Raw genomic sequence first — 144,179 nt, 5'->3', positions numbered from 1 at the left:
TATTAGTTAAATGACATTTTTACCTTGTAGCTAACAATAAGTTCTAAAAGAAGTTGGATGACTAGTAGGTATTTAGGTTTTCGAAATTTAAAAGAGTGAGAGTTTAGGAATAAACCAAACCTTGGGTGGAAATAAGTCTTTTGGCCTATTAAATAAATTTTGTTTTATTTTTTATAAGACAATTTGAATATTTAAGTTTTACCATTCAAACTTTCAAAACTCCATTAAAAATATTAAACTTTTATTAGTTTTTATAAAAATATCAAATTAATAATATTTCTTTTCAAATAAAATGAAATAAATAATCTTAATTGTGTTTGTTCGATATTTTCAATTGAAAAATTTCTAAAAATTTGATCTCTTTTATGAAAGATTTTGAAAGTTCAAATTCTTTAATTAGAAAATCTCAAATTTCTGTTTAAGTTTTTCAAGTTTTCAAATAGTGTTAGCCTCGTAGGCTCTCACGAGGTAAGGAGCAAAAATCAGTTTTGAAACTTGTTGGACTCATGGGATCACGAGTAGGGGGCAAAAAGCCACTTTTTAGAACTTGAGAGGATTGTGGGAGCATGGAGAAGGGGGAAATGTGGGTTTTGAAATAGTTCCCACCTCTTGAAATTACGAGTTTAGGGTTAGTAGTTAGTTGATGATTTTCATAAGGGGCCTTTCTACTATTTGCCATTAAAGGGTTTTGTTTGATATTTTTCACATAGGGGTTTTATGATATTTACCATTTAAGGGGGCAAATTGAATTTTTTCTATTATAAGGTTTTTCAACGTATAGTTTTTGAATTTGTGGTTTCTTTTTCCAAATTAAGTAGTTATTGTGAAAATTGATATATATATATATATATATATATATATATATATATATATATATATATATATATATTTATTTATTTATTTATTTATTTATTTATTATTTTGGATAGTTTCAATTTAGGGATTTTGGACATGTTGATTTTAAAAAAAAAAATTTATCATTACAATTGAAATCTTTTTAATAATGCAGTGCTATTCTCATGACTTTGATAAGGATCTTGCGTATCATTGATGAAGTTGTGATAAGAATGAATATATACCTATGTTGGAGAGGAGTGGCATGTTGTTTGATAAATTAGCTATGAATGCGATATTGAGTAACACGAGTAAGGGTATGATTTGCAATTACTCATGAATGTATAAGTTGTATGGTTGATTTGTAAGCTATAATTCTTGTCCTTAATTCATTGTATAGTATGGAATTATCTGTAGGGTGCATGAAAACATATAAGGATCATATAGATTGTGAAATTTAAGGTTCCTCAGTTTACTTTCTGGGTTGGACACAAGATTGTATGGTATGGAACACATACCCGTATGCATGAATTCTAGATATCAGATTGAGTTTTCCAATGATCTGACAACTATTGGACACCATTGATCATTGAGCAGTCAACCTGAGCATTAGGTTCACTTGTGTATGACTTTTTCAAGACCATGTGTGTGGTGAAATAACTAAAATACCTTTGAGAAGTAAAGTGATCAAAATGAGTTATGTTTAAAAATTATGCTAATTATAGAAAAAAAAATACATGCTCATGTCAGGAGACATACACCCCCTTGTGTATAAGTGATTTGGTTTACACGAGGAAATGTTATAAGCAAAAAAAGGTCGTGTATAATTTACTAGGTTAACATGCCCGTGTTTAAGAAGCAACATGCCCATGTCTAATGTACATGGAAGATACATGCCTATGTATCTTAGATGACACGTTCGTGTATAAAGGGCATAATAAAGAAAGATAAAAGGAAACTAGGCTAAAGGTTTATGGGTTGTTCTAAGAGGCAGTATAGAAATCCTGAGTATATAGTAGTACCCAATGTGCCGAAGAGATAAGACTTTAGAGGGGCGTGAGATATGGTTAAGGTGAAAGCTAAGTTAAGCTAGAGATGACATGAGGCTTGAGATACATGCATGTTAGATGTGTTAAGATCATTACAAAAGGGCACTATGTATACATTTTTCCTACACCGCCTATAGTAAAACATTATACCCGTGGTAAGATACTTGTTTGTAGTAGAGCCCAGATGAGATATGTTCAAGTGTAATGGATTAACGAGTGTTCACATGGCCGATGTGTCAAATCCATGTATTCAATCTAATTCAATCAACCCAGTATACAATTATGAGACATAGCTTCCAAATGACGATGCATTTACTAATAGATAATATGTCACATAAGATAGAAGTCTAAGGGAGTGGTTTCTTTGTGAATGAGTGAGACAAAGTTGACCCTAGAGATGATATGACACACTAGTTAAGAATTCGGGGAGTGGTTGTTTAGTGTCCAAGAAGGTCTTAATTTAATTTGAGACTTATGATGCATAGCCTAAAGGTTCTTGAGAGTAGTATGAGTATTGTTGTAAGATGTAAGACCCAATATCATCCTAATGAGAGTATAGAGATAAACTCTAGATGACAAAGTTAGTATGGGTCGAGGCAAGGGTAATTTAGGAAACAAGTAAAAGTTTGTAATAGAGTCTGTAACTTACTGAGTGTTATCACTCACTCTCCTACTTTCATGTGTGTAGGTATAAGTGATTGTGATGGTTATGGGTAAATAGTGGTCAACTGACATAGAGCAATTGAGGGCATTTTTGTCTTTTCAAGATTTTTATCAATTTATGTATTTTAGTTATCTTTATGCTTTGGCTACACACGCCATGTTGATGTTGTTAATGTTTTTGTGTTGCGAACATCTTTTGTACACTTCTAACTATTACGTTTTCATAAGGATGTTTTTGTAATTTTTACTTGATTTATGATTAATGTTTTATTCAAAGTTCTATATCATTTATTTATGTTTTAAAAATTTATGCATACTAAAATAGCTTATTTAGTGACATCTTCCTCTAGAGGACTATACATATGAATGATGTGTTACAATATTACACTTTTAATTCTAAACATATAATAAATTAATAAAATTATATGTACTAATAATAATAATAATAATAACAACTATTTTATATAGTGATATAACATTTTTTAATACATAAATTAGTGCTTATTATTAATACAAATATCAATAATAAAGACTAATGTTCTATCTCTAAAGATTAACTTAATTTTCTTGTTAGTTACCAAACTCAAAATATCAGATTCAGCAAATGGGTTAGTGCGAAGCCTGCCATCAAATGCCCAATGGATTAGTTGGGCTTCTTAATGTGGCCTTTTTAACCAATTTCCCTTCCCAGTTACAAGGTTGTTCCCTCTTACAAATAACAGCCTATAAAATTATGCCAAATTAGAAATTTCCTGTAACACCTTATTTAAGAAGCATACCCCCAGTGATAATTATCTTGATGTGACATGTTACTTGTGCATATATACAAAAAAAAAAAATTAAAGCAACAATTTAATAAAAAATAAACGTTATACCTTTATTGAAAATTAATATGTGTGCCCAGAAAATGTTCTGAAATTAAATTCAATACTTACAATAACAATATTAATCCATTATGTATTAACCCTATAAAAACATTGATTGCAACCATAAATTTATAAAAGAAAATAATGATAACCGAATACAGAACTTAGTGCGCTAATCCAACTGCCTTCCTGTCTGCCTCACTATTAAAACCAAATATAGACATTTATAGTAAATGTGATTTTCCTCACGAATATTCTTGACAGAGTCTTACTGCCCCCACTCGTCCCTAACGCACTTGGTCGGATACCCAACTTAGGTGTCTTCTATGCCTTCGTATTAGATGAGGCATCTATCTTAGATACCTCTTACATCTATATATATCAAATTTAAACATTTGTCTCAGGTGTCACTTACATCATCATCACGTATTAAATTAATTCTTATGTCCTTTTATTTGAAATAAAGACATCTCATCAATCGACTCACACATTCTCAAGATCAGAATATCTCATCAACTAGCTCCCAATGTGACTTATAATTACTTATGCTTATAATTAAGACTACCTTTTTTAGCTTGGTCGTTTACGAACTCTTATGGGCACTAAATCTATCCCCACATTTATGAATAGTGCTAACATTACCTTTCTAAGATCCAACTCGAATGTGAAAAGGTTGGCATGGATGCATTATTTTAATAGCTCCAAGTGCACCATAGCATGTGGGGTGCGCACATAGCACACTAGCCCAAAGCATGCATGGCTACCATGCTACAGTACCTAATATAAATTTTTTCGCGTGAATTTCATCTCTTGCAAGTGCACAACAACACATCGGCTTTGAGATTTCACACATTCGACGTTCATGGAGCATGTCCGGCTTGGGTGATACACGTCTGGTATGCGTACTATGTGGCTACCATGTGAGCTGCTCATCGATGATACTTCTACAGGTGCACGTCCAACACCTCGATGAACCCCAATCGTGCTTAGGCTACTAGCCTAGCTCTTGGCTATGATGAGTGGTAACCCAACCATGGCATAACTATGCAATTCTCATATGTAGGTTTGCCTGCCATCAACCACCCCATTCTACTGTCGACTTTTGGTGATCAAAGAAACTCAAGGGTCATAACATCTCTAACCATCCATTACAAATCCTTATCTTACATATTTCCCTGTTCACACACCTTATTTATACATATATATATATAATTGGATAGGCATACACAATCTCTGAATACGGGCACGTGAACACAATTTAAAAGCAAAATTTGAGGAATAAAATGTAGTATCAAATAATAGAGAAATGACCAAATTGCCTTCTACAATTAGCCAGGGTATTACACCTCCACGTGTTCATTCATCATTGACAGCCTTCGATCATAAGCTTCTCACCAAGTAAATCTTGACAACATTTCTCGTTATTTCCCAGCATCCTAAAGAAACAATATGTGAAAAAATAATAGAGAATTTTTTATAGTTTATCAGAGAAAGTACTGTTGTTGACTGTCCACACCTTTTCTTTTGACACAACATGTATGACATGACTTGCAAAATTGTAAGTTGTACCAAGAGCTTTGGGATAAAACCTATAAATCAATCCGTTAAAAATAATAAAAAATTATAAATAATGAAAAATAAAAAAAAAATTGGCCTATCAACTTGTTAAGGGTTCATGAAGACATGGACCGAGACTTTGGATCGTGTCATGAGCCTAGCCATGCTTATTATTATGTTTAAGTGATTAATAAAAATAAGCATAATAAACTTACATTATGATATGGGTTGACAAATTTGTGTGAGACTTAAAGGTTATTGGACTTTTGGCTAGGTACCTTCTCTGAAACCCATTTAGTATAGTTTCGACAGTGGTAGACTAACCACTTCGATGCAGATAATCTCAACAATGTGACAAATTCAAAATTTCAAATTGTATGACATTTTATAATTCTAAAGTTTTCAATTTAATGTTTTATAATCTATGTCTATATCTTGTGGAATTAGGATTGAATGATTGATTATGCGAATAAAATCTTACATTTAAAAGATAGAAATAGAACGGTAATGAATTGGGTGTATAGGCTTTCTAAGAAATAGTTGCAACCTCATCATTCTTTTAAACTACCTTTTATCGATAATTCTTGTGCTCTTTAACAAACTCTTGGCCTTAAAGATAACTGTCACCACTATATAAGACCAGCCCCCCATAACAACAGACTCTCTTACATAAATCTAAAGCCTCTCCGGCTTTTCAAGAAGCTAGTGCAATTGTTGCATAGAGTTTTTTTACTGTAGAGATGACGCCAGAACTATTGCTCATAGTAGGAGGGGTTACTGTGTCTTTATCAATCAACCAGGAGGAGTAACTTGATAACTTCTTTACCAATCTTGACATTGCTACTGCATATCTTATTTTCATATATTGCTTTGCCCAATACACCCAAGTAAATTCTTTTATGTGTACTTTACATTCTTGTGTCAGGCTTAAGTTTTTATTTTCTATTCTTGGTTCTTCGATTGGTATCTTTGGTTGCTAAGAAAACTATAGGGAAAAGAAAATAAGCTCAAAAGGTTTATTAGTTTCTTTATCCTTGGATTTAGAAGAATTGACGTTTCCTTATTTCCCTCTACATTTTTAGGCTTCTCTTCTGAAATTTTTGGTTTAGTTTTGATTTTTCCCTTTTTCTTGAAGAATTCACAAGAATGAAAATTATGGGGTTTCAAGATATTTTAAAGGTTTTCAATTTTTTCCTTTAACAAATAATCTTGCTTGGCATTTTATTTGAATTTCTTGAAACACTATGGTAGTAGTGATTTTCTTGGAGACTTAATGTAATTAATGTGGTTTACTATGATAGTCCAATACCCTAGTAAAATTTTACATCGGTAAAATACAGTAAAGATGTTGGGTTTAGATGTGCATCTCACATTACTAAGATTGTTGTGAATTCCTTGAGCTATCAAGACACCTTTTGAGTTGTAAAACTCAGAAGCCATGATAAACTTTGTTTAATCTATACAATAAACGTTGAGTCCCATAGCAACATGTCTTGAAATTGAACTATACCATTTAACCATAGATGTTATAAATAGTTCTTTGAAATGAAAAACCATTCTAAAATTTTCATACCGAGTGGTACGTGCTGTCGTTGACACCCAAATTAAATCCTAAATTCCTGTAACAAAAATGTAGTAAAGGAAAGTAGGGATCGTTCCCTCGAAGAGCTTTGATTAGTATGTCGTTACAAATAATCGAAACAAAGAAATAAAAAGGGGGGTTTTGAACTGAATGCAAATTATAATGGAAAACAATAAATAAAAATTCAGAAAAATAATCTAAAAGGAATAAATCGATTTAACAAACCTTGGTCTTCGGTCACATCCACCAATGGAACTACGATTGATCATCGAAACCAAAAATATCAAATTAATTAATTGAATATTCGTTGTGGTATTGAATTAACCTGTCATTCCTTACGATTAGTTAACCAAAAACATGTATTCCAATTAACCCTTATTGATTAATAATTCGGATACGATCTCGAATTTAATTAAACAATAGCATTACGAATTAGAAAGACCAACGAAGCAAGACAACACAAGCGTACGACGTTGCATTTAATCCAGTTGATTATTTTCCTAGGATTTAAAGTTTCTGACGCAGCAAACGATAAACCTAGTTGCCACTTCGATTAGGTGGATTGAACAATTACGGATTCAGCACCTAAACTAGCAATAGATTATATTAATTGATAAACTAATTGCGCACCTTAGAAATCAACCAACACAATCATGAAAAATAATTCAGAAAGATAACCAATACTCAAATAATTAAAAGATGCATTAAAGAACAAAAATAAATCTCACAATCATTGTAGTTCCATGGTTTCAGATCCCTTTAACCAAGATAAATTATTCAGCCACTGTAGACCATGTTTTTCTCTCTAATTCTCTAATTACAATGGTTGATAATTCTCAAATAAAAATAAGAGTATATATATTATCTTCCTACTAAAAATCTGGAAATTGAAAGTGAATCCTAATCTCCTAATCCAATCAAGCAAAGTGATCCATATCTTCCCAAAAAGAAAGGAAAAGATATGTATTTTTAATATAAATCCTTCTTCCAAAAATATCATTCCTTATTTAGCTCAATTAATCATCTTTTCCAGCTGGTGATTATCCTTTTCCTGGGAAGTAAATCTTAATATTTTCTGGACTCTTGCAGTTGATCTGGGCGTTCAGATCTGTTTTTCGGATTCTGCTCTCATCTTTCACGTGCCCACGCCTAGTCTGCATTACGAAATTTCCAGTTTAATATATTTGCTCCAGTTTTTTCCTCTTTTTGGCCTTATTTATTCCAAAATTGCTCAAAGCTTCCTAAAAGTAAAAAGAAAAGTAATTCTATTAGATTGCATCAAATTTCCACACAACACAAGGGAATTATAAATCAAAATAGTAACAATTGTTTATTAGATTGTATTCCAGATAAACATGCAGTGGCACAAGGATGATGCCTTTCTGAGAGGAGACAACGGAGGAGGTAAGAGGCTAGGCCACACCCTTTTCTTGTTAAACAAATTTCCTCTCATTTTTAAACAATTAGATGCATGTTTGTGGTAAATGCAATAGTGATAAAGAAGGTATGTTTGCTAGTCACCAAGGTTGAAGACAATCAAGGACAATATGTATACCTAAGGTTCAATTGCTTTCAATAGTCAAATTTACTTGTCACAAAATCTAGTTACTCATTTCCCACAAATGGGTTCATTTCTTTCACTGTCTCCTGGATTGAAAAGCCTATTTTTGAGATATCCAACAGGATCATTGCTCAACCTTACAGCCTACAACCGTACCAACAAAGACTTGGTGATACAAATATTCACTATAGAGAATATCTTTTTGGACTCAGTCATGGCAATTGGCTTAGCATAGTTTGGTTTAAATTTGTTTAGTTTGATTTTGGATTGAATTCGAGCTAGATGAATTGGATCAACTTTTAATTCAAATCGAACGTAAGTCATAGAATGCTCGGATTGAGTTTGACTTGAATTCATCGTTAGAATTCATAGCTCTAGTTTGACTTAAATTTATAGTTTGTATTTGTGATTCAAATTTGTAACTTAGATTCATGTTTCAAAGTTTACGAGTCATTTACAAAATGACATCATTTTACCTATTACGAGATAAAGCGATGTTGTTTTGTAGGGAGGAGAGACAAAGAGACCATTAGTTTTGTTTTCCAATCCTAATACTTATTGTAAAATAAAGCAACATTGAATATTCCCAACAAAAATAATAGCACTATAATCTTTAATCAAAAACATTTCCTACAAATAAAAAGATAACAAAGGAAAAATGTGTAATATCCTTGGTCTAACAACCCAATCCACTGTCAAGATATCGTCCACTTAGTCTATCATGACTTTGCTTCTAAGTTTTACAAGCCATAACATATCTTGAAGGTTTAAGAAGTTCACAGATCATTTAACCAGTAAATTTTCTCATTCCCAAATAATGTGGGATAGACAAATAGATCAACACCTCTGTCATGTTTTGCTGATTTGAGATTTGCCTAAGGGTATCACATACACCCTCCTTATGGGACTCAACATCTTAGTTGAGATTTGCCCTGCCATTGCTCAAGAAGACATATAGAGCCACTTTGATACCATTGTAACATCTTTGGTCCAATAGCCTTGCCACTATCAAGATATTGTTAAGTTTGGACACATAGTCTACTATGGTTTTGCAATCCAAAATGTGTTTTGACAGTTTAGAAAGCTCACAAGGTATTAACTAGTTAAATCTTCTCATCCTCAAGCAATGTGGGATGCATAGATAGACATAACATCTCTCCCGTGCTTTATCGCTGTGGAATTTGCCTAGAGGTATCACAAAATGAGTGACAAACTATATCTTCACTCTATTCCTATGACATCTTGGTGACATTATGAGTAACATTAGGTAAAAATGGCATAATATGATTATATCTTAGCTCAAAACTTAAAGGAATTATAGACCTGACAATTCGTGTCATCAGATCATGTTCGTATTGTACCAATTTGGGTTTTTTGTTAAAGACCTTCAATTCTAGCCCGATTTGAATTAGAATCATGTCAAAATTTTTTAACCTTAACCCAACCCTTAAATATTTAAGTTGATCTAACTCGATCCAAATTGACATGAAATTATCTATTATTTTCACTTTTCAAGGTGTTTTTACTATTTTAATTTCTTCATCGAATTACCTCAATCTACTATTAATAAAACATAAAATATAACATTTTATTTTGTTTACAAATGGTCTAAAAATTACATACTAGGACTTTTAAAACATATTAACAATCTAACCATATCACATTTTGACTACTTAATAATAAATAAAATATTTAAATAAAAAAATAATATGAGTAATTACAACTATATGCAATCTGCAAAGATTTCAATTGTTTTTGATATTGTCTTTCAACATTTTTATAGTTTTTCCTTAACAAATTCTATTAAAGTAACATTTCTTTAAAATATTCGAATTGATTTAGGTTGTATCAGGTTACTTTCTTGTGGACCCTAACGCTATCCAATTTAATTTCTGAGTTGTATTGGGTTGACCTAAAATAAATTTTGTGTCAAAAAATTTTAATCCTAATCCAATTTTTTTCATATCATGTTATGTCGGGTTAGCAGGTCTTATTGAAAATTGTCAGCTCTAAGGAATTCTAGAATGATAATCTCCATGATGAAGATAACAAAATAAGCCCTTCATTTTCTACCACAATCTTGCCAAGGTATCAACTTTTGTTCCTGTTTTCTTTATTAGCTATATATTTCGTCACAATTCCTCTAAAAGATTTCATAAAATGTAGGATTAAAAGTAGGGTTGGATTTGAGCCGAGCCAAGCTTGAGCTCGGCTTGATTTGCATGGAACTAAGCTCGAACTCGAGCTCAGGTTGTTTAAAAAGAGCCAAGCTTAAGCATTTAACTAGTTTGTTATTAAAATGATGTCGTTTTAATATATATTGGTCAAAATAACATTATTTTGTATCAAAATTTTTAAGTTCACAAGCTTAATGAGTTGAACACCCCAAAACCCAAGCTCAAGTTTGTTTGAGTTGAGCTTGTTTCCAACTTGTTTGAGCCAAGCTCGAGTCGAGATCCAACAAACTTGGTTTGAATTAAACTCTAATTAAAAGCTTAATTTTGATTTTATATATAATATAAATATTATTTTTGATCTGTATAGGCTCTTAGATGGATGGTTTTAATTCATTTTTCTCTCTTCATTTTACTAAAATGAAAAATTAATGGCATGGAAATCTGCATATTTTCTAAATGGGGTTTTGTTTAATCTTATTAATATGTACTTGTTGCAGTGTTACATAGAGCAGTACAATAATTGTTATAATCTAAGCCGTGGACATGGTACATACTGTTCCTTCATCCTTTCCCTTTTATATTATTGTTATAATCCAAGTCTAACAGATAACTCGCAAAATTGCAGAGATTTTTTAATTACTACTAAAGCTCAGCCTTAATTGAATTAATTAAGATAAATATTTCATGATGGTCGTTCAACTGGCACTACTAGCAGTTACAACTTGTTACCGGTAAGGCTGTTCCCGCTTGAAATAACGGCCTACAAATAGAGTGGTAATGAATTGGGTGCATAGGCTGCTTAGGAAACAAATGCAATCTCATGAGTCTTTAAAACTACCTTTAACCGAATGCTCTTAAAAAACATTACCTCTACATAAGACCAGCCCCCCATCACAACAGACTCCCTCACAAAAGTCTCAAGCCTCTCCAACATTCGAAGAAGCGCCATTGTTGCATGGAGTTTTTTACTTGAGAGATGGCACCAGAACTATTGCTCGTAGTGGAAGCGTTGCTTTGTCTTCATCAATTTACAAGAAGGGGTAACTTGATAATCTTGACACTGCTACTGCATGTCTTTATCTGCACATACTCCTTCGCCCAACGTACCCAAGTAAATATCACTTTCTTGGATCAATTATGGTTGCTTAGATGAGAAATTTTGTGAAAGAAAATAACCACAAAAGTTTATTGATTCACATGTTCATTTCTTGTGGTATAGTTGGAATTGCATTTATGTGTATTGGTTTCTTTACAATCTTGTGTAATAGGCTTAAGTTTTTATTTTTTGTTCTTGGCTTGGTATGTTTGGTTGCAGAGAAAACTATAGGGGAATTGAAGCTTTCTTATCTCCCTCTACATTTTCAGGCTTCCCTTCTGAAATTCTTTGTTCGGTTGTGATTTTTTCCCTTTTTCTTAAAGAATTCACATGAATGAAAATGATGGGGTTTCAAGACATTTTTAAGTTTTCAGATTTCTTTATTTACAAATAATCTTGCTTGGTGTTTTATTGGAATTTCTTGAAACGTTGTATGGTAGGTAGCAGGGATTTTCCTGGAGACTTAATGTAAGTCATGTGCTTTACCAATCTTGACACTGCTACTTCATATCTATATCTGCATTTACTGCTTTTTCCCAACATCCCCCTGTAAATAAACTTTCTTGAACCAATTATGATCGCTTAGATGAGAGAAATTTTGTAAAAGAATTGCTCATTTCTTGTGAAATGGTTGGGAATTATGCTTTTGTGTGTATTGATTTCTTTACAATCTTTTGTAATAGGCTTAAGTTTTTATCTTTTGTTCTTGGCTTGGTATGTTTTGTTGCCAAGAAAACTATAGGGTTACAGTCTATATCCTTGGATTCTGAAGAATTGAACTTTTCTTATCTCCCTCAACATTTTCAGGCTTCTATTCTCCTTTCCTTATAGAATTCACAGGAATGAAAATTATATGGTTTCAAGACATTTTAAAGGTTTTCAGTTTTTTTTTTGAACAAATAATCTTGTTTGGCGTTTTATTGGAATTTCTTGAAACATTGTGTGGCAGTAGGAATTTCTTGGAGACTTAATGCAATTCATGTGTTTTACTACGATACTCCAATACCCTAGACAAATCCTACATCAATAAAACATAGTAAAGATATTGGGTTTAGATGTGCATCCCACATCGCTAAGATTGTTGTGAGTTCCACTAAATATCAAGATGTCTTTTGGGTTGTAAAACCCAAAAGCCATGATAAATTATTCTAGTATTTATAATAAACATTGAGTCCCATACCAACATATCTTGATATTGGATCAGACTATTAGACCGTGGGTGCTAAAAATAGTTCTCCGAAATGAAAAAAGCACTCTGAAATTTTCCTAACCAGGTTTCTCTGATCTTATGTTGTACTGCAGATGAACATACAATGGCACAAGGATGACGCCGTTCTGAAAAGATACAATGGAGGTAAGAGGCCAGACCACACCCTTTTCCTGTTAAACAAATTCCTCCCATTTTTGAACAATCACATACATGCTTTTGGTGAATGCAACACAGACAAAGAAGATATGTCTAATAGCCTCCAAGCTTGAGGACAATCAAGGCCAATTCATTCAGTGGCTTAAGGTTCAATTGCTTTCATAAGGCAAATTTACTTGTCATAAATTTCAGTTACTCATTTCCTACCAATAGCATCATCTCTTTCACTGTCTCTTAGATTGAAAAGCCTGTCTTTGAGAAATCCAACTGGATCACTGCTCCAGCTTACAGCATGCAACTGCACCAACAAAGGACTGGTGATACTAACATTCAATGTAGAGATCATTTTTCTGGATTTTCTCTAAGTTTTGGGCTTAGACATAATTATATTATGCCCTTTCTGCTTAGCATTCCTCCTAATATCACCAAGATGTCATAGAAATGGAGTGAAGATATTGTTGGCCACTCATTTTTCCATTGTTATCCTTTTATTTTAAGGAATTTTGTTTAGTTGAAAATTCTGGTGTTGTTGTTCATGTAGGGCATATACAATATTGCTTCATTTTACGGTTAGTATTAGGAATATAAAACAAAACTTTTTAGTCTCTTTATCTCCACTCCTTGCCAAATGAAAAAAAAAAAAGCATGCATACACATAAACTTGCAAATCAACTGCACCCTCAAGATCAGTTGCTTTCGCTAATTTTGATGAGGACTTTTAATTGAGCATTGTGAGACAAAAGACAGGCAGATTTGTTAGTATGATAACCAATTATATTGTAACATGTTCCTTTTGTTCGATTAAATAAGCATTTTTCTAAAGTGGATGAAGAGATTCTTATAGAAATTCAACTATTTTTTTTGGAACCCTTATCCGAAATCATGACATTCTACTACTCCCACTTTGCCTGAGCTACCTCATAAAGTCACTAATCACATAACTATAGATGAAAGTATCCAAAAAGTGGGTTAAAAAACCTAGCTATTTGTCCGATCCTCACTTCATTTAATTCATCTATCACCATATAAGATAATAAGATTGATTAACTGATGCTTATCATTGGGTTGGATTTAAATTGAGTTGACTCGATCATAAAAGTCAGTTGAGCGTAGCTTGTTTTAAATTTGTTTAGTTTAAATTTGAATCAAGTTCAAGTGAGATGAGTTAGATTGTCTTTTAAACTGAACCAAACTTGAGTCATGGGGTATTTGGATCTAGTTTGACATAAATTCATAGTTCGAATTTATAGTTCTAGTTCAACTTGAATTTATGGCTCGGATGTATAGTTCAAATTTGTGATTTAGATTTGTGGTTTAAAGTTTGCAACTCATTTATAAAATGACGTTGTTTGGCAGAAAAGAGAGGTAGAGAGACTAAGAAATTTTTCTATTCTTAATACTTGTTGTAAAATGAAACAATATTGTATATGCCTAATATGAACAACAACAACACTAATTTTTAAAACACACTTCTTAAAAATAAAAAGATAACAAGGGAAAAATAAGCGACAAATTATATCGTCACTCCATTCCTATGACATCTTGGTGACATTATGAGCAATGTTAAGCGGTGTAAGATATTTATAGTTTTGCTCAAAACTTGAAGGAATTTCAGAAAGATAATCTCTACGGTGAATATCTATATCACCAGACCTTTGTTGGTACTGTTGCAGGCTGTAAGCTGGAGCCGTGATCCTGTTGGGTTTCTCAAACACAGGCTTTTCAATCTGGGAGACAATGAACGAGATGAAGCTATTAGTAGGAAATGAGAAGCTGGAATTTGTGACAAGTAAATTTAACTGATGAAAGCAGTTGAACCTTAGGCTACTGAATGAATTATGTCTTAGCTCGAAACTTAAGCAGCAGCGACAAACTATATTTTTTTCTTGATTTTTGATCTGCACCGGCTCTTAGATGGATGGTTCATGGAGGTTCTTTCATTCAGAAACCTAAGGTTGTACTGCTAACTTAGCTTCCTTCTTTTTCACCCGTTACAAGTTCTCATTCTTCATCCATTTTTCTGGCTTGTCAGATCCAAATTATTTGAGGAAGGCTCAGAGTCTGGACAAGACCACAACTGCTGCTGATGGTGCCACAGCACCTAATGTGGAATCCGATAGGCATGCCTGACCCAGCACTTGCTTAAGAATTCCCTCTCCGCAGCCTTCCGCATAACTGTTCTTCTTCAGTTTATATGAGTTTTTAAAAGAGATGTATATATACCCATTAGTGTTTGGAGTTGCTTTTAGATAATCTGCTAACATGATGATTTGATTGAGATGGAGACATTTTATTGGAGCAGATCTTATGAAGCATAGCATCTCCATTTTTTTCCACTGTAGTGTTGCCAGTTTTACCTGCAAGTTGAGATATAATATACAGAGTTTTTTTGTTCAGGTTAGACTTGTTAGTTGCATTTTACCGCAAAAAAACACAAATTCTTGTTTATAGTTTTTATTTTCTCTCCTTTCCAAATATCACTAATTAAAGTGTCACTGCATGTCTTTATCTGCACTTACTGCTTTGCCCAATATACCCAAGTAAATAGGCACTAATTAAACTTTCTCGGATCAATTATGATTCCTTAGATGAGAAAAATTCTGCAAAAGAAAATAAGCACAAAAGTTTATTGATTCACTTGTCCATTTCTTGTGGAATTTTTGGGATTGCTTTTATGTGTATTGATTTCTTTACAATCTTGTGTAATGGGCTTAAGGTTTTTTTTTTTTTTTTTGGTTCTAGGCTTGGTATGTTTGACTGACGAGAAAACTGTAGGGAAAAGAAAATAAGCTCTAAAGGCTTATTAGAATCTTTATCCTTGGATTTAGAAGAAATGAAGTTTTCTTATCTGCCTCTACACTTTCAGGCTTGTATTCTGAAATTCTTGGTGTGATTTTTCCCGTTTTCTTAAAGAATTCATAGGAATGAAAATGATGGGGTTTCAAGAAATTTTTAAGGTTTTAAGGTTTTTTTTTTAATCAAATAATCTTGCTTGGCGTATTGTTTGAATTTCTTGAAACATTGAATGGTATTAGTAATTTTCCTAGAGACTTACTGCAATTCATGTGCTTTACTCTGACAGTGTGACACTCTCCTAGGCAAAGCACAGCAGATGTTGGATTTAGATGTATATCCCATATCCCTTAGAATGTTAAAATATGATTGCTTAAATAGAGTATGAGCTCATTAAATTATTAAAATACATTTTGACGACATATTTTGATAATAGGCTAAACCACTCTGAATTTTTCTTAACAGGTTTCTTTGATCTTATATTGTATTGCAGTGATACAATGATGATGACCTTCTTAAAGGAGATAATGGAGGAGGTAATAGGCCAGGCCACACCCTTTTCCTGTAAACAAATTTCCTCTCATTTTAAACAATCATATACATGTTTTGGGTAAATGCAACAGGGATAAAGAAGATATATCTGATACTCTCCAAGCTATAGAGGACAATCAAAGCCAATTCATTCAGAAACCAAAGGTTCAACTGCTTTCATTAGTTAGATTTACTTGTCACCAATTCTAGTTACTCATTTCCTACCAATCGTCCTTTCTTTCACTGTCTCCGAGATTGGAAAGCCAATGTTTGAGAAAGCCAACAGGATCATTGCTCCAACTTATAGCCTGTCGCACTAACAAAGGCCTGGTTATATGGCATTCACTGTGGAGATTATTTTTCCAGAATTCGCTTTGAGCTAGGAAACAATCATAGTATGCCATTTCTACTTAGCGTTGCTCCTAATCTCCCCAAGATGTCATAGAAATGGAGTGCACATGCAGTTTGCGGGAGATACATACTGGTGTTTGCGCATCTCTGTCATTCATTTTTCCTTTATTATCTTTTTAATTTTAGGAAATGTGTTTGGTTAAAAATTGCAGTGATATTGCACATGCTGGGCATATACAATATTGCTTCATTTTACGAGTAATATGAATAGAAAAACATGACTTTTTGCATACATATAAGAATGTTGGGAGAACTATGCTCGGCCCACCCAAGCTTACTGTGCCCTAGCTTGGTGCTAGAGCTAGCCTTGGTCGAATATTACAGTGCTGATGTTACCATTTTAACTGGAAGACGTGATCATAGTTCTAATACTAAATGATTTGCATCTGAGGAAAGCTCACAAAAACCTCATGCTCATCTACAAGAGAACCCAAACAGCCTTTAATGAAAACGGAAAAAAGTTGTGTTTTGTCACATACTCTTCAATCATTGTTCTAAAGCATGTGGGAAAAACAATATTTCAGTAACAATGAACTATTACAAGAGTATATGTTAGATAATTAGACATGTCAAAGCAATTAGGCGGTCTGTAACATGACCCATTGGGGGATGCATCAAATTCAACTTGTTACGACCACTGATCTGTTTATGTAGATTTCTTGTTAAAAAGTAAATTTTATCTGTTCATAAACAATAATAGCTAAAATGGAACAAACTCAGCCATAATTAAATTAATTAAGATAACTATTTCATGATGATCGTTCCACTGGCACTACTTGCAATTACAACTTGTTACTGGCATGGCTGTTCCCGCTTAAAATAACGGCCTACAAAGTTAATCCAATGGGAACCTCCATGTGTTCGTTCAGTATTGGCCCAATCACCACTATATAAAGGCGCCTCCAACCAGAAGCTGCTCATCAAGAAAGAAAGAAGCAGAGGAAAAGAAGAGATTTCTTAACAAAGGAGGCAAGCACCAAGGTTGTTTTAGAGAACGTTGAGCTCTTGAAAGAGGAAGTCAAGAATAAGAACAACGACATTAAGAAGAAAGAAGCAGCTCCTGTGGCTATTGTTAAGATATTGTTCACTCTAGATATATAATCTATCATGGTTTAACATCTTTGGTTTAATAGTCGACCCACTGTCAAGATATTGCCCATCATGGTATTGTCTACTCTGTAGACAGAGTCCATCATGGTTTAACATCCCTAGTTCAATAGTCCGATCCACAGTCAAAATATTATCTACTCTAGACACACAGTCCATCATGATTTTGCTTCTAAGCTTTACAAGTCAAAACACATATTGACAATTTAAGGAAATTATAGGCTATTTAAGTAGTCAAATTCTCTCATCTCTAACTGATGTGGAATGCATAGACATAGTACTTCTCTCCTATGCTTTGCCGATGTGGGATTTGCTTAAGGGTACTATATACACCCCCTTACGAGACTCAACATCTACATTGAAGTTTGGCCTACCATCGTTCAAGAAGACATGCAGAGCCGCTCTGATACCATTTTTAACATTTCTGATTCAATAACTCAACCCACTATCAAGATATTGTCTACTCTGGACACACAGTCCATCATAGTTTTGCTTCTAAGCTTTGCAATTAAAAATACGTTTTGACAGTTTAAAGAGCTCACAGACTATTTAACCGATCAAATTCTCCTATCCCTAACCAATGTGGGATACACAAACAAAGTACAGACAAACCCAACATTTCTCTCTTGCTTTGCCGTTGTGGGATTTGCCTAAAGATATTACATAACAAAATAAACTATTCATATAGCTCACAAAAATGTTTATATATACACAAAATAAAATATTTATATAATTTATGAAAACATTTATATATAAACAAAATGGAATATTTATATAAGTTACAAAAATACTTGTATAAATATTTTATAACTTATAGAAACCAAATTTTTCATATTTGACTGTCGTGTCCAAACATGTAGGGTCAAAAATCAAACATGTATGCAAATAGAAAATAAATAATTTCTACTTATCTCAAATAAGAGCAAAGATCAACACAAACTCTTATACGTTTCAAACAACCACGCAAAATTTTCTTGGATTCCTAGCCACAATCAATGAATTCAATTGAATCAACAAAATCTTACAATTCTTCTTAGATTCCATTGAAGACCTTAATTTAAAACTAATTTCACAAATTCTAAAAGTATCCAAACGAACAACTTTATACCAAACTAACACATGCCTACACTGTACAACCGTTGTTCCATGAATTTTATAAGTTTTTATACAAATATAAATATTAAAAAACTTTGTAAGGATAAAGAAGACACATAGATAGTTTACTAAAAAAATATTCAGCTTAAAAAAAAATATAAAAACTTCACAAAGATTAACTCTTTCCACAGCTCATGAAGATTGTCAACAGTTTTCAGGTTTGATAGCTCTAGCTTATATTAATTTTATAAAATTCAATATAACTCAAACATTTACGAAATTTTGTAGAATTAAACCTAAAATATTGATGGTTTAAATAAAAAAATCAACCTGAAAATAAATTAAAAAGCCATGTAAATCACTGGGCACTAGTTGAAGCAATAACTATGTATTCAACTTTTGTTATAGATTGAGCATCAATGCTTTGCTTCTTAGAATTCTAATATATCATACCTAATCTAAGAGAAAATATGTAACCATAAATCACTAGGCACTAGTTTGGCATTTAGTATGGCTTATCATGAATAGATTAATGGTCAGATTTAGAGAACTAATTGGGTGTTAAAGGATATGTCAAGAACTTATTGCTTGGAAAATAAGGTGAGTTAGGTTGAGATGTTCCCTTTAGTAGAGTTTGCCTATAATAATAGTTATTAAGCGATGATGCAGGTAACGCCCTATAAAGTATTTTATGATAGGAGGTGTTATTTTACTTTACACTGGCATGAGTTAGGTGAGAAAAATATCTTTGTTCAGTCTCTTGGACCAGAATTGACTCAAAAAATGATTGAAGATGTTTAGCTAATTAGACAGAGAATAAAACAGACCCAGGATCAACAAAAAGTTATACCGATTAGAGATATTGAGACCTAGAGTTCAATGTAGTTGATAGAGTTTTCATCAAAGTAACCCTATTTAAACATATGATAAGGTTCGAGAGAAAGGGTAAGTTAGCTTCTAGGTATAACTTATAGGCTTGCATTATTGAAAGCATGAACTGTATTCGTGACGTGTTTCATGTCTCATCATTACACAAATATATTAGGGATCCTTCCAATGTGTTAAAGACCAAAAAGATTCGATTATTAGAGTACTTAAGTTATGATGAGAGATTGATTTAAATCCTAGATAAAAGGACCAAATAGTTAAGAAACTAGTAGATTCCCTTGGTTAAGGTACTTTGAAGGAATTATAAGATTGAAAATTCCAATAAGAGGGATAAATTGTAACACTCGCAAGTACACTTGAGGGTAAAATAGTTTTTATTTATGAGTTTATATAATTTATGCATGAGTTAGTGTGATTTGAAAGTCAATGTGTGAGTTTTCAATGACACACAATCATGTATGGAGAGTTCATGCTTGTGTGTCATGCCACATCAACTAGATAAGATATATTCTATGTGAAATTCAAATTTAATGACACATGACTGTGTATGGGTGGTACATGCTTCTGTATGTATTTGCGCGTTTAAGTTTTTATAAAAGACTTGTTGTTGCATTTTAGGGATTATTATTCTAATCCTTAAGTGCATGAAGCTTTTCAGAAAAAAGAGAGAGGACAAGAGTTTGATCATCTGGTGTTTGTGTAATAGCCTCAATGATTGAATTCTAGCAACATGGAGAAGAGGAAAGTAGAGAGAAGATAGCCTACCGATGTGCTTGACTTTCTATAGATAATAGGTAAGTAAGGTTTATTGTCCTATGCTTATTGATTGAGATATTACCGCTATTTGTGAGTTTATGGATGATGATTTCTGCCATTAATTTAATTAAGCTAAATCTATGTATGTTAATCAATATTTTGTGTGTGGATCTACTGTGAACATAGAAACATGATAATGATAATAGTTCTTTAGTTAGTTTCGGTTTATGTTTAATGAAATTGAAGGGAGATCAAGAGACATATTCGTGTGTATGTGTGTACATATACACACACACAAACATATAGGTGTGCACGCAATTTTGCTTTAGTGAATGATTGATGGCACAGTGACTCTTGTGCTTTAGAATAATATGGAAAAGTAAGATGGACAAACCCTAACTATGCTTTTGTCCATAAGTTTATAAATGGGATTAGATGAGATTGCGTTTTATTGATTATTGAGGCATGGAATTGATACTTGTTATTAAGGGATGGTATTGGTATAAGTTTAGTTTTATGTTATATCCATAAGGGCATAGGTAAGATGCGCAAGAAGAAGATCAGGGAGCTAGCAAAGTCAGATTCCTAGGTTCATCACATAAGCATGTGGTATGGGACACATGCTCGTGTGTGTAATAACCATAATTTAGGCTAAACTTTCTTAGCTCTCTAATGAGCATTGGGTGTTATTAACCAGTTAGTGGTCAACTAGGACACGTAAACTTCCTATGTGTAGTTTTAGCACGATTCTGTGTGTGATGAAATGACTTGAATACCCTTAAGAAGTGGAGTAGTTAAGAAGAAAATAAATAAGGAAAGGAAATAATTATCAAAAGAGCTATACCTTTGTGTTAGATAATAACACATGCTTATGTGTTTAGAAGATTAACACATAGGGAAAGGCCATGATAAGGAATGGTTGTGTGTGAGAGTAAAAGAGGACATACCCCTATGTGTCCATAGATACACACTCGTATGTGTAGAGTAGATTAAAGAAAAAGAGAAAGAGAATTAGGCTAAGGATTTATGGGTCATCTTAAGCAATAATGCAAAGAGTACGAATACGTAGTAATACTCTGATATAGGACAAACACTAATGGAGTTGTGATATTGTTCATAATGATGCTTAGGGTTGATATCGTTTAATAGATGCAAAAGGATACTAAAAATTTTTGCAAGCTTTGCAAAGGAATTTTTAGGAAAACTCAAATAAGAAGTTTTGTTAATAACTTAAACTAAATGCTTTGAATAACAAAACTCATATCTTTATATACGCTTATTTCTCCTGACTAGACTAGAAAAATATAAAACATAAGGAATGTTATTTTAATTAAACTTTCTTAAATAATAACTTCCAAAAACTTATTATTTCCTAAATCAAAATAAGACACTCACCAAAAATAAAATAGGTTTTCTTAACTTATTTAGGAAAACTAATATTAATAAAACTTGATTAATTAAATAAGACTTAGGATTTTTTATTTCACATGCTTAACGCTTCCTTCATGGCTTCATGTCATCTTGCACAACCATGTTATCATGCCATATCTCTAAATAAGAAGCCACATCTTATGCCACTTCATCTTTTGGGTGCCATATCATCAATCTTCCTTTGGATAATTTCTTTTGTATTTTGAATGTTTTCCACCCTACTACCTTTTTTCCTTGGTCCTTCATTATTCTTCCCCACTAGAAAAGAACTTGACAATGAGTTATCATTGTATAAGTCAACTTTATGGTAGAATTTTGTCAAATCAAGCACATAAAAGGTGTTAGAAATCCTTATGTTGTCAAGTAAGTCCACCACATAAGCATTATCATTAATCTTCTTCAAAATGTTGTATGGCCCATACCTTTTTTGGTTTGATTTACCATGCATGCTAGTTAAAAGTTTTTTCTTTTTAAAAAACACCAAAACTTCCTCTCCTATATCAAACACTTGTCTCCTTCTATGTTTATCAATGATGATTTTATAAGTCAAATTACTTTCCTTTAAAACTTGTTTTAGCACCTTAAACATGGATACATAATTGTCAACCAATGTAAAAGCTTATTGACTAGCTCCCTTACCCATAGGCAATGATTTTATTGTTGTAAGCAAATTTCGCTTATGTTAAGGCAAAGTTCCATTGGCTTTTCTTCACACTACAAATGCATCAAATTAAATTTCCTAAGGAATGGTTAACCATCTTTATTTGTTCATCTGTTTATGGATGTGCGATACAATTAAATTTCAATCTAGTCCCAAATGTGTTCCATAAAATAAGCCAAAATGCTGCCTAAAACATATTATCTCTATCCAAAACAATTGATAATGGAACCTTATGTAAATGAATAACCTTTTTGAAAAATAACTTGGCCACATGATGAACATTAGTTGTTTTCCTACAATAAATAAAGAAGGACATCTTAGAGAATCTATCCACCATAATAAACATTGAGTCATATCCTCTTTGAGCTTTTAGCAACCCCAACACAAAATCCATGGAAATATCATCCCAAGGTGCATTAGGGATGGTTAAGGGCATGTATAATACTATGTTTTATTGTTGTCTCGTACTAATTTGTCAAATAAGACACCTTTGGACAAACTTCCTTAAATCTCGCTTTAATTGAGGTCAATAATACCTCTCTTCCAATCCAACTATAGTTTTATCTCTATCCACATATCCACTTGAGTCACTTAAGTGCAACTCTTTAATTAGCTTATCTCTTAATAAGCTCTTTGGAATACATAATTGACTTCCTTTAGACAAATACCTATCTTGAATAAGGAAATCCTCCATGGGAAGATTATGTAAATAATTATTCCATACCTGATCAAAATCTTCATCTTTCTCATATAGCTTTTTGAGTTGCTCAAATTCAGTAATTTCAAGGGTAATTGTAACTAACAATGCTACTCTTCTACTCAATGCATTTACCACTCTATTAGTTACAACAGATTTATGAATAATCATATAATTAAATCTCTCAAGGTACGAACCCCATTATACTAACATTTGGTCTATATTCTTTTAGGCCTTAAAGTGTTGAAGGGCTTGGTGATCTAAATAGATGATAAACTCTCTTGGTAACAAATAAGACTCTTATGTCTTCAAACATCTAAATAATGCATATAATTTTTGTTGGTAAGTAGACCACTTTTGTCTAGCTTCACTTAACGTCTAACTAAAGAAAGCAATTGGTCTCCTCTCTTGTGAAAGTACTCCATTAATCCCAATTCCACTAGCATCACACTTTAGCTCAAATACTTTATTAAAATTGGGCAACGATAAAACAAGAGTTGTTATTAACTTTTTCATAATCAATTCAAAGCTTCGATCTATATCTTCTTCCCATTGAAATTTTCCTTTCTTCAAACAATGTAGTTAACCTATGAAAGCTGTTCACTTCACTTATGGTTTTTGGTCTTTCATTCTCTAATTGTTTTAAACTTGTCCTTATCCACATGTATTACCTCAACACTAATTATAAAGCCTAAGAACAATAACTTTCTTGTTAAAAACACACACTTCTTTAGATTCACATATAATTTATTTTCCTTCAAAACCAAGAACACTTGTTTGAGGTGATTTAGGTGTTGTTCATCAGTCTTACTATAAATTAAAATATCATCAAAGTAAACCACAACAAAGCTAGATAGGAATGGTTTTAATACCTGATTCATCAACCTTATAAATGTACTTAGTGCATTTGAGAGTCGAAATGGCATGACTAATTATTCATACAAACCGTCATTTGTTTTGAATGCAGTTTTACATTCATCTCCTAGTCGAACTCTAATTTGATCATACCCACTCTTCAAGTCTACCTTTAAAAATACCTTGGCACCATGTATTTGATCCAACAAGTCATCAAGTCTAGGAATAAGAAATCCATACCTTATAGTTATTTTGTTGATGATATGACTATGCACACACATTCTGTAACTTCCATCCTTCTTTGGGGTCAATAAGGTGGGTATAATGCATAGACTAATGTTTTCTTGAATGTATCCCTTCCTTAGTAATTCCTTCACTTGTTCTTTTAATATCTCATCTTCCTTAGGACTTATATGATAATATGGCAAATTTGGTAAACTAGCACTAGGAATGAGGTCGGTTTGATATTGAATATCTTACAATGGCAGTAGCCCAATAGGTTCAACTTTTATATCTTCAAACTCATCAAGTAACCCTTGCCCTTCCTTAGGGATTGGTTTCTCCTCCTCTTATTCTCTTTTAACTACAATGGCTATTAGAGTCTTTGCCTCTTTTATGGTGTTGAGGAATTCCTCCTTCTCTAAATATATTAATAGTAAGGTTTTCTCATCTTTCTTTGGACTACCTACATCTCTTTTTTTAGGAAACACAATAATCCTCTTTTGTTTCCACTTAAAAACGTACGTATTGTCATGACCCCTATAAGTTACATCTACATCATATTGACATTGTCCCTCTAGAAGCACATGACAAGTATCCAACTCTATAACATCACACAAGATCTCAGCTTTATAAGTTTTCCCAAGGATAAAGGTAGTCTACATTGTTCTACTACTCTCACATTAGGTCCTTTTTTAATCTAACCAACATTATAAGGGTGAAGGTGTGGCTAAGTTTTTAATTTTAAGTGGTTTTGCAACTAGGTTCTTACTACTACACGCATCAATCACTAGTTTGCATATCTTTGAAATAACAGAGCACTGTCCGTCAAATATTTTTTTCTATTATGAATCATCAGTTTCAGTAAGGGAGTATAAGATTTGTCTTACCATGTATACCAAGTGTTCACCTTCCTTTTCTATCACTTCTTTTATTTCTTCTTCCTCTTCAATGTTGTCTTCTTCAAATTCTTTTCCATCATCTTCTTGTCATGACATGTTAACGAGTTTTCTCCGAGGGTAATCACTTGATTTGTGCCCAATTTCATTACACTTGAAACACTTCAAACTCTTGCTTGGCTCAGCCTTCTCTTTTCCCTTCAATTTTGTTAGTTTAGGCTTGGTTTCTTATGTTTTCATATTACTTGGAATTATATGGTTCTTTACTTCAATCGCTTGTCACCTATTTATGTTACCCTGTGGTAATCTTCTATTCTTCAAAATTTCTTTTAGCCGGTAAAGCTAAATTTTAAGCTTGATCTATAGAAAATATGTTTTGTATTGCCAAATGATCTTGAATAGAATAGTTTAAGCCATTCATATACCTCACAACGTGTTAGTCTTTGGTCTCACTCAAGTTACATCGAGATTGTAGTCATAAAAACTCTTTCATATAGGTAGTCATAGTTTTGGTTCCTTGATAAAAAATTTGAAGTTACTGGAACAATGTTTGCTCATAATCGAATGGTAGAAAATAAGACTTTTACAAAGCTTTTATCAGCTCCCAATCTCTCACAATTAGTTATCCCTTCATCTTTAATTGTTTTTGATGCCTTTGCCACCATGCATCAACTCCTCCCTTTAATTTATAAGCTACTAAACTTACTTTTTGACCTGCTTGATCTACATAATATCAAAAAACTGCTCCACTTCATACAACCAATCAAGAAATTGCTCAATATCCATTACACCATTAAACTATGAAGATTACCCTTGAGTTTGTAAGGTTCACAGTTTTGATAAGCTCTCCTCCCTTCTTAATTATGGCTCTGAGGTACAATCACGTTCTGATTCTTCATCAACTCTTTGCTCGAGTTGTGTAGAAACTTCTTCTCTTCTTGATCGCATTCACCTAGAAAGAATTGAAATTGTCCTTTGTAGATTAAAAGCAGTTTGTGTAGGTTGTGATACAGGTAGGTTGGCTTCTATCTTATTGACTTGTGTAGTTAGTCCCTTTACAATTCTAACTAATGTTGTAATTTGTTGCCCTAAACTAGCATGCCAATATGAATTTTCCTCATACCTAGCCATCTTAAAACAAGGGTATGATACCACGTGATGCAGGATAAGCACTAATAAAGTTGTGATATCATTCATAAAGATGCTTAGGGTTGATATTATTGAACAAGCATATAGGAATACCAAGAATTCTTGTAAGCTTTGTAAAGGAATTCTTAAGAAAGCTCAAATAAGAAGTTTTACTAATAACTTGAATTGAATGCTTTGAATTACAAAACTTATGTCTTTATGTAGACTTATTTCTCCTAACTAGACTAGAAAAATATAAAACATAAGGAAAGCTATTTTAATTCAACTTTCCTAAATAATAACTTCTTAAAACTTATTATTTCCTAAATCAAAATAGGATACTCACCAATAATAAAATAGAACTATTAACTTATTTAGGAAAACTAATATTAATAAAATTTTTTAATTAAATAAGACTTAAGATTCTTTATTTCACATGGATAAGGCTTCTTTCATGGCTTCATGTCATTACACAGGCCTATGTCATCATTCCATATCTTTAAATAAGCTACCACATCATGTGCCATGTCATCCTTTGGGCGCCATATAGCCAACCTTGCTTTGCATAATTTCTTTTGCGTTTTGAATGTTTTCCACCCTACCACCCTCTTTCCTTGGTCCTCTATTATACCCTATGTGCCTAAGAATTAAGCTATAGAATGACAAGAGATACATTTTAAGTGGAAGCAAGAACGAGCCAAGTTAAGCTAAGACTCAAGATGTATGCATGTTAGGCATAATAAGATCATTCCAATGGGGCATTGTGAATGCATATTCCTTACACTATTTGTAGTAGGGGATATCTATAGTAAGACACAAGACTCGTAGTAGGGTCTTTGCTCACAGTAGAGTTTAGTTGAGATGCAATTTAGTGTAGTAGAATAGAAAGATAGCTCACATAGCCAAGATGCCAAATTCTTGTATTTGACCCTAGCTGATCGACCTAGTATATAGTTTCAGTTATAGTTTCTAGATTCAAATACTTCCACTGAGTTCAGTATGGTCATGCCAAATCGGAATCTAGGGAGTGGCTCCTTAATGACTAAACATGACATAGTTTGATTCGAGAGTTGACATATAGCTTAGATATTCCTTAGCATACAGTATGAGCACATAAATGTTATATATGACCTATTATCATCCATAAATGAGTTTAATGCTAACTCTGGATGACAAATATAGTATGGGTTGAGACTAAAGGCATTTTAGAGATTTAAATATTAAGTAACAAATAAGTCTCATACTTATGTTTTATCACTCATCCCTTTTCTTTTATGCATACAGGTACAAACGACCATGATGGCTACAAGACCAGTAGTGGTCAGAGGGTGTAGAGCAATGAGGACATCTCTGTCATCATAGTTTTACCAACTTTATTCTTTAATGATTTTGTGTTATTCAGTTTATATTTACGTATTTGACTGTACCATTCCATTTCTTAGTAAATTTTGAATTATGACATTTTTTTTTCTCTTTCGATTTTAATCTTAACAAGGGTATTTTTGTAAACTTGCAAAGTTGAATAAATGAAGTTTGTTTCAATAAATACTGAGTTTTATGATATGTTTTGAGTTAAATGCATACTTGAAATAGTCAATTTGATGACATTTTCCTTTAGAAGGTAGTACTTTTGGAGAAGAGTGTTACAGTTTGGCTTGAATAAAAAATAGCTTAGCTCAGTTAGACTTGAGTTAGTCAAGCCAACATTAAGAGTGATTCGAGTTTAGTTCGAATGATAATGATTTGGCTCAAATTTGGTTTGAGTTTGCTCAGTTTGTAGTTTAAATCTCTTACTCGAATCTGTGGCTCAGATTCATGCTTTGAATTCAGATTCATTAATAAAGCGACATTGTTTAATAATTACTTAACATACTTCGAATCAAATCATGAGCCAAGTTCAAATCGAATCAAGCCATTTATCTAACTTGTGAGCCAAACTGAGTTGAACTCTCTGTAGCTCAAATTTGGCTTAGTTTCAAAATAAGTTGAACCATTTATTATGAACTCAGTTCAAATTTGAATTAAATGGGTTCGAACTGAGTTGAATCAAGTTGAGCGAGCTCGATTCGGGTCCAATGTTGCTTGAGTTGGACTAATTTCTTTTTGAGTTGAACTCAAGTTAGGGGTGTTCGAGCTCAACTTGATTTGTATCTACTCTTAGTTACATGCCGAATTTAGTTCAAAAAAATATATTAATCCATATTGTTAATTTTACTTATTTAGACTGATACGTATCATATTGTACGATACGCAAATTATATATTTTATCAATTTTCAATACACCTGAAAATACATATTATTTTTTATCTGTATTGTAGTATATTGTATGATACGTATCGTATATTTGTATGATACTAATAACCATAATACCACAATACCTAATATGGAATCAAGCCAAGCAACTGCATAAGAATTCCTTTGTCATGGTTCTTCGTAGACATGTAAGGGGGTTGGCCAACCCGCATCATGCCCAAGTCCCCTTGTTTTTACACAGCTCAGGCGTCATGGGTCTGTTCATGCTTATAGGTCGGCTTGGCCCGTAAGACTTGCCAATCGGTAGGTCTTAGTATGGCATGACCCGTGGGTATGATGGAACACACCAGATTCGACCTGACATGACTCACTATGGTTGTAGTCTTCCACATAAATGTCCTTTTCCAATTTATATAAGTTTCTAATGGAGATGTATATATGCCCGTTAGTGTTAGGAGTAGCTATAGAAGATCGGCTAAGATGATTTTATTGAGATGGAGACATTTTAATGTAGCAGATGTTTTGTAGCACAAAATCTCTTTATGTTTTCTATTGTAGTGTTGCCAGTTTTACGTGCAAGTGTTGTTGAGATATAATGTACAATCAGTACGGAGCCTAAGGGTTAGCGAGTCCAAGTATCCTGTAAAATTTTTAGGAATCGGAACCAATCAGTTCCTACAAATAGAATTCCGAACCTAGAACCAACATATATATATATATATATATATATTGGGAGCATAGGCTGCTTAAGAAACGGCTGCAACGTCATCATTCTTTCAAACTACATTTTACGGAGAACCCTTAACAAACTCTTGGCGCCAAAGATAACAATCACCTCTATATAAGACCAGCCCCCCATCACAACAGACTCCCTCACACAAATCTCAAGCCTCTCAGAATTTCGAGGAAGTTAGTGCCGCCGTTGTAGAGATGGCACCAGAGAGGAGGCGTAACTTGATAACTTCTTCACCAATCCTGACACTGCTCTTTATCTGCACATACTGCTTCGCCCAACATACCCAAGTAAATGTCACTTTCTTGGATCAATTATGGTTGCTTAGATGAGAAATTTTATGAAAGAAAATAACTACAAAAGTTTATTGATTCACATGCTCATTTCTTGTGGAATAGTTGGGATTGCTGTTATGTGTATTGGTTTCTTTACATTCTTCTGCAATGGGCTTAAGTTTTTATTTTTTGTTCTTAGCTTGGTATGTTTGGTTGCCGAGAAAACTATAGGGGAAATATAATTTGTCCTTGGATTTAGAAGAATTGAAGCTTTCTTATCTCCCTCTACATTTTCAGGCTTCCCTTCTGAAAATCTTTGTTCAGTTGTTATTTTTTCCCTTTTTCTTAAAGAATTCACATGAATGAAAATGATGGGGTTTCAAGACATTTTTGAGGTTTTCAGATTTCTTTATTTACAAATAATCTTGCTTGACGTTTTATTTGAATTTCTTGAAACATTGTACGGTAGTAGGGATTTTCTTGGAGACTTAATGTAATTCATGTGTTTTACTATGATAGTTCAATCCCCTAAGCAAATCCTACACTGACAAAACATAGTACAAATATTGGGTTTAGTTATGTATCTCACATCGTTAAGATTATTTTGAGTTTTTAAAACTAATAAGATGTCCTTTGGGTTGTAAAACCCAAAAGCTATGCTAAATTGTCTACTCTGTATAGTAAACATTGGGTCTCATGACAACATATTTTGACATTGATCTAGACTATTAGACTATTAGACTATGGACGAAAAGCCACTCTGAAATTTTCCTAACCAGGTTTCTCCGATCTTATGTTGTTTTGTGGATGAACATGCAGTGGCATAAGGATGATGCACTTCTGAAAGGAGACAGTGGAGGTAAGAGGCCAGGCCACACCCTTTTCTTGTTAAACAAAATTCGAAATTCCTCCCATTTTTTGAACAATCAGATACACGCTTTTGATAGGGAGAATGAAGATATGTCTGATAGCCTCCAAGCTTGAGGACAAGCAAAGCCAATTCTTTCAGTGGCCTCAGGTTCAACTACTTTCATCAGTTAATTTTACTTTGTCACAAATTCCAGTTACTTATTTCCTACTAATAGCTTCATCTCTTTTATTGTCTCCCAGATTGAAAAGCCTGTGTTTGAGAAACCCAACAGGATCACGGCTCCAGCTTACACCCTGCAGCCGCTCAAACAAAGGCCTGGTAGTACCAAAGATCCTTTCGTATTGAAACTAATTAGATTTACATATTGTGATGCCACAGAGGTGAATATATCTACAGTGAACTCCATGCCGGATCATATAGATTCTTTCATTCAGAAACCTAAGATTGTACTGATTAATTAGCTTCCGTCTTCCTTCTTCTATTTCATTAGTTAAAAGTTCGTATTCTTCATCCATCTTACTGGATTTTCAGATCCAAATTATTCTGGGGAAGTTCAGAATCTGGACAAGACCACAACTGCCGCTGATGGTGCCACAGCACATTACGTGGAATCTGATAGGCGGGCCTGACCCAGCAGTTGCTTAAGAATTTCCTTTCCTTCTTTTCCAGTTTATATAACAGTTTAATAGAGACGTATAATGATTTGATTGAGATAAAAACATTTTAGTGTAGCGGATCTTGTGAAGTGTAGCATCTTTATTTGATTTCTGTTGTTGTGTTGCCATTTTTATTTGCAAGTGTAGTTGAGAAATGATATACAGAGCTGCGTCGTTCATTAAATAATAAAAAGCGAGTGTTCGGTTCTAAAAAAATTTTTAAAAAAAATCAATGGAAACAATAAAAAATGTGATGATATTTACCAAATTGTTATCTCATATTTGAAAATTAAATTTCAGGTAATTAAATTAAATACCCAAATTTACTAGGCCAAAAACAAAATTACCCAACTCTGTTAATACAACAAATATACCCAAATATTGTGAATTGACAAAAACATCCCCATATATAAACAAACCTTAACAATTTCAGCAAAATCATTTCTTCCGTGAATTTATTGTTCCAATTAACGAATACGTGAGGCAAAACGTCACGCCTAGCTCTTTTCTCTGACGATTTTTTGAGTCTTTTGACAACAAAAATGGCAAAAGAGATGAGTCCATCGTTTCCTGTTATGTATTATTCATTTTGGTGTTGAGATTTAAGCAATTGAGTGAACATTTTGAGCCCTTTTAAAGTTAGGCTTTTTGGTTTTGAACAACTGATTACATAGGTGAAATCTTTCATATGTCAGATGAATTTTGTAAGAGGTTTTTTGTTAGAATAGATGTAGATTTTATTGTTGTTGAAATGGGAGTCAAAAAAGGATTTTGGGTTCGAAAATCCGACATTGTCAGCTGAAATAGCAAGGTAAAATAAGCTAGGGACGGGGAGGTTTTTACAAATTTTCAAACAGTGACAACCTTGTGGGCTTATGAGGTGGGGGGCAAAGAGTCAGTTTTGAAATTTGTTAGACTCTTGGGATCATGAATAGGGGGCAAAGAGTCACTTTTTAGAACTTGAGAGGCTTGCAGGATCGTGAGGAGGGGGGAAATGTGAGTTTTGAAACAATTCCCACCTCTTAAAATTGTGAGTTTAGGGGGGTTGGGGGTAGTTGCAATTTTCATGTTGGGTCTTGCTGATATTTGCCATTAAAGGTTTTTGTTGGATATTTTTCACTTGGGGGTGTTATGATATTTACCATTTAAAGGGAAAAATTGATATTTCTTTCTAGTATAGGGTTTTTTCTTTTCGAATTTGAGATTCATTTTTTAGAATTAAGTAGTTATTGCAAAATTTGATATATTTTTTATTATTTTGGATAGTTTCAATTTAGAGTTTTTTGGACATGTAGACTTAGAAAAAGAATTTATCATTACAATTGAAATTTTTTAAATAATGTAATAATTCTTGGATGTGTACAATTCAACTCTTAAGCTTGTTTTCCCGAATTAAGCATTCAATCTACTTGTTTTATGTATTTTCCATTTACGAGGAAGAAATAGAAAAAAAAACTTGTATCAAGGTTTTTTAACATGTAAAATTTAAATTTTGTATCTATATATCTGAATAAAGCATTAAAGCTTTTTGTTTGATTTTTTTCACTTGGGGGTTTTATGATAGTTACCATTTAAGGGGGAAAACTGATATTTCTTTCCAATATAGGGTTTTTCGACATGTAATTTTTGAATTTGAGGTTCATTTTTCCAAATTAAGTAGTTATTGCGAAATTTGATATATATTTTTATTATTTTGGATAATTTCAATTTAGAGTTTTTTGGACATATAGATTTAAAAAATATATATATCATTACAATTGAAATCTTTTTAATAATGCAATGGTTCTTAGATGTGTACATTTCAACTCTTCTGAATAAAGGATTCAATCTACTCGTTTTATGATATTTTGCATTTACAAGGGAGAAATAGAAAAAATCCGATATCAAGGATTCTTGACGTGCAAATTTCACCTAGAAGCATTTATGATGAATATTTTCTTGATTACAATTTCTTTTATATTACATAGAAGATTACAAAAGAGAAAACATGTGGAGCCAAAGGCAAAATTAAGATACGTTATGGTTAAGCGACATTGTAGGGTTCAAGTAAGCTCATGTAGGAATCGAGATGGGATGTCCACTATAAAAAATGCATTAACGAAGAAGCAACTAAAAATCTTTCAAACAATGTATTTTGATCAATTTTTACATGTCCACAACATTAGACTTTGATCAACCTATTTGAGTTCACGTTTATTACACGCCTTCACTTCAATCGGTTGACAAACATTAGCCTTTATCTTCCTTGAGATGTCAAATATTGAATTCAGGATGCCTATTTCTATAGTGCACAATTGATCACATACAATAATCTAGAATATATATTCAAGGTGAAGGCATAAAGGGGATGATGATGGCAATGTAGTTAAGTTGGCCCTACTTTATTGTCTTTATCTGGGGTTACTAAGGAACGACACTTGAAAATTGATATCCCAAAAGGTTCTCCAATTGGTTTATCATATGGATGGATTCAATGCATATCCGTAGGGAGAGTGACTACGACAAATGACATACTGATCCATATCCTATTGTATTAAGAGGTTATGTGCAGACCTCAATCCTAGTGAAAAAAAGAAGGTTTATCTCGTTAAACAATATGGTTTCATAGGGTGCTTGTTTGCTTTCCAAATCCTTTGATTAACTATTTACTATTAACCTTATTATCATAGTTAACACAAGTGAAGATGAACTATTTATTTTTAATCTTCGTATAGGGTAATGGACATAAGGGATTATTGAAAAAAGGATCCCCACATACACTATCCCTGATAATAGAGATAGGTACAATATTGTTCATAAGAATGTGGAATACAATTGAATCTAATTAGGTGATTGATTTTTTTTATATGTCATGTTTATAGGATGTATGATTGTTCTTCATAGTAGACATCCCACTAATTCCTAGTAAAATAGTGAAAAACATTGCCTTCTAAAGGGACGAGGTGGTTGATGTCTGTCACGGGGAAAGTTTGACAAAGTACATACATAAACGTCCATAATGATTTTCATTTGGCAAATGAAAACGTTGAAAGATGATTTATTGTTTATATGTCCCTTCCTTAACCGACCACGCAATTAGATGTGGTAACCTGACATCACTTGAGGATTCCCTGACCAAACCTTTTTTCCATACAAAAGGTATCATTATCTATTTTACCAATAAATTTGAAATTAATTTTTTATTATTATTGTCATTGTTGCTAGAATTTTCTGTCACATCACATCACATGGGCATTGAATAATAAAGTTGTTTTTATTACATCATCTTTTTACATACATTATAATTATGATCATGCATTAAAGTTTTCAAATAGTTTAATTGTGCACACCTTTTTGGTATATTCCCATCAGGGGAGAAGGGTGTTACATTTATGGTATTTGAGCATGATCTTGGTACCCTAAAACGTGAAAAGTTTATGTGTTTGAAAAATGCATATAAAGTTAAGTAAGAAAGTAGCCCCTCGTACAATATTGACCACTCTTGCATGCTTACTGTTGTAAGTATAATATACTTGCTTCCAGATTAAAATAATATATGCCTAAAGGTTGTTATGATTTCAAGATAAGAAGATCAAAAAGGTTAATCAGATATGTCGCAAAGGCTCCTCGTCAAGAAATAAGCCAAACAGAGGCTTAAGGATAAACATTCAACATCCTAGTTATGCCCTATATTAATAGTATTGCATTCTCTAGATTGTGGAAGAGGTTCTAAGACAAAACAAAGAGGTGTCAACTAATGTGGGGTATCTAGCTCAGACCCCACTGGTGCCAAAGTAGTATTCAGATATGGAGGCACTCTCCTAGTAAAATAAGAGGAGTGCAAGAGCACATCCAGTAAAGATTGGAGGTAGCAGTAGAGGATAAGCGTATCCTATTTATAGCCTATCTAGTCATCATATGCCCCTAGATTTTAGAGGCAATACAGTGTCAGAGGGATTACCAATTGAATAATGCTAGAGTAGTAGAGGATGTCATAAGGATCTACTCAATAATAAACGTTATTAAGATACAGTGTGCTAGTCTCCTACTGAAAGATAATATTAAGGTCTAGTGACAAACGTTGTGTGAGACTCATCAAGTTTTAGAGATATCATAGGTAAGCTTCAGATAAGCTTTTGAGTCAAAATAAATTTCAATTGAAGTCATATATGTGAAGGAGTAAAAGTTTCTCTAACGGAGGCAGAGGAACATATCGATCAAAGAGTTCTTAACTAAACTAAACTTATTGGCCAAATATACTCCTAGCATGACTAATTCAGAGATAGGAAAACTAGATGTGTTTATAAGAGGGCTTAGGCCAAACATAGCCAAAGATGTGATAATTGGAGATAATTCTTCCAAGAATTTTCCAGATGCCCTCAGTTAAACAATGCATGACCAGAGACAAAGAGTTGTAAGAGAAACCTATACCACCAGCCTCGATGTCAAGACAGAGTCAGCTGACTATTAGTGGCAACTAAAAAGGAGGCAACAAAGATAGTCCTAGTAGAGACAACAAAGGTAAGATAGTCTTCCAACCTAAGAATAAGAATAACTAGAGGGTTAAGAGACAGAGAAAAGAGGAGCAACCTAGACACTATAATTCCCCTATATGTTATAGATATGATGAGAGGTGTACCAATAAGTGTTCAACCATACAGAAGGTGTGTTACATATGTAAGTAGCCAAAACATTCTACTAGGTAGTGTACAACCCTAACAATGATACCAGCTCATGAAAAGTAAATAGTTAGGGGAGAATAGACCCAAGTATTCATAACTACTCAAGTCTAGGTGGATGCTAGCCCAATAGTTATAATGGGTTAGTTATTGTTTTATACTTGTATTTTATAAGCTTTAATTGACTTCGGTATCACACATTGTTTATTGCTAGAGGCATAAATGAGAAACTACAAAAAGAATCAAGAAGAAGAAACAAACTATAAGAAGAAGAAGGCTAGATTCAGTTTGGATGATGGTGAGTAGTTTACATTTGAAAATGATCGAATCTTTAGCATAATGATTAGTAGTATCAAGGCTAAGAAAATGTTAAGTAAGGGATGTATGGCGTATTTGATGCACCTGGTTCAAAAATCAATAAAGCTAGTTTTAGGCATAAAAAATATATAGTATTAACTTGGCTCCAAGAACAATACCAATTTCCAAAGCCTGCTATAGAATAGCCCCAACTAAATTGTAGGAACTAAAGAAACAATTACAAGAACTATTGGATAGTGGATTCATCAAATAGAGCCACTTACCATAGGGTGCATCAATCCTCTTTGTAAAAAAGAAAGATGGATCAATAAAGGTGTACATTGACTATAAGAGGTCGAATAAGGTGACGGTGAAGAATAAATACTTGCTCCTGAGGATTAATATTTTATTTGACTAACTCAAAAGTGCCTTAGTGTTCTTTAAGACAGATTTGAGGTTACGATATTACAAAGTTAAAGTAACAGAACAAGATATACCCAAGACTGCCTTTAAAACGAGATATGAGCATTATGAGTTTGTGGTCATGCTTTTCAAATTAACCAATGTCCTGACAGTATTTATGGACCTCATGACCATACTGTTCTAGGATTGTCTAGATAAGTTCGTAGTGGTATTCATTGATGATATCTTGGTTAACTCTAGAACTTAAGAAGAACATGAGCAACAATTGAGATTTATGTTCTAAAGGCTAAGAGAGAGATAATTGTTTACAAAGTTCTCTAAATATAAGTTATAGCTAGATAGAGTGGTATTTTTGGATCATGTGGTTTCAGCAGATGGCATATTAGGAGACCCTTATAATATTAAAGTGGTACTACAATGGCATAGGTTTAAGACTACTAAAAAGGTCAAAAGTTTTTTGAGATTGGCAAGTTATTACAAACGTTTTATTGAGAGATTCGTCAAGTTAGCTTGACCTTTCCTACAGTTAACATGCATAGAGATTCCTTTGAGATAGTTAGAGGCCTACAAACAAAGTTTTCAAGAATTAAAAAGAAGATTGACCTTAGCTCCTATCTTTGCCTTGCTAGAGAAGGGCGAGAGTACAAATGGCTCATATCAAGGTTTGGGAGAAGTACTAATACAGAAAGGGAAAGTTATAGTTTATGTTTCCCATCAGTTAAAGGAGTATGAGGCCATATACCTTACTCATGATCTTGAGTTGGCAACTATGATGTTTGCACTTAAGATATGATGGCATTACCTGTATAGGGTAAAAAGTAACATATACACGAATCACAAGAGTCTTAGGTAAAGCAAATGTACTTATAGATGCCTTAAGATAGAAAAACATTCCTATCACAGATTATTGTTTACTGTAAGTTATAGCAGGAGTTAGTAGAGAGCATATTGAGGTCATCACAAGGTAGTTAGTAGGTCTCTACATTCAATTAACCCTTCTAGATAAGATTTATATAACACAGACTTCAAATAAAATAGGTCTACAAATTAGACAAAAGACAATTGAGAATATTGAGAATGAGTTCAATATGGTTGAAGGCATCTTAATGTTCCAATGGAGGATATGTATTTCCCAAAAAGATAAGACCCTAGTAGAAGTGTACAATTCCCTTTACACGACCCATCTTGGGAATATAAAGATATATCAAACTTTGAGAAAGATGTTCTGGTGGCTAAGAATAAAAAAAGACATTTCATTCTTTGTGACTAAGTGCCTTATATATCAGCAAGTTAAGGCTAAACATCAGAGGCCATTGGACTTTTATAGCCTTTTAGCATTCTTAAGTCGAAATGGGAACACATATTGATAGATTTTGTGATTGGATTTTTTAGGGTCAAAAATGGCTATAATGCATTATAGGTTATAGTGGATTAATTAACTAAGTTGGCACATTTCATAATAGTTAGAGACACCATGACTATTGATCACTTGGGTCAGATCCATGTGAAAAAAATTATCAAACTTTATAGAATACCTATAATGATAGTATCAGATCGAGACATTAAATTTGTCTTAGCATTTTGATAAAGTATAAAAAACTTCTTGGGTACGAGATTGGTATTCAACACAACATATCATTCTTAGACCAATAGACAAACTAAGAAAGTCAATAAGGTGATTAAGGATATGTTGAAGGCTTATTGCCTAAATAAAGGAATGAGTTGGATGGATGTGTTGTCATTAATGAAGTTTACTTATAATAATAGTTATCAAGCAACCATCAAGATGGCTCCTTATAAGGCTTTGTATGGCAAGAGATGTAAATCACCATTACACTTGGATGAGATAGGAGTGAGAGATACCTTACCTTAGTCATTAGGACTCGAGCTGACCTAGAAGATGATTGAGGATGTGAGGATGATCAGAGAGAGGATAAAGCAAGTCCAAGACTATGAGATGAGTTATACAAATCAGAGGAGATGTGATCTTTAGTTTCAGGTGGGTGATAAGGTATTCATCAAAGTAACCCCTTATAGACATGTTATAAGATTTGATAGGAAAGGCATGTTAGTGCTGAAATTTGTCAGACCATTTAAGGTATTAAAGCATATAGGTAAGGTTGCCTACGAGCTTATGATACCAGTAAGCATAGATTACATTTGTGATACCAGTGTTAGGGATGTTAAGCTAGAAAGTAATTTGGTCTATGAGGAACATCCAATTTAGAATTAGACTGGTAAGTTAAGGAACTTAGATATAAGTAGATTCCTCTAGTAAAGGTTCTTTGGAGAAATCACTAAATTGAGGAAGCCACATAAGAGGTTAAATAGGATATGCAATAGAGGTTCCTACACTTGTTTGAGTGAACTTTGAAGGATGGGAGGATTGTAACACCCACAAGTAAGCCTAAAGGCATTTTAGTCTTTTTTTTCTAGTTTTTAAATTGGGTGATTAATGATTTTCAAGCGTACATACCTCTGTATGATCAATCAAAAGTCAATTAATGGATCAGATTATGATCGTGACAAAACAGAAAGTTGCCTTAGTTCTACAACTAAACATAAAGCCATGTATGACTTATACACGCATATGTATCATGTCTTAAAATTAAAATAAAAACACAATCAACCTTCATTCTCTCATATTATTTTGTTTCCCAGTCGCTTAAAAGTGAGAAAAGAGTTTATAGTTTCCTGATAAGTCATCACTAATCATCAAAGTCACCAGGTTTGAAGAGAATGCATCGACAAGCATAAGAAGACAAGTAAGTGGTGCTTCTAGCTTGGCTTCAGTTTATTAAGCATGATTCATTGTTGGAGGAATTTTTAGAAGGATTTCTTGTATGATTCATTACCTAAATATGTTGTTTTATAATTTGTATTGCTAGAATACTTGATAATAAGCTATTAGAGGACAAGAAATTCATGAAAGACATAAATGAGGTACCCGATTGTGTGGATGACAACACAAACTCAAATCAAGTCAAAATTGAGTCAAAAGTCGACAATCTTAAAGCTAGTGTCACACAGCTAGGAATTTGCCAATTATGTGCATAAGTGACGATAATTATGAAAGCAATAGTGTTGGATACCCATGAAATACATTATACATTCAGTGCTGAGGTATATAGCCACTTAGTTCAGTTCAAGTGTATATGGTAAGAATTTGGCTTTAGATATTCATCACATGATCAGCGAGATCCATCACATATGTACCTAAGCTAGGGGTTATCTCCGAATGATTAGTTAGTAGTTCCAATTAGCTTATGTGGTAAGAAAAAGTATTGCTATCAGAGATTTCTCATATGGTCAAGTTGCCCCAGTTAGATAACCCAATAGGTCATTTGGCATGTATGCAAGGCATAATAGTAGTTTTCACCAGGGCATTAAATATGTAAATTTCAGCTTGGGTCTTCATGACTTCCAAGGTGTCATAGTGTGATCACATTTAGCTTACAAATAAAACTCATGTTTTATAATCAATTATTTATAATAGTTTTAGGTATCGAAAGATCACCACTTACTGAGTTTTATTCATGCATTTCCTTTTGTATGTTTGCAAGTAAAGGTGAGTAACGAGGTTAACGGGGGATCCAATAGTCTAATTAGTAGCTACACAAGCAGAAGGGTCTTTTGTTATTCAGTTTTTATCAAACATATAGTTTATTATTATTATGTATGTTTATTATTATCATTGTTGCTAGAATTTTTAGACATATATTATCACATAGGCATTGATTAATAAAGTTGTTTTTATTACATCACCTTTTTGCATGCTTTATAATTATGATCATGCATTAACGCTTTCAAATAGCTCAATTATGCATGCCTCTTTTGGTATATTCCCATCAAGGGTATGCATTTGGATAAGGGTCTTATAGCGGGACTATTTAAGGTGTTAGAGTGTGTAGGGTTGTCTACTGGCTTGTGTTGCGAGCGAGCATAGATCGCATTCATAACATGTTTCATGTATTGTTGTTATGCAAGTATATCAATGACTTGTTTCATGTGCTCAAAGTTGAGGATATCAAACTTAAGGATAGTTTGATGTTTAAAGAGTGCTCAATTTAGATCCTTGATCGATGAATCAAAGAGCTCCGATATAGGTAGATCCTCTTAGTTAAAGTTCTTTGGAGGAATCACTGAGTTGAAGAAGCACATAGGAAGTCAAATAGGACATAAGGCAATAGTTCCTATACTTTTTAAGTGAATTTCAAGGACAAATTTCATATGAGGGGTGAGGACTATAATACCCACAAGTAAGCCCAAAGGCATTATAGTCTTTTTCCTTGTTTGAATTAAGTTAATAAATGTATTCCAGAGGGATGCACACCTATTTGAATTTTGAAATTTGTGATCGTGTATACCCCAATAGAATTTCCATATTTGGGTGACATGACAAACACTCGTGTCCAGGAGGAAAAATAAAAAGATGCATTAACCTAATTTTTTACTTTATTTTTTATTCATCTATTCATTTATCAGAGGCAAAGAGAAAGAAGAAGTTCTTGGTTATCAGAGGAAGTTGTCAATCTCCAGAATTTATTGTAGCTATGTGAAAAACTCCTTGTATGCCGAAAGACAACTTGTAACTCGATTTTCTTTGAAAAAGATGTTATGACATGATTAGTTCAGTTCACTAAATATATTGATTATTATTGATGATTGAAAGCATGTTCTTACTAGACTATTCAAGTCATAAGATTAATAATCACGATAGTAACTATGTTAAAAAGAATGAGGCCATGATTGATTAGTGTGCTGATTTTAATTTTTAATGTTATAAATGTTTACATGTTTATAATGATGATAGACTACTTTAGGCAATTTAGAAACTTGTTTGAGACCTATATATGTGTTGGTATTAACCCATAATGGGTGGAGGGCATAAAATGTCGTAGGTTTGCAACTCCTAAATCGCGATGCACGTTTATGTATCTTTATACAAATAGGAAAACTTTGTAAGTAACGCTTCATCTTGAGAAGAAGCATACATAATTTTATGGTATGAGAAACACGCCCATGTATGTTTCCTTTGATAGTAGATGTCATGTTAGAATTTAAACACACCTATTTAGATAGTTAAATGACTATTTTACCCTTGACTAAACATAAGGAATGGAAAGAAGAAGGAAAGAAAGAAAATGAGATCTTAGCAAGAAAGGCAAAGAAGTTAGTAATAAAAGAGGTGTCTGACTATGTGGAAAATGACATAGACCCTAATCGAGTCAAATCTAGGTCAAAAATTAAAAAAGTTAAGAAAAATGATGCATATCCAAATAGTTACCAACTGTGTGCATAAGTGGCAATGTACGTGACAACAATAGGGCTAAATACCTATGAGATGTATCATGCACTCGATGCCAAGGCACATTACCCACTTAGCTCAACTTAGTTTAGGTTAGTTTAGTTCAGGTGTGCATAGTAAAGGATTATAACATTTTAGATATTCCTCATGTGGTCAATAGGATACATAACATACATACTTGTGGTAGGGGTAATCCTAGGATGGTTTTAGATAACAGTTTTGTAGTTAGCGTATGTGGTAAGGGAAAGATTGTGGCCAGATTTCCCTATGTGACTAAGGTATCTTAGTTAGCTAGCCCATTAGATCGCATGGCATGTGCCTAAGGCACGACAATTGTAGACACATAAGGTGTCATATGTTTTCACTAAGGCATTAGATATGCCAATTTCAGGGCATGAGGGTGTCGAGTTGTGACCATATCCAAAATCACAAGTGGAACACCCAGTGTAGTAGTATGCATTATTCAAGGTGTCGAGAGGTCACTGACTTACTATGTGTTTTCATTCATGCATTCTTTTTATGTTGTTTCACAAGTAGAGGTGAGTAGTAAGGCATGCGAAAGAGTCAACGATCTAGCAAACAAGCTGCATGAGGTGAGGGGCAAAACTGTCATTTTGAATTTTTTTTGTATTTGTGTTTTTGATTATGCATATTAATAGTCTTTAGTTATTTTTCATATGCATCATTTGTAATAATGTCAGAAGTTATTTCATACATTTAAAATATTTATCCAGATTTCACCTTTTCGCACACGTTAGTAATTATTATCATCCATTTATTCTTCTCTATTTTAACTAAGAAAGCAGGTTATGCATGTTTTAGGTCATATTCTATGTTGGAGTATGTATTTAGAAAGGGTGTTACATGATTAAACATCACCATTACCATTAGAGTCATCTTTATCATCATCTACATATATCTTTTAATACTAACATACCTCAATAGAAATACAGCCACCAAATTAATTATAATAATAAGTGTGATTATTGTAGTTAATGGAAACAATATGTTTGGTATCGAAAGTAGCAACCTAACACGTGTAGAGGAATATTTCTATCTCTCGTGCCAATCATTATTGAAATGTATACAAATATATTAGCAATAAAACTATGTACATAAACAAATACAAATAATATGTACAACTTTATGTATAAACAATATTATATCACCATATAGTTTGGTATTATTTTATCTCTAATTTAAAATTGGTCAAAAGACTATTTCCCACCTAAGTTTCAATGCAAAGACAAATACACAGCCGCGGGGTTTCAAAAACCCACCCATGGACCAATTATTGTTAAAATTTTATGTTGGAGCTAAAGGTAAAATTGTAACTTTTTCACCATAAATCCTTAAGGTTTTTCTCCCTTCTCTGGCAATAGTGGTAGCCATCGTTGTCATAGCTGGAGAGGGAGAAAACCTTAGGGATTTTATGGGGTGGGGTGGTGGGGCGGGGAGGGGGCAAGGGTTGAAATGTGAGTTTTCAAAACTCAAAAGGAAAAATGAGACAAAATTATATATTTCCCCCAAATCTCTATGGTTTTCTCTCTTCTCCGGCAATGGTAGTAATCACTGTCGCCATAGTTGGAGAAAGAGAAAACCCTAGGGATTTTTTTTTTGGGGTCGAAATTATTTTTCAAAGTTGTGGCTAGGGTTGAAATGCGAGTTTTCAATACCGAAAGAAAAAAATGAGATAAAACTATGCATTTTAATGTTATTGATAAAATGATGATTTTACCCTTGTCTCTAATATGCAATTTTTAACAACAGTTGATCTATGAATAGGTATTTAATTTTTGAAACCTTGCAAGTGTGTATTTGTCTTTATATTAAAACTTGGGTGGGAAATAGTCCTTTGACCTTTAAAACTATTTACTTATATAGTAACATGCTATTATTTATGCATAAAATTAAGTACACTATTTATACACATAACACTACTCATATATTAATGTATGAAACAAGGTGATTGGTGTATTGTCTTAATTAACCATTAAATAATGCCCATGATACGTTGGGTGGGAAGACAGGTAACTTGCCCTAACCCAACTTCAATTATACTAGGGATAATGTTAACATTTTTTTTGTTATCTTTTATGTTTTTCTTTATCTGAAATATATACAAAAATATAAAAATAGATAAATAAATAATTGTCTATCTCAAACTTTGGTTTAGTCGAATTCCAATTTGGATTAAGAAATAATTCTACTAAGTAGTGTAATTGAGTTGAACCATATTTATATTTCATAATAATACCGAAAAAAAAATTTGGGTCTAGGTTTTTCGTTTATTTTTGAAATTATGATGTGACTTCATAAAAAAATTTATGATAATCTTTAAAAAAGTATTTCAACTAAGTTTAAACCTAACTATCCAAACCAAGTTCGAATAAGATTCAATTTAAAATCAATTTGATGTTTGAATTGAGTTTAAAAATAATTTAACTTTAGATTTAACTCTAAGTCAATTCAAACTCGATTATGTGAATTAGTTTGAATTCGATCTATTTATAAAAACAATAACAATTCAAATTTGGTTTATTTGATCTTAACTCGAATTAAATTGTGCCCTAAACCTAAGATATAAACTAACTCAATATGTGTTAAAAAGTGTCTAGACAATGCACAAAAGATAAAACAAACCCATGTTATAGTTATAATTTTAATTCAATACAGGTAATAAATGATTAAAATTATTTACACTAATAACAAATATCATTTTGTGTGTGAACGGATTTTTATTTATTTCTAACTCTAAATCATTCAATTATATAATGATACAATTTACCCAAAAAAATCATATAATAATACATTATTATTATTACATAAATTAATATTGGGAGATAATACGGATATTGATAATATTTACTAATATTCTATCTCTAAAGCTTAACCTAAAATGCATTTTAGTTTTTTTTTTTTTTTTGGTAATGTTTAATATCCTTGTTAGTTACCAAACCCTAAAATATTAGTTTTAGAAAACAATAAAATTACATGCTAAAACAATGAAAATAAATTTGTGCACAAATAATAATATATCACTATGTAATTGAATGATTTTGAATTAAAAATATAATAATATTCAATTACATTAGAATATGTCAATATTTATACCTTTTTGCATGTTTGAGTTTGCATGATCATGTATTAAATGATAAGATTTTAAATTTAGCAGTTCGGTCATAGGTCATACATGTCTCTTTAGGTTATATTTCAGGTAAGGATATATATCTGGAGAGAGATGTTACATAGAGTTTGCGTACAATAATAGTTATCAAGCAACCATCAAGATGGCTCCATATGAGGCTTTATATGGCAAAAAATATAAATCACCATTACATTGGGATGATATAGGAGAGAGAGATGTCTCGACTTAGTCATTAGAACTAGAGATGATTCAAAGGATGATAGAGCACGTAAGATTGATAAGAGAAAGGATGAGGCTTGCTCAAGACCGTCAAAAACGTTATTCAAACCTATAAGCATGTGATATTAAGTATGAGGTAGGTGATAAAGTATTTGTTAAAGTAGCCCCTTACAAGCATGTTATGAGATTCGATAAGAAAGTCAAGTTAACACCAAGGTTTGTAAGACAATTCGAGGTGTTGGAGCGTGTAAGGTTGTCTACTGGCTTGCGTTGTCAATGAGCATGGATCCCATTGATGACATGTTTCATGTATTGTTGTTATACAAATATATCAATGATCTGACCTATGTACTCAGAGTTGAGGATATCAAGTTCAAGGATAATTTGGCGTATGAGGACTGCTTAGCTCAAATTCTTGACCAGTGAGTCAAGGAGCTCAGATGTAGGTAGATCCCCTTAATTAAAGTTATTTGTAGGAATCACTGAATTAAAGAGGCCATATGGCAGGCTGAGCAAGACATGTGGCAACAGTTCTCATAACTTTTTGAGTGAATTTTAGAGACAAAATTCATATAAAAGGAGGAGGACTGTAACATCCATAAGTAAGCTTAAAGGCATTCTAGTCTTTTTCTTGTTTGAATTGAGTTAATAAATGTTTTCCAGATAAAGACATAATTGTGTGTAGGGGCACACATAGTCATACATCATTGGTAGAATTTGAATTTTGAGATAAGATCTAAATCAGGATAAAATCGGATGATTTGTATAGTTCAGCGGCATGACACGTGCCTATGTGTACATAAATTAATACTTAGAGATAATACAGGTATTGATAATATTTACTAATATTCTATCTCTAAAGATTAATGAAAAATCATTGTTTTTTTTTTTTTTTTGAGGTTTAATATCCTTGTTAGTTACCAAACTCTAAAGTATCAATTTTAGCTAATAATAAAATTATATGCTCAAACAATGAAAACAAATTTATGCACAAACAGTAATATATTACTATGTGATTGAGTGATTTTGAATTAAAAATAACATAATACTTAATTATGTAATAATATGTCCATATTTATATACAAATTTATATTTATTATTTATGTAAATAATACTGTTATTTAAGGAATGGATTGGTGCCCCTTAATATAGGCCTTCTTTTTAAATTCCCGTTAATTACTTATCCATTGACACCAACTTGCAAGGCTGTTGCCGCTTAAAAATAATGGCCTACAAAATTATCCCATATTAGAAACCTCCAAGTATTCGTTCATCGTTGGCAGTGTCGCCTCTATCTAAAAGCGACTTGGATCATTACCTTCTCACCAAGTAAATCTCAACAATATTTCAATCAAATCTCTTTTAAACTGTTAAGAACTCTATTATTTTTTCTTTGACTGTTTCTCTTTGTAGAATTTGGCCGGACACAATCCACCACGGTGTCTAGTCTTCCGCATAAATTTCTTTTTCTAGGTTATACAAGTTGTAATAGAGATGCATATATAACCATTAGTGTTTATGTTGCTATTACAGAATCTGCTAACATGATGATTTGATTGAACATTTTAGTGTAGCAGTTCTTGTGAAGCGTAGCTTCTCTATTTGTTTTCTATTGTAGTGTTGCCACTTTTATTTGCAAGGGTACTCGTGGTAGATTTGTAATTTTCGTTCACTGCAAAGAGATATGAATTCTTGCTTCTAGTTTCCATTCTCTCTCTCCTCTGCAAATATCACTGATTAAATTGCCTCTTAATATGCAAGTTCTGAAGCTAAACCCATATGTGTTTCTTCTTAATGTTAAAAAGAAGACGAATGTGGTGATTGTTGTGATCTTCAGTCATCTATTAATGACAAGAGAAAAGAACTTTACCCTCACACAAAGTTAAGGGTCTTAGTGTGCTTCTCTTCATAGATGGCCAATAAGATTCTTCATTAAAATGATGAACGGAAAATTTCCTAGGTAGACAAACATTAATTATAGTTTTAATTTAATAAAATCAAATAATTAAATACTTTAATGATAGTTTACAGATAGATTTTAGTAACTAATAAAGACAAGTTTAGTATACTTATGTCATTATTAGTGTGGGATTTAAGGATTTAAGTAATTAATAAAAATAAGTTGACAATATTAGTGTAGGATTTAAGGATTTTGATCCCTTTGATTAAATCTATTAACTTATTATATATAAATTAGATACTCTTACTTAAACCCATACAGTATAACTTTACTAATTGAAAGTTATCTTTCAGAGAGATTTCAGGAGCAAAAGATTAGTCATACCAATGCAAGTAATCTCAACGACGTCACAAATTCAAATTTTCAGATTGTATGATCTTTCAAGTAGTATTTTTATAATCGTAAAGTTTTTAATTCAATGTTGTATAGTCTACGTATATATCCAGTGGAATTAGAATTGAATGATTTAATGTTTGCTTATGTAAATAAGATCTTACATTTAAAATATTCAAATAGAGTGGTAATGAATTGGGTGCCTAGGCTGCTTAGGAAACAGACGCAATCTCATGATTCTTTAAAACTACCTTTAACCGAATGCTCTTAACAAACTCTAGGCCCTAAAGATAACTATCACCTCTATATAAGACCGGCCACCCATCACAACAGACTCCCTCACAAAAATCTCAAGCCTCTTCAACATTCCAAGAAGCGTCATTGTTGCATAGAGTTTTTCACTTGAGAGATGGCACCAGAACTATTGCTCATAGTAGAAGCGTTACTGTGTCTTCATCAATTTACAAGGAGGGGTAACTTGATAATCTTAACAAGGCTACCGCATGTCTTTATCTGCACATACCGCTTCGGCCAACATACCCAAGTAAATATCACTTTCTTGGATCAATTATGGTTACTTAGATGAGAAATTTTGTGAAAGAAAATAACCACAGAAGTTTATTGATTCACATGTTCATTTCTTGTGGAATAGTTGGAATTGCCTTTTTGTGTATTGGTTTCGTTACAATCTTGTGTAATAGGCTTAAGTTTTTATTTTTTGTTCTTGGCTCGGTATGTTCGGTTGCCAAGAAAACTAGAGGGGAAATATAATAAGAATCCTTGTATTTAGAAGAATTGAAGCTTTCTTATCTCCCTCTACATTTTCAGCCTTCCCTTCTGAAATTCTTTGTTCGGTTGTGATTTTTTCCCTTTTTCTTAAAGAATTCACATGAATGAAAATGATGGAGCTTCAAGGCATTTTTTAGTTTTCAGATTTCTTTATTTACAAACAATCTTGCTAGGTGTTTTATTTGAATTTCTTGAAACACTGTATGGTAGTAGGGACTTCTTGGAGACTTATTGTAATTCATGTGCTTTACTATGATGTTTCAATATACTAGATAAATCTCATATCGATAAAATATAATAAAAATGTTGAGTTTAGAGGTGCATCTGACATTACTGAAATTGTTATGAGTTCTTTAAGATATCAAATCGTCTTTTGGGTTGTCCAAAATGAAAAACCACTCTGAAATTTTCCTAACCAAGTTTCTCTGACCTTATGTTGTATTGCAGATGAAAATGCAGTGGCACAACGATGATGCCCTTCTAAAAGGCAACAATGGAGGAGGTAAGAGGCCAGGCCACAGCCTTTTCCTGTAAAACAAATTTCCTACCATTTTTAAACAACCAGATACATATGTTTGGTGAATGCAACAGGGACAAAGAAAATATATTTGATAGCCTCCAAGCTTGAGGACAATCAAGGCCAATTCATCCAGTGGCCTAAGGTTCAACTGCTTTCATCGGTTAAATTTACTTGTCACAAATTCCAGTTACACATTTCCTACTAATATTTTCATCTTCACTGTCTCCTAGGTTCAAAAGCCTATTTTTGAAAAACCCAACAGGGTAACAGCTCCAGTTTACTGCCTACAGCTGCACCAACAAAGGCCTAGGTATACAAATATTCACTGTAGTGATTCTCTTTCTGGATTTTCTTCAAGTTTTGGGCTAAGATATAATCATGTCACACCTTTTTCACTTAGCATTCCTCTTAATATCACCAAAATGTCATAGAAATGCAGCGAGGATACAATTGGTCACTTATTTTTCCTTTATTATCTTTTTATTTTTAGGAAGTTTGTTTAGTTAAAAATTACGGTGTTGTTCATGTTGGACATATACAATATCGCTTCATTTTACAACTGGTACCAGGAATAGAAAAACAAAACTTCTTAATCTCTTTATCTCTACTCCCTGCCAAATGAGGGGGGGAAAAAAAACATGCATACACATATACCTGCAAATCAATTTCACCCTTAGGATCAACTGCTTTTGCTAATTTTGATGAGGACTTTAAGTTGAGAATTGTGAGGCAAAAGCCAAACAGATTTGTTTTTATGATAACTAGTTATGTTGTAACATGATCCCTTCATTTAATTAAATAAGCATTTTTCTAAAATAGACGAAGAGGTTATCATAGAAATTCAACCACTCTTTTTCAAACCCCTATCCAAAATCAAGACATTCTACTACTCACACTTTACTTGAGCTATCTCAAAAAGTTACTAATCACATAACTGTAGAAGTAAGTTTCAAAAAAATAGGTCGAAACTTGGCATTGGGTTCCCCATAAAAGATAAACTCTTTCTGAATGGCTTGACCGCCACCTCTATCTCTTCCTTCAAATATTAAGATCTGGAAGAAGGTCAAAGTAACAAGATGGGTCAGAATCATCCAACTCAAAAAGGCCAACATAACTGAAAGTGGGAATACAAAGTAAAGAATTGCATGATAATTAATTTCCACTAAAAATCATTAGAAAGAGAGATTTCTAACCATCCCAATTTGCATGAGAGCCATACCTGGGTCCTTGCTTCACTCTGGCTTTTCTCAGCTTCCATTGCTTTATGTTTCTCCTCTAATCTTGAATAAAACTAAAAAAAATGCAACATAATAGATACATTATATATGAAAAATCAAACTACAAGATTCATGTTGAATATATATATATATAAAGGCAGTACCTCCTTCTGTTTCTCTGCATATTCTGTACATCTAAATGGAGGAGCTGCCGAAACAGTCATCCTGGACTTAATAGTCCTTGAAGATGCTGCAGTTCTATGCATAGTGAAAAGATAACATGAATTTTGAAAAGAAAGAGAGTGCTGAGGCGACAGAAAGAACAAGAAGGTATAGAAGAATAAGATATCAAACAATGATTCCTGAGGGTCAAAGGATATGAGTAAGCTACAGAACAAGAATCTTCCTCATCAGGGTGCTTCTCGTTCTGGGGTTGCAATGGCATCCTCAGCACCATAGGTGGCTGGACCCAAAACAATGAAGCTAATAGGTCAGCTATAAACAATTACATCATCCTGAATTTGTCAACTCTATGATTTTCAAATAAAACTTTGTAAAACTTTTAACCAAATGAAAAATTTACAATTAGACAGCAAATGCAAGTTGCTCATGGCCTGCCATGAGATTTTTTTTGATATGTTAGTAAGGTTTTAATATTACCAGCAGTCACAAATGATCTCTGCACTAAATTTATGGTAATCATCTCTTAAATTAATGTCACATTAGATGGTCCAATATCATGTTGACACAATAAAACCTCAATTTTCAAGGCAATGAGGAAAAAGAATACCTAAGCATACTCATATAAGAAGTAATCATAATGTCACTAGTCCTTAAGCTCAATAGTGTTTGACACAATCCTTCTATATTCACTATGTTATATATTTTAGGTTATCTACTGTCAAAACAAAAACCAAAAAGAGAAAAAAAACAATAACAATATATAGAAGCCACTTTATAGTTTACAAGGACAATCAATAGAGACACAAAGTGCAACTAGGGTGATAAAACAAAAGGGAAACAAACAATTTAGTTGATGCAAGACTAGAGAAAGCCTTCATGACAAAGTCTATTATCTTACAGGTTTAACCGAGCCGTTCCATACATAGGCCTTGAAACTTTAGCTAGAGCAGCACCATACTTTAGTTGAACAAGAATGAGGAATTCACAACATTGATTTTAGAACCACCACTACACATGCACATTAAGTATGGATGTTGTTGGACGTAAAATGCTTAAGGTTAAGATGTTATTATTCATTAATTCTGATATTGACCTTATAAACCATGGGAGAACAATAAATTTCCTTGAATAATATTGTGGAGAGAACATGTTTCCAAAGTGAAAGACTTAAGCCTTTGGGGTGCTCAAGGAATTGGTTTTAATGATAAGGTAGAAAATATGACAGAAACATTTGGAAATTGACTTCTAATTCAAAATAAGAGTAATCAAAATTATCATATTTAATCAGGCAAAAAGAATTATTTTTGGTATCTGTTGTCAATCCCTAATAGCAAATAAATTTCCAGTTTGCAAAAATTCATTTCATCCTGGCCCTTTGCAGCTATCTACCAAATGGTCTCATTTCCAGAAGAACACTTCATTAAAAATACAAAGGTAATCACTGAATAAAACTCATTTTAGTGGCAACTAAAAATATATAATGATTTTACTTAAGGTAAAAGTAGATTACCTGCAGTAATAAAAGATATTCAAGCTTGACCAAGCAAAAAGACAATGTGAAAAAGGAAAAATATTAAGAAAAAATGAACAACAAAGTCTTTGACAAGCTCAAAATACAGTTGATTGATCCTACAAGAAAAAAACAGTGACAAACAGAATCATTTTCCTTCGTAAAACTGGATGGTCAAGACAAATAAAAGAAGAATAATTAGATAAATGAGTCTGCTCAAACTAATAATCATGAAAAAATTCCTACCAACAACCAGATTATACTCTAAAAAGCAATTAATTAACTGTGTAGGGACCTAGTCAAACAAGAAGAAATGAGTTTACTTTCAATAAAAAAAAAAAAAGAGAGAAAAGAAAGGCACAACCAAAATTGAGAAATGTTACCAAAATTGAAAGAAAACATTCCAGAGTATATATTTGAAAATAAAGAGACATCATCAACTACAGAATTGATTCAAAATTCAAGCCACCCAATCTTTAGTTGGTCACATTTAATAATAAAATTTGCACAATAAGGAATCGAACTCATAAACAAACGTGTACCATGTTAAAAGCTCAGTCATTTATCTGTGGACACACAAAATACAGATGAATTATCCAACTTTAAAAAAGCATTAAATCTATGACCCAAACTGAATCCCATTCTGACCCAGAATATATTTACTCACAATACTGCAGAAAACAATTTAAAAACATGAAATTTCTGCCCACTACGAGTATGATATCAATCTTGAAACTTGAACTCAACAAAGCTAAAAAATATCAAATTTTAAAATTTTTTCCCATGAAGAAAAAATGCTTGCGGTGATAAGACACACCAAAAAAACAAATCCCAGAAGCAAACAGACAACATTAACAGATCGGTTGGCAACGGAATGAAGGAATCATTGAAGCTACATTGCATGCATGGTGATGATAAACAGATAAAGAATTAGAAAAGAGAGATAAAGAATTTCAAACAAGGTAAATCACTCACGTTCTTGATCAGATCTGTAAAGAGAGCAGAAGTGGAATATGGAAAACGGAAAATGGAGCTGTGTGAGTCGGTTGTCTCTCTTACAAACCGTAGTTCCTTTTATACAAGGCCAAAAGACTTAGTCCCACCCATGGTTTGGTGCTAATCCAAACTTATACATAGTAACTTTTGAAAATTCAAATATCTACTGTTTATTAATTTTGATTGTTATTATCAGGCGTAAAATTGTTATTTAGTTTTTTATTCAAGAAATAAAAAAATAATCTTATTTTTCTTACCTTAGTTTTGAAACCTAATAATTCTCCCCCTATTTTTTTCAAGTTTAAAAACTAACCTCCTTCTTCCCCAAGTCTAGGTTTTATTTAGACTCTCATATTTTTTCTATATAGAGCCATCCCTAGCCTTTTCAAAAATTTCAATTTCACCCCCTCTTTAACTTCGACATCCAAATCACCAGCAATGTCTTTCTCCCTCTGTCTCTAGAAACTAAGACCGAGTAAATGTGACTTCCCCTTCAACTTCTTCCCATTTATATCTTGCTTGACACAAAATTTTGGTAAAAATTAAGTGAGAAATCTTACTCGATTTCGGCCACAAAAGCTTTGATTCGGCTTCATCATTAACCATCGACACTTTATCTCCCTTCAATTTCGACAAATCAAAGGAAGGAGATGTTGTGTTGTCGTCAACCACCGAAGGAGAGGTCAATGATGATACGAATTTGCCGACAAAGTTGAAACCCTAAGCTTATTTCACATCGATTCAGTCAACTTCGGCTTTGTATTCGGCCTTCGCTATATGTCCATTAAATCGAGAGTTTAAGGTGCACCAACAGAATGAACAACGATGCCAGAAAGTGAGGGGCAACCAGAAAAGAGAAGGGAAAGTGAAAGTTTCAAAGAATGGGGTGGCGGTGTAAGAGTAAAAAATATGGGGGGTAAGTGAAGGTTTCAAAATTATAAATATGTAACCTTAAAAATGGGGGGGGGGGGGGGGGAGGCAAAAATAATTTTGTAAACTAAATTAATACTAAATTAGAATTGTTAGTTTTCAAAACTAAGGGAGAAAAGGAGATAATTTTAATATTTTCTAGATAAATTCTATAAATAACAATTTCATCCTTGACAATAATGACCAAAATTAACAAACGAGTGAGTATTAGAATTTCGATGGTTAGTAGGTGAAAAGTTAGGTTTGCATCAAACCTTGGGTGGGAAATAGTCATTTGGCCTTCATAAAATTGTTCTATCCTTGTTTCTCGTTGGTGTTAACTATGTTAAGTCGTAGATAGATTTGGTAGATGAAGGGATGATTTTTAGGATTATTGCTTTTTTTTTTTTTAAAAGGCCAAAAAGACTTATTCCCACTCAAGTTTTGGTCTATTCTCAACCTCTTATCCATTAAATTTTAAAAACTCAAATACTCACTCGTCATTAAACAAATATATTTAAAAAACTAAAATTTTATCTCATCCCCCCCCCCCCACCCCTTTCTATTTGAAAAACAAACAATTTCCCCCACCCAAAGTTTGAAAAGTTACATTTTTCCCTTATGGTATTTTTCTCTTTCTTCGACCATCTTCTTTGTTCCAATCGACAACCAACCCTTCCCACCCATCTTCTTCTCTCACTCAAGAGAGTCTGTCAGTAGTTGAAGACAAATCATCTTCATTTGATGAAGAGACAAAGATGATTTGTCTTCGTCTCTTTAGGTGGTCGAAGACAATTCATCTTCGTTTGCTTCTTTAGGCGACGGGGAGATGTTTTGGATGAAGCATGACGGATCTTTGGCGAAGCCACTTTGATTCATCACGATCATGGTTGCTTTGCAGTTGTGTCTTCATTCAAGAGGTGAGAGGGAGCATCAACAAATGAGAGGTCGGCTAGAGAATGGTCGTTAGAGAAGGAAGGGAAAAAATGAAACACTAGGGGCCGAAGATAACTTTTCAAACTTTTGGGTAGAAGAAATTGTTAGATTTTCAAATTAACAGGAGAAAATGAGATAAAATTTTAATTTTTTAATATTATTAGTTAAATGACATTTTTACCTTGTAGCTAACAATAAGTTCTAAAAGAAGTTGATGACTAGTAGGTCTTTAGGTTTTCGAAATTTAAAAGAGTGAGAGTTTAGGAATAAACTAAACTAAACCTTGGGTGGAAATAAGTCTTTTGGCCTATTAAATAAATTCTGTTTAATTTTTTTATAAGACAATTTGAATATTTAAGTTTTACCGTTCAAACTTTCAAAACTCCGTTAAAAATATTAAACTTTTATTGGTTTTTATAAAAAGTATCAAATTAATAATATTTCTTTTCAAATAAAATGAAATAAATACTCTTAATTGTGTTTGTTCGATATTTTCAATTGAAAAATTCTTGAAAATTTGATCTCTTTTAAGATTTTGAAAGTTCAAATTCTTTAATTAGAAAATCTCAAATTTTGGTTTAAGTTTTGCAAGTTTTCAAATAGTGTTAGCCTAGTAGGCTCTCACGAGGTAAGGAGCAAAGAGTCAATTTTGAAACTTGTTGGACTCATGGGATCACGAGTAGGGGGCAAAACGCCACTTTTTAGAACTTGAGAGGATTGTGGGATCATGGAGAAGGGGGAAATGTGGGTTTTGAAATAGTTCCTACCTCTTTGAAATTGCGAGTTTAGGGTTAGCAGTTAGTTGATGATTTTCATAAGGGGCCTTTCCACTATTTGCCATTAAAGGGTTTTGTTTGATATTTTTCACTTAGGTGTTTTATGATATTTACCATTTAAGGGAACAAATAGATATTTTTTCCATTATAAGGATATATATATATGTATATTTATTATTGGATAGTTTCAATTTAGGGTTTTTGGACATGTTGATTTTAAAAAAAAGAAATTTATCATTACAATTGAAATCTTTTTAATAATGCAGTGCTATTCTCATGACTTTGATAAGGATCTTGCGTATCATTGATGAACTTGTGATGAGAATGAATATATACATATGTTGGAGAGGAGTGGCATGTTGTTTGATCAATTAGCTATGGATGCGATATTGAGTAACACGAGTAAGGGAATGATTTGCGATTGCTCATGAATGTATAAGTTGTATGGTTGATTTGTAAGCTATAATTCTTGTCCTTAATTCATCGTATAGTATGGAATTATCTATGTAGTGCATGAAAACATATAAGGATCATATAGATTGTGAAATTTAAGGTTCCTCAGTTTACTTTCTGGGTTGGACACAAGATTGTGTGATATGGGACACATGCCCGTGTGCATGAATTCTAGATATCAGATTGAGTTTTCCAATGATCCGACAACTATTGGACACCATTGATAATTGAGCAGTTAACCCGGACACTAGGTTCACTTGTGTATGACTTTTTCAAGACCATGTATGGAGTGAAATAACTAAAATACCCTTGAGAAGTAAAGCGATCAAAATGAGTTATGTTTGAAAATTATGCTAATTATAGAAAAAAGAATACATGCTCATGTCAGAAGACATACACCCCCTTGTGTATAAGTGATTTGGTTTACACAAGGAAAGGTTATGAGGAAAAAAGGTCATGTAAAATTTACTAGGTTAACATGCCCGTGTTTAAGAAGCAACATGCCCATGTATATGGCACAATAAAGCAACATGCCTGTGTCTAATGTACAAGGAAGATACATGCCTATGTATCTTAGATAACACGTCCGTGTATAAAGGGCATAATAAAGAAAGATAATGGAAACTAGGCTAAAGGTTTATGGGTTGTTCTAAGAGGCAGTATAGAAATCTTGAGTATATAGTAGTACCCAATGTGCCAAAGAGATAAGACTTTGGAAGGGCGTGAGATATGGTTAAGGTGAAAGCTAAGTTGAGCTAGAGATGACATGAGGCTTGAGATACATACATGTTAGATGTGTTAAGATCATTACAAAAGGGCACTATGTGTACATTTTTCCTACACCGCCTATAGTAAAACATTGTACTCGTAGTAAGATACTTGTTTTTAGTAGAACCCAAATGAGATGTGTTCAGGTGTAGTGGATTAACGAGTGTTCACATGGCCAATGTGTCAAATCCATGTATTCAATCTAGTTCAATCGACCTAGTATACAATTATGAGACATAGCTTCCAGATGACGATGCTTTTACTAATAAATAATATGTCACATCAGATAGAAGTCTAGGGGAATGGTTTCTTTGTGAACGAGTGAAACAAAGTTGACCCTAGAGATGATATGGCACACTAGTTAAGAATTCAAGAAGTGGTTCTTTAGTGGCCGAGAAGGTCTTAGTTTAATCTAAGAATTATGATGCATAGCCTAAAAGTTCTTGAGAGTAGTATGAGTATAGTTGTAAGATGTAAGACCCAATATCATCCTAATGAGAGTATAGAGATAAACTTTAGATGACAAAGTTAATATAGGTCAAGACAAGGGCAATTTAGGAAACAAGTAAAAGTTTGTAATAGAGTCTTTAACTTACTGAGTGTCATCACTCACTCTCTTACTTTCATGTGTGTAGATATAAGTGGTTGTGATGGTTATGGGTAAATAGTGATCAACCGACATAGAGCAATTGAGGGCATTTTTGTCTTTTCAAGATTTTATCAATTTATGTATTTTAGTTATCTTTATGCTTTGGCTACACACACCATGTTGATGTTGTTAATGTTTTTGTGTTGTAAACATCTTTTGTACACTTCTAACTATTACGTTTTCAGAAGGATATTTTTGTAATTTTTACTTGATTTATGATTAATGTTTTATTCAAAGTTCTATATCATTTATTTATGTTTTAAAAATTTATGCATACTAAAATAGTCTATTTAGTGACATCTTCCTTTACAGGAATGTACATATGAATGATGTGTTACAATATTACACTTTTAACTCTAAACATATAATAAATTAATAAATTTATGTGTACTAATAATAATAATAATAATAACAACTATTTTATATAGTGATATAACATTTTTTAATACATAAATTAATGCTTATTATTAATATAAATATCAATAATAAAGACTAATATTCTATCTCTAAAGATTAACTTAATTTTCTTGTTAGTTACCAAACTCAAAATATCAGATCCAGCGAATGGGTTAGTTGGGCTTCTTAATATGGCCTTTTTAACAATTTGCCTTCCAAGTTACAAGGTTGTTCCCTCTTACAAATAATGGCCTCTAAAATTTTGCCAAATTAGAAATTTCCTGTAACACCTTATTTAAGAAGCATACCCCTAGTGATAATTATCTTGATGTGATGCATATATACAAAAATAAATAAAATTAAAGCAACAATTTAATGAAAAATAAACCTTTATTGAAAATTAATATGTGTGCCCAGAAAATGTTTTGAAATTAAATTCAATACTTACAATAATAATATTAATCCATTATGTATTAACCCTATAAAACATTGATTGCAACCATAAATTTATAAAAGAAAATAATGATAACCGAATACAGAACTTAGTGCGTTAATCCAACCGTCTTCCTGTCTGCCTCACTGTTTTCCCTACCTGCAAAACCCAAAAATAAACATGTGATTTGTAATATTTAGTAGACATTTGTAGTAAATGTGATTTTCCTCACAAATATTCTTGACAGAGTCTTACTGCCCCCACTCATCCCTAAAGCACTTGGTTGGATACCGAACTTAGGTGCCTTCTTTGCCTTCGTATTGGATGGGGCATCTATATCAGATACCTCTAACATCTATATATATCAAATTTAAACATTTGTCTCAGGTGTCGCTTACATCATCATCACATATTAGATTAATTCCCATGTCCTTTTATTCGAAATCGAGACATCTCATCAATCGGCTCACATATTCTTAAGATCAGAATGTCTCATCAACTAGCTCTTAATGTGACTCATAATTAAGACTACATTTTTTAGCTTGGTCGTTTACAAACTCTTATGGGCACTAAATTTGTCCCCACATTTATGAATAGTGCTAACATTACCTTCCTAAGATTCAACTTGAATGTAAAAAGCTTGGCATGGATGCATTATGGTCTATTAAAGCGTATTTTAATAGCTCCAAGTGCACCATAACATGTGGGGGTACGCACATAGCACACTAGCCCAAAGCATGCATGGCTAACATGCTACAGTACCTAATATAAATTTTTCACATGAATTTCATCTCTCGTAAGTGCACAACGACACATCGGCTTTGAGCTTTCACACATTCGACATTCATGGAGCATGTCTGGCTTATGCGATACATGTCTAGTGTGCACATTACATGGCTGCCATGTGAGCTATTCATCGACGATACTTCTACAGGTGCATGTCCAACACCTCGATAAACCCCAAGCGTGCTTAGGCTACCAGCCTAGCTCTTGGCTATGACGAGTGGTAACTTAACCATGGCATAGCCGTGCAATTCTCATATGTAGGTTCGCCTGCCATCAACCACCCCATTCTGCTGTCGACTTTTGGTGATCAAAGAAACTCAAGGGTCCTAATATCTCTAACCATCCATCACAAGTCCTTATCTTACACATTTCCTTGTTCACACACCTTATATATACATATATATAAAAAATTGGATAGGCATACACAATCTCTGAATACGGGCACATGAACAATTTAAAAGCAAAATTTGAGTAATAAAATGTAGTATCAAATAATAGAGAAATGACCAAATTACCTTTTACATTTAGCCAGGGTATTACACCTCCACATGTTCATTCATTATTGACAGCCTCCGATCATAAGCTTCTCACCAAGTAAATCTTGACAACATTTCTCGTTATTTCCCAGCATCCTAAAGAAACAATCTGAGAAAAAATAATAGAGAATTTTTTATAGTTTATCAGAGAAAATACTATTGTTGACTGTCTACACCCTTTCTTTTAACACAATATGTATGACATGACTTGCAAAATTGTAAGTTGTACCAAGAGCTTTGGAATAAAACCTATAAATCAATTCATTAAAAATAATAAAAAATTATAAATAATAAAAAATTAAAAAAAAATTGGCCTATCAACTTGTTAAGGGTTCATGAAGACATGGACTGAGACTTTGGATTGTGCCATGAGCCTAGCCATGCTTATTACCATGTTTAAGTGATTAATAAAAATAAGCATAATAAACTTATGTTATGATATGGGTTGACAAATTAGTGTGAGACTTGAAGGTTATTGGACTTTTGGCTAGGTACCCTCTCTAAAACCCATTTAGTATAGTTTCGAAAGTAGTAGACTAAGCACTTTGATGCAGGTAATCTCAACAACGTGACAAATTCAAAATTTCAAATTGTATGACATTTTATAATTCTGAAGTTTTCAATTTAATGTTTTATAGCCTATGTCTATATCTTGTGGAATTAGGATTGAATGATTGATTATGTGAATAAAATCTTACATTTAAAAGATAGAAACAGAACGGTAATGAATTAGGTGCATAGGCTTTCTAAGAAACAACTGCAACCTTATCATTCTTTTAAACTGCCTTCTATCGATAGCTTTTGCGCTCTTTAACAAACTCTTGGCCCTAAAGATAACTGTCACCACTATATAAGACCAGCCTCCTATCACAACACTCTCTTACATAAATCTAAAGCCTCTCCGGCTTTTTAAGAAACTAATGCCATTGTTGCATAGAGTTTTTTTACTGTAGAGATGGTGCCAAAACTATTGCTCATAGTAGGAAGGGTTATAGTGTCTTTATCAGTCAACCACGAGGAGTAACTTGATAACTTCTTTACCAATCTTGACACTGCTACTACATATCTTATTTTCATATACTGCTTTGCCCAATACACCCAAGTAAATTCTTTTGTGTACTTTACATTCTCATGTCAGGCTTAAGTTTTTATTTTCTGTTCTTGGTTCTTTGATTAGTATCTTTGGTTGCTGAGAAAACTATAGGGAAAAGAAAATAAGCTTGAAAGGTTTATTAGTTTCTTTATCCTTGGATTTAGAAGAATTGATGTTTCTTTATCTCCCTCTACATTTTTAGGCTTCTCTTCTGAAATTTTTGGTTTAGTTTTGAATTTTCCCTTTTTCTTGAAGAATTCACAAGAATGAAAATTATAGGGTTTCAAGATATTTTAAAGGTTTTCAATTTTTTCCTTTAACAAATAATCTTGCTTGTCATTTTATTTGAATTTCTTGAAACACTATATGGTAGTAGTGATTCTCTTGGAGACTTAACGTAATTAATGTGGTTTACTATGATAGTCCAATACCTTAGTGAAATTTCACATCAGTAAAACATAATAAAAATGTTGGGTTTAGATGTGCATCTCACGTTACTAAGATTGTTGTTGTGAATTCCTTGAGCTATCAAGACATCTTTTGAGTTGTAAAACTCAAAAGCCATGATAAACTTTGTTTAATCTATACAATAAACATTGAGTCCCATAACAACATATCTTGAAATTGAACTAGACCACTTAACCATAGATGTTATAAATAGTTATCTGAAATGAAAAACCACTCTAAAATTTTCTTACCAAGTTTCTCTGATCTTATATTGTATTCCAGATGAACATGCAGTGGCACAAGGATGATGCATTTTTGAAAGGAGACAATGGAGGAGGTAAGAGGCTAGGTCACACCCTTTTCTTGTTAAACAAATTTCCTCTCATTTTTAAACAATTAGATGTATGCTTGTGGTAAATGCAATAGTGATAAAGAAGGTATGTCTGCTAGTCACTAGGGTTGAAGACAATCAAGGACAATATGTATACCTAAGGTTCAACTACTTTCAATGGTCAAATTTACTGGTCACAAAATCTAGTTACTCATTTCCCACAAATGGGTTCATTTCTTTCACTGTCTCATGGATTGAAAAGCCTATTTTTGAGATATCCAACAAGATCATTGCTCTACCTTACAACCTACAACCACACCAACAAAGACCAAGTGATACAAATATTCACTATAAAAATTATCTTTTTGGACTTGGTCATGGCAATTGGCTCAACACAGTTTGGTTTAAATTTGTTTAGTTTGATTTTGGATTGAATTCGAGCTAGATGAATTGGATCAACTTTTAATTCAAACTGAACTCAAGTCATAGAATGTTCAGATTGAGTTTGACTTGAATTCATTATTAGAACTCATAGCTCTAATGCGACTTAAATTTATAGTTTGCATATGTGATTCAAATTTGTAACTTAGATTCATGTTTCAAAGTTTGCGAGTCATTTACAAAATGACATCATTTTACCTATTACGAGATAAAACGATGTTGTTTGGTAGGGAGGAGAGACAAAGAGACTATTAGTTTTGTTTTCCATTCCTAATACTTATGGTAAAATAAAGCAACATTGAATATTCCCAACAAAAATAATAACACTATAATCTTTAACCAAAAACACTTCCTATAAATAAAAAGATAACAAAGGAAAAATGTGTAATATCCTTGGTCTAATAGCCGACCACTGTCAAGATATCGTCCACTTAGTCTATCATGGCTTTCCTTCTAAGTTTTACAAGCCAAAACATATCTTGAAGGCTTAAGAAGTTCACAGATCATTTAACCGGTCAAATTTTCTCATTCCTAAATAATGTGGGATGGAATAGATCAACATCTCTATCATGTTTTGCTGATTTGAGATTTTCCTAAGGGTATCACATACACCCTCCTTACGGGACTCAACATCTTAGCTAAGATTTGCCCTACCATTGCTGAAGAAGACACATAGAGCCACTCTGATACCATTGTAACATCTTTGGTCCAATAGCCTTGCCACTATCAAGATATTGTTAAGTTTGGACACATAGTCTACTATGGTTTTGCTTCTAGGTTTTGCAATCCAAAATATGTCTTGACAGTTTAGAAAGCTCACAAGGTATTAACTAGTTAAATCTTCTCATCCTCAAGCAATGTGGGATGCATAGATAGGCATAATATCTCTCTCATGCTTTGTCGTTGTGGAATTTGCCTAGAGGTATCATAAAATGAGTGACAAACTATATCTTCACTCCATTCCTTTGACATCTTGGTGGCATTATGAGTAACATTAGGTAAAAATAGCATAATATGATTATATCTTAGCTCAAAACTTAAAGGAATTATAGAACTGATAGTTCATGTCATCGGATCGTGTTCATATTGTACCAATTCGGGTTTCTTGTTAAAGACCTTCAATTTTAGCCCTATCTGAATTAGAATCATGTCAAAATTTTTTAATCCTAACCCAACTCTTAAATATTTGAGTTGATCCAATTCGATCCAAATTGACCTAAAATTATCTACTATTTTCACTTTCTAAGGTGTTTTTACTATTTTAATTTCTTCATTGAATTACCCTAACCTATTATTAATAAAACGTACAATATAACATTTTATCTTGTTTACAAATGGTCTAAAAATTACATACTAAGACTTTTAAAACATATTAACAATCTAACTAACCATATCACATTTTGACTACTTAATAATAAATAAAATATTTAAATAAAAATAAAAAAATAATATGAGTAATTACAACTATATGCAATCTGTAAAGATTTCAATTGTTGTTGATATTGTCTTTCAACATTTTTATAGTTTATCCTTAACAAATTCTATTAAAGTAACATTTCTCTAAAATATTTGAATCGATTTGGGTTGTATCGGGTTACTTTTGTTGAGGACCCTAATGCTATTCGATTTAATTTCTGAGTTGTGTTAGGTTGACTTGAAATAAATTTTGTGTCAAAAAATTTTAATCCTAATCCAATTTTTTTCATATCATGTTATGTCGGGTTAATAGGTTTTATTGAAAATTGTCAGCTCTAAGGAATTCTAGAATGATAATCTCCATGATGAAGATAACAAAATAAGCCCTTCGCTTTCTACCACAATCTTGCCAAGGTATCAACTTTTTTTCCTATTTTCTTTATTAGCTATATATTTCATCACAATTCCTCTAAAAGGTTTCATAAAATGTAGGATTGAAAGTAGGGTTGGATTTGAGCCAAGCCAAGCTCGAGCTCGGCTCGATTTGCATGGAACTAAACTCGAACCCGAGTTCAGCTTGTTTAAAAAGAGCCAAACTCAAACATTTATCTAGTTTGTTATTAAAATGACGTCGTTTTAATATATATTTATCAAAATGACGTCGTTTTGTATTAAAATTTTTAAATTCACAAGCTTAATGAGTTGAACACCCCAAAACCCAAGCTCAAGTTTGTTTGAGTTGAGCTTGCTTCAGACTTGTTTGAGCCGAGCTCAAGTCAAGATCTAACAAACTCGGTTTGAATTCAACTCTAATTAAAAGCTTAATTTTGATTTTATATATAATATATATATTATTTTTGATCTGTATAGGCTCTTAGATGGATGGTTTTAATTCATTTTTCTCTCTTCATTTTACTAAAATGAAAAATTAATGGCATCGAAATCTGCATATTTTCTAAATGGGGTTTTGTTTAATCTGATTAATATGTACTTGTTGCAGTGTTGCATAGAGCAGTACAATAATTGTTATAATCTAAGCCATGGACATGGTTCATACTGTTCCTTCGTCCTTTTCCTTTTATATTATTGTTATAATCTAAGTCTAACAGATAACTCGCAAAATTGCAGAGATTTTTTAATTACTGCTAAAGCTCAGCCTTAATTGAATTAATTAAGATAAATATTTGATGATGGTCGTTCAACTGGCACTACTAGCAGTTACAACTTGTTACTGGTAAGGCTGTTCCCGCTTGAAATAACGGCCTACAAATAGAGTGGTAATGAATTGGGTGCATAGGCTGCTTAGGAAACAAATGCAATCTCATGAGTCTTTAAAACTACCTTTAACCGAATGCTCTTAACAAACACTATGCCCCAAAGATAACTATTACCTCTACATAAGACCAGCCCCCCATCCCGACAGACTCCCTCACAAAAGTCTCAAGCCTCTCCAACATTCCAAGAAGCGCCATTGTTGCATGGAGTTTTTTACTTGAGAGATGGCACCAGAACTATTGCTCGTAGTGGAAGCGTTACTTTGTCTTCATCAATTTACAAGAAGGGGTAACTTGATAATCTTGACACTGCTACTGCATGTCTTTATCTGCACATACTCCTTCGCCCAACGTACCCAAGTAAATATCACTTTCTTGGATCAATTATGGTTGCTTAGATGAGAAATTTTGTGAAAGAAAATAACCACAAAAGTTTATTGATTCACATGTTCATTTCTTGTGGTATAGTTGGAATTGCATTTATGTTTATTGGTTTCTTTACAATCTTGTGTAATAGGCTTAAGTTTTTATTTTTTGTTCTTGGCTTGGTATGTTTGGTTGCCGAGAAAACTATAGGGGAATTGAAGCTTTCTTATCTCCCTCTAATTTTTAGGCTTCCCTTCCGAAATTCTTTGTTCGGTTGTGATTTTTTCCCTTTTTCTTAAAGAATTCACATGAATGAAAATGATGGGGTTTCAAGACATTTTTAAGTTTTCAGATTTCTTTATTTACAAATAACCTTGCTTGGCGTTTTATTGGAATTTCTTGAAACGTTGTATGGTAGGTAGCAGGGATTTTCCTGGAGACTTAATGTAAGTCATGTGCTTTACCAATCTTGACACTGCTACTGCATATCTATATCTGCATTTACTGCTTTTTCCCAACATCCCCCTGTAAATAAACTTTCTTGAACCAATTATGATCGCTTAGATGAGAGAAATTTTGTAAAAGAATTGCTCATTTGTTGTGAAATGGTTGGGAATTATGCTTTTGTGTGTATTGATTTCTTTACAATCTTGGTGTAATGGGCTTAAGTTTTTATCTTTTGTTCTTGGCTTGGTATGTTTTGTTGCCAAGAAAACTATAGAGTTACATTCTATATCCTTGGATTTTGAAGAATTGAACTTTTCTTATCTCCCTCAACATTTTCAGGCTTCTATTCTCCTTTCCTTATAGAATTCACAGGAATGAAAATTATATGGTTTCAAGACATTTTAAAGGTTTTAAGGTTTTTTTTTTGAACAAATAATCTTGTTTGGCGTTTTATTGGAATTTCTTGGAACATTGTATGGCAGTAGGGATTTCTTGGAGACTTAATGTAATTCATGTGTTTTACTATGATACTCCAATAAAACATAGTAAAGATGTGCATCCCACATTGCTAAGATTGTTGTGTGTTCCACTAGAAATCAAGATGTCTTTTGGGTTGTAAAACCCAAAAGCCATGATAAATTATTCTAGTATTTATAATAAACATTGAGTCTCATACTAACATATCTTGATATTGGATCAGACTATTAGACCGTGGATGGTAAAAATAGTTCTCTGAAATTTTCCTAATCAGGTTTCTCTGATCTTATGTTGTATTGCAGATGAACATACAGTGGCACAAGGATGACGCCGTTCTGAAAAGATACAATGGAGGTAAGAGGCCAGACCACACCCTTTTCCTGTTAAACAAATTCCTCCCATTTTTGAACAATCAGATACATGCTTTTGGTGAATGCAACGCAGACAAAGAAGATATGTCTAATAGCCTCCAAGCTTGAGGACAATCAAGGCCAATTCGTTCAGTGGCCTAAGGTTCAATTGCTTTCATAAGTCAAATTTACTTGTCATAAATTTCAGTTACTCATTTCCTACCAATAGCATCATCTCTTTCACTGTCTCTTAGATTGAAAAGCCTGTCTTTGAGAAATCCAACTGGATCACTGCTCCAGCTTACAGCATGCAGCTGCACCAACAAAGGACTGGTGATACTAACATTCAATGTAGAGATTATCTTTCTGGATTTTCTCTAAGTTTTGGGCTTAGACATAATTATATTATGCCTTTTCTGTTTAGCATTCCTCCTAATATCACCAAGATGTCATAGAAATGGAGTTAAGATATTGTTGGCCACTCATTTCTCCATTGTTATCTTTTTATTTTAAAGAATTTTGTTTAGTTGAAAATTCTGGTGTTGTTGTTCATGTAGGGCATATAAAATATTGCTTCATTTTACGGTTAGTATTAGGAATATAAAACAAAACTTCTTAGTCTCTTTATCTCTACTCCTTGCCAAATGAAAAAAAAAAAAAAGCATGCATGCACATAAACTTGCAAATCAACTGCACCCTCAAGATCAGTCGCTTTTGCTAATTTTGATGAGGACTTTTAATTGAGAATTGTGAGACAAAAGACAGGCAGATTTGTTAGTATGATAACCAATTATATTGTAACATGTTCCTTTTGTTCGATTAAATAAGCATTTTTCTAAAGTGGATGAAGAGATTCTTATAGAAATTCAACTACTCTTTTTGGAACCCTTATCCAAAATCATGGCATTCTACTACTCCCACTTTGCCTGAGCTACCTCATAAAGTCACTAATCACATAACTATAGATGTAAGTATCCAAAATGTGGGTTCAAAAACCTATCTATTTGTCTTATCCTCAGTTCATTTAATTCATCTATCATCATACAAGATAATAAGATTGATTAACCAATGCTTATCATTGGGTTGGATTTAAATTGAGTTGACTCGATCATAAAAGTCAGTTGAGCTCAACTTGTTTTAAATTTGTTTAGTTTAAATTTGAATCAAGTTCAAGCTAGATGAGTTAGAGTGTCTTTTAAACCAAACCAAACTTGAGTCATGGGGTGTTTGGATCTAGTTTGACATAAATTCATAGTTCGCATTTATAGTTCTAGTTCAATTTGAATTTATGGCTTGGATCCATAGTTCGAATTTGTGATTTAGATTTGTGGTTTAAAGTTTACGACTCATTTATAAAACGATGTTGTTAGGCAGAAAAGAGAGGTAGAGAGACTAAGAAGTTTTTCTATTCTTAATACTTGTTGTAAAATGAAACAATATTGTATATACCTAATATGAACAACAACAACACTGTAATTTTTAAAACACACTTCTTAAAAATAAAAAGATAACAAGGGAAAAATAAGCGACAAATTATATCGTCACTCCATTCCTATGACATCTTGGTGACATTATGAGCAATGTTAAGCGGTGTAAGATATTTATAGTTTTGCTCAAAACTTGAAGGAATTTCAGAAAGATAATCTCTACGGTGAGTATCTATATCACCAGACCTTTGTTGGTACTGTTGCAGGCTGTAAGCTGGAGCCGTGATCCTGTTGGGTTTCTCAAACACAGGCTTTTCAATCTGGGAGACAATGAACGAGATGAAGCTATTAGTAGGAAATGAGAAGCTGGAATTTGTGACAAGTAAATTTAACTGATGAAAGCAGTTGAACCTTAGGCTACTGAATGAATTATGTCTTAGCTCGAAACTTAAGCAGCAGCGACAAACTATATTTTTTCTTGATTTTTGATCTGCACCGGCTCTTAGATGGATGGTTCATGGAGGTTCTTTCATTCAGAAACCTAAGGTTGTACTGCTAACTTAGCTTCCTTCTTTTTCACCCGTTACAAGTTCTTATTCTTCATCCATTTTCTGGCTTGTCAGATCCACATTATTCTGAGGAAGGCTCAGAGTCTGGACAAGACCACAACTGCTGCTGATGGTGCCACAGCACCTAATGTGGAATCCGATAGGCATGCCTGACCCAGCAGTTGCTTAAGAATTCCCTCTCTGCGGTCTTCCGCATAACTGTTCTTCTTCAGTTTATATGAGTTTTTAAAAGAGATGTATATATACCCATTAGTGTTTGGAGTTGCTTTTGGATAATCTGCTAACATGATGATTTGATTGAGATGGAGACATTTTATTGGAGCAGATCTTGTGAAGCATAGCATCTCCATTTTTTTCCACTGTAGAGTTGCCAGTTTTACCTGCAAGTGTAGTTGAGATATAATATACACAGCCTTTTTGTTCAGGTTAGACTTGTAAGTTGCATTTTACCGCTATTTTCTCTCCTTTCCAAATATCACTAATTAAAGTGTCACCGCATGTCTTTATCTGCACTTACTGCTTTGCCCAACATACCCAAGTAAATAAGCACTAATTAAACTTTCTCGGATCAATTATGATTGCTTAGATGAGAAAAATTCTGTAAAAGAAAATAAGCACAAAAGTTTATTGATTCACTTGTCCATTTCTTGTGGAATTTTTGGGATTGCTTTTATGTGTATTGATTTCTTTACAATCTTGTGTAATGGGCTTAAGGTTTTTTCTTTTTTTTTTGGTTCTTGGCTTGGTATGTTTGGCTGACGAGAAAACTGTAGGGAAAAGAAAATAAGCTCTAAAGGCTTATTAGAATCTTTATCCTTGGATTTAGAAGAAATGGAGTTTTCTTATCTGCCTCTACATTTTCAAGCTTGTATTCTGAAATTCTTGGTTTAGTTGTGATTTTTCCCGTTTTCTTAAAGAATTCACAGGAATGAAAATGATGGGGTTTCACGAAATTTTTAAGGTTTTCAGTTTTTTTTTTTAATCAAATAATCTTGCTTGGCGTATTGTTTGAATTTCTTGAAACATTGAATGGCAGTAGTGATTTTCCTAGAGACTTACTGCAATCATGTGCTTTACTCTGACAATGTGACACTCTCTTAGGCAAAGCACAACAGATGTTGAATTTAGATGTATGAGCTCATTAAATTATGATTGCTTAGAATGTTAAAATATGATTGCTTAAATAGAGTATGAGCTCATTAAATTATTAAGATACATTTTGACAACAACATATTTTGATAATAGGCTAAACCACTCTGAAATTTTCTTAACAGGTTTCTTTGATCTTATATAGTATTGCAGTGGTACAGTGATGATGACATTCTTAAAGGAGATAATGGAGGAGGTAACAGGCCAGGCCACACCCTTTTCCTGCAAACAAATTTCCTCTCATTTTAAACAATCATATACATGTTTTGGGTAAATGCAACAGGGATAAAGAAGATATGTCTGATACTCTCCAAGCTAGAGGACAATCAAAGCCAATTCATTCAGAAACCTAAGGTTCAACTGCTTTCATTAGTTAGATTTACTTGTCACCAATTCTAGTTACTCATTTCCTACCAATGGTCCTTTCTTTCACTGTCTCCCAGATTGGAAAGCCAATGTTTGAGAAAGCCAACAGGATCATTGCTCCAACTTACAGCCTGTCGCACTAACAAAGGCCTGGTTATATGGCATTCACTGTAGAGATTATTTTTCCAGAATTCGCTTTGAGCTAGGAAACAATCATAGTATGCCATTTCTACTTAGCGTTGCTCCTAATCTCCCCAAGATGTCATAGAAATGGAGTGCACATGCAGTTTGTGGGAGATACATACTGGTGTTTGCGCATCTCTGTCATTCATTTTTCCTTTATTATCTTTTTAATTTTAGGAAATGTGTTTGGTTAAAAATTGCAGTGATATTGCACATGCTGGGCATATACAATATTGCTTCATTTTACGAGTAATATGAATAGAAAAACATGACTTTTTACATACATATAAGAATGTTTGGAGAACTATGCTCGGCCCACCCAAGCTTATTGTGCCCTAGCTCGGTGCTAGAGCTAGCCTTCGTCGAATATTACAGTGCTAATGTTACCATTTTAACTAGAAGACGTGATCGTAGTTCTAATACTAAATGATTTGCATCTGAGGAAAGCTCACAAAAACCTCATGCTCATCTATAAGAGAACCCAAACAGCCTTTAATGAAAACGGAAAAAAGTTGTGTTTTGTTAACTTCCATACTCTTTAATCATTGATCTAAAGCATGTGGGAAAAACAATATTTCAGTAACAATGAACTATTACAAGAGTATATGTTAGATAATTAAATGTTGCAAACTGAATGAAATGAGTCAAAAGCGCAGAAGCAGCAGGGTGTTTAGAAGGAATGCTGTGTACAGAAGTCGTTGAATGAAGTGTGGGTGCAAGAATTAGTGGGATTCCAATATGACGTCATTCCATTCTAATTCAATTGTAATAAGCATTAGTGTTACGTTGTCGTTTTAATTGGATTGGGAATAAGCTGTCATTCAATTCCATTTTATATACACTATTATTGCACTGTAGAACTATCTGGAAAATAATAGAAATAATATTGGCAAGAGAACCCTTGCAATGTTCTTGAATCTTTCTTCTCAAATTCTCTGTAATTCTTGTTCTTGATTCAAACTCTCTACAATTCTCGTTCTTGTTCTTGAGTTTTATTGGCGGCACGCATCATTAAACATGTCAAGGCAGTTAGGTGGTCTGCAACATGACCCATTGGGGGATGCGTCAAATTCAACTTGTTATGACCACTGATCTGTTTATGTAGATTTCTTATTAAAAAGTAGATTTTATCTATTCATAAACAATAATAGCTAAAACGGAACAAACTCAGCCCTAATTAAATTAATTAAGATAACTATTTCATGATGATCGTTCCACTGGCACTACTTGCAATTACAACTTGTTACTGGCATGGCTGTTCCCGCTTAAAATAAAGGCCTATAAAGTTAATCCAATGGGAACCTCCATGGGTTTGTTCAGTATTGGCCCAATCACCACTATATAAGGACGCCTCCAACCAGAAGCTGCTCATCAAGAAAGAAAGAAGCATGGAAAAGAAAGATTTCTTAACAAAGGAGGCAAGCACCAAGGTTGTTTCAGAGAACGTTGAACCCTTGAAAGAGGATGTCAAGAATAAGAACAACTACATTAAGAAGAAAGAAGCAGCTCCTGTGCCCATTGTTAAGATATTGTCCACTCTAGAAATATAATCTATCATGGTTTAACATCTTTGGTTTAATAGCCGACCCACTATCAAGATATTATCCATCATGGTAATTGTCTACTTTGTAGATAGAGTCTATCATGGTTTAACATCTCTAGTTCAATAGTCCAACTCACAGTCAAAATATTATCTACTTTAAACACACAATCCATAATGATTTTGCTTCTAGGCTTTGCAAGCGAAAACACATATTGACAATTTAAGGAACTCATAGCTATTTAAGCAGTCAAATTCTCTCATCTCTAACCGATATAGAATGCATAGACATAGTACTTCTCTCTTATGCTTTGCAGATGTGGGATTTGCTTAAGGGTACTATATACACCCCTTTACGAGACTCAACATCCACATTGAAGTTTGGCCCACCATCATTCAAGAAGACATGCAAAGTCACTCTGATACCATTTTTAACATTTTTGATTCAATAACTCAACCCACTATTAAGATATTGTCCAGTCTGGACATACAGTCCATCATAGTTTTGCATCTGAGCTTTACAATCCAAAACACGTCTTGATAGTTTAAAGAGCTTACAGACTATTTATCCGATCAAATTCTCCTATCCTTAACCAATATGGGATACACAAACAAAGTACAGACAAACCCAACATTTTTCTCTTGCTTTGCCGTTGTGGGATTTGCCTAAGGGTATTACATAACAAAACAAACTATTCATATAGCTCACAAAAATGTTTATATATACACAAAACAAAATATTTATATAATTTATGAAAACATTTATATATAAACAAAATGAAATATTTATATAAGTTACAAAAATACTTGTATAAATGTTTCGATTTAATAGAAAACCTGCATGAAAATATTTTATAACTTATAGAAACCAAAATTTTCATATTTGACTATCATGTCCAAACATGTAGGGTCAAAAATCAAACATGTATGTAAATAGAAAATAAATAATTTTTACTTATCTCAAATAAGAGCAAAGATCAACATAAACTCTTATACGTTTCAAACAACCACGCAAAATTTTCTTGGATTCCTAGCCACAATCAATGAATTCAGTTGAATCAACAAAATCTTACAATTCTTCTTAGATTCCATTGAAGAACCTTAATTCAAAATTAATTTCACAAATTCTAAAAGTATCCAAACGAACAACTTTATACCAAACTCACACATGCCTACACTGTACAACCTTTGTTCCATGAATTTTATAAATTTTTATACAAATTTAAATATTAAAAAACTTTGCAAGAACAAAGAAGACACGTAGATAGTTTACTAAAAAAATATATAAAAACTTCACAAAAATTAACTCTTTCCACAACTCATGAAGATTGTCAACAGTTTTCAAGTTTGATAGCTCTAGCTTCCAATAATTTTATGAAATTCAGTATAACTCAAACATTTACAAAATTTTGTAGAATTAAAATTAACATATTAATGGTTTAAATAAAAAAATCAACCTGAAAATAAATTAAAAAGCCATGTAAAATGAATTTTTTTCACAAATCACTAAGATTGCCATCTTCCAGATTGGACACACAATATTGTAACAATTTTAATAAATAGCATATAATGTATAAAATTGTGAAAATTTCCAAGATTAAACTAGACATGCTAATTTATTTATAAAAAAAAATAATTCAAAAATATTTCAGAAAGCTTTAAAAGCTAAATTTCTCTATCGGTCCCAAACTTTGCCAAATAAATTTTGAGTTTAATACTCAATCCTATAACAATTTTAATAAATTATATTGAATAGGTAAACTCACAAAAATTTCTAGAATAGAACTAGACATATTAATTTGTATATATATAAAATATTTAAATTCAAAACGATTAAAAAAACTATAAAATACAGTGTGCTCAACACTTTATTTGGTTAATTCTAAATTTTATTGTACGTTTTTATTAGTTTTGGGGTGTTATATGTTGTCACTACTATTGTTACTATTAACAACTCTTCAGCTTAGATGATGAAGAAGCACAACAAGAAGAAGGAGATCAACACTTGCATTCAAGTCTCCAACACAAAGAAACCCTTCATTTTCTGCCTAATTCTTGCCAAGGTATCCACATATTTTCTTGTTTTATTTTTTCCTTAAGTCAAGAATTTTTAGTTTCCTCATGTTTCCTTATTAGCTTATTGACATGAAAATTTGAAGATTTTATGATTTTCTTGATGGGGTTTTGTTTGATGTTATCAATCTATCTTATAGAGTCATATAAAGCAGTACAATAATGTTGAACTCTCGACCTTAGGCAAGGGTAAATGGTTGATTTTTAATGGGGATTTGTATACAAAGAAAGTGCGAAAAAAATACAAAAACATAGGAGTGAAATCGGAGAACTGGAATGGAAGATTTTTGTTGTTGTAAAATAGTTAACATTTTCTATTCTTTTCCATACATTTATATTTACATTAGTTTCACTAAATCCATATACAATAATAGCTTAAATTAAGCTTACCCATACCATTTCTAACAAGCTAACCAAACCTTAATTATCAAACTACAACAAACACAACTACTACTATTTGGTTTGGTTGCAGTCTAACCAAAATCATTACAAGATGGTTAAATAAGTTTTCATCATTTTAAGGTTGAAAAAATATTCCACATCAACTTTAAGTTTCTGCATTAGAACCATCTTCAAAAATTCAAAATTTTTTAGTAGCCAACTTCACTACTTTATAGCTTCATCACTCCTCCTTGACCAACTTATTTACCATTCCTAACTTATTTCTCATCTAAACAAACCTTTTGGTGTTTACTGCCTTAGTCAAAATGTCAGCTAATTACTCATTTAAGCTATAATGGATTAACCTTTTTTGTTATGGCTACTGCAGTTTTGTTATCATAATAAATAGGTGTAGCTTCTACTTGTTTCTCATGCAAATCATCTAAAAGTTTTCTTCACCAAATGGTTTGATTTATAGTTGAAGCAACAACTATGTATTTAGCTTGTGTTATAAATTGAGCATCAATGATTTGTTTCTTAGAATTCCAACATATCATACCTAATCTGAGAGAGAATATGTAACCATAAATCACTGGGCACTAGTTTGGCATTTAGTATAGCTTATCACGAATAGATTAATGGTCAGATTGAGAGAACTAACTGGGTGTTAAAGGATATGTTAAGAACTTGTTGCTTGGAGAATAAAATGAGTTAGGTTGAGATGTTCCCTTTAGTAGAGTTTGCCTATAATAATAGTTATTAAGTGATGATACAGATAATGCCCTATAAAGTATTTTATGATAGGAGGTGTCATTCTACTTTACACTGGGATAAGTTAGGTGAGAAAAATGTCTTTGTTCAGTCTCTTGGACCAAAATTGACTCAAAAAATGATTGAAGATGTTCAGCTAATTAGACAGAGAATGAAACAGACCTAGGATCAACAAAAAGTTATACCGATTAGAGATGTTGAGATCTAGAGTTCAATGTAGTTGATAGATTTTTCATCAAAGTAACCCTATTTAAACATATGATAAGGTTCGAAAAAAAAGGTAAGTTAGCTTCTAGGTATAACTTATAGGCTTGCATTATCGAAGAGCATGAACTATATTCATGACGTGTTCCATGTCTCATCATTACATAAATATATTAGGGATCCTTCCAATGTGTTAAAGACCAAAGAGATTCAATTATTAAAAGACTTAAGTTATGATGAGAGATTGATTCAAATCCTAGATAAAAGGACCAGATAGTTAAGAAACTAGTAGATTCCCTTGGTCAAGGTACTTTGAAGGAATTATAAGATTGAAAAGGCTATTTGGGAGATAGAACAACATCCTGAGCTATTTTTAGTGAATTCAAAGGTCAAAATTCCAATAAGAGGGATAAATTGTAACACCCACAAGTACACTTGAGGGTAAAATAGTTTTTATTTTTGAGTTTATATAATGTATGCATGAGTTAGTGTGATTTGAAAGTCAGTGTGTGAGTTTTCAATGACATAATCATGTATGGAGAGTTCATGCTTGTATGTTATGCCACGTCAACCAGATAAGATATATTCCATGTGAAATTCAAATTTCATGACACATGACTATGTATGGGTGGTACATGCCTCTGTGTGTGTTTGCACATTTAAGTTTCTATAAAAGGCTTGTTGTTGCATTTTAGGGATTATTATTCTAATCCTTAAGTGCATGAAGCTTTTCAGAAAAAAGAGAGAGGACAAGAATTTGATCATCCGGTGTTTGTGTAATAGCCTCGGTGATTGAATTCTAGCAACATGGAGAAGAGGAAACTAGAGAGAAGATAGCCTACCTATGTGCTTGACTTTCTATAGATAATAGGTAAGTAAGGCTTATTGTCCTATGCTTATTGATTGAGATATTACCACCATTTGTGAGTTTATGGATGATGATTTTTGCCATTAATTTAATCAAGATGAATCTACGTATGTTAATCAATATTTTGGGTGTGGATCTATTGTGAACATAGAAACATGATTATGATAGTAGTTCTTTAATTAGTTTCAATTTTTGTTTAATGAAATTGAAGGGAGATCAAGAGACATATTTTTTTTTTATGTGTGTGTATATATACACACACACAAACATATAGGTGCACACGCGATTTTGCTTTAGTGAATGATTGATGTCACAATGACTCTTGTGCTTTAGAATAATATGGAAAAGTAAGATGGACAAACCCTAACTATGCTTTTGTTCATGAGTTTATGAATGAGATTAGATGAGATTGTGTTTTATTGATTATTTAGGCATGGAATTGATACTTGTTATTAAGGCATGGTATTGGTATAAGTTTAGTTTTATGTTATATCTATAAGGGCATAGGTAAGATGCGCAAGAAGAAGATCAGAGAGTTAGCAAAGTTAGATTCCTAGGTTCATCACATAACTGTGTGGAATGGGACACATGCTTGTGTGTGCAATAACTATAATTTAGGCTAAACTTTCTTGTCTCTCTAATGAGCAATGGGTGTTATTAACTAGTTAGCGGTCAACTAGGACACATAAACTTCCTGTGTGTAGTTTTAGCACGATTCTGTATGCGATGAAATGACTTGAATATCCTTAAAAAATGGTTGACAAGAAAATAAATAAGGAAAGGAAATAATTATCAAAAGAGTTATACCTTTGTGTTAGATAATAACACATGCTTGTGTGTTTAGAAGATTAACACATAGGGAGAGGCCATAATAAGGAATGGTTAAGTGTGAGAGTAAAAAAGGACATACCCCTATGTGTCCATAGATACACACCCATATGTGTAAAGTAGATTAAAGAAAAAGAGAAAGAGAATTAGGCTAAGGATTTATGGGTCATCTCGAGCAATAATGCAAAGAGTACGAATACGTAGTAATACTCTGATATAGGACAAGCATTAATAGAGTTGTGATATTGTTCACAATGATGCTTAGCGTTGATATCATTTAATAGACGCAAAAGGACACTAAGAATTTTTGCAAGCTTTGCAAAAGAACTTTTAGGAAAACTAAAATAAGAAGTTTTGTTAATAACTTGAACTAAATGCTTTGAATGACAAAACTCATATCTTTATATAGGCTTATTTCTCCTTACTAGACTAGAAAAATATAAAACATAAGGAATGTTATTTTAATTAAACTTTCTTAAATAATAACTTCCAAAAACTTATTATTTCCTAAATCAAAATAAGACACTCACCAAAAATAAAATAGGTTTTCTTAACTTATTTAAGAAAACTTTATTAATTAAATAAGACTTAGGATTTTTTATTTCACATGCTTAAGGCTTCCTTCATGGCTTCATGTCATCATGCACAACCATGTTATCACGCCATATCTCTAAATAAGATGCCACATCTTATGCCACTTCATCTTTTGGGTGCCACATCATCAATCTTCCTTTGGATAATTTCTTTTGTATTTTGAATGTTTTCCACCCTACTACCCTTTTTCCTTGGTCCGTTATTATTCTTCCCCACTAGAAAAGAACTTGACAACAAGTTATCATTGTATAAGTCAACTTTATGGTAGAATTTTATCAAATCAAGCACATTAAAGGTGTTAGAAATCCTCATGTTGTCAAGTAAGTCCACCACATAAGCATTATCATTAATCTTCTTCAAAATTTTGTAGGGCCCATACCTTTTTTGGTTTGATTTACCATGCATGCTAGTTAAAAGTCTTTTTTTTTTTAAAACACCATAACTTCCTCTCCTACATTAAACACTTATCTCCTTCTATGTTTATTAATGGTGATTTTATAAGTAAAATTACTTTCCTTTAAAACTTGTTTCACCACCTTAAACATGGATACATAATTGTCAGCCAATGTAAAAGCTCATTGACTAGCTCTTCTACACATAGGCAATGATTTTATTATTGTAAGAGAATTTAGCTTGTGTTAAGGCAAAGTCCCATTAGCTTTTCTTCACACTACAAATGCATCAAATTAAAGTTCCCAAGGAATGGTTAACCATCTTTGTTTGTCCATCAGTTTGTGGATGTGCGGTACTACTAAATTTTAATCTAGTCCCAAATGTGTTCCATAAAATAAGCCAAAATACTGCCTAAAACATATTATCTCTATCCAAAACAATTGATAATGGAACCTTATGTAAACGAACAACCTCTTTGAAAAATAACTTGGCCACATGATGAGCATCAGTTATTTTCCTACAATAAATAAAGAAGGACATCTTGGAAAATCTATCCACCACAATAAACACTGAGTTATATCCTCTTTGAGTTCTTAGCAACCCCAACACAAAATCCATAGAAATATCATCCCAAGGTGCATTAGGGATGATTAAGGGCATGTATAATCTCATGTTTTACTGTTGTCCCTTACTAATTTGGCAAATAAGACACCTTTGGACAAACTTCCTTAAATCTCGCATTAATTGTGGTCAATAATAACTCTCTTCCAATCCAACTATAGTTTTATCTCTATCCACATATCTACTTGAGTCACTTGAGTGCAACTCTCTAATTAGCTTATCTCTTACTAAGCTCTTTGGAATACATAATTGACTTCCTTTAGACAAATACCTATCTTCAATAAGGAAACCCTCCATGGGAAGATTATGTAAATAATTATTCCATACCGGATTAAAATCTTCATCTTTCTCATATAGTTCTTTGAGTTGCTCAAATTCAATAATTTCAAGGGTAATTGTAACTAACAACGCTGATCTTCTACTCAATGAATTTGCCACTCTATTAGTTACAACAGATTTATGAATAATCATATAATAAAATCTCTCAAGGTATGAACCCTATTGTACTAACATTTGGTCTATATTCATTTAGGCCTTAAAGTGTTGAAGGGTTTGGTGATCTAAATAGATAATAAACTCTCTTAGTAACAAATAAGACTCTCATGTCTTTAAACATCTAAATAATACATATAATTCTTATTGGTAAGTGGAACACTTCTATCTAGCTTCACTTAACGTCTAACTAAAGAAAGCAATTGGTCTCCTTTCTTGTGAAAGTACTCCACTAATCCCAATTCCACTAGTATTACATTCTAGCTCAAACACTTGATTAAAATTGGGTAACGATAAAACAAAAGTTGTTATTAACTTTTCCATAATCAATTCAAAGTTTCAATCTATATCTTCTTCCCATTGAAATTTTCCTTTCTTCAAACAATGTAGCTAACCTATGAAAGTTGCTCACTTCACTTATGGTTTTTGGTCTTTCATTCTCTAATTGTTTTAAACTTGTCCTTATCCACATGTATTCCCTCAACACTAATTATGAAGCCTAAGAACAATAACTTTCTTGTTAAAAACACACACTTCTTTAGATTCACAGATAATTTATTTTCCTTCAAAACCAAGAACACTTGTTTGAGGTGTTTTAGGTGTTGTTCATCATTCTTACTATAAATTAAAATGTCATCAAAGTAAACCACAACAAAGCTAGATAGGAATGGTTTTAATACCTAATTCATCAATCTTATAAATGTACTTAATACATTTGAGAGTCGAAATGGCATGACTAACTATTCATACAAACCATCATTTGTTTTGAATGCAATTTTCCATTCATCTCTTGGTCGAACTCTAATTTGATGATACCCACTCTTCAAATCTACCTTTAAAAATACCTTGGCACCGTGCATTTGATCCAGCAAGACATCAAGTATAGGAATAAGAAATCCATACCTTGCAGTTATTTTGTTGATGATATGACTATCCATACATATTCTCTAACTTTCATCCTTCTTTGGGGTCAATAAGGGTGGTATAATGCATAGACTAATGCTTTCTTGAATGTATCCCTTCCTTAGTAATTCCTTCACTTGTTCTTTTAATATCTTATTCTCCTTAGGACTTATATGATAATGTGGCAAATTTGGTAAACTAGCACTAGGAATGATGTCAATCTGATATTGAATATCTTACAATGGTGGTAGCCCAATAGGTTCAACTTTTATATCTTCAAACTCATCAAGTAACCCTTGCCCTTCCTTAGGGATTGGTTTCTTCTCCTCTTCTTCTCCTTTAACCACGATGGCTATTAGAGTTTTTGCCTCTTTTATATTGTTGAGGAATTCCTCCTTCTCTAAATATATTAATAGTAAGGTCTTCTCATCTTTCTTTGGATCACCCACATCTCTTTTTGTAGGAAACATAATAATCCTCTTTTGTTTCCACTTAAAAAAGTATGTATTGTTATGACCCCTATAAGTTGCATCTATATCATATTGCCATGGTCCCTCTAGAAGCACATGAAAAGTATCTAACTCTACAACATCACACAAGATCTCAGCTTTATAAGTTTTCCTAAGGATAAAGGTAGTCTACATTGTTCCACTACTCTTACACTAGGTCCTTTTTTAATCCAACCAATATTATAAGGGTGAAGGTATGGCTAAGTTTTTAATTTTAAGTGGTTTTGCAACCAGGTTCTTACTATTACACGCATCAATCACTAGTTTGCATATCTTTGAATTAACAGAGCACTATCCGTCAAATATTTTTTTCTATTATGAATCATCAGTTTCAGTAAGGGAGTATAAGATTCGTCTTACCATGTATACCAAGTATTTACCTTCTTTTTCTATCACTTCTTCTATTTCTTCTTCCCCTTCAATGTTGTCTTCTTCAAATTCTTTTCCATCCTCTTCTTGTCATGACATGTTAACGAGTTTTCTCCAAAGGCAATCACTTGATTTGTGCCCAATTTTATTACACTTGAAACACTTCAAGCCCTTGCTTGGCTTAACCTTTTCTTTTCCCTTAAATTTTGTTGGTTTAGGCTTGGTTTCTTATCTTTTCATATTACTTGGAATTATATGGTTCTTTACTTCAATCGCTTGTCGCCTATTTATGTTACCCCGCGGTAATCTTCTATTCTTCAAAATTTCTTTTAGCTCGTAAAACCAAATTTTAAGCTTGATTTATAGACCATATGCTTTGTATTGCCAAATGATCTTGAATAGAATAGTTTAGGCCATTCATATACCTCACAACTTGTTAGTCTTTGGTCTCACTCAAGTTACATCGAGATTGTAGTCATAGAAACTCTTCCGTATAGGTAGCCATAGATTTGGTTCCTTGGTAACAATTTTGAAGTTATTGGAACAATGTTTACTCATAATCGAATGGTAGAGAACAAGACTTTGACAAAGCTTTTATCGGCTCCTAATCTCTCATAATTAGTTAACCCTTCATCTTTAATTGTTCTTGATGCCTTTGCCACTATGCATCGACTCCTCCCTTTAATTTATAAGCTACTAAACTTACTTTTTGCACTGGCTTGATCTACATAATATCAAAAAATTGCTCCACTTCATACAACCAATCAAGAAATTGCTCAATATTCATTACACCATTAAACTATGAAGATTACCCTTGAGTTTGTAAGGTTCATGGTTTTGATAAGCTCTCCTCCCTTCTTAATTATGGCTTTGAGGTATAATCACATTCTGATTCTTCATCGACTCCTTGCTCGAGTTGTGTAGAAACTTCTTCTCTTCTTGATTGCATTCGCCTAGGAAGAATTGAAATTGTCCTTTGTAGATTAAAAATAGTTTGTTTACATTGTGATACAAGTAGGTTGGCTTCTATCTTATTGACTTGTGTAGTTAGTCCCTTTATAGATCTAATTAATGTTGCGATTTGTTGCTCTAAACTAGCATGCCAATCTGAATTTCCCTCTTGCCTAGTCATCTCAAAACAAGGCTATGATACCACGTGATGTAGGATAAGCGCTAATAAAGTTGTGATATCATTCATAAAGATGCTTAGGGTTGATATTATTGAACAGGCACACAAGAATACCAAGAATTATTGTAAGCTTTGCAAAGGAAGTCTTAAGAAAGCTCAAATAAGAAGTTTTATTAATAACTTGAATTGAATGCTTTGAATTACGAAACTTATGTGTTTATATAGACTTATTTCTCCTAACTAGACTAGAAAAATATAAAACATAAGGAAAGCTATTTTAATTAAACTTTCCTAAATAATAACTTCCTAAAACTTATTATTTCCTAAATCAAACTAGGATACTCACCAATAATAAAATAGGACTATTAACTTATTTAGGAAAACTAATATTAATAAAATTTTTTAATTAAATAAGACTTAAGATTCTTTATTTCATATGCATAAGGCTTCTTTCATGGCTTCATGTCATTACACATGCCTATGTCATCATTCCACATCTTTAAATAAACTACCACATCATGTGCCATGTCATCCTTTGGGTGCCACATAGCCAACCTTCCTTTGCACAATTTCTTTTACGTTTTGAATGTTTTCCACCCTACCACCCTCTTTCCTTGGTCCTTTATTATACCTTATGTGCCTAAGAATTAAGTTATAGAATGACAAGAGATATATTTTAAGTGGAAGCAGGAACGAGCCAAGTTAAGTTAAGACTCAAGATGCATGCATGTTAGGCATAATAAGATCGTTCCAATGGGGCATTGTGAATGCATATTCCTTACACTATTTGTATTAGGGGATGTCTACAGTAACACACAAGACTCGTAGTAGGGTTTTTGCTCACAATAGAGTTTAGTTGAGATACAATTTAGTATAGTGGAATAGAGAGGTAGCTCACATAGCCAAGGTGCCAAATTCTTGTATTTGATCCTAGCTGATCGACCTAGTATATAGTTTCAATTATAGTTTCTAGATTCAGATACTTCCACTGAGTTCAGTATGGTCATGCCAAATAGGAATCTAAGGAGTGGCTCCTTAATGACTAAGCATGACATAGTTTGATTTGAGAGTTATGACATATAGCTTAGATATTCCTTAGCATGCAGTATGAGCACATAAATGTTATATAAGACCTATTATCATCCATAAATGAGTTTAATACTAACTCTGGATGACAAATATAGTATGGGTCGAGACTAAAGGCATTTTAGAGATTTAAATATTAAGTAACAAATAAGTCTCATACTTACTCATGTTTCATCTCTCATCTTTCTTCTTTTATGCATGCAGGTATAGACGATGGTGATGGCTATAAGACAAGCAGTGGTCAAAGGGTGTAGAGCAATGAGGACATCTCTGTCATCATAGTTTTATCAACTTTATTCTTCAATGATTTTGTGTTATTCAGTTTATACTTATGTATTTGGCTGTACCATTCCATTTTTCAGTAAATTTTGAATTATGACATCTTTTTTTCTCTTTCAATTTCAGTCTTAATAAGGGTATTTTTGTAAACTTGTGAAGATGAATAAATGAAGTTTGTTTTCAATAAATACTGAGTTTTATGATATGTTTTGAGTTAAATGCATACTCGAAATAGTCAATTTGATGACATTTTCCTTTAGAGGGTAGTACTTTTAGAGAAGAGTGTTACAATTTGGTTTGAATAAAAAATAGCTCAGCTTAGTTATACTTGAGTCTGTCAAGCCAACATTAAGATTGATCTGAGTTTAGTTCGAATGATAATGATTTGGCTCAAATTTGGTTTGAGTTTGCTCAGTTTGTAGTTTAAATCTCTTACTCGAATCTGTGGCTTAGATTCATGCTTTGAATTCATGATTCATTAACAAAGCGTCGTTGTTTAATAATTACTTAACATACTTTGAATCAAATCATGAGCCAAGTTCAAATCGAATCAAGCCATTTGTCTAACTTGTAAGCCAAACTGAGTTGAACTCTTTCTAGCTCAAATTTGGCTTAGTTTCAAAATAAGTTGAACCTTTTATCATGAACTCGGCTCAAATTTGAATTAAATGGATTCAAACCGAGTTGAATCAAGTTGAGCGAGCCCAATTCGGGTCCAATTTTTCTTGAGTTGGACTAATTTCTTTTCGGCTTAAGTTAGACCAATTTCTTTTCAAGTTGAACTCGAGTTGGTGGTATTTGAGCTCAACTTGATTTGTATCTACTCTTAGTTACATGCCCAATTTAGTTCAAAAAAATATATTAATCCATATTGTTAATTTTACTTATTTAGACCGATACGTATCATATTGTACGATACGCAAATTATATATTTTATCATTTTTCAATACACCTTAAAATACATATTATTTTTTATCTGTATTGTATCATATTGTATGATATGTATCGTATATTTGTATGATACTAATAACCATAATACCACAATACCTAATATGGAATCAAACCAAGCAACTGCATAAGAATTCCTTTGTCATGGTTCTTTGTAGACATGTAAGGGGGTTGGCCAACCCACGTCAAGCCCAAGTCCCCTTGTTTTTACACAGCTCAGGCGTCACGGGTCTGTTCATGCTTATAGGTCGGCTTGGCCCATAAGACTCGCCAATCGGTATGTGTTAGTATGGCATGACCCGTGGATATGATGGAACACACCAGATTCGGCCTGACATGACTCACTATGGTTGTAGTCTTCCACATAAATGTCCTTTTCCAATTTATATAAGTTTCTAATGGAGATGTATATATGCCTGTTAGTGTTAGGAGTAGCTATAGAAGATCGGCTAACAAGATGATTTTATTAAGATGGAGACATTTTAATGTAGCAGATGTTTTGTAGCATAGAAACTCTTTATGTTTTCTATTGTAGTGTTGCCAGTTTTGCTTTCAAGTGTTGTTGAGATATAATGTACGGAGTTGTGTCGTTCATGTTAGATTTGTAATTTTCATTTTACTGCAAACATAAGTTCTTGTTAGGATGCATGGTTAGGTTTGGTATTGACAGCTTTTTTAAACCAAATTGAAAAAAAATAGTTTGAAATTTTTTTAAACTAAACTAAATTAAAAAAATACGGTTTGATCTGATTTGATTATGGTTTAAACCTATTAAAATTATTCATTTCTAAATATATATTACTTAATAAAATTAATTTAATTATAGTTTTATAAAATAAACATGTAAAATAACTATAAAATATATATATGTAAAAAAATGACAAAATAAATTTTTAAAAAAAGTTGCACACCTAATTGCTTATTGAAAAATTTTATAAAGTATAGTCTCATATATGTATTTTAAAAATTACATATCTTTTACTCACATATGAGGGAAGGTTCAAACCAAATACTTTGACATAGAAATCTCATACAACAAAATATTTCATACTGACAAATGTGTTATGTGACTTTACGAGTCACCTGTATTTGGGAGCTTATTATTATACTCTTGTTAGAAATAACATAGTCGCTTTAACTTGAAAACAAACAATATCATTAGTCTCACTATATCTTAGACTTATTTGATCACATCAGTCTCTCTAATCCCTCCAAAAAAAAAATATAGTGTTATAAAACACAATCCGTGCCTAAGGGTTAGCGAGTCTGAGTATCCTGTAAAATTTTTAGGAATCGGAACCAATCAGTTCCTAGAAATAGAAATCCGAACCTAGAACCAACATATATATATATATTGGGAGCATAGGCTGCTTAAGAAACGGCTGCAACGTCATCATTCTTTCAAACTACATTTTACGGAGAACCTTTAACAAACTCTTGGCGCCAAAGATAACTATCACCTCTATATAAGACCGGCCCCCCATCACAACAGACTCCCTCACACAAATCTCAAGCCTCTCAGAATTTCGAGGAAGTTAGTGCCGCCGTTGCATAGAGATGGCACCAGAGAGGAGTAACTTGATAACTTCTTCACCAATCCTGACACTGCTCTTTATCTGCACATACTGCTTCGCCCAACATACCCAAGTAAATGTCACTTTCTTGGATCAATTATGGTTGCTTAGATGAGAAATTTTATGAAAGAAAATAACTACAAAAGTTTATTGATTTGCATGCTCATTTCTTGTGGAATAGTTGGGATTGCTTTTATGTGTATTGGTTTCTTTACATTCTTGTGCAATGGGCTTAAGTTTTTATTTTTTGTTCTTAGCTTGGTATGTTTGGTTGCCGAGAAAACTATAGGGAAAATATAATTTGTCCTTGAATTTAGAAGAATTGAAGCTTTCTTATCTCCCTCTACATTTTCAGGCTTCCCTTGTGAAAATCTTTGTTCAGTTGTTATTTTTTCCCTTTTTCTTAAAGAATTCACATGAATGAAAATGATGGGGTTTCAAGACATTTTTAAGGTTTTCAGATTTCTTTATTTACAAATAATCTTGCTTGACGTTTTATTTGGATTTCTTGAAACATTGTACGGTAGAAGGGATTTCTTGGAGACTTAATGTAATTCATGTGCTTTACTATGATAGTTCAATACCCTAAGCAAATCCTACACTGACAAAACATAGTACAAATATTGGGTTTAGATATGTATCTCACATTGCTAAGATTATTTTGAGTTTTTTTAGCTAGTAAGATGTCTTTTGGGTTGTAAAACCCAAAAGCTATGATAAATTGTGTCTACTCTGTATAGTAAACATTGAGTCTCATGACAACATATTTTGACATTGATCTAGACGACGAAAAGCCACTGAAATTTTCCTAACCAGGTTTCTCTGATCTTATGTTATGTTGCAGATGAACATGCAGTGGCATAAGAATGATGCACTTCTGAAAGGAGACAATGGAGGTAAGAGGCCAGGCCACACCCTTTTCTTGTTAAACAAAATTCGAAATTCCTCCCATTTTTTGAACAATCAGATACATGCTTTTGGTAGGGCGAATGAAGATATGTCTGATAGCCTCCAAGCTTGAGGACAATCAAGGCCAATTCATCCAGTGGCCTAAGGTTCAACTGCTTTCATCGGTTAAATTTACTTGTCACAAATTCCAGTTACACATTTCCTACTAATATTTTCATCTTCACTGTCTCCTAGGTTCAAAAGCCTATTTTTGAAAAACCCAACAGGGTAACAGCTCCAGTTTACTGCCTACAGCTGCACCAACAAAGGCCTAGGGATACAAATATTCACTGTAGTGATTCTCTTTCTGGATTTTCTTCAAGTTTTGGGCTAAGATATAATCATATCACACCTTTTTCACTTAGCATTCCTCTTAATATCACCAAAATATCGTAGAAATGCAGCGAGGATACAATTGGTCACTTGTTTTTCCTTCATTATCTTTTTATTTTTAGGAAGTTTGTTTAGTTAAAAATTACGGTGTTGTTCATGTTGGACATATACAATATCGCTTCATTTTACAACTAGTACCAGGAATAGAAAAACAAAAGTTCTTAATCTCTTTATCTCTACTCCCTGCCAAATGAGGGGAAAAAAAAAGCATGCATACACATATACCTGCAAATCAATTGCACCTTTAGGATCAACTGCTTTTGCTAATTTTGATGAGGACTTTAAGTTGAGAATTGTGAGGCAAAAGCCAAACAGATTTGTTTTTATGATAACTAGTTATGTTGTGACATGATCCATTCATTTAATTAAATAAGCATTTTCTAAAATAGACGAAGAGGTTATCATAGAAATTCAACCACCCTTTTTCAAACCCCTATCCAAAATCAAGACATTCTACTACTCACACTTTACTTGAGCTATCTCAACAAGTTACTAATCACATAACTGTAAAAGCAAGTTTCAAAAAAATAGGTCGAACCATGTTAAAAAAACCTAACTAATTGTCTAATACTCACTTCATTTAATTTACCTCTCACCATAACAGATAATAAGATTAACCAATGCTTATCTTAAGGTTGAATTTGAACTGAATTAAATTGGTTGTAAAATTCAGCTCAACTCAGTTTGGTTTAAATTTGAATCAAGTTTGAGCAAGATAAGTTTCAAAAAGCCGACTTTACATCCAAAACTCAAATTTGTGACTTAGATTCGTGGTTCAATATTCGCCACTCATTTACAAAATGACGTCCTTTTACCTATTATCGGAGAAAACGACATCATTTGGTAGGGAGGAGAGATATAGAGACTATGAAGTTTTGTTTTTCTATTCTTAATACTTGCTACAAAATGAAGCAATATTGTTTATGTCCAACATGAACAACAGTGTAATTTTTAACTGAACACATTTCCTATCGGCTCGAATCCAGCCCTAGCCATGGACATGGGTACATACTATTGCTTTATCCTTTTCCTTTTATACTATTGTTATAATCTAAGTCTAACAGATAACTTGCAAAATTGTAGACATTTTTTAATTGCTACTAAAGCTTAAAGTTATTCTTTTCTCTAACAGACTGTCTAGTTGGATAACTTTTCCTATTTCCCTGTATTAATGCAAATACTGGTATGATTTAATGCAGCCTTTCCTACTGTTAAAAAAATCGCTTAGATTCTGAAAGGAGATGGACTGGCTATTAACAAGGGTAGGAGGTCCCATTCTATTCATGTTAATTAAGTAAAGATCCTTTAGTATTGAAACTAATTAGATTTACATGTTGTGATGCTACAGAGGTGAAGATATCTACAGTGAACTCCAAGCAGGTTCATGGAGGTTCTTTCATTCAGAAACCTATGGTTGTACTGATTAATTAGCTTCCTTCTTCTATTTCATTAGTTAAAAGTTCTAATTCTTCATCCATCTTACTGGGTTTTCAGATCCAAATTATTTTGGGGAAGGCTCAGAATTTGGACAAGATCACAACTGCTGCTGATGGTGCCACAGCACCTAATGTGGAATCTGCTAGGCAGGCCTGACCCAGCAGTTGCTTAAGAATTCCCTTTCTTTCTTTTCCAGTTTATATAAGTGTTTCAACATATAGGAGAAAATAATTTTGTAATAGATGAACCCTACACTTATGCTTTTATGCTTCTATTCATCAATTAAAAAGTCAAAATTTCTCAGCAGCTTTGTGGAGAAAGTGGTTTGCATGGCATCTCAGAATCCTAAACTTTCATATGACAAGAAGAACAAACAAAACCATGCAATACCTTTCTCAGGTCAGCTTTTGATGGTAGTCCCTCATGGTAGAAGCTTCGCATTGGGTTCCCCATAAAAGATAAACTCTTTCTGAATGGCTTGACCACCACCTCTATGTCTTCCTTCAAATATTAAGATCTGGAAGAAGGTCAAAGTAACAAGATGGGTCAGAATCATCCAACTCAAAAAGGCCAACATAACTGAAAGTGGGAATACAAAGTAAAGAAATGCATGATAATTAATTTCCACTAAAAATCATTAGAAAGAGAGATTTCTAACTATCCTAATTTGCATGAGAGCCATACCTTGGTCCTTGCTTCACTCTGGCTTTTCTCAGCTTCCATTGCTTTATGTTTCTCCTCTAATTTTGAATAAAACTAAAAAAAAATGCAACATAATAGATACATTATATATGAAAAATCAAACTACAAGAATCATGTTGAATATATATATATATATATAAAGGCAGTACCTCCTTCTGTTTCTCTGCATGTTCTGAACATCTAAATGGAGGAGCTGCAGAAACAGTCATCCTGGACTTAATAGTCCTTGAAGATGCTGCAGTTCTATGCATAGTGAAAAGATAACATGAATTTTGAAAAGAAAGAGAGTGGAGAGGCAATACAAAGAACAAGAAGGTATAGAAGAATAAGATATCAAACAATAATTCCTGGGGGTCAAAGCATATGAGTAATCTACAGAACAAGAATCTTCCTCATCAGAGTGCTTCTTGTTCTTGGGTTGCAATGGCATCCTCAGCACCATAGGTGGCAGGACCCAAAAAAATGAAGCTAACAGGTCAGCCATAAACAATTACATCATCCTGAATTTGTCAACTCTATGATTTTCAAATAAAACTTTGTAAAACATTTAACCAAATGAAAAATTTACAATTAGACATCAAATGCAAGTTGCTCATGGCCTGCCATGAGATTTTTTTTGATATGTTAGTAAGGTTTTAATATCACCAGCAATCACAAATGATCTCTGCACTAAATTTATGGTAATCATCTCTTAAATTATGGTCACATTAGATGGTCCAATATCATGTTGACACAATAAAACCTCAATTTTCAAGGCAATGAGGAAAAAGAAAACCCAAGCATACTCATATAAGAAGTAATCATAATGTCACTAGTCCTTAAGCTCAATAGTGTTTGACACAATCCTTCTATATTCACTATGTTATATATTTTAGGTTATCTATTGTCAAAACAAAAACAAAAACCAAAAAGAGGAAAAAAACAATAACAATATATAGAAGCCACTTTATAGTTTACAAGGACAATCAATAGAGACACAAAGTGCAACTAGGGTGATAAAACAAAAGGGAAACAAACAATTCAGTTGATGCAAGACTAGAGAAAGCCTTCATGACAAAGTCTATTATCTTACAGGTTTAACCGAGCCGTTCCATACATGAGGCCTTGAAACTTTAGCTAGAGCAGCACCATACTTTAGTTGAACAAGAATGAGGAATTCACAACATTGATTTTAGAACCACCACTACACATGCACATTGAGTATGGATGTTGTTGGATGTAAAATGCTTAAGGTTAAGATGTTATTATTCATTAATTCTGATATTGACCTTATAAACCATGGGAGAACAATAAATTTCCTTGAATAATATTGTGGAGAGCACATGTTTCCAAAGAGAAAGACTTAAGCCTTTGGGGTGCTCAAGGAATTGGTTTTAATGATAAGGTAGAAAATATGACAGAAACATTGGGAAATTGACTTCTAATTCAAAATAAGAGTAATCAAAATTATCATATTTAATCAGGCAAAAAGAATTATTTTTGGTATCTGTTGTCAATCCCTAATAGCAAATAAATTTCCAGTTTGCAAAAATTCATTTCATCCTGGCCCTTTGCAGCTATCTACCAAATGGTCTCATTTCCAGAAGAACACTTCATTAAAAATACAAAGGTAATCACTGAATAAAACTCATTTTAGTGGCAACTAAACATATATAATGATTTTACTTAAGGTAAAAGTAGATTACCTGCAGTAATAAAAGATATTCAAGCTTGACCAAGCAAAAAGACAATGTGAAAAAGGAAAAATATTAAGAAAAAATGAACAACAAAGTCTTTGACAAGCTCAAAATACAGTTGATTGATCCTACAAGAAAAAAACAGTGACAAACAGAACCATTTTCCTTCGTAAAACTGGATGGTCAAGACAAATAAAAGAAGAATAATTAGATAAATGAGTCTGCTCAAACTAATAATCATGAAAAAATTCCTACCAAACAACCAGATTATACTATAAAAAGCAATTAATTAACTGTGTAGGGACCTAGTCAAACAAGAAGAAATGAGTTTACTTTCAATTTAAAAAAAAAAAAGAGAGAGAAAAGAAAGGCACAACCAAAATTGAGAAATGTTACCAAAATTGAAAGAAAACATTCCAGAGTATATATTTGAAAATAAAGAGACATCATCAACTACAGAATTGATTCAAAATTCAAGCCACCCAATCTTTAGTTGGTCACGTTTAATAATAAAATTTTCACAATAAGGAATCGAACTCATAAACAAACGTGTACCATGTTAAAAGCTCAGTCATTTATCTGTGGACACACAAAATACAGAAGAATTATCCAACTTAAAAAAAGCATTAAATCTATGACCCAAACTGAATCCCATTCTGACCCAGAATATATTTACTCACAATACTGCAGAAAACAATTTAAAAACATGAAATTTCTGCCCACTACGAGTATGATATCAATCTTGAAACTTGAACTCAACAAAGCTAAAAAAAATCAAATTTTAAAATTTTTTCCCATGAAGAAAAAATGCTTGCGGTGATAAGACACACCAAAAAAACAAATCCCAGAAGCAAACAGACAACATTAACAGATCGGTTGGCAACGGAATGACGGAATCATTGAAGCTACATTGCATGCATGGTGATGATAAACAGATAAAGAAATAGAAAAGAGAGATAAAGAATTTCAAACAAGGTAAATCACTCACGGTCTTGATCAGATCTGTTAAGAGAGCAGAAGTGGAATATGGAAAATGGAAAACGGAGCTGTGAGTCGGTTGTCTCTCTTACAAACCGTAGTTCCTTTTATACAAGGCCAAAAGACTTATTCCCACCCATGGTTTGGTGCTAATCCAAACTTATACATAGTAACTTTTGAAAATGCAAATATATACTGTCTACTAATTTTGGTTGTTATTATTAGGAGTAAAATTATTATTTAGTTATTTATTTAAGAAATAAAAAAATAATCTTATTTTTCTTACCTTAGTTTTGAAACCTAATAATTCTCCCCCTATTTTTTTCAAGTTTAAAAACTAACCTCTTTCTTCCCAGAGTCTAGGTTTTATTTAAACTCTCATATTTTTTCTATATAGAGCCATCCCTAGCCTTTTCAAAAATTTCAATTTCACCCCCTCTTTAACTTTGACATCCAAATCGCTAGCAATATCTTTCTCCCTCTGTCTCCAGCAACTAAGAACGAGTAGATGTGACTTCCCCTTCACCTTCTTCCCATTTATATCTTGCCTAGCACAAAATTTTGGTAAAAATTAAGTGAGAAATCTTACTCGATTTCGGCCACAAAAGCTTTGATTCTACTTCGTCGTTAACCACCGACACTCTATCTCCCTTCAATTTCCACAAATCAAAGGAAGGAGATGTTGTGTCGTTGTCAACCACCGAAGGAGAGGTCAATGATGATGCGAATTTGCCGACAAAGTTGAAACCCAAAGCTTATTTCACATCGATACAGTCAACTTTGGCTTTGTATTTGGCCTTCGTTATATGTCCATTAATTCAAGAGTTTAAGGTGCACCAACAGAATGAACAACGATGCCAAACAGTGAGGGGCAACCAGAAAAGAAAAGAGAAAGTGAAAGTTTCAAAGAATGGGGTGGCGGTGTAAGAGTAAAAAATATGGGGGGTAAGTGAAGGTTTCAAAATTATAAATATGTAACCCTAAAAATAGGGGGGAGGCAAAAATGAATTTTGTAAATGTAAAAAAATTAATTTTGAAACTAAATTATGGGAGAATTGTTAGTTTTCAAAACTAAGGGGAAAAAAGGAGATAATTTTAATATTTTCTAGATAAATTCTATAAATAACAATTTCATCCTTGACAATAATGACCAAAATTAACAAACGAGTGGGTATTAGAATTTCGATGGTTAGTAGGTGAACAGTTGGGTTTGCATCAAACCTTGGGCGGGAAATAGTCATTTGGCCTTCATAAAATTGTTCTATCCTTGTTTCTCGTTGGTGTTAACTATGTTAAGTTATAGATAGATTTGGTAGACAAAGGGATGATTTTTAGGATTATTGCTTTTTTTTTTTTTAAAGGCCAAAAAGACTTATTCCCACTCAAGATTTGGTCCATTCTCAACCTTTTATCCATTAAATTTTAAAAACTCAAATACTCACTCGTCATTAAACAAATATGTTTAAAAAACTAAAATTTTATCTCATCCCCCCCCCCCCCCCCAACCCCCTTCTATTTGAAAAACAAACAATTTCCCCTACCCAAAGTTTGAAATTTATATTTTTCTCTTTCTTCGACCATCTACTTTGTTCCAATCAACAACCTTCCCACCCACCTTCTTCTCTCACTTAAGAGAGTCTGTCAGCAGTTGAGGACAAATCATCTTCATTTGATGAAGAGACAAAGATGATTTGTCTTCGTCTCTTTAGGTGGTCGAAGACAATTCATCTTCATTTGCTTCTTTAGGCGACGGGGAGATGTTTTGGATGAAGTGTGACGGATCTTTGGCAAAGCCACTTTGATTCATCACGATCATGGTTGCTTTGCAATTGAGTCTTCATTCAAGAGGTGAGAGGGAGCATCGACAGATGGGAGGTCGGCTGGAGAATGGTTGTTAGAGAAGGAAGGGAAAAAATGAAACACTAGGGGGCAAAGATATCTTTTCAAACTTTTGGGTGGAAGAAATTGTTAGACTTTTAAATTAACAGGAGAAAATGAGATAAAATTTTAGTTTTTTAATATTATTAGTTAAATGACATTTTTACCTTGTAGCTAACAATAAGTTCTAAAAGAAGTTGGATGACTAGTAGATATTTAGGTTTTCGAAATTTAAAACACTAAGGGGCAAAAAGCCACTTTTTAGAACTTGAGAGGGTTGTGGGTCATGGAGAAGGGGGAAATGTGGGTTTTGAAATAGTTCCCACCTCTTGAAATTGCGAGTTTAGGGTTAGTAGTTAGTTGATGATTCTCATGAGGGGCCTTTCTGCTATTTGCCATTAAAGGGTTTTGTTTGATATTTTTCACTTAGGGGTTTTATGATATATACCATTTAAGGAGGCAAATTGATATTTTTTCCATTATAAGGTTTTTCAACATATAGTTTTCGAATTTGTGGTTTCTTTTTCCAAATTAAGTAGTTATTGTGAAAATTGATATATATATATTTATTTATTTTTTATTTTGGATAGTTTCAATTTATGGTTTTGGACATGTTGATTTAAAAAAAAAAAATTTATCATTACAATTGAAATCTTTTTAATAATGCAGTGCTATTCTCATGACTTTGATAAGGATCTTGCATATTGTTGATGAACTTGTGATAAGAATGAATATATACATATGTTGGAGAGGAGTGGCATGTTGTTTGATAAATTAGCTATGGATGCAATATTGAGTAACACGAGTAAAGGTATGATTTGCGATTGCTCATGAATGTTTAAGTTGTATGGTTGATTTGTAAGCTATAATTCTTGTCCTTAATTCATCGTATAGTATGGAATTATCTATAGGGTGCATGAAAACATACAAGGATCATATAGATTGTGAAATTTAAGGTTCCTCAATTTACTTTTTGGGTTGGACACAAGATTGTGTGGTATGGGACACATGCCCGTGTGCATGAATTTTAGATATCAAATTGAGTTTTCCAATGATCCGACAACTATTGGACACCATTGATAATTGAGCAGTCAACCCGGGCACTAGGTTCACTTGTGTATGACTTTTTCAAGACCATGTGTGGGGTGAAATAACTAAAATACCCTTAAGAAGTAAAGCGATCAAAATGAGTTATGTTTGAAAATTATGCTAATTATAGAAAAAAGAATACATGCTCATGTCAGGAGACATACACCCCCTTGTGTATAAGTGATTTGGTTTACACAAGGAAAGGTTATGAGGAAAAAAGGTCATGTATAATTTCCTAGGTTAACATGCCCGTGTTTAAGAAGCAACATGCCCATGCATATGGCACAATAAAGCAACATGCCCATGTCTAATGTACAAGGAAGATACATGCCTATGTATCTTAGATGACACATCCATGTATAAAGGGCATAATAAAGAAAGATAAAGGAAACTAGGCTAAAGGTTTATGGGTTGTTCTAAGAGGCAGTATAGAAATCCTGAGTATATAATAGTACCCAATGTGCCAAAGAGATAAGACTTTGGAGGGGCGTGAGATATGGTTAAGGTGAAAGCTAAGTTGAGCTAGAGATGACATGAGGCTTGAGACACATGCATGTTAGATGTGTTAGGATCATTACAAAAGGGCACTATGTGTACATTTTTCCTACACCGCTTATAGTAAAACATTGTACTCATAGTAAGATACTTGTTTGTAGTAGAACCCAAATGAGATATGTTCAGGTGTAGTGGATTAACGAGTGTTCACATGGCCAATGTGTCAAATCCATGTATTCAATCTAGTTCAATCAACCTAGTATACAATTATGAGACATAGCTTCCAGATGATGATGCTTTTACTAATAAATAATATGTCACATCAGATAGAAGTCTAGGGGGGTGGTTTCTTTGTGAACAAGTGAAACAAAGTTGACCCTAGAGATGATATGGCACACTAGTTAAGAATTCAGGGAGTGGTTCTTTAGTGGCCGAGAAGGTTTTAGTTTAATCTGAGAATTATGATGCATAGCCTAAAGGTTCTTAAGAGTAGTATGAGTATAGTTGTAAGATGTAAGACCCAATATCATCCTAATGAAAGTATAGAGATAAACTCCAGATGACAAAGTTAATATAGGTCAAGGCAAGGGCAATTATAGACCTGACAGTTCGTGCCATCGGATCATGTTCGTATTGTACCAATTTGGGTTTTTTGTTAAAGACCTTCAATTTTAGCCTGATCTGAATTAGAATCATGTCAAAATTTTTTAATCCTAACCTAACTCTTAAATATTTGAGTTGATCTAACTCAATCCAAATTGATCTGAAATTATCTACTATTTTCACTTTCCAAGGTGTTTTTACTATTTTAATTTCTTCATCGAATTACCCCAACCTATTATTAATAAAACATACAATATAACATTTTATCTTGTTTATAAATGGTCTAAAAATTACATACTAAGACTTTTAAAACATATTAACAATCTAACTAACCATATCACATTTTGATTACTTAATAATAAATAAAATATTTAAATAAAAAAATAATATGAGTAATTATAACTATATGCAATCTGTAAATATTTCAATTATTGTTGATATTGTCTTTCAACATTTTTGTAGTTTATCCTTAACAAATTCTATTAAAGTAACATTTCTCTATAATATTTGAATCGATTTGGGTTGTATCGGGTTACTTTTGTTATGGACCTTAACGCTATCCGATTTAATTTTTGAGTTGTATTGGGTTGACTTGAAATAAATTTTCTGTCAAAAAATTTTAATCCTAATCCAATTTTTTTCATATTATGTTATGTCGGGTTAACAGGTTTTATTGAAAATTGTCAGCTCTAAGGAATTCTAGAAGGATAATCTCCATGATGAAGATAACAAAATAAGCCCTTCACTTTCTACCACAATCTTGCCAAGGTATCAACTTTTTTTTCTGTTTTCTTTATTAGCTATATATTTCATCACAATTCCTCTAAAAGGTTTCATAAAATGTAGGATTGAAAGTAGGGTTGGATTTGAGCCGAGTCAAGCTTGAGCTCGGCGTGATTTGCATGGAACTAAGCTCTAACTTGAGCTGAGCTTGTTTAAAAAGAGCCAAACTCAAACATATAGCTAGTTTGTTATTAAAATTATGTCATTTTAATATATATTGATTAAAATGATGTTGTTTTGTATCAAAATTTTTAAGTTCACAAACTTAATGAGTTGAACACCCCAAAACCCAAGCTCAAGTTTGTTTGAGTTGAGCTTGTTTCAGACTTGTTTGAGTCAAGCTCGAATCGAGATCCAACAAACTCGGTTTGAATTCAACTCTAATTAAAAACTTAATTTTGATTTTATATATAATATATATATTATTTTTTATCTGTATAGGCTCTTAGATGGGTGGTTTTAATTCATTTTTCTCTCTTCATTTTACTAAAATGAAAAATTAATGGCATCGAAATCGGCATATTTTCTAAATGGGGTTTTGTTTAATCTTATTAATATGTACTTGTTGCAGTGTTACATAAAGCAGTACAATAATTGTTATAATCTAAGCCATGGACATGGTACATACTGTTCCTTCGTCCTTTTCCTTTTATATTATTGTTATAATCTAAGTCTAACAGATAACTCGCAAAATTGCAGAGATTTTTTAATTACTGCTAAAGCTCAGCCTTAATTGAATTAATTAAGATAAATATTTCATGATGGTCGTTCAACTGGCACTACTAGCAGTTACAACTTGTTACTGGTAAGGCTGTTCCCGCTTGAAATAACGGCCTACAAATAGAGTGGTAATGAATTGGGTGCATAGGCTGCTTAGGAAACAAATGCAATCTCATGAGTCTTTAAAACTACCTTTAACCGAATGCTCTTAACAAACACTAGGCCCCAAAGATAACTATTACCTCTACATAAGGCCAACCCCCCATCACAACAGACTCCCTCACAAAAGTCTCAAGCCTCTCCAACATTCGAAGAAGCGCCATTGTTGCATGGAGTTTTTTACTTGAGAGATGGCACCAGAACTATTGCTCGTAGTGGAAGCGTTACTTTGTCTTCATCAATTTACAAGAAGGGGTAACTTGATAATCTTGACATTGCTACTGCATGTCTTTATCTGCACATACTCCTTCGCCCAACGTACCCAAGTAAATATCACTTTCTTGGATCAATTATGGTTGCTTAGATGAGAAATTTTGTGAAAGAAAATAACCACAAAAGTTTATTGATTCACATGGTCATTTCTTGTGGTATAGTTGGAATTGCATTTATGTGTATTGGTTTCTTTACAATCTTGTGTAATAGGCTTAAGTTTATATTTTTTGTTCTTGGCTTGGTATGTTTGGTTGCCGAGAAAACTATAGGGGAATTGAAGCTTTCTTATCTCCCTCTAATTTTCAGGCTTACCTTCTGAAATTCTTTGTTCGGTTGTGATTTTTTCCCTTTTTCTTAAAGAATTCACATGAATGAAAATGATGGGGTTCCAATACATTTTTAAGTTTTCAGATTTCTTTATTTACAAATAATCTTGCTTGGCGTTTTTGATTTCTTTACAATCTTGGTGTAATGGGCTTAAGCTTTTATCTTTTGTTCTTGGCTTGGTATGTTTTGTTGCCAAGAAAACTATAGGTTTACATTCTATATCCTTGGATTTTGAAGAATTGAACTTTTCTTATCTCCCTCAACAATTTCAGGCTTCTATTCTTCTTTCCTTATAGAATTCACAGGAATGAAAGTTATATGGTTTCAAGACATTTTAAAGGTTTTCAGTTTTTTTTTTTGAACAAATAATCTTGTTTGGCGTTTTATTAGAATTTCTTGAAACATTGTATGGCAGTAAGGATTTCTTGGAGACTTAATGTAATTCATGTGTTTTACTATGATACTCCAATAAAACATAGTAAAGATGTGCATCCCACATTGCTAAGATTGTTGTGTGTTCCACTAGATATCAAGATGTCTTTTGGGTTGTAAAACCCAAAAGTCATGATAAATTATTCTAGTGTTTACAATAAACATTGAGTCCCATACCAACATATCTTGATATTGGATCAGACTATTAGACCGTGGATGCTAAAAATAGTTCTCTAAAATGAACAAGCACTCTGAAATTTTCCTAACCAGGTTTCGTTGATCTTATGTTGTATTGCAGATGAACATACAGTGGCACAAGGATGACGCCGTTCTGAAAAGATACAATGGAGGTAAGAGGCCAGACCACACCCTTTTCCTGTTAAACAAATTCCTCCCATTTTTGAACAATCAGATACATGCTTTTGGTGAATGCAACGCAGACAAAGAAGATATGTCTAATAGCCTCCAAGCTTGAGGACAATCAAGGCCAATTCATTCAGTGGCCTAAGGTTCAATTGCTTTCATAAGTTAAATTTACTTGTCATAAATTTCAGTTACCCATTTCCTACCAATAGCATCATCTCTTTCACTGTCTCTTAGATTGAAAAGCCTGTCTTTGAGAAATCCAACTGGATCACTGCTCCAGCTTACAGCATGCAGCTGCACCAACAAAGGACTGGTGATACTAACATTCAATGTAGAGATTATCTTTCTGGATTTTCTCTAAGTTTTGGGCTTAGACATAATTATATTATGCCTTTTCTGTTTAGCATTCCTCCTAATATCACCAAGATGTCATAGAAATGGAGTGAAGATATTGTTGGCCACTCATTTTTCCATTGTTATCTTTTTATTTTAAGGAATTATGTTTAGTTGAAAATTCTGGTGTTGTTGTTCATGCAGGGCATATACAATATTGCTTCATTTTACGGTTAGTATTAGGAATATAAAACAAAACTTCTTAGTCTGTTTATCTCTACTCCTTGCCAAATGAAAAAAAAAAAAAAAAGCATGCATACACATAAACTTGCAAATCAACAGCACCCTCAAGATCAGTCGCTTTTGCTAATTTTGATGAGGACTTTTAATTGAGAATTGTGAGGCAAAAGACAGGCAGATTTGTTAGTATGATAACCAATTATATTGTAACATGTTCCTTTTGTTCGATTAAATAAGCATTTTTTTAAAGTGGATGAAGAGATTCTTATAGAAATTCAACTACTCTTTTTGGAACCCTTATCCAAAATCATGACATTCTACTACTCCCACTTTGCCTGAGCTACCTCATAAAGTCACTAATCACATAACTATAGATGTAAGTATCCAAAAAGTGGGTTCAAAAACCTAGCTATTTGGCCTATCCTCACTTCATTTAATTCATCTATCACCATACAAGATAATAAGATTGATTAACCGATGCTTATCATTGGGTTGGATTTAAATTAAGCTGACTCGATCATAAAAGTCAGTTGAGCTCAGCTTGTTTTAAATTTGGTTAGTTTAAATTTGAATCAAGTTCAAACTAGATGAGTTAGAGTGTCTTTTAAACCGAACCAAACTTGAGTCATGGAGTGTTTGGATCTAGTTTGACATAAATTAATAGTTTGAATTTATAGTTCTAGTTCAACTTGAATTTATGACTTGGATCCATAGCTTGAATTTGTGATTTAGATTTGTGGTTTAAAGTTTGCGACTCATTTATAAAACGACGTTGTTAGGCAGAAAAGAGAGTTAGAGAGACTAAGAAGTTTTTCTATTCTTAATACTTGTTGTAAAATGAAACAATATTGTATATGCCTAATATTGACAACAACAACACTGTAATTTTTAAAACACACTTCTTAAAAATAAAAAGATAACAAGGGAAAAATAAGCAACAAATTATATAGTCACTCCATTCCTATGACATCTTGGTGACATTATGAGCAATGTTAAGCGGTGTAAGATATTTATAGTTTTGCTCAAAACTTGAAGGAATTTCAGAAAGATAATCTCTACAGTGAATATCTATATCACCAGACCTTTGTTGGTACTGTTGCAGGCTGTAAGCTGGAGCCGTGATCCTGTTGGCTTTCTCAAACACAGGCTTTTCAATCTGGGAGACAATGAACGAGATGAAACTATTAGTAGGAAATGAGAAACTGGAATTTGTGCAAGTAAATTTAACTGATGAAAGCAGTTGAACCTTAGGCTACTGAATGAATTATGTCTTAGCTCGAAACTTAAGCAGCAGCGACAAACTATATTTTTTTCTTGATTTTTGATCTGCACCGGCTCTTAGATGGATGGTTCATGGAGGTTCTTTCATTCAGAAACCTAAGGTTGTACTGCTAACTTAGCTTCCTTCTTTTTCACCCGTTACAAGTTCTTATTCTTCATCCATTTTTCTGGCTTGTCAGATCCAAATTATTCTGAGGAAGGCTCAGAGTCTGGACAAGACCACAACTGCTGCTGATGGTGCCACAGCACCTAATGTGGAATCCGATAGGCATGCCTGACCCAGCAGTTGCTTAAGAATTCCCTCTCCGCGGTCTTCCGCATAACTGTTCTTCTTCAGTTTATATGAGTTTTTAAAAGAGATGTATATATACCCATTAGTGTTTGGAGTTGCTTTTAGATAATCTGCTAACATGATGATTTGATTGAGATGGAGACATTTTATTGGAGCAGATCTTGTGAAGCATAGCGTCTCCATTTTTTTCCACTGTAGTGTTGCCAGTTTTACCTGCAAGTGTAGTTGAGATATAATATACAGAGCCTTTCTGTTCAGGTTAGACTTGTAAGTTGCATTTTACAGCAAAAAAACACAAATTCTTGTTTATAGTTTCTATTTTCTCTCCTTTCCAAATATCACTAATTAAAGTGTCACTGCATGTCTTTATCTGCACTTACTGCTTTGCCCAACATACCCAAGTAAATAAGCACTAATTAAACTTTCTCGGATCAATTATGATTGCTTAGATGAGAAAAATTCTGTAAAAGAAAATAAGCACAAAAGTTTATTGATTCACTTGTCCATTTCTTGTGGGAATGAAAACTTTGGGATTGCTTTTTTATTTGTGTATTGATTTCTTTACAATCTTGTGTATGATGGGCTTAAGGACACTGTGACACTCTCCTAGGCAATGTGACAAGCAAAGCACAACAGATGTTGGATTTAGATGTATATCTCATATCCCTTAGAATGTTAAAATATGATTGCTTAAATAGAGTATGATCTCATTAAATTATTAAGATACATTTTGACGACATATTTTGATAATAGGCTAAACCACTCTGAAATTTTCTTAACAGGTTTCTTTGATCTTATATAGTATTGCAGTGGTACAGTGATGATGACCTTCTTAAAGGAGATAATGGAGGAGGTAATAGGCCAGGCCACACCCTTTTCCTGTAAACAAATTTCCTCTCATTTTAAACAATCATATACATGTTTTGGGTAAATGCAACAGGGATAAAGAAGATATGTCTGATACTCTCCAAGCTAGAGGACAATCAAAGCCAATTCATTCAGAAACCTAAGGTTCAACTGCTTTCATTAGTTAGATTTACTTGTCACCAATTCTAGTTACTCATTTCCTACCAATGGTCCTTTCTTTCACTGTCTCCCAGATTGGAAAGCCAATGTTTGAGAAAGCCAACAGGATCATTGCTCCAACTTGCAGCCTGTCGCACTAACAAAGGCCTGGTTATATGGCATTCACTGTAGAGATTATTTTTCCAGAATTCGCTTTGAGCTAGGAAACAATCATAGTATGCCATTTCTACTTAGCGTTGCTCCTAATCTCCCCAAGATGTCATAGAAATGGAGTGCACATGCAGTTTGTGGGAGATACATACTGGTGTTTGCGCATCTGTGTCATTCATTTTTCCTTTATTATCTTTTTAATTTTAGGAAATGTGTTTAGTTAAAAATTGCAGTGCTATTGCACATGCCGGGCATATACAATATTGCTTCATTTTACGAGTAATATGAATAGAAAAACATGACTTTTTACATACATATAAGAATGTTGGGAGAACTATGCTCGGCCCACCCAAGCTTATTGTGCCCTAGCTCGGTGCTAGAGCGAGCCTTGGTCGAATATTACAGTGCTAATGTTACCGTTTTAATTAGAAGACGTGATCGTAGTTCTAATACTAAATGATTTGCATCTGAGGAAAGCTCACAAAAACCTCATGCTCATCTACAAGAGAACCCAAACAGCCTTTAATGAAAACGGAAAAAAGTTGTGTTTTGTCAACTTCCATACTCTTCAATCATTGTTCTAAAGCATGTGGGAAAAACAATATTTCAGTAACAATGAACTATTACAAGAGTATATGTTAGATAATTAGACATGTCAAAGCAGTTAGGCGGTCTGTAACATGACCCATTGGGGGATGCGTCAAATTCAACTTGTTACGACCACTGATCTGTTTATGTAGATTTCTTGTTAAAAAGTAGATTTTATCTGTTCATAAACAATAATAGCTAAAACGGAACAAACTCAACCCTAATTAAATTAATTAAGATAACTATTTCATGATGATCGTTCCACTAGCACTACTTGCAATTATAACTTGTTGCTGGCATGGCTGTTCCCGCTTAAAATAAAGGCCTACAAAGTTAATCCAATGGGAACCTCCATGTGTTCGTTCAGTATTGGCCCAATCACCACTATATAAAGGCGCCTCCAACCAGAAGCTTCTCATCAAGAAAGAAAGAAGCAGAGGAAAAGAAGAGATTTCTTAACAAAGGAGGCAAGCACCAAGGTTGTTTCAGAGAACGTTGAGCTCTTAAAAGAGGAAGTCAAGAATAAGAACAATGACATTAAGAAGAAAGAAGCAGCTCCTGTGCCCATTGTTAAGATATTGTCCATTCTAGATATATAATCTATCCTGGTTTAACATCTTTGGTTTAATAGCCGACCCACTGTTAAGATATTATCCATCATGGTAATTGTCTACTTTGTAGATAGAGTCCACCATGGTTTAACAACCCTAATTCAATAGTCCGATCCACAGTCAAACTATTATCTACTTTGGACACACAATCCATCATGATTTTGCTTCTAGGCTTTGCGAGCCAAAACACATATTGACAATTTAAGGAACTTATAGGCTATTTAAACAGTCAAATTCTCTCATCTCTAACCGATGTGGAATGCATAGACATAGTACTTCTCTCATATGCTTTGCTGATGTGAGATTTGCTTAAGGGTATTATATACACCCCCTTACGAGACTCCACATCCACATTGAAGTTTGGCCCACAATCATTCAAGAAGACATGCAAAGCCGCTCTGATACCATTTTTAACATTTCTGATTCAATAACTCAACCCACTATCAAGATATTGTCTACTCTGGACACACAATTCATCATAGTTTTGCTTCTGAGCTTTACAATCCAAAACGCGTCTTGACAGTTTAAAGAGCTTACAGTCTATTTAACCGGTCAAATTCTCCTATCCTTAACCAATTTGGGATACACAAACAAAGTACAGACAAACCCAATATTTCTCTCTTGCTTTGTCGTTGTGGGATTTGTCTAAGGGTATTACATAACAAAACAAACTATTCATATAGCTCACAAAAATGTTTATATATACACAAAACAAAATATTTATATAATTTATGAAAACATTTATATATAAACAAAATAGAATATTTATAGAAGTTACAAAAATACTTGTATAAATGTTTCGGTTTAATAGAAAACCTGCATGAAAATATTTTATAACTTATAGAAACCAAAATTTTCATATTTGACTGGCATGTCCAAACGTGTAGGGTAAAAAATCAAACATGTATGCAAATAGAAAATAAATAATTTCTACTTATCTCAAATAAGAGCAAAGATCAACATAAACTCTTATACGTTTCAAACAACCACGCAAAATTTTCTTGGATTCCTAGCCACAATCAATGAATTCAGTTGAATCAACAAAATCTTACAATTCTTCTTAGATTCCATTGAAGAACCTTAATTCAAAACTAATTTCACAAATTTTAAAAGTATCCAAACGAACAACTTTATACCAAACTCACACATGCATACATTGTACAACCTTTGTTCCATGAATTTTATAAATTTTTATACAAATTTAAATATTAAAAAACTTTGCAAGGACAAAAAAGACACATAGATAGTTTACTAAAAAAATATTCAGCTTAAAAAAAATATATTAAAACTTCACAAAAATTAACTCTTTCCACAGCTCATGAAGATTGTCAACAGTTTTCAAGTTTGATAGCTCTAGCTTCCAGTAATTTTATGAAATTCAGTATAACTCAAACATTTACGAAATTTTGTAGGATTAAACTTAACATATTGATGGTTTAAATAAAAAAATCAACCTGAAAATAAATTAAAAAGCCATGTAAAATGAATTTCTTTCACAGATCACTAAGATTGCCATCTTCCAGATTGGACACACAATATTGCAACAATTTTAATAAATAGCATATAATGTATAAAATTGTGAAAATTTCCAAGATTAAACTAGACATGCTAATTTATTTATAAAAAAAATATTTCAAAAATATTTCAAAAAGCTTTAAAAGCTAAATTTCTCTATCGGTCCCAAACTTTGCCAAATAACTTTTGGGTTTAATACTCAATCCTATAACAATTTTAATAAATTATATTGAATAGGTAAACTCACAAAAATTTCTAGAATAGAACTAGACATATTAATTTATATATATATAAAATATTTAAATTCAAAACGATTAAAAAAACTATAAAATACGGTGTGCTCAGCACTTTATTTGGTTAAAAATTTCTAAATTTTATTGTACTTTTTTATTAGTTTCGGGGTGTTATATGTTGTCACTGCTATTGTTACTATTAACATCTCTTCAGCTTAGATGATGAAGAAGAATAACAAGAAGAAGGAGATCAACACTTGCATTCAAGTCTCCAACACAAAGAAACCCTTCATTTTTTGCCTAATTCTTGCCAAGGTATCCACATATTTTCTTGTTTTATTTTTTCCTTAAGTCAAGAATTTTTAGTTTCCTCATGTTTCCTTATTAGCTTATTGACATGAAAATTTGAAGATTTTATGATTTTCTTGATGGGGTTTTGTTTGATGTTATCAATCTATCTTATAGAGTCATATAAAGCAGTACAATAATGTTGAACTCTCAACCTTAGGCATGGGTAAATGGTTGATTTTTAATGGAGATTTGTATACAAAGAAAGTGCGAAAAAAATACAAAAACATAGGAGTGAAATCAGAGAACTGGAATGGAAGATTTTTGTTGTTGTAAAATAGTTAACATTTTCTATTCTTTTCCATACATTTATATTTACATTAGTTTCACTAAATCCATATACAATAATAGCTTAAATTAAGCTTACCCATACCATTTCTGACAAGCTAACCAAACCTTAATTATCAAACTATAGCAAACACAACTACTACTATTTGGTTTGGTTGCAGTCTAACCAAAAGCATTACAAGATGGTTAAATAAGTTTTCATCATTTTAAGGTTGAAAAACTATTCCACATCAACTTTAAGTTTCTGCACTAGAACCATCTTTAAAAATTCAAAATTTTTTAGTAGCCAACTTCACTACTTTATAGCTTCATCACTCTTCCTTGACAAACTTATTTACCATTCCTAACTTATTTCTCATCTAAACAAACCTTTTGGTGCTTATTGCCTTAGTCAAAATGTCAACTAATTGCTCATTTGAGCTATAATGGATTAACCTTTTTTGTTATAGCTACTGCAACTTTGTTATCATAATAAATAGGTGTAGCTTCTACTTGTTTTTCATGCAAATCATATAAAAGTTTTCTTTGCCAAATGGTTTGATTTATAGTTGAAGCAACAACTATGTATCTAGCTTTTGTTATAAATTGAGCATCAATGCTTTGTTTCTTAGAATTCCAACATATCATACCTAATCTGAGAGAAAATATGTAACCATAAATCACTGGGCACTAGTTTGGCATTTAGTATAGCTTATCATGAATAGATTAATGGTTAGATTGAGAGAACTAACTAGGTGTTAAAGGATATGTTAAGAACTTGTTGCTTGGAGAATAAAGTGACTTAGGTTGAGATGTTCCCTTTAGTAGAGTTTGCCTATAATAATAGTTATTAAACGATGATGCAGATAATGCCCTATAAAGTATTTTATGATAGGAGGTGTCATTCTAATTTACACTGGGATGAGTTAAGTGAGAAAAATGTCTTTGTTCAGTCTCTTGGACCAGAATTGACTCAAAAAATGATTGAAGATGTTCAGCTAATTGGACAAAGAATGAAACAGACCTAGGATCAACAAAAAGTTATACCGATTAGAGATGTTGAGATATAAAGTTCAATGTAGTTAATAGAGGTTTCATCAAAGTAACCCTATTTAAACATATGATAAGGTTCGAGAGAAAAGGTAAGTTAGCTTCTAGGTATAACTTATAGGCTTGCATTATCGAAAAGCATGAACTGTATTCATGACGTGTTCCATGTCTCATCATTACACAAATATATTAGGGATCCTTCCAATGTGTTAAAGACCAAAGAGATTCAATTATTAGAGGACTTAAGTTATGATGAGAGATTGATTCAAATCCTAGATAAAAGGACCAAATAGTTAAGAAACTAGTATATTCCTTTGGTCAAGGTACTTTGAAGGAATTATAAGATTGAAAAGGCTACTTAGGAGACAGAGCAGCATCCTGAGCTATTTTTAGTGAATTCAAAGGTCAAAATTCCAATAAGAGGAATAAATTGTAACACCCACAAGTACACTTGAGGGTAAAATAGTTTTTATTTATGAGTTTATATCATGTATGCATGAGTTAGTGTGATTTGAAAGTTAGTGTGTGAGTTTTCAATAACACATAATCATGTATAGAGAGTTCAGGCTTGTATGTCATGCCACATTAGCCAAATAAGATATATTCCATGTGAAATTCAAATTTCATGACACATGACTGTGTATGGGTAGTACATGCCTTTGTGTGTGTTTGTGCGTTTAAGTTTCTATAAAAGGCTTGTTGTTGCATTTTAGGGATTATTATTCTAATCCTTAAGTGCATGAAACATTTTAGAAAAAAAAGAGAGGACAAGAGTTTGATCATCCGGTGTTTGTGTAATAGCCGCGGTGATTGAATTCTAGCAACATGGAGAAGAGGAAACTAGAGAGAAGATAGCCTACCTATGTGCTTGACTTTCTATAGATAATAGGTAAGTAAGGCTTATTGTCCTATGCTTATTGATTGAGATATTACCGCCATTTGTGAGTTTATGGATGATGATTTCTGCCATTAATTTAATTAAGACGAATCTATGTATGTTAATCAATATTTTGTGTGTGGATCTACTATGAACATAGAAACATGATAATGATAGTAGTTCTTTAGTTTGTTTCGATTTATGTTTAATGAAATTGAAGGGAGATCAAGACACATATTTGTGTGTGTGTGTGTACACACATATACACACGAACACACACAAACATATAGGCACGTACGCGATTTTGCTTTAGTGAATGATTAATGTCACAATGACTCTTGTGCTTTAGAATAATATGGAAAAGTAAGATAGACAAACCCTAACTATGCTTTTGTCCATGAGTTTATGGATGAGATTAGATGAGATTGCGTTTTATTGATTATTGAGGCATGGAATTGATAGTTGTTATTAAGGCATGGTATTGGTATAAGTTTAGTTTTATGTTATATCCATAAGGGCATAGGTAAGATGCACAAGAAAAAGATCAGGGAGTTAGCAAAGTCAGATTCCTAGGTTCATCACATAACCGTGTGGAATGGGACACATGCTCATGTGTGTAATAACCATAATTTAGGCTAAACTTTCTAGGCTCTCTAATGCGCATTGGGTGTTGTTAACCAGTTAGCAGTCAACTAAGACACGTAAACTTTCTATGTGTAGTTTTAGCACGATTCTGTGTGCAATGAAATGACTTGAATACCCTTAAGAAGTGGAGTAGTTGAGAGAAAATAAATAAGGAAAGGAAATAATTATCAAAAGAGCTATACCTTTGTGTTATATAATAACACATGCTTGTGTGTTTAGAAGATTAACACATAGGGAGAGGCCACAATAAGGAATGGCTGTGTATGAGAGTAAAATAGGACATACGCTTATGTGTCCATAGATACACACCCATATGTGTAAAATAGATTAAAGAAAAAGAGAAAGAGAATTAAGTTAAGGATTTATGGGTCATCTCGAGCAATAAAACAAAGAGTACGAATACATAGTAATACTTTGATATAGGACAAGCGCTAATAGAGTTGTGATATTGTTCACAATGATGCTTAGGGTTGATATCATTTAATAGATGCAAAAGGATACTAAGAATTTTTGCAAGCTTTGCAAAAGAACTTTTAGGAAAACTCAAATAAGAAGTTTTGTTAATAACTTGAACTAAATGCTTTGAATGACAAAACTCATATCTTTATATAGGTTTATTTCTCCTGACCAGACTAGAAAAATATAAAACATAAGGAATGTTATTTTAATTAAACTTTCTTAAATAATAACTTCCAAAAACTTATTATTTCCTAAATCAAAATAAGACACTCACCAAAAATAAAATAGGTTTTCTTAACTTATTTAGGAAAACTAATATTAATAAAACTTTATTAATTAAATAAGACTTAGGATTTTTTATTTCACATGCTTAAGGCTTCCTTCATGGCTTCATGTCATCATGCACAACCATGTTATCACGTCATATCTCTAAATAAGATGCCACATCTTATGCCACTTCATCTTTTGTGTGCCACATCATCAATCTTCCTTTGGATAATTTCTTTTGTATTTTGAATATTTTCCACCCTACTACCATTTTTCCTTGGTCTTTCATTATTCTCCCCCACTAGAAAAGAACTTGACAACGAGTTATCATTGTATAAGTCAACTTTATGGTATAATTTTGTCAAATCAAGCACATTAAAGGTGTTAGAAATCCTCATGTTGTCAAGTAAGTCCACCACATAAGCATTATCATTAATCTTCTTCAAAATTTTGTAGGAACTATACATTTTTTGGTTTGATTTACCATGCATGCTAGTTAAAAGTCCTTTTTTAAAAAAAAAACACCATAACTTCCTCTCCCACATCAAACACTTGTCTCCTTCTATGTTTATCAATGGTGATTTTATAAGTCAAATTACTTTCCTTTAAAACTTGTTTCACCATCTTAAACATGGATACATAATTGTTAGCCAATGTAAAAGCTCATTGACTAGCTCTTTTGCCCATAGGCAATGATTTTATTATTGTAAGCGAATTCAGCTTATGTTAAGGCAAAGTCCTATTGGCTTTTCTTCACACTACAAATGCATCAAATTAAATTTCCCAAGGAATGGTTAACTATCTTTGTTTGTCTATCAGTTTGTGGATGTGCGGTACTACTAAATTTCAATCTAGTCCCAAATGTGTTCTACAAAATAAGCCAAAATATTGCCTAAAACATATTATCTCTATCTAAAACAATTGATAATGGAACCTTATGTAAACGAACAACCTCTTTGAAAAATAACTTGGCCATATGATGAGCATCAGTTGTTTTCCTACAATAAATAAAGAAGGACATCTTGGAGAATCTATCCACCATAATAAACACTGAGTCATATCCTCTTTGAGTTCTTAGCAACCCCAACACAAAATCTATGGAAATATCATCCCAAGGTACATTAGGGATGGTTAAGGGCATGTATAATCCCATGTTTTACTGTTGTCCCTTACTAATTTGGCAAATAAGACACTTTTGGACAAACTTCCTTAAATCTCGCTTTAATTTAGGTCGATAATACCCCTCTTCCAATCCAACTATAGTTTTATCTCTATCCATATATCCACTTGAGTCACTTGAGTGCAACTCTCTAATTAGCTTATCTTTTAATAAGCTCTTTGGAATATATAATTGACTTCTTTTAGACAAATACCTATCTTCAATAAGGAAATCCTCCATGGGAAGATTATGTAAATAATTATTCCATACCTGATTGAAATCTTCATCTTTCTCATATAGCTCTTTGAGTTGCTCAAATTCAGTAATTTCAAGGGTAATTGTAACTAACAATGCTGCTCTTCTACTCAATGTATCTGCCACTCTATTAGTTACAACAGATTTATGAATAATCATATAATTAAATCTCTCAAGGTACGAACCCCATTGTACTAACATTTGGTCTATATTCTTTTAGGCCTTAAAGTGTTAAAGGGCTTGGTAATCTAAATAGATGATAAACTCTCTTGGTAAAAACTAAGGCTCTCATGTCTTCAAACATCTAAATAATACATATAATTCTTGTTGGTAAGTGGACTACTTCTGTCTAGCTTCACTTAACTTCTAACTAAAGAAAGCAATTGGTCTCCTTTCTTGTGAAAGTACTCCTCTAATCCCAATTCTATTAGCATTACACTCTAGCTCAAACAATTGATTAAAATTGGGCAACGATAAAACAAAAGTTGTTATTAACTTTTCCATAATCAATTCAAAGTTTCGATCTATATCTTTTTCCCATTGAAATTTTCCTTTCTTCAAACAATGTAGCTAACCTATGAAAGCTGCTGACTTCATTTATGGTTTTTGGTCTTTCATTCTCTAATTGTTTTAAACTTGTCCTTATCCACATGTATTCCCTCAACACTAATTATGAAGCCTAAGAACAATAACTTTCTTGTTAAAAACACATATTTTTTTAGATTCACATATAATTTATTTTCTTTCAAAACCAAGAACACTTGTTTGAGGTGATTTAGGTGTTGTTCATCATTCTTACTATAAATTAAAATGTCATCAAAGTAAACCACAATAAAGCTAGATAGGAATGGTTTTAATACTTGATTCATCAATCTCATAAATGTAATTAATGCATTTGAGAGTCGAAATGGCATGACTAACTATTCATACAAACCATCCTTTGTTTTGAATGCAGTTTTCCATTCATCTTTTGGTCGAACTCTAATTTGATGATACCCACTCTTCAAATCTACCTTTAAAAATACCTTGGCACCATGCATTTGATCCATCAAGTCATCAAGTCTAAGAATAAGAAATTCATACCTTTCAGTTATTTTGTTGATGATATGACTATCCACACATATTCTCTAACTTCCATCCTTCTTTGGGGTCAATAAGGTGGGTATAATGCATAGACAAATGCTTTATTGAATGTATCCCTTCTTTAGTAATTCCTTCACTTGTTTTTTTTAATATCTCATTCTCCTTAGGACTTATATGATAATATGGCAAATTTGGTAAACTAGCACTAAGAATTATGTCAATCTGATATTGAATATCTTACAATGGTGGTAGCCCAATAGGTTTAACTTTTATATCTTCAAACTCATCAAGTAACCCTTGCCCTTCCTTAGGGATTGGTTTCTTCTCCTCTTCTTCTCCTTTAACTATGACGGCTATTAGAGTCTTTGCTTCTTTTTATGGTGTTGAGGAATTCCTCATTCCCTTAATATATTAATAGTAAGGTCTTCTCATCTTTCTTTGGACCACTCACATCTCTTTTTTTAGGAAACACAATAATCCTCTTTTGTTTCCACTTAAAAAAGTACGTATTGTCATGACCCCTATAAGTTGCATCTACATCATATTGCCATGGTCTTTCTAAGAGCACATGAAAAGTATCCAACTCTACAACATCACACAAGATCTCAGCTTTATAAGTTTTCCCAAGGATAAAGGTAGTCTACATTGTTCCACTACTCTCACATTAGGTCCTTTTTTAATCTAACCAATATTATAAGGGTGAAGGTGTGGCTAAGTTTTTAATTTTAAGTGGTTTTGCAACTAGGTTCTTACTATTACACGCATCAATCACTAGTTTGCATATCTTTGAATTAACAGAGCACTGTCCGTCAAATATTTTTTTCTATTGTGAATCATCAGTTTCAATAAGGGAGTATAAGATTCGTCTTACTATGTATACCAAGTGTTCACCTTTTTTTTCTATCACTTCCTCTATTTCTTCCTCCCCTTCAATGTTGTCTTCTTCAAATTCTTTTCCATCCTCTTCTTGTCATGACATGTTAACGAGTTTTCTCAGGGGGCAATCACTTGATTTGTGCCCAATTTCATTACACTTGAAACACTTCGAACCCTTGCTTGGCTCAACCTTCTTTTTTCCCTTCAATTTTGTTGGTTTAGGCTTGGCTTCTTATCTTTTCATATTACTTGGAATTATATAGCTCTTTACTTCAATCGGTTATCGCCTATTTATGTTACCCTACGGTAATCTTCTATTCTTCAAAATTTCTTTTAGCCTGTAAAGCCAAATTTTAAGTTTGATCTATAGACCATATGTTTTATATTGCCAAATGATCTTGAATAGAATAGTTTAGGCCATTCATATACCTTACAACTTGTTAGTCTTTGGTCTCACTCAAGTTACATCGAGATTATAGTCATAGAAACTCTGTCGTATAGGTAGCCATAGTTTTGGTTCCTCGGTAACAATTTTGAAGTTATTGGAACAATGTTTGCTCATAATCGAATGACAGAAAACAAGACTTTGACAAAGCTTTTATCAGCTCCCAATCTCTCATAATTAGTTAACCCTTCATCTTTAATTGTTCTTGATGCATTTGCCACTATGCATCGACTCCTCTCTTTAATTTATAAGCTACTAAACTTATTTTTTGCACTGGCTTGATCTACATAATATCAAAAAATTGCTCCACTTCATACAACCAATCAAGAAATTGCTTAATATCCATTACACCATTAAACTATGAAGATGACCCTTGATTTTGTAAGGTTCACGATTTTGATAAGCTCTCCTCCCTTCTTAATTATGGCTTTGAGGTATAATCACGTTCTGATTCTTCATCGACTCCTTGCTCGAGTTGTGTAGAAACTTCTTCTTTTCTTGATTGCATTTGCCTAGAAAGAATTGAAATTGTCCTTTGTAGATTAAAAATAGTTTGTGTAGTTTCTGATACAAGTAGGTTGGCTTCTATCTTATTGACTTGTGTAGTTAGTCCCTTTACAGTTCTAACTAATGTTGCGATTTGTTACTCTAAACTAGCACGCCAATCTGATTTTTCCTCATGCCTAGCCATCTCAAAACAAGGCTATGATACCACGTGATGTAGGATAAGCGCTAATAAAGTTGTGATATCGTTCATAAAGATGCTTAGGGTTGATATTATTGAACAGGCACACAAGAATACCAAGAATTCTTGTAAGCTTTGCAAAAGAGGTTTTAAGAAAGCTCAAATAAGAAGTTTTATTAATAACTTGAATTGAATGCTTTGAATTACAAAACTTATGTCTTTATATAGACTTATTTCTCCTAACTAGACTAGAAAAATATAAAACATAAGGAAAGCTATTTTAATTAAACTTTCCTAAATAATAACTTCCTAAAACTTATTATTTCCTAAATCAAAATAGGATACTCACCAATAATAAAATAGGACTATTAACTTATTTAGGAAAACTAATATTAATAAAAATTTTTAATTAAATAAGACTTAAGATTCTTTATTTCACATGCATAAGGCTTCTTTCATGGCTTTATGTCATTACGCATGCCTATGTCATCATTCCACATCTTTAAATAAGCTACCACATCATATGCCATGTCATCCTTTGGGTACCACATAGCCAACCTTCCTTTGCACAATTTCTTTTGCGTTTTGAATGTTTTCCACCCTACCACCCTTTTTCCTTGGTCCTTTATTATACCTTATGTTCCTAAGAATTAAGTTATAAAATGACAAGAGATACATTTGAAGTGGAAGCAAGAACGAGCCAAGTTAAGTTAAGACTTAAGATGCATGCATGTTAGGCATAATAAGATCGTTCCAATGGCGCACTGTGAATGCATATTCGTTACACTATTTGTAGTAGAGGATGTCTACAGTAAGACATAAGACTCGTAGTAGGGTCTTTGCTCACAGTAGAGTTTAGTTGAGATGCAACTTAGTGTAGTGGAATAGAAAGATAGCTCACATAGCCAAGGTGCCAAATTCTTATATTTGATCCTAGTTGATCGACCTAGTATATAGTTTCAATTATAGTTTCTAGATTCAGATACTTCCACTGAGTTCAGTATGGTCATGCCAAATAGGAATCTAGGGAGTGGCTCCTTAATGACTAAACATGACATAGTTTGATTTGAGAGTTATGACATATAGCTTAGATATTCCTTAGCATACAATATGAGCACATAAATGTTATATAAGACCTATTATCATCCATAAATGAGTTTAATGCTAACTCTGGATGACAAATATAGTATGGGTCGAGACTAAAGGCATTTTAGAGATTTAAATATTAAGTAACAAATAAGTCTCATACTTACTCATGTTTCATCACTCATCCCTCTTCTTTTATGCATGCAAGTACAGACGATGGTGATGGTTACAAGACGAGCGGTGGTCAGAGGGTGTAGAGCAATGAGGACATCTCTGTCATCATAGTTTTACCAACTTTATTCTTCAATGATTTTGTGTTATTCAGTTTATATTTATGTATTTGACTGTACCATTCCATTTTTCAGTAAATTTTGAATTATGACATCTTTTTTTCTCTTTCGATTTCAATCTTAATTGAATAAATGAAGTTTGTTTTCAATAAATACTGAGTTTTATGATATGTTTTGAGTTAAATGCATACTCGAAATAGTCAATTTGATGACATTTTCCTTTAGAGGGTAGTACTTTTAGAGAATAGTGTTATAGTTTAGCTTAAATAAAAAATAGCTCAGCTCAGTTAGACTTGAGTTTGTCAAGTCAACATTAAGAGTGATTTGAGTTTAGTTCGAATGATAATGATTTGGCTCAAATTTGGTTTGAGTTTGCTTAGTTTGTAGTTTAAATCTCTTACTCGAATCTGTGGCTCAGATTCATGCTTTGAATTCATGATTCATTAACAAAACATTATTGTTTAATAATTACTTAATATACTTCGAATCAAATCATGAGTCAAGTTCAAATCGAATCAAGCCATTTATCTAACTTGTGAGCCAAACTGAGTTGAACTCTCTCTACCTCAAATTTGGCTTAGTTTCAAAATAAGTTGAACCTTTTATCATGAACTCGATTCAAATTTGAATTAAATGGATTCAAACCGAGTTGAATCAAGTTGAGCAAGCTCGATTCGAGTCCAATGTTACTTGAGTTAGACTAATTTCTTTTCGGTTTAAGTTAGACCAATTTCTTTTCAAGCTGAACTTGAGTTGGGGGTGTTCGAGCTCAACTTGATTTGTATCTACTCTTAGTTACATGCCCGATTTAGTTCAAAAAAATATATTAATCCATATTGTTAATTTTATTTATTTAGACCAATACGTATCATATTGTACGATACGCAAATTATATATTTTATCAATTTTCAATACACCTTAAAATACATATTATTTTTTATCTGTATTGTATCATATTGTATGATATGTATCGTATATTTGTATGATACTAATAACCATAATACCACAATACCTAATATGGAATCAAACCAAGCAACTGCATAAGAATTCCTTTATCATGGTTCTTTGTAGACATGTAAGGGGGTTGGCCAACCTGCGTCAAGCCCAAGTCCCCTTGTTTTTACACAGCTCAGGCGTCACGGGTCTGTTCATGCTTATAGGTCGGCTTGGCCTGTAAAACTAGCCAATCGGTATGTCTTAGTATGGCATTACCCGTGGGTATGATGGAACACACCAGATTCGGCCTGACGTGAGTCACTATGGTTGTAGTCTTCCACATAAATGTCCTTTTTCCAATTTATATAAGTTTCTAATGGAGATGTATATATGCCTGTTAGTGTTAGGAGTAGCTATAGAAGATCGGCTAACAAGATGATTTTATTAAGATGGAGACATTTTAATGTAGCAGATGTTTTGTAGCACAGAAACTCTTTATGTTTTCTATTGTGGTGTTGCCAGTTTTGCTTGCAAGTGTTGTTGAGATATAATGTACGAAGTTGTGTCGTTCATGTTAGATTTGTAATTTTCATTTTACTGCAAAAATAAGTTCTTGTTAGGGGTATGCATGGTTAGGTTTGGTATTGAGAGCTTTTTTAAACCAAACTGAAAAAAAATAGTTTGAAAAATTTTCAAACTAAACTAAATTAAAAAAAATACGGTTTGATCTGATTTGATTATGGTTTAAACCTATTAAAATTATTCACTTCTAAATATATATTACTTAATAAAATTAATTTAATTATAGTTTTATAAAATAAACTATAATTATAAAGTAAAATAAATATGAAATATATATATGTAAAAAAATGACAAAATAAATTTTAAAAAAAAGTTGCACACCTAATTGCTTATTGAAAAATTTTATAAAGTATAGTTTCATATATGTATTTTAAAAAATACATATCTTCTACTCACATACGAGGAAAGGTCTAAACCAAATATTTAGACATAAAAATCTCATATAACAAAATATTTCATACTAACAAATGTGTTATGTGACCTTACGAGTCACCTGTATTTGAGAGTTTATTATTATACTCTTGTTAGAAATAACATAGTCGTTTTAACTTGAAAACAAACAATATCATTAGTCTGACTATATCCTAGGCTTGTTTGATCACATCAGTCTTTCTAATCCCTCCAAAAAAAATACAGTGTTATAAAACAGAATCCGTGCCTAAGGATTAGCGAGTCTGAGTATCCTGTAAACTTTTTAGGAATTGGAACCAATCAGTTCCTACAAATAGAAATCCGAACCTAGAACCAACATATATATATATATATATATTGGGAGCATAGGCTGCTTAAGAAACGGCTGCAACGTCATCATTCTTTCAAACTACATTTTACGGAGAACCCTTAACAAACTCTTGGCGCCAAAGATAACTATCACCTCTATATAAGACCAGCCCCCCATCACAACAGACTCCCTCACACAAATCTCAAGCCTCTCAGAATTTCGAGGAAGTTAGTGCCGCCGTTGCATAGAGATGGCACCAGAGTGGAGGAGTAACTTGATAACTTCTTCACTTATCCTGACACTGCTCTTTATCTGCACATACTGCTTCGCCCAACATACCCAAGTAAATATCACTTTCTTGGATCAATTATGGTTGCTTAGATAAGAAATTTTATGAAAGAAAATAACTACAAAAGTTTATTGATTTGCATGCTCATTTCTTGTGGAATAGTTGGGATTGCTTTTATGTGTGTCGGTTTCTTTACATTCTTGTGCAATGGGCTTAAGTTTTTATTTTTTGTTCTTAGCTTGGTATGTTTGGTTGCCGAGAAAACCAAGGAAGCACGGAAACGCCTCAAGGGGTGCGTTTCACCGATTCTGAAACGTTCCCGTTTCCGAAACGCCCCGAAACTGGTACGAAACGTTTCGGGGCCGTTTTGGAAATTTTAGAAAGATGCAATATGCATTTTCAGTACCTAAAACGCGTTTCTTTGTAGAAATCCGTTGCATTTCCACTTCTGTAAACATTTTAAGCCACACCTCTCATATTGGTTTTGTCTTCTCAATGTTCCGACATCTGAACTTCCTCTCCTTTCCGACGAAACTCATCTCTCCTCCTTCGTTTTGTCCTTCTTCCCACTAGTTGTTGCCTCCTCCCAACTATTTGTTTCATCCTTCCAATTATCAATTCCCTTTCTGGTATCTGTTTCACCAGTCTTCTCACTATTGATTCCCTCCTTCTCATTTTTCATTCATTCTCTGCCAAAATGGATCCAAAGCCTGGGAAACATTAAACACCTTTACAGTATTTGATTATGTGTCCTATTAAAGGTAAATTGTTCTTATATTATATAAAAATATTTGTATATTTTTAAAGGTTATACATTTTTATTAAATTTTGATATTTATAATAAAATCTTTATATTTTTCATATTTACACGTTTCTCTACGTTTCCGTTTCCTATATTTTTTAATGAAAACGTTTCAACGTTTCCGTTTCGGCGTTTCACCGTTTCCACGTTTCCGTTTCCGTGCTACTTAGGAGAAAACTATAGGGAAAATATAATTTGTCCTTGGATTTAGAAGAATTGAAGCTTTCTTATCTCCCCCTACATTTTCAGGCTTCCCTTCTGAAAATCTTTGTTCAGTTGTTATTTTTTCCCTTTTTCTTAAAGAATTCACATGAATGAAAATGATGGGGTTTCAAGACATTTTTAAGGTTTTCAGATTTCTTTATTTACAAATAATCTTGCTTGACGTTTTATTTGAATTTCTTGAAAAATAAAGAATTCACATGAATGAAAATGATGGGGTTTCAAGACATTTTTGAGGTTTTCAGATTTCTTTATTTACAAATAATCATGCTTGACGTTTTATTTGAATTTCTTGAAACATTGTATGGTAGTAGGGATTTTCTTGGAGACTTAATGTAATTTATGTGCTTTGCTATGATAGTTCAATACCCTAAGCAAATCCTACACTGACGAAACATAGTACAAATGTTGGGTTTAGATATGTATCTCACATTGCTAAGATTATTTTGAGTTTTTTAAACTAGTAAGATGTCTTTTGGGTTGTAAAACCCAAAAGCTATGATAAGTTGTGTCTACTCTGTATAGTAAACATTGAGTCTCATGACAACATATTTTGACATTGATCTAGACGACGAAAAGCCACTGAAATTTTCCTAACCAGGTTTCTCTGATCTTATGTTGTGTTGCAGATGAACATGCAGTGGCATAAGGATGATGCACTTCTGAAAGGAGACAATGGAGGTAAGAGGCCAGGCCACACCCTTTTCTTGTTAAACAAAATTCGAAATTCCTCCCATTTTTTGAACAATCAGATACATGCTTTTGGTAGGGAGAATGAAGATATGTCTGATAGCCTCCAAGCTTGAGGACAAGCAAAGCAAATTCTTTCAGTGGCCTCAGGTTCAACTACTTTCATCAGTTAATTTTACTTGTCACAAATTCCAGTTACTTATTTCACACTGATAGCTTCATCTATTTTATTGTCTCCCAGATTGAAAAGCCTGTGTTTGAGAAACCCAACAGGATCACGGCTCCAGCTTACACCCTGCAGCCGCTCAAACAAAGGCCTGGTAGTACCAAAGATCCTTTCGTATTGAAACTAATTAGATTTATATATTGTGATGCCACAGAGGTGTTCGGTTCTAAAAAATTTAAAAAAAAAAATCAATGATGATATTTAGCAAGTTGTTATCTCATATTTGAAAATTAAATTTCAGGTAATTAAATTAAATACCCAAATTTACTAGACCAAAAACAAAATTACCCAACTCTGTTAACACAAAACAAATATACCCAAATATTGTGAATTGACAAAAACATCCCCATATATAAACAAACCTTAACAATTTCAGCAAACTCATTTCTCCGATGAATTTATTGGTCCAATTAACAAAAATGTGAGGCAAAACCGCGAGGTGACGCCTAGCTGTTTTCTCTGACAATTTTTTGAGTTTTTTGACGACAAAAATGGCAAAAGAGATTAGTCCATCGTTTCTTGTTATATTTGATTCATTTTGGTGTTGAGATTTAAGCAATTGAGTGAAAATTTTGAGCCCTTCTAAAGTTAGGCTTTTTGGTTTTGAACAACTGGTTATATGGGTAAAATCCTTCATGTGTCAGATGAATTTTGTAAGAGGTTTTTTGTTAGAATAGATGTAGATTTTATTGTTGTTGAAATGGGAGTAAAAAAAAAGGATTTTGCGTTCGGAAATCCGACATTGTCAGCTGAAATAGCAAGGTAAAATCAGCTAGGGACGGGGAGGTTTTTGCAAATTTTCAAACAGTAACAAGCTTGTTGGCTTATGAGGTGGGGGATAAAGAGTCAGTTTTGAAATTTGTTAGACTCTTGGGATCATGAGTAGGGGGCAAAGAGTCACTTTTTAGAACTTGAGAGGCTCGTAGGATCGTGAGGAGGGGGGAAATGTGAGTTTTGAAACAATTCCTACCTCTTAAAATTGTGAGTTTAGGGTTGGGGGTGTTGACAATTTTCATGTTGACTCTTGCTTATATTTGCCATTAAAGGTTTTTGTTGGATAATTTTTACTTGGGGGTGTTATGATATTTACCATTTAAAGGGAAAAATTGATATTTCTTTCTAGTATAGGGTTTTTTCAAGTATAGTGTTCGAATTTGAGATTCTTTTTTTAGAATTAAGTAGTTATTGCAAAATTTGATATATTTTTTGTTATTTTGGATAGTTTTAATTTAGAGTTTTTTGGACATGTAGATTTAGAAAAAGAATTTATCATTACAATTGAAATTTTTTTAATAATGCAATAATTCTTGGATGTGTACATTTCAACTCTTAAGTTTGTTTTCCCGAATAAAGCATTCAATTTACTTGTTTTATGTATTTTCCATTTACGGGGGAGAAATAGAAAAAAAATCTTGTATCAAGGTTTTTTGACATGTAAATTTTAAATTTTGTATCTATATCTCTGAATAAAGCATTAAAGCTTTTTGTTTGATATTTTTCACTTGGGGGTTTTATGATATTTATCATTTAAGGGGGAAAATTGATATTTCTTTCCAATATAGGGTTTTTCGATATGTAATTTTTGAATTTGAGGTTCATTTTTCCAAATTGAGTAGTTATTGCGAAATTTGATATATATTTTTAGTATTTTGGATAGTTTCAATTTAGAGTTTTTTGGACATATGGATTTAGAAAAATATATATTTCATTACAATTGAAATCTTTTTAATAATGCAATGGTTCTTAGATGTGTACATTTCAACTCTCCCGAATAAAGGATTCAATCTACTTGTTTTATGATATTTTTCATTTACAAGGGAGAAATAGAAAAAATCCCATATCAAGGCTTCTTGACGTGCAAATTTCAAATTTTGTATCTTTATTTCTGAATAAAGCATTTATGATGAATACTGTCTTGATTACAATTTCTTTTATATTACATAAAAGATTACAAAAGAGAAAACATGTGAAGCCAAAGGCAAAATTAAGATACCCTATGGTTAAGCAACATTGCAAGGTTCAAGTAAGCTCATGTAGGAATCGAGATGGGATGTCCACTATAAAAGATGCATTAACGGAGAAGCAACTAAAAATCTTTCAAACGATGTATTTTGATCAATTTCTGCATGTTCACAACATTAGATTTTGATCAACCTATTTGAGTTCACATTTATTACACGCCTTCACTTCAATCGATTGACAAACATTAGCCTTTATCTTCCTTGAGATGTCAAATATCGAATTTAGGATACCTATTTCTATAATGCACAACCGATCACATACAATAATCTGGAATATATATTCAAGGTGAAGCCATGAGGGGGATGATGATGGCAATGTAGTTAAGTTGGCCTTACTTTATTGTCTTTATCTGGGGTTACAAAGGAACGATACTTGAAAATTGATATCCCAAAAGGTTCTCCAATTGGTTAATCATATGGATAAATTCAATGTATATCCATAGGGAGAGCGACTATGACAAATGACATACTGATCCATATCCTATTGTGTTAAGGGGTTATGTGTAGACCTCAATCCTAGTGAAAAGAAGAAAGTTAATCTCGTTAAACAATATGGTTTCATAGGGTGTTTGTTTGCTTTCCAAATCCTTTGATTAACTATTTACTATTAACCTTATTATCATAGTTAACACAAGTGAAGATGAACCATTTATTTTTAATCTTCGTACAGGATAATGGACATAAGGGATTATTGAAAAAAAGATCCCCACATACACTATCCCTAATAATAGAGATAGGTACAATATTGTTCATAAGAATGTGGAATACAATTGAATCTAATTAGGTGATTGATTTTTTTATATGTCATGTTTATAGGATGTATGATTGTTCTTCATAGTAGACATCCCACTAATTCCTAGTAAAATGGTGAAAGACATTGCCTTCTAAAGGGACGAGATGGTTGATATCTGTCATGAGGAGAGTTTGACAAGGTACATACATAAACGTCCAAAATGATTTTCATTTGGCTAATGAAAACGTTGAAAGACGATTTATTGTTTATATATCCCTTCCTTAACCGACCACGTAATTAGATGTGGTAACCTGACATCACTTGAGGATTCCTTAACCAGACCTTTTTCCATACAAAAGGTATCATTATCTATTTTACCAATAAATTTGAAATTAATTTTTTATTATTATTGTCATTGTTGCTAGAATTTTCAGTCACATCACATCATATGGGCATTGAATAATAAAGTTGTTTTTATTACATCACCTTTTTACATACTTTATAATTATGATCATGCATTAAAATTTTCAAATAGTTCAATTGTGCACACCTTTTGGTATATTCCCATCAGGGGAGAAGGGTGTTACATTTATGGTATTTGACCATGATCTTGGTACCCAAAAAAGCGAAAAGCTTTATGTGTTTGAAAAATGCATATAAAGTTAAGTAAGAAAGTAACCCCTCGTACAATATTGACCACTCTTGCATGCTTACTGTTATAAGTATAATATACTTGCTTCCAGATTAAAATAATATATGCCTAAAGGTTGTTATGATTTCAGGATAAAGAGATCAAAAAGGTTAATCAAAGATGTCCCAAAGGCTCCTAGTTAAGAAATAAGCCAAGTAGAGGCTCAAGGATAGACATTCAACACCTTAGTTATGCCCTCCATTAATAGTGTTGCCATTCTCTAGATCATGGAAGAGGGTTTAAGACAAAACAAAGACATGTCAACCAGTGTGGGGTATCTAGCTTAGGCCCTATTGGTGCCAAAGTAGTATTCAGATATGAAAGCACTCTCTTGGTAAAGTAAGAAGAGTGTAAGAGCACCTCAAGTAAAGATTGGAGGTAGCAGTAGAGAACAAGCTTATCCTATTTATAGCCTATCTAGTCATCATATACCTCTAGATTTTAGAGGCAATGTAGTATCAGAGGGATTACCAATTGAATAATGGCTAGAGTAGTGGAGGATGTTATGAGGATTTACTCAGTGATAGATGTTATTAAGATACAATGTGCTAGTCTCCTATTGAAAGATAATACTAAGGTCTAGTAACAAACATTGTGTGAGACTCATCAAGTTTTAGAGATATCATAGGTAAGTTTCAGATGGGCTTTTGAGTCAGAATATATTTCAATTGAAGTCATATATGTGAAGGAGTAAGAGTTTCTCCAACTAAGGCAAAAGAACATATCGGTCAAAAAGTTCTCAACTAAACTAAACTTATTGGCCAAATATGCTTTTGGCATAACTAATTCAGAGATAGGAAAGTTAGATGTGTTTATAAAAGGGCTTAGGCCAGATCTAGCCAAAAATGTGATAATTAGAGATAATTCTTCCAAGTCTTTTTTAGAGGCCTTCAGTTAAACACTAAGATTTAGGACCATAAGACAATGCATGACCAGAGACAAAGAGTTATTAGAGAAACCTATACCACCAGCCTTAATGTCAAGACAAAGTTAGTTAACTATTAGTGGCAACTAAGGGGGAGGCAATAAAGATAGTCCTAGTAAAGACAACAAAGGTAAGAGAGTCTTCCAACCTAAGAATAAGAACAATTAGAGGGTTAAGAAATAGAGAAAAGAAGAGTAGCCCAGACACGTTAATTCCCCTACATGTCATAGATGTGATGAGAGGCGTACCAATAAGTGTTCAGCCATACAGAAGGTGTGTTATAGATGTAAGTAGCCAAGACATTCTACTAGGTAGTGTACAACCCTAACAACGATACCAGCTCATGAAAAGTAAATAGTTAGGGGAGAATAGACCCGAGTATTTATAACTACTCAAGCCTAGGTGGATGCTAGCCCAATAGTTATGATAGGTTAGTTAATGTTTCATACTTGTCTTTTATAAGCCTTAATTGACTCTGGTATCACACATTGTTTTATTGCTAGAGGCATAGTTGAGAGATTAAGACTAGAACCTTCAGTTGTACCTTATATCAACATAAAGATGTCGGATGAGGATTAGATTCATAGTAGTTTAATGTTGGTAGGGGAAACAATTTTTCTAAAAGGTCATACAATGGTCAAAAACTTAATAATCATATACATGTTAGACTTCGATGTAATACCAGACATGAACTTTTTGAGCAAATATAGAGCAGAAATAGACTGCAAAAAGAAGAAGGTTAGATTTAGTTTGGATGATGGTGAGTAGTTTACATTTGAAAATGATCGAATCTTTAGCATCAAGGCTAAGAAAATGTTAAGTAAGGGATGTATGGCATGTTTGATGCACATGGTTCAAAAATTAACAAAGATAATTTTAGTCATAAAAAATATATAGTATTTACTTGGCCCCAAAAACAATACCAATTTCTAAAGCATACTATAAAATAGCCCCAACTGAATTGTAGGAACTAAAGAAACAATTACAAGAACTATCGAATAGTGGATTAATCAAATAGAGCCACATACCATAGGGTACAACAATCCTTTTTGTAAAAAAGAAAGATGGATCAATGAAGGTGTACATTGACTAGAAGAAGTTGAATAAGGTGACGGTGAAAAATAAGTACTCGCTCTTGAGGATTAATAATTTATTTGGCTAACTCAAAGGTGTCTTAGTGTTCTTCAAGACAAATTTTAGGTTAAGATATTACCAAGTTAAAGTAACAGAACAAGATATACCCAAGACTGCTTTTAAAACTAGATATGAGCATTATGAGTTTATGGTCATGCTTTTCGAATTAACCAATGTCCTAGTAATATTTATAGACCTCATGACTAGACTGTTCTAGGATTGTCTAGATAAGTCCGTAGTGGTATTCATTGATGGCATCTTGGTTAACTCTAGAACTCGAGAATAATATGAGAAACAATTGAGATTTATGCTCTAACGGCTGAGAGAGAGAGAATTGTTTACACAGTTCTCTAAATATGAGTTATAACTAGATAGAGTGGCATTTTTGGATCATATGGTTTCAGTAGATGGCATATCAGTAGACCCCTATAACATTGAGATAGTGCTACAATGGCATAGGCTTAAGATCGCTAAAGAGGTCAAAAGTTTTTTGAGATTGGCAAGCTATTACAAATGTTTTATTGAGATATTCGTCAAGTTAGTTTGACCTTTCATAGAGTTAACATGCAGAGAGATTCCTTTTAGATGGTTAGTGGCCTACAAACAAAGTTTCCAAGAATTAAAAAGAAGATTGACCTCAGGTCCTGTCTTTGCCTTGCTAGAGAAGGGCGAGAATACAAATGGCTCATATCAAGGTTTGGGAGTATTATTGATGCAGAAAGAGAAAGTTATAGTTTATGTTTCCCATCAGTTAAAGGAGTATGAGACCATATACCCTACTCATGATCTTGAGTTGGCAACTATGATGTTTGCACTTAAGGTATGGTGGTATTACCTATATAGGGTAAAAAGTAACATATACATGAATCACAAGAGTCTTAGGTAAAGCAAATGTACTTATAGATGCCTTGAGATAGAAAAGCATTCCTATCACAGATTATTATTTCTTGTAAGTTATAGTAGGAATTGGTAGATAGTAGATTGAGGTCATCACAAAGTAGTTGATAGGTCTCTAAATTCAATTGACCCTTCTAGATGAGATTTGTATAACATAGGCTTCAAATAAAGGAGGTCTACAAATTAGACAAAAGACAATTGAGAATATTGAGAATAAGTTCAATATGGCTAAAGACATCTTGATGTTCCAACAAAGGATATGTATTTCCCAAAGAGATAAGAGCCTAGTAGAAGTGTACAATTCCCTTTACATGACCCATATTGGGAATGTAAAGATGTATCAAAATTTGAGAAAGATGTTCTGGTGGCCAAGAATGAAGAAAGACATTGCATTCTTTGTGACTAAGTGTCTAATATGTTAGCAAGTTAAGGCTAAACATCAGAGGCTATTAGACTTTTATAGCCTTTTAGCATTCTTAAATGAAAGTGGGAACACATATTGATAGATTTTGTGATTGGATTTTTTAGGGTCAAAGGTGGTTATAATGCATTATAGGTTATAATGGATTAATTGACCAAGTTGGCATATTTCATAGTAGCTAGAGACCATGAATATTGATCAGTTAGATCAGATCCACGTGAAAAAAATTATCAAACTTTATAGAATACTTATAATGATAGTATCAGATCGAGACACTAGATTTGTCTTAGCATTTTGACAAAGTATGAAAAACTTCTTGGGTACGAGATTGGTATTTAGCACAACATATCATCCTTAGACCAATAGACAAACTAAGAAAGTCAATAAGGTGATTGAGGATATGTTGAGGGCTTATTGCCTAGATAAATGAGTGAGTTGGATGGAACTGTTGTCACTGATGAAGTTTGCTTATAATAATAGTTATCAGGCAACCATCAAGATGACTCCTTATAAGGCTTTGTATGGCAAGAGATGTAAATCACCATTACACTAGGATGAGATAAGAGTGAAAGATGTCTTACCTTAGTCATTAGGACTTGAGCTGACCTAAAGGATAATTGAGGATTAGAGGATGATCAAAGAGAGGATAAAGCAAGCCTAAGACTATAAAAAGAGTTATACAAATCAGAGAAGACACAATCTTTAGTTTTAGGTGGGTGATAAGGTGCTCGTCAAAGTAACCCCTTATAGACATGTTATAAGATTTGATAGGAAAGGCAAGTTAGTGTTGAAATTTGTCAAACACTTTAAGGTATTAGAGCGTGTAGGTAAGGTTGCCTACTAGCTTGTGATACTAGTAAGCATGGATTACATTTATGATATGTTTCATGTATCGCTATTAAGCAAGTACATTAGTGATCCCACCCATGTGCTTAGTGTTAGGGATATTGAGCTAGAAAATGTCTTGGTCTATGAGGAACATCCAATTTAAAATTAGACTGGTAAGTTAAGGAGCTTAGATATTTCTTTGGAGAAATCACTGAATTGAGAAAGCCATATAAAAGGTTAAATAGGATATGCGATAGAGGTTCCTACACTTGTTTGAGTGAACTTCGAGGACGAGATTCATATAAGGACGGGAGGATTGTAACACCCATAAGAAAGCCTAAAGGCATTTTAGTTTTTTTTCTAGTTTTTAAATTGGGTGATTAATGATTTTCAAGCGTACATACCCTTGTATGATCAATAGAAAGTCAATTAGTGGATCAGATTATGATCGCAACAAAATAGAAAGTTGTTTTAGTTCTGCAACTAAACATAAGGCAATGTATGGCCTATACACACCCTTGTATCGTGTTTTAAAATTAAAATAAAAACACAATAAACCTTCATTCTCTCAAACTCTTTTGTTTCCCAATCGTTGAAAAGTGAGAAAAGACGTTATAGTTTCCTGAAGAGTCATCACTAATCATCTAAGTCATCAGTTTTAAGGAGAATGCATCGACAAGCATAGGAAGACAAGTGGTGCGTCTAGCTTGACTTCAGTTTATTAAGCATGATTCATTGTTATAGGAATTTTTAGAAGGATTTCTTGTATGATTCATTGCCTAAATATGTTGTTTTATAATTTGTATTACTAGAATACTTGATAATAAGCTATTAGAGGACAAGAAATTCATGAAAGACATAAATAAGGTACCCGATTGTGTGGATGATGGCGCAAACTCAAATCGAGTCAAATTTGAGTCGAAAGTCAACAACCTTAAGACTAGTGTCACACAACTAGGAATTTGCCAATTATGTGTGTAAGTGACGATAATTATGCAAGTAATAGTGTTGGATACCCATGAAATACATTTTACATTCAGTGTCGAGGTATATAGCCACTTAGTTCAATTCAAGTGTATATGGTAAGAATTTGGCTTTAGATATTCATCACATGATTAGCGAGATCCACCACATAAATACCTAAGCTAGAGGTTATCTCTAAATGATTAGTCAGTAATTTCAATTAGCTTATGTGGTAAGAAAAAATGTTGCTATCAAAGATTTCTCATGTGGTCAAGGTGTCCTAGTTAGATAACCCAATAGGCCATTTGGCATGTATGCAAGACATAATAGTAGCTTTTACCAGGGCATCAGATATGTCAATTTTAGCTTGGGTCTTCATGACTTCCAAGGTGTCATAGTGTGATCACATTTAGCTTACAAATAGAACTCATGTTTTATAATCAATTATTTATAATAGTTTTGGGTGTCAAAAGATCACCACTTATTGAGTTTTATACATGCATTTCCTTTTGTATGTTTGCAAGTAAAGTGAGTAATGAGGCAGACGGGGGAACCAGCAATCTAGTTAATAGCTATATAAGCAGAGAAGTCTTTTGTTATTCAGTTTTTATCAAACATATAGTTTTTTATTATTATGTATGTTTATTATTGTCATTGTTGCTAGAATTTTCAGACATATAATATCACATAGGCATTGATTAATAAAGTTCTTTTTATTACATCACTTTTTTGCATGTTTTATAACTATGATCATGCATTAACATTTTCAAATAGCTCAATTGTGCACGCCTCTTTTGGTATATTCCCATCAGGGGTATGCATTTGGATAAGGGTGTTATAGTGGGACTATTTAAGGTGTTAGAGTATATAGGGTTGCCTATTAGCTTGTGTTGCGAGCAAGCATAGATCGCATTCATAACATGTTTCATGTATTGTTGTTATGCAAGTATATCAATGACTTGTTTCATGTGCTCAAAGTTGAGGATATCAAACTCGAGGATAGTTTGGCGTATAAGGAGTGCTCAGTTTAGATCCTTGACTGATGAATCAAAAAGCTCTGATATAGGTAGATCTCCTTAGTTAAAGTTCTTTGAAGGAATCACCAATTAATAAATGTATTCTAAAGGGATGCACACCTATTTGAATTTTGAAATTTGTGATCGTGTATGCCCCAACAAAATTTCCATAGTTAGGTGACACAATAAACACACGTGTACTATAGGTATATGTTTGTGTGTTGCGTCCAGGAGGAAAAATAAAAAGATACATTAACCTAATTTTTTACTATATTTTTTATGCATCTACTCATTTATCAGAGGCAGAGAGAGAGAAGAGGTTCTTGGTTATCGGAGGAAGTTGTCAATCTCCAGAATTTATTGTAGCAATGTGAAAAATTGTTTGTATGTCGAAAGACAACTTGTAGCTCGATTTTCTTTGAAAAAGATGTTATGACATGATTAGTTCAGTTCACTAAATATATTGATTATTATTGATGATTGAAAGCATGTTCTTACTAGGCTATTCAAGTCATAAGATTGATAATCACGATAGTAACTATGTTAAAAAGAATGAGGCCATGTTTGATTAGTGTGCCGATTTTAATTTTTAATGTTATAAATGTTTACATGCTTATAATGATGATAGACTACTTTAGGCAATTTAGAAACTTGTTTGAGACCTATATATGTGTTGGTATTGACCCATAATGGGTGGAGGGCATAAAACATCATAGGTTTGCAACTCCTAAATCGCGATGCACATTTATGTATCTATATACAAATAGGAAAACTTTGTAAGTAACGTTTCATCTTGAGAAGAAGCATACATAATTTTGTGGTATGAGAAACACCCCCATGTATGTCTCCTTTGATAGTAGATGTCATGCTAGAATTTAGACACACTCATATAGATAGTTAAATGACCATTTTACCCTTGACTAAACATATGAAATGGAAAGAAGAAGGAAAGAAAGAAAATGAGACCTTAGCAAGAAAGGCAAATAGGTTAGTGATAAAACAGGCGTCTGACTATATGGAAAATGACATAAACCCCAATCGAGTCAAATCTAGGTCAAAAATTAAAAAAGTTAAGAAAAATGATACATATCCAAATAGTTACCAACTGTGAGCATAAGCGGCAATGTACGTGACAACAATAAGGCTAAATACCTATGAGATGTATCATGCACTCGATGCCAAGACACATTAGCCACTTAGCTCAACTTAGTTCAGGTGTGCATGGTAAAGGATTATGACATTTTAGATATTCCTCATGTGGTTAGGAGGATACATAACATATATACCTATGGTAGGGGTCATCCTAGGATGTTTTTAAATAACAGTTTCGTAGCTAGCGTATATGGTAAGGGAAAGATTGTGGCCATATTTCCCTATGTGACCAAGGTATCTCAATTAGCTAGCCTATTAGATCGCATGGCATGTGCCCAAGGCATGACAATAGTAGACACGTAAGGTGTCATATGTTTTCACTAAGGCATTAGATATGCCAATTTCAGGGCATGAGGGTGTCGAGTTGTGACCATGTCCAAATTCATAAGTGGAACACCCAATTTAGTAGTTGTATGCATTATTCAGGGTGTCGAGAGGTCACTGATTTACTACGTTTTTTCATTCATGCATTCTTTCTATGTTGTTTCACAGGTAGAGGTAAGTAACAGGGCATACGGAAGAGTCAATGATCCAACAAACTAGCTACATGAGGTGAGGGGCAAAAGTGTCATTTTGAATTTTTTTTTTGTATTTGTGTTTTTTATTATGCATATTAATAGTCTTTAGTTATTTTTTAGACGCATCATTTATAATTATGTCAGAAGTTATTTCATACATTTAAAATATTTATTCAGATTTCACCTTTTCGCACACGTTAGTAATTATTATCATGCATTTATTCTTCTCTATTTTAACTAAGAAAGCAAGTTATGCATGCTCTGGGTCATATTCTATGTTGGAGTATGTATCTAGAAAAGGTGTTACATGATTAAACATCATCATTACCATTAGAGTCATCTTTATCATCATCTACATATATCTTTTAATACTAACATACCTCTAATAAGTGTGATTATTGTTGTTAATGGAAACAATATGTTTGGTATCGAAAGTAGCAACCTAACACCTGTAGAGGAATATTTTTATCTCTCATGCCAATCATTATTGAAATGTATACAAATGTATATTAACAATAAAACTATGTACATAAACAAATACAAATAATGTGTACAACTTTATGTATAAACAATAGTATATCACCATGTAGCTGGGTATTATTTTATCTCTAATTTAAAATTGGTCAAAAGACTATTTCCCACCTAAGTTTCAATGCAAAGACAAATACACACCTGCGGGGTTTCAAAAACTCAAAAGCCCACCCATGGACCAATTGTTGTTAAAATTTTATGTTAGAGCTAAAGGTAAAATTGTAAATTTTTCACCCTAAATCCCCAAGGTTTTTCTCCCTTCTCTGGCAATAGTAGTAGCCATCATTGCCATAGCTGGAGAGGGAGAAAACCCTAGGGATTTTGTAGGGTGGGGTGGTGAGGTGGGGAGGGGGCAAGGGTTGAAATGCGAGTTTTCAAACCTCAAAGGGAAAAATGAGACAAAATTATATATTCCTCCCAAATCTCTAAGGTTTTCTCTCTTCTCCGGCAATAGTGGTAACCATTGTCGCCATAGTTGGAGAAAGAGAAAACCCTAGGGATTTTTTTTTGGGGTGAAATTATTTTTCAAAGTTATGACTAGGGTTGAAATGCGAGTTTTCAATACCGAAAGGAAAAAATGAGATAAAATTATACATTTTAATATTATTGGTAAAATAATGATTTTACCCTTGTCTCTAATATATAATTTTTAACAACAGTTAATCTATGAATAGGTATTTAATTTTTGAAACCCTACAAGTGTGTATTTGTCTTTATATTAAAACTTTGGTGGGAAATACTCTTTTGACCTTTAAAACTATTTACTCATATAGTAACATACTATTATTTATGCACAAAATTAAGTACACTATTTATACACATAACACTACTCATATATTAATGTATGAAACAAGGTGATTGGTGTATTGTCTTAATTAACCATTAAATAATGCCTATGTTATGTTGGGTTGGTAGACAGGTAACTTGCCCTAACCTAACTTCAATTATACTAGGGATGATGTTAACCTTTTTTTTGTTATCTTGTATGTTTTTCTTTATTGGAAATATATACGAAAATGTAAAAATAGATAAATAAATAATTGTCTATCTCAAACTTTGGTTTAGTCGAATTCCAATTTGGATTAAGAAATAATTCTACTAAGTAGTGTAATTGAGTTGAACCATGTTTATATTTCATAATAATACCGAAAAAAAAATTTGGCTCTGGGTTTTTCGTTTATTTTTTAAATTATGATGTGACTTCATAAAAAAATGTATGATAATCTTTAAAAATGCATTTCAACTAAGTTTAAACCTAACTATCCAAACCAAGTTCGAATAAAATTAAATTTAAAATCAATTTTATATTTGAATTGAGATTAAAAATAATTTAACTTTAGATTCAACTTTAAGTCAATTCAAACTCGATTATGTGAATTAGTTTGAATTCAATCTATTTATGAAAACAATAACAATTCAAATTTGATTTATTTGATCTTAACTCAAATTAAATTGTGCCCTAAACCTAAGATATAAACTAACTCAATATGTGTTAAAAAGTGTCTAGACAATGCACAAAAGATAAAACAAACCCATGTTATAGTTATAATTTTAATTCAATACAGATAATAAATGATTAAAAAATGAATTAAAATTATTTACACTAATAACAGATATCATTTTGTGTGTGAACGGATTTTTATTTATTTCTAACTTTAAATCATTCAATTATATAATGACACAATTTACCCAAAAAAAATATATAATGATACATTATTATTATTACATTAATTAATACTTAGAGATAATACGGATATTCATAATATTTACTAATATTCTATCTCTAAAGCTTAACCTAAAATCCATTTTAGTTTTTTTTTTTTTTGTAATGTTTAATATCCTTGTTAGTTACCAAACCCTAAAATATTAGTTTTACTAAACAATAAAATTACATGCTAAAACAATGAAAATAAATTTGTGCACAAATAATAATATATCACTATGTGATTGAATGATTTTGAATTAAAAATATAATAATATTCAATTACATAAGAATATGTCAATATTTATACCTTTTTGCATGTTTGAGTTTGCATGATCATGTATTAAATGATAAGATTTTAAATTTAGTAGTTCGGTCATAGGTCATACATGTCTCTTTAGGTTATATTTCGGGTAGGGGTATGTATCTGGAGAGAGATATTATATAGAGTTTGCATACAATAATAGTTATCAAGCAACCATCAAGATGGCTCCATATAAGGCTTTATATGGTAGAAAATATAAATCAGCATTACATTGGGATGATATAGGAGAGAGAGATATCTTGACTTAGTTATTAGGACCAAAGATGACTCAGAGGATGATAGAGCACGTAAGATTGATAAGAGAAAGGATGAGGCATGCTCAAGACCGTCAAAAAAGTTATTCAAACCTATAAGCATGTGATATTAAGTACGAGGTAGGTGATAAAGTATTTGTTAAAGTAGCCCCTTACAAGCATGTTATGAGATTCGATAAGAAAGACAAGTTAACACCAAGGTTTGTGAGGCTATTCGAGGTGTTAGAGCATGTAAGGTTGTCTACTGGCTTGCGTTGTCAACGAGCATGGATCCCATTGATGACGTGTTTCATGTATTGTTGTTATACAAGTATATGAATGACCTGACCTATATACTCAGAGTTGAGGATATCAAGTTCAAGGATAATTTGGTGTATGAGGACTGCTTAGCTCAAATTCTTGCTAGCGAGTCAAGGAGCTCAGATGTAGGTAGATCCCCTTAATTAAAGTTATTTGTAGGAATCATTGAATTGAAGAGGCCACATGGCAGGCTGAGCAAGACATGTGGCAACAGTTCTCATAACTTTTTGAGTGAATTTTAGCGACAAAATTCATATAAAAGGAGGAGGACTATAACATCCAAAAGTAAGCTTAAAGGCATTCTAGTCTTTTTCTTGTTTGAATTGAGTTAATAAATGTTTTCCAGATAAAGGCATAATTGTGTGTAGGGGCACACACAGTCATACATCATCGACAGAATTTGAATTTTGAGATAAGATCTAAATCACGATAAAATCGGATGACTTGTATAGTTCGGCAGCATGACACATGCCCATGTGTACATAAATTAATACTTAGAAATAATACAGATATTGATAATATTTACCAATATTCTATCTCTAAAGATTAATGTATAATCATTGTTTTTTTTTTTTTTTAAGGTTTAATGTCCTTGTTAGTTACCAAACTCTATAGTATCAATTTTAGCTAATAATAAAATTATATGCTCAAACAATAAAAACAAATTTATGCACAAACAGTAATATATCACTCTGTGATTGAGTAATTTTAAATTAAAAAATAAAGTAATACTTAATTATATAATAATGTGTCAATATTTATATACAAATTTATATTTATTATTTGTGTTATTTAAGGAATGGATTGGTGCTCCTTAATATAGGCCTTCTTTTTAAATTCCCGTTAATTACTTATCCATTGACACCAACTTGCAAGGCTGTTGCCGCTTAAAAATAATGGCCTACAAAATTATCCCATATTAGAAACCTCCAAGTATTCGTTCATCGTTGGCAGTGTCGCCTCTATCTAAAAGCGACTTGGATCATTAGCTTCTCACCAAGTAAATCTCAACAACATTTCAATCAAATCTCTTTTAAACTGTTAAGAACTCTATTATTTTTTCTTTGACTGTTTCTCTTTGTAGAATTTGGCCGGACACAATCCACCACGGTGTCTAGTCTTCCGCATAAATTTCCTTTTCTAGGTTATACAAGTTGTAATAGAGATGCATATATAACCATTAGTGTTTATGTTGCTATTACAGAATCTGCTAACATGATGATTTGATTGAACATTTTAGTGTAGCAGTTCTTGTGAAGCGTAGCTTCTCTATTTGTTTTCTATTGTAGTGTTGCCACTTTTATTTGCAAGGGTACTCGTGGTAGATTTGTAATTTTCGTTCACTGCAAAGAGATATGAATTCTTGCTTCGAGTTTCCATTCTCTCTCTCCTCTGCAAATATCATTGATTAAATTGTCTCTTAATATGCAAGTTCTGAAGCTAAACCCATATGTGTTTCTTCTTAATGTTAAAAAGAAGACGAACGTGGTGATTGTTGTGATCTTCAGTCATCTATTAATGACAAGAGAAAAGAACTTTATCCTCACACAAAGTTAAGGGTTTTAGTGTGCTTCTCTTCATTGATGGCCAATAAGATTCTTCATTAAAATGATGAACGGAAAATTTACTACGTAGACAAACATTAATTTTAGTTTTAATTTAATTAAATACTTTAATGATAGTTTACAGATAGATTTAAGTAATTAATAAAGACAAGTTTAACATACTTATGTCATGATTAGTGTGGGATTTAAGGATTTAAGTAATTAATAAAAATAAGTTGACAATATTAGTGTGGGATTTAAGGATTTTGATCCCTTTGATGAAATCTATTAACATACTATATATAAACTAGATACTCTTACTGAAACCTTATAGTATAACTTTATTGATTGAAAGTTATCTTTTAGAGAGGTTTTAGGAGTGAAAGATTAGTCATACCAATGCAAGTAATCTCAACAACGTCACAAATTCAAAATTTCAGATTGTATGATGTTCCAAGTATTTTCATAATCCTAAAGTTTTTAATTCAATGTTTTATAGTCTACGTGTATAACCAGTGGTATTAGAATTGAATGATTTAATGTTTGTTTATGTAAATAAGATCTTACATTTAAAATATTCAAATAGAGTGGTAATGAATTGGGTGCCTAGGCTGCTTAGGAAACAGACGCAATCTCATGATTCTTTAAAACTACCTTTAACCGAATGCTCTTAACAAACTCTAGGCCCCAAAGAAAACTATCACCTCTATATAAGACCGGCCCCCCATCACAACAGACTCCCTCACAAAAATCTCAAGCCTCTTCAACATTCCAAGAAGCGCCATTGTTGCATAGAGTTTTTCACTTGAGAGATGGCACCAGAACTATTGCTCGTAGTAGAAGCGTTACTGTGTCTTCATCAATTTACAAGGAGGGGTAACTTGATAATCTTAACAAGGCTACCACATGTCTTTATCTGCACATACCGCTTCGGCCAACATACCCAAGTAAATATCACTTTCTTGGATCAATTATGGTAGCTTAGATGAGAAATTTTGTGAAAGAAAATAACCACAGAAGTTTATTGATTCACATTTTCATTTCTTGTGGAATAATTGGAATTGCTTTTTTGTGTATTGGTTTCTTTACAATCTTGTGTAATAGGCTTAAGTTTTTATTTTTTGTTCTTGGCTTGGTATGTTCGGTTGCCAAGAAAACTATAGGGGAAATATAATAAGAATCCTTGTATTTAGAAGAATTGAAGCTTTCTTATCTCCCTCTACATTTTCAGCCTTCCCTTCTGAAATTCTTTGCTCGGTTGTGATTTTTCCCCTTTTTCTTAAAGAATTCACATGAATGAAAATGATGGGGTTTCAAGGCATTTTTAAGTTTTCAGATTTCTTTATTTACAAACAATCTTGCCTGGTGTTTCATTTGAATTTCTTGAAACATTATATGATAGTAGGGATTTTCCTGGAGACTTAATGTATGTAAGTCATGTGCTTTACCAATCTTGGCACTGCTACTGCATGTCATTATCTGCACTTACTTCTTTTCCCAACATACCCAAGTAAATAAACTTTCTTGAATCAATTATGATCGCTTGGATGAGAGAAATTTTGTATAAGAATTGCTCATTTCTTGTGAAATGATTGGGAATTATGCTTTTGTGTGTGTCAATTTCTTTACAATCTTGAGTAATGTGCTTAAGTTTTTACCTTTTGTTCTTGGCTTGGTATGTTTCGTTGCCAAGAAAACTATAGGGTTAGATTTATATCCTTGGATTTTGAAGAACTGAACTTTTCTTATCTCCCTCAACATTTTCAGGCTTCTCTTCTCCCTTTCCCTAAAGAATTCACAAGAATGAAAATTATGTGGTTTCAAGACATTTTAAAGGTTTTCAGTTTTTTTTTTTTTGAACAAATAATCTTGCTAGGTGTTTTATTTGAATTTCTTGAAACATTGTATGGTAGTAGGGACTTGTTGGAGACTTATTGTAATTCATGTGCTTTACTATGATATTTCAATACGCTAGATAAATCTTATATCGACAAAATATAATAAAAATGTTGAGTTTAGAGGTGCATTTGACATTACTGAAATTGTTATGAGTTCTTTAAGATATCAAATCGTCTTTTGGTTTGTAAAACCCAAAAGCCATCATAAATTATTCTAATATGTATAATAAACGTTGAGTCCTATAGCAACATATGTTAAAATTGGACCAGACTATTAAACCATGGATGCTAAAAATACTTCTCCAAAACGAAAAACCACTCTGAAATTTTCCTAACCAAGTTTCTCTGACCTTATGTTGTATTGCAGATGAAAATGCAGTGGCACAAGGATGATGCCCTTCTAAAAGGCGACAATGGAGGAGGTAAGAGGCCAGGCCACACCCTTTTCCTGTAAAACAAATTTCCTACCATTTTTAAACAACCAGATACATATTTTTGGTGAGTGCAACAGGGACAAAGAAAATATGTTTGATAGCCTCCAAGCTTGAGGACAATCAAGGCCAATTCATCCAGTGGCCTAAGGTTCAACTGCTTTCATCGGTTAAATTTACTTGTCACAAATTCCAGTTACACATTTCCTACTAATTTTTCATCTTCACTGTCTCCTAGGTTCAAAAGCCTATTTTTGAAAAACCCAACAGGGTAACAGCTCCAGTTTACTGCCTACAGCTGCACCAACAAAGGCCTAGGGATACAAATATTCACTGTAGTGATTCTCTTTCTGGATTTTCTTCAAGTTTTGGGCTAAGATATAATCATATCACACCTTTTTCACTTAGCATTCCTCTTAATATCACCAAAATATCGTAGAAATGCAGCGAGGATACAATTGGTCACTTGTTTTTCCTTCATTATCTTTTTATTTTTAGGAAGTTTGTTTAGTTAAAAATTACGGTGTTGTTCATGTTGGACATATACAATATCGCTTCATTTTACAACTAGTACCAGGAATAGAAAAACAAAACTTCTTAATCTCTTTATCTCTACTCCCTGCCAAATGAGGGGAAAAAAAAAGCATGCATACACATATACCTGCAAATCAATTGCACCTTTAGGATCAACTGCTTTTGCTAATTTTGATGAGGACTTTAAGTTGAGAATTGTGAGGCAAAAGCCAAACAGATTTGTTTTTATGATAACTAGTTATGTTGTAACATGATCCATTCATTTAATTAAATAAGCATTTTCTAAAATAGACGAAGAGGTTATCATAGAAATTCAACCACCCTTTTTCAAACCCCTATCCAAAATCAAGACATTCTACTACTCACACTTTACTTGAGCTATCTCAACAAGTTACTAATCACATAACTGTAAAAGTAAGTTTCAAAAAAATAGGTCGAACCATGTTAAAAAAACCTAACTAATTGTCTAATACTCACTTCATTTAATTTACCTCTCACCATAACAGATAATAAGATTAACCAATGCTTATCTTAAGGTTGAATTTGAATTGAATTAAATTGGTTGTAAAATTCGGCTCAACTCGGCTTGGTTTAAATTTGAATCAAGTTTGAGCAAGATAAGTTTCAAAAAGCCAACTTTACATCCAAAACTCAAATTTGTGACTTAAATTCGTGGTTCAATGTTCGCCACTCATTTACAAAATGACGTCCTTTTACCTATTATCGGAGAAAACAACATCATTTGGTAGGGAGGAGAGATATAGAGACTATGAAGTTTTGTTTTTCTATTCTTAATACTTGCTACAAAATGAAGCAATATTGTTTATGTCCAACATGAACAACAGTGTAATTTTTAACTGAACAAATTTCCTATAGGCTCGAATCCAGCCCTAGCCATGGACATGGGTACATACTATTGCTTTATCCTTTTCCTTGTATACTATTGTTATAATCTAAGTCTAACAGATAACTTGCAAAATTGTAGACATTTTTTAATTGCTGCTAAAGCTTAAAGTTATTCTTTTCTCTAACAGACTGTCTAGTTGGATAACTTTTCCTATTTCCCTGTATTAATGCAAATACTGGTATGATTTAATGCAGCCTTTCCTACTGTTAAAAAAATCGCTTAGATTCTGAAAGGAGATGGACTGGCTATTAACAAGGGTAGGAGGTCCCATTCTATTCATGTTAATTAAGTAAAGATCCTTTAGTATTGAAACTAATTAGATTTACATGTTGTGATGCGACAGAGGTGAAGATATCTACAGTGAACTCCAAGCAGGTTCATGGAGGTTCTTTCATTCAGAAACCTATGGTTGTACTGATTAATTAGCTTCCTTCTTCTATTTCATTAGTTAAAAGTTCTAATTCTTCATCCATCTTACTGGGTTTTCAGATCCAAATTATTTTGGGGAAGGCTCAGAATTTGGACAAGATCACAACTGCTGCTGATGGTGCCACAGCACCTAATGTGGAATCTGCTAGGCAGGCCTGACCCAGCAGTTGCTTAAGAATTCCCTTTCTTTCTTTTCCAGTTTATATAAGTGTTTCAACATATAGGAGAAAATAATTTTGTAATAGATGAACCCTACACTTATGCTTTTATGCTTCTATTCATCAATTAAAAAGTCAAAATTTCTCAGCAGCTTTGTGGAGAAAGTGGTTTGCATGGCATCTCAGAATCCTAAACTTTCATATGACAAGAAGAACAAACAAAACCATGCAATACCTTTCTCAGTCAGCTTTTGATGGTAGTCCCTCATGGTAGAAGCTTCGCATTGGGTTCCCCATAAAAGATAAACTCTTTCTGAATGGCTTGACCACCACCTCTATGTCTTCCTTCAAATATTAAGATCTGGAAGAAGGTCAAAGTAACAAGATGGGTCAGAATCATCCAACTCAAAAAGGCCAACATAACTGAAAGTGGGAATACAAAGTAAAGAATTGCATGATAATTAATTTCCACTAAAAATCATTAGAAAGAGAGATTTCTAACTATCCTAATTTGCATGAGAGCCATACCTTGGTCCTTGCTTCACTCTGGCTTTTCTCAGCTTCCATTGCTTTATGTTTCTCCTCTAATTTTGAATAAAACTAAAAAAAAATGCAACATAATAGATACATTATATATGAAAAATCAAACTACAAGATTCATGTTGAATATATATATATATATATAAAGGCAGTACCTCCTTCTGTTTCTCTGCATGTTCTGAACATCTAAATGGAGGAGCTGCAGAAACAGTCATCCTGGACTTAATAGTCCTTGAAGATGCTGCAGTTCTATGCATAGTGAAAAGATAACATGAATTTTGAAAAGAAAGAGAGTGGAGAGGCAATACAAAGAACAAGAAGGTATAGAAGAATAAGATATCAAACAATGATTCCTGGGGGTCAAAGCATATGAGTAATCTACAGAACAAGAATCTTCCTCATCAGGGTGCTTCTTGTTCTTGGGTTGCAATGGCATCCTCAGCACCATAGGTGGCAGGACTCAAAAAAATGAAGCTAACAGGTCAACCATAAACAATTACATCATCCTGAATTTGTCAACTCTATGATTTTCAAATAAAACTTTGTAAAACATTTAACCAAATGAAAAATTTACAATTAGACATCAAATGCAAGTTGCTCATGGCCTGCCATGAGACTTTTTTTGATATGTTAGTAAGGTTTTAATATCACCAGCAATCACAAATGATCTCTGCACTAAATTTATGGTAATCATCTCTTAAATTATGGTCACATTAGATGGTCCAATATCATGTTGACACAATAAAACCTCAATTTTCAAGGCAATGAGGAAAAAGAAAACCCAAGCATACTCATATAAGAAGTAATCATAATGTCACTAGTCCTTAAGCTCAATAGTGTTTGACACAATCCTTCTATATTCACTATGTTATATATTTTAGGTTATCTATTGTCAAAACAAAAACAAAAACCAAAAAGAGGAAAAAAACAATAACAATATATAGAAGCCACTTTATAGTTTACAAGGACAATCAATAGAGACACAAAGTGCAACTAGGGTGATAAAACAAAAGGGAAACAAACAATTTAGTTGATGCAAGACTAGAGAAAGCCTTCATGACAAAGTCTATTATCTTACAGGTTTAACCGAGCCGTTCCATACATGAGGCCTTGAAACTTTAGCTAGAGCAGCACCATACTTTAGTTGAACAAGAATGAGGAATTCACAACATTGATTTTAGAACCACCACTACACATGCACATTGAGTATGGATGTTGGATGTAAAATGCTTAAGGTTAAGATGTTATTATTCATTAATTCTGATATTGACCTTATAAACCATGGGAGAACAATAAATTTCCTTGAATAATATTGTGGAGAGCACATGTTTCCAAAGAGAAAGACTTAAGCCTTTGGGGTGCTCAAGGAATTGGTTTTAATGATAAGGTAGAAAATATGACAGAAACATTGGGAAATTGACTTCTAATTCAAAATAAGAGTAATCAAAATTATCATATTTAATCAGGCAAAAAGAATTATTTTTGGTATCTGTTGTCAATCCCTAATAGCAAATAAATTTCCAGTTTGCAAAAATTCATTTCATCCTGGCCCTTTGCAGCTATCTACCAAATGGTCTCATTTCCAGAAGAACACTTCATTAAAAATACAAAGGTAATCACTGAATAAAACTCATTTTAGTGGCAACTAAACATATATAATGATTTTACTTAAGGTAAAAGTAGATTACCTGCAGTAATAAAAGATATTCAAGCTTGACCAAGCAAAAAGACAATGTGAAAAAGGAAAAATATTAAGAAAAAATGAACAACAAAGTCTTTGACAAGCTCAAAATACAGTTGATTGATCCTACCAGAAAAAAACAGTGACAAACAGAACCATTTTCCTTCGTAAAACTGGATGGTCAAGACAAATAAAAGAAGAATAATTAGATAAATGAGTCTGCTCAAACTAATAATCATGAAAAAATTCCTACCAAACAACCAGATTATACTATAAAAAGCAATTAATTAACTGTGTAGGGACCTAGTCAAACAAGAAGAAATGAGTTTACTTTCAATTTAAAAAAAAAAAAAGAGAGAAAAGAAAGGCACAACCAAAATTGAGAAATGTTACCAAAATTGAAAGAAAACATTCCAGAGTATATATTTGAAAATAAAGAGACATCATCAACTACAGAATTGATTCAAAATTCAAGCCACCCAATCTTTAGTTGGTCACATTTAATAATAAAATTTGCACAATAAGGAATCGAACTCATAAACAAACGTGTACCATGTTAAAAGCTCAGTCATTTATCTGTGGACACACAAAATACAGAAGAATTATCCAACTTAAAAAAAGCATTAAATCTATGACCCAAACTGAATCCCATTCTGACCCAGAATATATTTACTCACAATACTGCAGAAAACAATTTAAAAACATGAAATTTCTGCCCACTACGAGTATGATATCAATCTTGAAACTTGAACTCAACAAAGCTAAAAAAAATCAAATTTTAAAATTTTTTCCCATGAAGAAAAAAAGCTTGCGGTGATAAGACACACCAAAAAAACAAATCCCAGAAGCAAACAGACAACATTAACAGATCGGTTGGCAACGGAATGACGGAATCATTGAAGCTACATTGCATGCATGGTGATGATAAACAGATAAAGAAATAGAAAAGAGAGATAAAGAATTTCAAACAAGGTAAATCACTCACGGTCTTGATCAGATCTGTAAAGAGAGCAGAAGTGGAATATGGAGAATGGAAAACGGAGCTGTGAGTCGGTTGTCTCTCTTACAAACCGTAGTTCCTTTTATACAAGGCCAAAAGACTTATTCCCACCCATGGTTTGGTGCTAATCCAAACTTATACATAGTAACTTTTGAAAATGCAAATATATACTGTCTACTAATTTTGGTTGTTATTATTAGGAGTAAAATTATTATTTAGTTTTTTTTTTAAGAAATAAAAAAATAATCTTATTTTTCTTACCTTAGTTTTGAAACCTAATAATTCTCCCCCTATTTTTTTCAAGTTTAAAAACTAACCTTCTTCTTCCCAGAGTCTAGGTTTTATTTAAACTCTCATATTTTTTCTATATAGAGCCATCCCTAGCCTTTTCAAAAATTTCAATTTCACCCCTTCTTTAACTTTGACATCCAAATCACTGGCAATATCTTTCTCCCTCTGTCTCCAGCAACTAAGACCGAGTAGATGTGACTTCCCCTTCACCTTCTTCCCATTTATATCTTGCCTAGCACAAAATTTTGGTAAAAATTAAGTGAGAAATCTTACTTGATTTCGGCCACAAAAGCTTTGATTCTACTTCGTCGTTAACCACCGACACTCTATCTCCCTTCAATTTCCACAAATCAAAGGAAGGAGATGTTGTGTCGTTGTCAACCACCGAAGGAGAGGTCAATGATGATGCGAATTTGCCGACAAAATTGAAACCCAAAGCTTATTTCACATCGATTCAGTCAACTTCGGCTTTGTATTCGGCCTTCATTATATGTCCATTAATTCAAGAGTTTAAGGTGCACCAACAGAATGAACAACGATGCCAAAAGTGAGGGGCAACCAGAAAAGAGAAGAGAAAGTGAAAGTTTCAAAGAATGGGGTGGCGGTGTAAGAGTAAAAAATATGGGGGGTAAGTGAAGGTTTCAAAATTATAAATATGTAACCCTAAAAATAGGGGGGAGGCAAAAATGAATTTTGTAAACGTAAAAAAATTAATTTTAAAACTAAATTATGGGAGAATTGTTAGTTTTCAAAACTAAGGAGGAAAAAGGAGATAATTTTAATATTTTCTAGATAAATTCTATAAATAACAATTTCATCCTTGACAATAATGACCAAAATTAACAAACGAGTGGGTATTAGAATTTTGATGGTTAGTAGGTGAAAAGTTGGGTTTGCATCAAACCTTGGGTGGGAAATAGTCATTTGGCCTTCATAAAATTGTTCTATCCTTGTTTCTCATCGGTGTTAACTATGTTAAGTTATAGATAGATTTGGTAGACAAAGGGATGATTTTTAGGATTATTGCTTTTTTTTTTTTTTAAAGGCCAAAAAGACTTATTCCCACTCAAGATTTGGTCCATTCTCAACCTCTTATCCATTAAATTTTAAAAACTCAAATACTCACTCGTTATTAAACAAATATATTTAAAAAACTAAAATTTTATCTCCCCCCCCCCCCCCCCCACCCCTTCTATTTGAAAAACAAACAATTTCCCCTACCCAAAGTTTGAAATTTATATTTTTCTCTTTCTTCGACCATCTACTTTGTTCCAATCAACAACCTTCCCACCCATCTTCTTCTCTCACTTAAGAGAGTCTGTCAGCAGTTGAGGACAAATCATCTTCATTTGATGAAGAGACAAAGATGATTTGTCTTCGTCTCTTTAGGTGGCCGAAGACAATTCACTTCATTTGCTTCTTTAGGCGACGGGGACATGTTTTGGATGAAGTGTGA

At 32.8% G+C, this 144,179-nt stretch overlaps 3 protein-coding genes across 15 annotated transcripts; all 3 read right to left on the bottom strand.

Moving 5' to 3' along the window:
- Positions 1–48,534: 48,534 nt before the first annotated feature.
- LOC123210263 (protein WVD2-like 3) lies at positions 48,535–91,389 on the bottom strand. Of its 5 annotated transcripts, none has more exons than XM_044628521.1 (5): positions 89,664–90,266; positions 88,741–88,834; positions 88,574–88,645; positions 88,280–88,406; positions 48,535–48,673 (listed from the first exon to the last, which is right to left on the bottom strand). In XM_044628521.1, the coding sequence occupies exons 1-4, from the start codon at positions 89,687–89,689 to the stop codon at positions 88,311–88,313; spliced, it is 288 nt and encodes a 95-aa protein (XP_044484456.1). In that variant the 5' UTR covers positions 89,690–90,266; the 3' UTR covers positions 48,535–48,673; positions 88,280–88,310. The 5 variants fall into 5 exon arrangements, 4 of the variants coding, with proteins under 4 accessions (XP_044484456.1, XP_044484457.1, XP_044484458.1 ...); XM_044628522.1 differs by lacking the exon at positions 48,535–48,673 and adding an exon at positions 69,148–69,222; XR_006501244.1 differs by lacking the exons at positions 48,535–48,673; positions 89,664–90,266 and adding exons at positions 90,277–90,395; positions 91,256–91,389 and having other exon boundaries at positions 88,106–88,406.
- LOC123210262 (protein WVD2-like 3) lies at positions 49,494–52,674 on the bottom strand. 4 transcript variants are annotated; one of them, XM_044628517.1, is made up of 6 exons: positions 52,551–52,674; positions 51,576–51,694; positions 50,263–50,345; positions 50,047–50,137; positions 49,885–49,956; positions 49,494–49,717 (listed from the first exon to the last, which is right to left on the bottom strand). In XM_044628517.1, the coding sequence occupies exons 3-6, from the start codon at positions 50,337–50,339 to the stop codon at positions 49,592–49,594; spliced, it is 366 nt and encodes a 121-aa protein (XP_044484452.1). In that variant the 5' UTR covers positions 50,340–50,345; positions 51,576–51,694; positions 52,551–52,674; the 3' UTR covers positions 49,494–49,591. The 4 variants fall into 4 exon arrangements, with proteins under 4 accessions (XP_044484452.1, XP_044484451.1, XP_044484454.1 ...); XM_044628516.1 differs by lacking the exon at positions 51,576–51,694 and having other exon boundaries at positions 52,551–52,667; XM_044628519.1 differs by lacking the exons at positions 50,263–50,345; positions 51,576–51,694 and having other exon boundaries at positions 50,047–50,140; positions 52,551–52,671.
- Positions 91,390–136,863: 45,474 nt separating the features above from the next.
- On the bottom strand, positions 136,864–142,554 carry LOC123211674 (protein WVD2-like 3). 6 transcript variants are annotated; one of them, XM_044630496.1, is made up of 7 exons: positions 142,418–142,545; positions 141,563–141,605; positions 141,440–141,463; positions 139,907–140,000; positions 139,740–139,811; positions 139,447–139,572; positions 136,864–137,200 (listed from the first exon to the last, which is right to left on the bottom strand). In XM_044630496.1, exons 2-6 carry the CDS (start codon positions 141,589–141,591, stop codon positions 139,477–139,479), a joined length of 315 nt encoding a protein of 104 aa, XP_044486431.1. In that variant the 5' UTR covers positions 141,592–141,605; positions 142,418–142,545; the 3' UTR covers positions 136,864–137,200; positions 139,447–139,476. The 6 variants fall into 6 exon arrangements, 2 of the variants coding, with proteins under 2 accessions (XP_044486431.1, XP_044486432.1); XR_006501445.1 differs by lacking the exon at positions 141,563–141,605 and having other exon boundaries at positions 141,440–141,558; positions 142,418–142,554; XR_006501446.1 differs by lacking the exons at positions 141,440–141,463; positions 141,563–141,605 and adding an exon at positions 140,830–140,889 and having other exon boundaries at positions 142,418–142,546.
- Between the last annotated feature and the right edge of the window lie 1,625 nt (positions 142,555–144,179).

Source organism: Mangifera indica, chromosome 3 (genome assembly GCF_011075055.1).
Source record: "Mangifera indica cultivar Alphonso chromosome 3, CATAS_Mindica_2.1, whole genome shotgun sequence".
Taxonomy (NCBI): Eukaryota; Viridiplantae; Streptophyta; class Magnoliopsida; order Sapindales; family Anacardiaceae; genus Mangifera; species Mangifera indica.
This window is presented reverse-complemented; position numbering and strand designations above follow the sequence as displayed.

Bases quoted from the DNA above. Each gene is read 5' to 3' on its own strand.
- LOC123210262 (XM_044628517.1), bottom strand. From the start codon at position 50,339: ATGGTGCTGAGGATGCCATTGCAACCCCAGAACGAGAAGCACCCTGAT. The intron at 50,138-50,262 runs ATATCCTTTGAC...TATGCATAGAAC, and splicing joins TCTTGTTCTGTAGCTTACTC to TGCAGCATCTTCAAGGACTA. The intron at 49,957-50,046 runs GTACTGCCTTTA...CATTTTTTTTAG, and splicing joins ATGCAGAGAAACAGAAGGAG to TTTTATTCAAGATTAGAGGA.
- LOC123210263 (XM_044628521.1), bottom strand. From the start codon at position 89,689: ATGTATGGAACGGCTCGGTTAAACCT. The intron at 88,835-89,663 runs GTAAGATAATAG...CACTATGCATAG, and splicing joins GGAACGGCTCGGTTAAACCT to AACTGCAGCATCTTCAAGGA. The intron at 88,646-88,740 runs GTACTGCCTTTA...ATTTTTTTTTAG, and splicing joins ATGCAGAGAAACAGAAGGAG to TTTTATTCAAAATTAGAGGA.
- LOC123211674 (XM_044630496.1), bottom strand. From the start codon at position 141,591: ATGGTTCTGTTTGTCACTGTTTTTTTCTG. The intron at 140,001-141,439 runs GTAATCTACTTT...CACTATGCATAG, and splicing joins AATATCTTTTATTACTGCAG to AACTGCAGCATCTTCAAGGA. The intron at 139,812-139,906 runs GTACTGCCTTTA...ATTTTTTTTTAG, and splicing joins ATGCAGAGAAACAGAAGGAG to TTTTATTCAAAATTAGAGGA.